At 47.4% G+C, this 142,886-nt stretch overlaps 4 protein-coding genes across 5 annotated transcripts; 1 reads left to right on the plus strand and 3 right to left on the minus strand.

Annotated features, from left to right (window-relative positions):
- Positions 1-300: 300 nt before the first annotated feature.
- Positions 301-70,046, minus strand: NFX1 (nuclear transcription factor, X-box binding 1). 2 transcript variants are annotated; one of them, XM_055131760.1, is made up of 24 exons: positions 69,890-70,046; positions 62,120-63,124; positions 58,104-58,262; positions 56,115-56,192; positions 50,461-50,566; positions 47,971-48,042; positions 46,225-46,364; positions 36,597-36,696; positions 36,265-36,482; positions 29,014-29,111; positions 25,145-25,175; positions 22,461-22,540; positions 21,126-21,234; positions 16,654-16,773; positions 14,564-14,643; positions 12,214-12,444; positions 11,547-11,620; positions 10,708-10,809; positions 10,050-10,091; positions 5,492-5,590; positions 4,966-5,032; positions 3,521-3,666; positions 2,845-2,949; positions 301-1,765 (listed from the first exon to the last, which is right to left on the minus strand). In XM_055131760.1, exons 1-24 carry the CDS (start codon positions 69,912-69,914, stop codon positions 1,693-1,695), a joined length of 3,360 nt encoding a protein of 1,119 aa, XP_054987735.1. In that variant the 5' UTR covers positions 69,915-70,046; the 3' UTR covers positions 301-1,692. The 2 variants fall into 2 exon arrangements, with proteins under 2 accessions (XP_054987735.1, XP_054987739.1); XM_055131764.1 differs by lacking the exon at positions 16,654-16,773.
- An 8,671-nt stretch (positions 70,047-78,717) lies between these two features.
- Positions 78,718-94,666, minus strand: CHMP5 (charged multivesicular body protein 5). Its single transcript, XM_055136232.1, has 8 exons — positions 94,432-94,666; positions 93,573-93,677; positions 90,997-91,043; positions 88,260-88,353; positions 88,072-88,143; positions 84,001-84,109; positions 80,895-81,007; positions 78,718-79,415 (listed from the first exon to the last, which is right to left on the minus strand). Exons 1-8 carry the CDS (start codon positions 94,498-94,500, stop codon positions 79,365-79,367), a joined length of 660 nt encoding a protein of 219 aa, XP_054992207.1. The 5' UTR covers positions 94,501-94,666; the 3' UTR covers positions 78,718-79,364.
- Positions 94,667-94,953: 287 nt separating this feature from the next.
- Positions 94,954-109,085, plus strand: BAG1 (BAG cochaperone 1). Its single transcript, XM_055136649.1, has 7 exons — positions 94,954-95,506; positions 97,588-97,716; positions 100,326-100,408; positions 104,041-104,151; positions 107,198-107,305; positions 108,113-108,175; positions 108,833-109,085. The coding sequence occupies exons 1-7, from the start codon at positions 95,470-95,472 to the stop codon at positions 108,893-108,895; spliced, it is 594 nt and encodes a 197-aa protein (XP_054992624.1). The 5' UTR covers positions 94,954-95,469; the 3' UTR covers positions 108,896-109,085.
- A 2,150-nt stretch (positions 109,086-111,235) lies between these two features.
- Positions 111,236-118,098, minus strand: SPINK4 (serine peptidase inhibitor Kazal type 4). The gene is made up of 4 exons (XM_055123501.1): positions 118,034-118,098; positions 114,352-114,392; positions 112,756-112,868; positions 111,236-111,281 (listed from the first exon to the last, which is right to left on the minus strand). Exons 1-4 carry the CDS (start codon positions 118,092-118,094, stop codon positions 111,236-111,238), a joined length of 261 nt encoding a protein of 86 aa, XP_054979476.1. The 5' UTR covers positions 118,095-118,098.
- Between the last annotated feature and the right edge of the window lie 24,788 nt (positions 118,099-142,886).

Raw genomic sequence — 142,886 nt, forward strand, 5'->3', positions numbered from 1 at the left:
CTTGCCTACCAGCATGAGCTGAGAAGGCCCTGGGTGATTAAAATATTTGGACTAGAAGCTACTTTGTGTTTCAGGGGCATGGAGGCTATAAGTCACAATCAGTCGCACTCACTCAAGTGTTTTCCACCGGCTCTCAAACTGGGACAGCAGGGCTGGGGTGAAGGCTACGAAGCCCAAAACTTGCACTGGCAATCCATTCCCTCCCCCCAGCCCCTGAGCCCAGCCCTGCCACCCCTGCGCCAATCCCTCCCCCTGCAGCCAGGAGCACCGGCCCCTTTCACAGCATGGCACCAGACAATCTCGGTTGCTGTTTTGCTTTTTAATAACAGACGTCAGGCCTATCTGTGCCAGACCGGCCAATTCGATTCTGCGCACTTATGCAGGGGCGTTCCCACGGGATTGGCCACACCCACTCCCCACTGTGCTAGTGTCAGGCTGGGTCTCAAGGCGGCCGGTACCTTTTCTTGGACAATATGTTACAAGGGCGCTTGCCGGGGGCAGCCGTGCACCTCTGGAGCATCCAAAGACCTCACCCCATCCCCTCACCCCCCCAAGTTCTTCCATTAAACACGAAGTTGAAAGACGAGGTGGGAGCTCACGGGCCTCCCTGTGTGGCACTGGGGCAGGGTGGCTGGGGCAGGCTTCTTCCCTGCATGGGTCAGGGATTAACTCGGCAGCACAACATCTGCCTTTACGCAAGAGGCCCCAGGTTTGATCCCTAAGAACACACCCAGTTCTGATCCTTCTGGGGCTGGGAGCTGGCTTTGGGGCAGGACGTGACTGGAAGTCAGGTTTCCGTGCCGAAAGGGTGAGTGGGAGAGTCAGACCAACGGTAACCGTCAACACAGCTGCCTTGAGGGAGCCGCCAGTCTGGACTGTCAGTAGACCCTCCAAAGGGAACAGAGAGCCCTGTGCTCAAGGGTGCAGGATGGTGGGGGGCAGGTCTGGGGAAGGGCCACGCTTTGTAAGACTCTCCCTCGACCAGCAGGGCTAGTCTAACAGAGCAGAGGGCTCTGAAGCCCTGCGGGAGGCGATCTGCTCCAGCCCTGAGGAACTGAGTCGAGCGCCAGACAGACGCACTGCCCTGGAGAGGAAACGCTCGGGGGTTCTCCAGAGCAGCCTGGCCCTTTCCTACGGCTGGGACGGATGCCACACAAAGGGTCCAGCGAGACAGACCTCGGAGTACTTCCAGCCCAAGCTGTGGCCACGACAGCTGGGTTTAACACACCACAGGTGGTTCCAGAAATGGCGTGCCAACGGCTGGTCACTGTCTTCCCAAAGAACATGATTTCTGCAGTACGAGTGAGGCGCAGCTGATGCGTCACAGGCATTTTCAGGAGGAAGAACAGGACAGCCGGGGGTCTGACTAAGTGCCCCAAAGTCACTTTCTGTTAAAATTCTAGTGTGTCCAGTGCTCACCCAGGCCTTCCTGCAATCACAGTGACGGGGTGAGGAGCCCCTGCTAACCCAGGGCTGAGGAACAGGGGCTGTCCAATCAGGGCTCGAGCCACACTAAAATACTTTATACAGACAGGACAAAGGACACGGGGGTTTGGACACACTCATGCTTTGGGTGTACCAGTACAAGACAGTATGTGAGGCTGTGAGACCACCAGGCAGTTGAGAACAAGCATGATTTAACTGCTGGCAAAGGGGCCTCTGACAACACCTAATCACTCCTTTATCGTGATTTTAGTCCTGGACATCAAAGTAGTCGATTAATGGCTCCTTGGATATTTTCTGCAAATTACAGTTCCCAGAATACCTGCAAAGCAAACACAGAATGATCAGGTTTTTTTTTTTTCTTCCTTGTCAGGAGAAACAGATTCAGTTCTTCAGAAGGTTAAGCCTCAGCAGCTGAAAGACCGTTTGGGAACCTTTGGTTAAGATAATGGGAACCTCAGGAGCTGCAAACTGGAATCCGACCAAACGCAGGGACTCATTATGTCACTATTCGCTCTAAACATTTTCCACAGTCAATCTTATTTTCTTGTTTGGGCTACACCCAGCGGTGCCAAGGGCTTAATCTTGGCTCTGTACTCCAGGGTCACTCCTAGCAGGCTCAGGGGACAATATGGGATGCTGGGGATTGAACCTGGGTTGGACCCATGACAGTCAAACGCCTTGCCTGCTGTCCTATTGCTCCAGCCCTCACAGTGATGTTTTACACAAAACTGAGGAGCGCCCGGAATCTGCAGGTTGGGCCCCACAGGCTCCCTGCTGCTCCATCTGCCCACCCTGGCACAGCTGCAGGGCTCCAGGCTACATGGTTCTGGGGACTGACACGGCTCCAACTGGGCCCCCCCACCCCCCAGCCCCACCCCCAACTATCCTTCATCGAGCTCCAGGGGCCACTGATGGTGCTGACTTGCGGGGCGACCGGACAAACGGTCCCACCTACCCTCGCAGGGCCTGAGTGGAGGCAGTTCAGAAGTGGGGAGCCCCTGCGGAGCAAGAGGAAGGGAAGGAGGAACAGCAGCCCCCTGCTCTCACCCATCAGCGTCCAACAAACCCTGTCCCCCTGCACCACATGCTTTCTCTTCTAAGGTGATGCGAGTCACGAAGCCAACAGATTACCAACTCCCCCAAACACCCCCCGTCTCTGGAGCAGTAGCTGTGAACCCACGATGGCCCTAGAGGGGCACCCAGCGGGGCCAGTCTGAATGGGCCTTCCTGTGTCCAGAGACTGCTAGGGGGCATTACAAATGTCACAGTCAGGACACCTCTGGCAGGAATAAACATGTCCCACGCCCTAGCCAGGACGCAGGCAGCTGAGCACGGCACGCCAAGGACGGGGCTGCGCCGGACAGACGGGGCCTCTGCGGAGCAGCGACGGAGCCTTACTTGTCTGTCTGATGTCGGTGGTGAGGGATCGGCGGTGGAGGTCGGGACTGCATTTCCCTTTCCAGAACACTGGTCAGCGAGGAAGGAGGACACAGGGACTTCCCTCTGGTAAGAATCACAAGACAAAGCGCTCAATAGTGAGAAGTGCTCACGGGGACAAGCAGGCAGTTGGAGACCCAGCCCACGACCCGGACGGTCTGACTCTGCCCACGGCTGGCCCTGTCACTTCTCAGCCACTGCCCCCTGCACGGAGCCCTTCTCTCCGCGCCCACCAGCACTAAGCTGCTCCTTGCCTGCTTGCATCTTATACCCCTCAGGTTCTGACTGACCTCGGCCTCTCACTACTTCCTCAGTTTACCCCAAAGGGGACCAAACCTGCTCCCGGGTGTCCTGAGTCCTTCAGCACACTCCTCCCGTCCTGTCAGGCGGGCAGAAGGAAACGGGGCAGACGTCAAGGCCAGGTCTCTGGGGCCTGATGGGCCGGTGTGAGGCTGATGGACTGTCCTGTGTGTCTGCCTTGCGGACCGAGACACGGCCTACGGGCTCTGTGTCCACTCTAGCTCACCTCTAAACAACTGTCCCTGAAGCAACAGAGGTCGTGAATCCTGCCGGCCCTGCTTCCCAAGTCCAGCTGACTCACAGTGCCCATCCTCCCGTGGCGGCCAGCCCCACCCACCTGACCGCGGTGACCACGACGTTGCGTTTGGGCTCACTGTCGTAGCTCACACTCTCCAGGCCGTACACCTGGGCCAGGTCGTGGATGATGCGGCGGTGGTCTCTGTTCATGGGCGGGAACGAGTGGCTCTTCTTACCGGTCTTTCCCTGCAAGGGGCGGGAAATTGACAGGGATGAAGCACTCTGGAAACAGAGGGCCAGAGAGTGGCGGCTGAGCTATCAGGCCCCCGCTCAGGGAGGATGAAGACCCCATCACGGCCTCCGCTCACTCTGAGCACCCAAAGAGCAGCTGGGCAGGAGTAGGGTCCAAGGGCACGTGAATCCCAACTGAAGCAGACCGCGGAATTGTTTCTTCTGGGGGTTAGACATGGGAGGTGAGTGACAGTCCCAAGAAATGACTAAATAAGTTGAAGATTTATAAATTATAAAATTTATAAAATTATAAAAAAGAAATCATTTTTTTTTTGTTTTTGGGCCATAGCCAGCTGTGTTCAGGGCTCACTCCCAGCAATACTCAGGGGACAGCAAGTGCAGGGAATCAAATGGGGGGTCGACTCCATGCAAGCCAAATGCCCTCTACCCTTAACCTATATCTTTGGCCTAACAAATGAATTTTGTAAGAGGTGGCCACACCCAGTTGTGCTGAGCTCACTTCTGGCTGTGTTCAGGAGTCACAGCTGGCAGTGTCGAGGAACACACATGGGTGTGTGGGGTGGAACCTGGATTGCCGGCATGCAAGGCAAGACAAATGCCCTCTCTGCTGTATTCTCTCTCTCTGGCCCCAGAAATGATCACTTTTTATAAAAAATATGGTCTGCACTCAAACAGTCATGTGTATAGATACAGACACCCAAGCAGAGAGAGACATCTGCCCGGGCTTCTTAATGAAGAGCACATGACTCCACTGGGCGTGGGGACAGAGGGGAGGACAGGAGAGCAGGAGAGGGCGGCCGGAAGCCAGCCTCCCACTGATGGAGCGCGCACTGCTGCCTCCCGCTCTCCGCAGGCCCTGAGGGAAGGGGGCCCTGCTCAGGGACGGGCTGCTCCTGCCTCCTTCATGGACTGACCGCCACTCTGTGATACTCTGGGCTGCCTCAAGGACGAGATCTGCTCCCTTTCTGACCTAGCTTGAGGGGTCCCAACAGGCAACACCCCCTCAGAGGTGCCGTCCTCTGCAGTAGCCCCTGAAGTGCCCAATACTCAGCATCAAACTCGTGTCACAAGTTCCCCAGCCACTAAGGCAGCAAGTGAGGAATCCGAGTTACGTCTACTCTGACTGCAGGTGTCTTTCCTGAGCTCGGACAAGATTTCCTCCGTGGATGTCACCAGGGCAGGGGGAAATGGTGAGTAGTTCCTACAACTACTCTACACTGGCAGCATTTCCGGAACTTGATTATTGATGGGCTGGTCCTAGAGTCATGTCCGGTGGGATGTTTTGATTTTAACCTTGTCCACAGCTTCCACGAGGGCTTCCATTTCCTTCTCAACTTCACTGACAAACTTTAAGTCCTTCCTAAAAATGACAGATTGTCACAGTTAACGTCACACGGTATGTTCTTTGGAGAATTCCTTCCACCCACCATTGACCTGTAAAGTGGGCAGAAAAACTTCGGTGGGCAGGAACAGTCAGATAACAGAAGGTTGGCTGTGATGGAATGGAGGAGGGAAGAGAATAAAGAGAAAATAGAAGAAGTGGCCACCGGAGGCAAGTAGTTGTGAATGCCCAACTGAGGCCTGGGGGAACAGGGCAGACAAGGCCGAGGCCCTGCTATTCAGGCCAGCCAGCCTCAGAGGGAAGCCAAGTGCCCCCACAAACACTGCCCTGGTTTCAAGCGGGCCGAGGGGCGAAACAAGGCTTCTTATTCCACTGGTGAGTCACAGGGAAGCATGCATGAGCAGGGACACACGAAAGGCTGGATGCTCTTGTGAGCTCCGAGTGCGGAATATGCCCGAAAGCTCCCAGCTTGCATACCTGGCATCTTCTTTCAGACTCTCACTGAATTTTGATGCTGAAGATCGTACATTGAAAGGATCAGAATCGTCGCTGATATGAAATGCCTCTGCTAACTGCCTGCAAGTCAGAGAGAAGCACGTCAGGAGGGGGTGGGGTGGGGGGAACAACTCCACGGCACAGAACAGCGGCCAGGGTTGCACCTTCATGAAATCATTTTGGTAGAGCAGACTGAAGGAAAGGATAATGTGGGGCAGGATATGGCTTGTCTCGATGAGTCTGAAAAAGTCACAGACTGACACGGGCACTTGGGTTCTTTGGTGGAAGAAGGCTGGGGTCTAGAGGGTGCTCGGGGCCTTCTTCATGCTGATGACTTTCTCTGTGGAAGAATGTAGCTCATCAAGCATAAAAAAGAATCACTAAATCTCCCCAAAATGATTCAAGTACCAACTCAATCACAGTTCAGTAGGATTTTCTGGGTGAATATCAATAAGCTAGTTCTAAAATTTAAATGGAAAAGCTAAAGGCCAATCTGCCAAAGCAAACAACTGTAGCACTGTAGTCTGTTCATCGATTTGCTCAAGCGGGCACCAGTAATGTTTCCATTGTGAGACTTGTTGTTACTATTTTTGGCATATAGTAGTATGCCACAGTAGCTTGCCAGGCTCTGCCATGTGGGCGGGATACTCTCAATAGCTTGCTAGGCTCTCCGAGAGGGATGGAGGAATTGAACCTGGGTTGGCTGTGTGCAAGGCAAATGCCCTACTTGCTGTGCTATTGCTCCAGCCCAAAAGCAAACAACAGCCCAAAATATCTTGAAGAACGTTGAAGTTGGAAGAGACATAGGACTAGATACCAGCCTGTTTGAAAAAGTTCTGCCAGTGTGGTACTAGTGCCATGGAACAGAAAGAGCTCAGAGGTGTCCACACATAGCTGAATAGCTGGTTAAAGACCTGTCACTACAGAAAACCAGGAAATGAATATTTTTGTTTTTGTTTTTTTGGGGGGGCCACATCAGGCGCTGCTCAGGGAGTACTGCTGGCTCTGCACTCAGCAATTGCTCCTGGCGGTGCTTGGGGAATATATGGATGCCAAGGATTGAACCTGGGCTGGCTGTGTGTAAGGCAAGTGCCCTACTGGCTGTCCTGGGAAATGCACATCTTAGCATTGTTCAGATCAAGGGAAAAAACAACCAATCCAGGTAGATTGCATACATAAATGTGAAAGGTGAAATGATGTCACTAGTCAACAGTCATTCATGCCACTGACTAATTATGCTATTAGTAAAATGTAATATGAACAAATAATATCTCAGGATAAACACATATTTCTTCAATGGGTCATCGAAGTTGCTCTTCATAAGAAAAAAACAAATTGGACAACATTAATATTGGTCCAGATCTCCATAGGCTCAGGATCAACCTTATCCACGAGAACGAATCAGCTGAAAAACTCAGGTAGTGGGTTTTGTGACTGAAATCTCCAGGCTCTCACGGAATCAGGAATGGGCGACCTTTTCCATCTCCCTGTGCTTCTGAGAGCCTGGGAGTCGGGTGCCATTTAATGGCATGATCCAGATCCAGAGACTCACAAATAAATCTCAGAAGAGACCAACAAGCTGCAGTGATCCCTCCAGACCCCAAAGTCACCATCCACTTAAAAATCTAACTCCAGATGCATTACCCTATTTAAAATTTTAGAATTCCTGAAGCGACATCTCATACACTACACCACTGATGTACCAAGAGCAGCACATCACAGTGGATGGAGTGTAAAGGCAACTGATCTCACCTCAAAATAAATGAATGAATGAATGAATAAATAAATAAATAAATAACACACAAGCCTCAACCTGTAACAGCATGTTAGTAATCTCTTATACAAGGGCTTAATGGCACCAGGGTGAGATACAACAATCTTCACACACTTTCCTTCAAAGAAACTTTTTGGGATCATTTTTAGTGGATTATTCGTAATAAGCACTGTAGCAGTGTCATCCTGTTGTTCACCGATTTGCTCGAGCGGGCACCAGTAACGTCTCCATTGTGAGACTTGTTACTGTTTTTGGCATATTGAATACGCCATGGGTATAGCTTGCCAGGCTCCCCGAGGGTCGGAGGAATCGAACCCAGGTCACCCGCGTACAAGGCAAATGCCCTACCTGTTGTGCTATTGCTCCAGTCCATTCATAATAAGCAATGCAAAATAAATTATTTAGGGCCTGCTCTTGCTTTTTGGGGCAGGCTTGGGTGGGGATGGTAAAATTCTAATGTAATGGTGTAATGGTGGTGGGATTGGTGTTGGGAATATTGAATGCAATAAATTATTTTGAACAACTTTATAAAAATAAAATAAATCAAACTTGGGCCAGAGTGATGGTACTGCAGAGAGGGCACTTGCCTTGCATACAGCCAACCTGGATCTGATTTCTGGCAACACATATGGTCCCACCCATGAACCCTGAGCACAGAGGCAAGAGTAAGTCCTGAGCACCACCAGGTGTGGCCTCAAAACATAAAAACCAACCAAACAAAAAATTTAACAAAGACATTACTGAGAACATGAAAAGTGAAGGCATATATGTGAGAGAATAAAAGCAACACAGATTCAATTTAAAATAAAGAGAGAGGGAACTCGGGAACACTTGTGGAGGGAGCTGATACTGGCGGTGGGGTTGGTAATGGAACATTGTATGTTAAAAGAAAATACCCATGATGAGCTTTTATTAATTAGTATGAAAAAATAGCAACACAAAAAATAAGCAAGACATGAATAGGAACAGCCAATAAACAGGTGCTGTAGAGACAGTCCAGTGGGTAGGGAACTTGCTGTGCATGCAGCAAACCCAGGTTCAATCCCTGGCAACCCATATGGTCCCCCAATGACCATCAGGAGTAATTCTTGAGTACAGAATCAGGAGTAACACCTTAACTCTGCCAGGTGTGCCTCCTTTGAGACCCTCTCCCCAAACCCTGAAAAGATGCCCAATCTCACTACCATGAGGAATATTTAGACATTCACTAATACTACTTTATATTCCCAAGAATGAATCACAATAAAAAAAATGCTGACAGGGGCTGGAGCGATAGCACAGAGGGTAGGGCGTTTGCCTTGCACGCGGCCGACCCGGGTTCGAATCCCAGCATCCCATATGGTCCCCTGAGCACCGCCAGGGGTGATTCCTGAGTGCATGAGCCAGGAGTGACCCCTGTGCATCGCTGGGTGTGACCCAAAAAGTAAAAAATAAAAAAATAATAAAAAAAAAATTGCTGACAAATCTGAAGTCCAGTTAAGGGGTGAGGATCCTGTCCTGGGACTGTAATCTGTACAACCACTTTGGACACTGGCAGTACTGATTAAATCTGTGTGACCTATCAATTAGCAATTCTAAGTTTACGTTCAATAAAATGAGTACATATATAAAGCAAAGAAAACATTCTCAACAGAACATTATTTTTAACAAACCAACACTGATAACACATATTTATTAACAGTAAGCATAAACTTTTTGCAAGTGGAGTTTGGACCAGCTAACCCACTATTATACTACTTTTGGGGCCACTATTTTTTTTCTTTTCTTTTTGGGTCACACCCAGCGATGCTCAGGGGTTACTCCTGGCTTTGAACTCAGGAATTACTCCTGGCGGTGCTTGGGGGACCATATGGGATGCTGGGGATCGAACCCGGGTCGGCCGCGTGCAAGGCAAATGCCCCACCCGCTGTGCTATCGCTCCAGCCCCTTGGGGCCACTATTAACAGTAAATTTTACAAATAAAGTATCGTTTTGTTTCAGTTTTCTTGCCATACCTAGAGATGCTCAGGGTACTCCTGGCTCTGCACTAAGGGTTACTCCTGGTGGGCTTGGGGGCCCATATGAGATGTTGGGGATTGAACTCGGGTTGGCCATGTGCAAGGCCAAGAGCCCTACCAGCTGTACTATGCTCTGGCCTCTATATAAATAAACTATAATACATGAGGTAGTAGAAAATCTGGTAGAAGTAAAAACAAATAGCATTTCTGCTAAATGAGACAATGGGAATTAATGTTGCACATGTAATGGAAGATAGCCGGCAGAAATAACATAAGCAACACTGTTTTATCATTCATGCAAAGGTCAAAAATCGACAAAACGTATTTCATGCGTAAGCAGGGCAGACAGAGGTTGTCTCTTTCTGAGGTTCAAGCCAGGATTCTGATCAGTTTCTGTTTCTGGACCTGGATGCTGGTGACTCACTGATATGTACATAGCTAATCTGTTCGGTGCGGCTCTATTTCAATCTAAAGGTCACTAGCCTTTTCAATCCCTTTATCTCCACTGGCATCAGGAAGTCTGAGTCACCAAGAAAGTATGCTCCTGCTTGGGATCACTGTATCAGCCCGAAACCAAACCCTGCTCACGTTTCAGAAATATGTTGAAATTGCCTAAGTGATTTATCCTTAGATACTTCCCACTCTCGATAATCCCATTCCGCAAACTCTCCTACTGCAGCCAAAGACTCAGAGCAGGTGCCCGAGCTACCGCTCTTTCCCATTAATTTCACAGAGCAGCAGAAGGTAAAGAGTAATGGAAACGACTTACTTTTTCCTTTCCAAGGCCAAACACTCCTCGTCACACTCCAACCTTGAGAAGCAAATGGAAAAATAAAAAGTCAGGGTACAGTTCCTCCAGGGAGAGCTGGTCCAAGTCCCAAGCAAGTCAGCCTAGAAAGAGAGCAGGTCCCGGCCCAAGACTGGTTGCAAGCAGCCCCTTCATGGAAAGGTCAGGGTCCTGAACTATGGGCTCCAGGCAACCCCCGCTGCCCAGGCACTAGCGTGTGCCCCGCACCCCTCTATCCCTCTGCTCAGTCCCCACTCTGGTTCTGTTCTGTGGGCTGCTGGTCTGAGCACTGTGGGTATTGTCTGGGATGAGGCTCTTCTGTGACCAGACTTGCGGGGTTGGAGTAGACATGGTCTCTGGAAAATCAACCATGAGGGTAAGGCTTGACCGAGGGCACTGAGATAAACGCACAGTTCCTGTTCTCTACACACTAAGTTTACTTAGGAGAAAACAAAGAAGGCACAGCTCTATGCTTAAGAAATTACTTGGCTTGCGGCTGGAGACACAGTACAGTGGGTAGGGGCACTTGCTTTGTATACAGTGGACCTGGGTTCAATTCCTGGCACCCCAGATGAGCCCAACCAGGAGTAAGCCCCGAGCACTGATGGTGTGGCCCCAAAACAAAGATAAAAATAATTACTTGGCTTGGTGAAGTTCCTTTTTGGTGATTAACTTGCTGATCTCCACAGAATCTCCAAGTTGCATGTCTGTTATTTTGGAGGCCATGGAAATAGCAGCTATTCTAAAGTACGAAAAGAAATGAAAGAAATGACATCGGAGTTTCATGAGCATCTCCTTCACACAGAAGATCTCTTTCAAGGTAAACGCACCACCTGACAATCCCTGGGGACTCCGAGGCCCACTGATCACCAAGTATCCACGTGTTTATATTGTATCTTCTCAACAAAGACTTGGGGAGCTGCAAAGCGAGCAAGGAATCGCCCACTCCACATGCTTCCTGAAAGCATCCAAGCTGTAACCCCTGGGCTAGTCCACCAACTCGGCCACTCTGATGGCTGCGGCCATAATTGAGTCCCGGGCACACCCTGACCAGTGTGACACACACCACCACCCACTACACCTCTGACCTCAGATGCCTGCAGGACACGTGAGTCCTGAGACACCTCACACAATGGTCAGAAACCTTCACCCCGGGGGACGAGCACAGGACAAGGTTTGAACTCAGTGTCACCACAACTGGTGGGATGCTGCAGAAGGCAACTTCAAAGCATCCTCCCTTCTGACCTGATGGTGTAAGACCAAGAGGAGGGAGAGGAATGGAGAAGAAAAGTCACTTTACAAATTGAAGTTCAGGAAGGTAAAGTAAAGCCTTATTTTCTCTTTGAACCAGAAGAAACTACAGGAGAAAAACATGTAAGACCTTCCAACTTTTAGAAAAGCTACATGGACCTCACGGAAAGCAGAGGCTTGCTCTGGACCTAGCCCCACGAATGGTTAACACCGAAGTAGCCCACTAACCTTTGATAAGTACTGGATGCTTCGGAGCAAATCACCATCTCTGTCCTTCGCCCACATTCACACTGTAGCTCGACCTGAAATAAGAAAACAAGCCATGGCAGAGAACAGAGTGAGAGCAGTGCTGAGGGGCCCTTTCTGAAAACCACTCGTGTCTCTGACCCCGCCTGAAGGCGCAGGCCTAGAATGCGGCTTTATCCCTGGAGCAGACAGTTAACCCAGGCCTAACTCCACACTCCACCTCGTGCCTCTGCTCTTAGCTTGCTCCTCAGACCAGGTGAAGGCCCCGCCCCTCCCCCGCCCCCACCCTGCGCAGGACCCTCCTGAAGGGAGCAATGACTTCTCCAGGTGGTAGGCCTGGCCAGCACACTTCCTTGTGTGAGTCATTAGCATCTTTCTCACCTAACTGTAGGGGACAGTCTCTGGCTCCCTGGTGTCACCCTGGAACGCACCCACCTCTATCTCTCACACAAAACAAACACTGACATATCTGGTAACTAAAGAGTGAGCCTAACGAGAGAGAGCGAGTGCATGGTCAGGTGCAGTGGGGAACACCTTGAAGGGGGCGGGGGCAGGGGGCAGTGCACCAGTCTGCTCCCCTGCAGGCAGCTTGGATCACTCATCACCCCAGGGGAACAGTGGAGGCCAGCCGGGGCCAGGATATGCGCACCTTGGCCTTGCAAATAGTTGTGGGGCAGGGTGAGCCGGGGTGGCAGGGCGCCATGCACGGGTGGCCGCAGTCCGTTCTGGGGTTGGTACAGGGCTGCTTGCAGATCTCGTCCACGAGACACTCTCCTTTGTGACAGAGTCTCTGACACTTGTGCATCCCACAGGGCAGGTCGGCACAGCAGGGCAGTCCGCAGGAGATGTCGGCCAGATGACAGGGGATGTTGCTGCGTAACTGGGAGACAGAAGAGGCCAGACCGTCATCTCTGGGAGTGTTTTGGAGTGAGCTGAAACTTCTTACTTAAAATATTTCTAAACTTATTTAAAAAATCTGAACTTTAGGGTCAGAGCGATAGTATAGCAGGTAGAGCATTTGCCGTGCATGCAGCTGACCTGAGTTCAATGCCTGGCATCCCAGATGGTCCCTTCAGCACCATCAGCAGTAATTCCTGAGCCAGATGCTCAGTAACCCCTGAGCATTACCAGGTGTGACCAAAAAAACAAAAACAAAACCCTAAACTTTATTTAATGCTTGCGTGGGTCCAAAGATTGGTGGGAACAGCTAACTCTAATTTGGGACTTAAGGCCTTCTAACTTGGTAAGACTCTCAGAAACTAGAGAGTACTTGAAAATTTAATGAACAACTAGGAAAGGATATTCATTCTCTTCTGTGCAAACAGTGAGAGCACGGAGTTGATCAATCAACCCTCAGAGACAGGGGCTTCCCGGCCTGTGGTCCTGAGACTGCACACAGGGCAGGGTGACTGTCTAGAATAAGCCCAACTCTCCTCTTATCCCTAAACTGACATCTCCATTGCTTCAGACAACTTGGTCATTCTGTAAAGTCAGAGGCAACAGGTCATAGAACCCTCAGTCTGTTTTCTGTTGGAAAAATCATCTACTTTCCGGTTTCTTCTCTCCAGAAAAAAAGATGCTGGAATTTTACTTTCGTGGGACCAACTTTTGTTTGTTGAGCCACAGCCAGTGATGATGAGAGTTACTCCTGGCTCTGAACTCAGGAAATCACTCCTTGTGGTGTTCAGGGGTCCATACAGGGTGCCGGGAATAGAACCTGGGTCAGCCTCATGCAAGGCAAACGCCCTGCCCACTGTACTATCTCTTTGGCCCCTTGTGGGACTCCTGGCAGCGTCACTAAAGTTCTTGCAGGAGTCCATCCAGTGCAGTGTACTTTGACTTCAGTGTCACATGACTTCCACCTTGAAGCAGCTCCAAAGTCCAGGACAAGGGCTGAAAAACACAGCTCCACTCTGTGCTGAGCACAGGTTGGCCATGCAGCAGTCCCGGGCTCGATCCCCGGCACTGTGGGATCCCCCGAGCACTGCTGGGAGTGGCTGGGAGATGAGCATTGCTGGGTGTGACCCTGGAGGCTCCCAGCACCGATGGGTGGCCTAGAACTGGGCAGCACTGAATCCTGGTGGGCCTTTCCATTGAGCTACAGGCGCAAATTGCCGAGAACCACAACTGCCAGCAAATCCTGGGTCTAAGCTCCCCTTGAGAATTCCCCTCCCTGCCAAAACAAACACAAAACCCCACAAAGTCAAGGAGAGCAACTGCAACTGCTGTGGCATCAACAGCTTGGCAGCATGACAACCAATCAATCAATACTTACCAGGGAAATGGGCTAATGTAGCATAAGCAGCGCTTCCATTGTCCCTTCCCCACATCACCTATCACCTTTTTTGATTTTTCTTGTTGGGCTAAACCCCGCTCAGGGCTTACTCCTGGCTGTGTGCTTAGGGACGGCTGCTGGAGGGGCTGAGCTTACCACCATTCATCAATGGTCTTGCTCGAACACCTCTTCCCAGGCAAGCAACTATGCCCAAGTTTGTGCATTTACACATTTTCTCTGAACGCACCCCTGTCGCATAGGACTACTGGCAGAGCTTCATTTGATTTTTAACCAGATTAGGATGATGGCAGAACAGACTCAAAACGGTTCCTCCCCTGTGACTCCATCTGTGGAACACTCTGGAAAAGGCACAACTACCAGGTCAGCCACTAATCCTCAGCTGCTACTTCCTGGAGACTGCTGGGGGCGGGTGGGGAGGGGGAGTAAGCACAGAGGAGAATGAATGAACTGCTCTCCACTTTGACTGCAGTGATGGCTGCACGGGTGAATGATGCTTTTATCAACCTGGAATCCTTATGCGAGGAGAGCACATTTAATTTTCTGAACACTATCATTAAAAACTCGGCGGGAAAGCGGCAATAGCAAACCACTGCTTGCTTCTTGGAGAATATCGATTTTGAGAAAAGGTGAGATCAACAACTCTCAAAGCAGTTCTCTCATAAATCTCTGGCTAAACAAGACTACTCTGGGGGCAAGAACTTACCTCATGTTTGCCCATGCACCATTTCTGAGTTAGGAAAGTACACGGGGGACATTTCTCCTCACTGTGACAAGAATGATAGACTGCAGAAAAACAAAAAAAATAGAAATAACGTTTAAAGAAAGCCACAGAATCTATGATACATGTTATGAAAGCAAATTTTTTTTTGGGGGGATGGTGGTGGTGATGCCAAGGATCGAATCCCAGGCCTCACATAAGCAAGGCAAGCGCTCTACCACTGAACAACACCGCCAGCCCCGTGATATAAAACTTTCCAATTTAGGGCCGGGAGTGCTTTAGTAACAGACAGGAACAGAGAGGGAGGTGGTGTTCCTGTTCCTGCCTTGCCGGTGGTGGTGTGGTCATATGTTGTGTGTGCTCCACTCATGCGTGGAGCTCTTCCTTCCACAGGATCTGCTCACTTGTGGCCGGGCACCTGCTGCCTAGTGCACCTAAGACCCTCGGGTGGACACCTGTAGATTCCCTGACTCTCAGTCGAGGCAGTTCACCCAAACTCCCCTCCTACAGGAAAGGCTGCTTTGCCAGGCCACACCCTGTAGTACTCAGGGGCTACTCCTGGCTTTGTGCTCGAGTGACCCCTGGTGGTGCTCAGGGATGGTATGTAGTGCCTGGAATTTGAACAGGGGCCAGCGGGATGCAGGGTATGCCCCATAATCCCTGCACTCTCCCTCGGGAACCCAGGCTCTCCCACACTCCCCAGTGCTGCAATGGTAGTTGGTCTACCTCTGTATGATGGCTGAGTCATGTGTACGTCATGTGTACTAGCCTCTTCCTTTTAGGGAGAACCTCAAGGTCATACGCGATGATTTCCCCTTCCTCTGAATCTCCCTTTGGATATACAATACACAACCAAAACTGAGTAAATGCTGAACAAAAAAACATGCTCAGTTCTCAGTTTTAGATATTAACCAGCAAGTTCTGGATGTTAACTCATATATCCCTCTGAGTGAGTGGAAAGGAGGGGCTGAGTGAGCTCTGGTGGGGTACTGGCCTAGTCAGTCACTGCGGCAGGGCCTCAGACAGCCAAGAGATCATCAAAGGGCACCCAGGAAGGGGAAGGGCTTTCACTTCATGGTGAATCCGCTCAATTCTGTTTTATTCTATTTACTTTAACAAATAAAAATTTGTTGTCTATGTTAATCTGAATTACATGGCCAGACTTGCTCCTGGCCCAGTGCCTATATCAGCCCATCATTGAAAAACCGAAAACAAATATTGGGAAATTACAGTCCATGTTATGCAACAAAACCCACTCCATTGTCTTAAAAACTTGGCTGCAACAGCCCATGACCCTGGTTCAAATCCCCGGTACCACCTAGGTACCACACCCCTGAGCGCAGCCAGGACTCACTCCTGAGCACAGCCAGGAATCACCCCAATGTACCGATGGGTGTGACTCCGAAACAAAACCTGTATTGTAAGAACATACTCATTGGTAAGCAGAGATTAAAATTATCGTAAGCTGAGAGGAAAAGAGCTAGTTAAAATGGGTAAATTCAGGGCAGAGGTTCAGCAGCAGAGCACTTTGCCTGGCTGGTGTGAGGGCCTAGGTCTGATTGCTACTACACACACATACACACACAAAATAAAGTGTAATAAAACAATAAATCCAGTAGGAGGAGAAAAAAAGGGCAAATACTGATTGTTGCCCCTGGGAAAAGGTTCTAACAAACATTAAGGAGTAATTCTTGGATGATGTAAGTGATTTAATACCTATCTGCTGGCTTCCTGTTTTCTTTTTATATAAGTATATATTGCTTTGACAACGACAAAAACCCTCATCACTTTGATTTTGTGAAAACTGATGCTCAACATTGACACCAGCATCCAAAGTGGAGGCCTCTGAGAAAGAAGAGTTGTCCCTGGAAGATGGGCCCGGCCAGGCCTCTCAGGCTCACGGGCGAGTGCCTGGCCCAAGATCGAGGCAAGGGGGACACTCCCGGGGACACCCGCTGTCACAGAACAGTCCCTGGGCCTGGGCTGGAAGCTCAGAGCACTGGCGCCCAGCAGTGGCGGCAGCCTCAATGCTGGGGTGAGCAGCGGGAGGTGGGGAGACAGGAGACGGGACCCACCTGGATGGTCACACTCATGAATTCGGGCGCAGGTCTGGGTACATTCAGGGGGCCTGGTGCCACAGGGAACTGGCGGGTAGATCACTGACGCACCACAGTGGCAGGTTAATTCATCAAAACCTGGTGGAGCGGTGCGGGAAACAAAACAACCCTGTGTGAGTCGGGGATGTTTAGTGCTTGGTTTTCTTTTCTTTTTCTTTTTTTTGTAATTTTTTGGCTTGTATTTCTAGAAGAGAATTTGGGATGGAGGGTGCGTTTTTGCTTAAGAAGATACTTAATTTCATTAAAGTTGAGCTGGTGACAGAGGAACAGACAGGTGTGCAGAGTTTTCACTGCTGTATGTGACAGATACTAAGCCCATGAGTCATCCAAGATACTCTTAGATATGTCTTTAAGAAAACAAGAAAAGCTCTGCTAAAGATCAAGCTAGTGTGCATGCATGCATGCGTGTGTGCGTGCATGTGTGTGTGTGTGTGCGCGCACACACATATATGGGTGTGCAAATGTTTTTGTAGTTCTAGGGATGGAACCTAGGGCCTCACATAAGCAAGGCAAGTGCTCTGCTGCTGAGATACACTCTGCCCATTAGATACAGCTTTCTATTTAGTTTGTTTGGGGGCCACACTCAGTTGTGCTTGGGTTTCCTTTTGGCCCTGCACTCAGGGATCACTCCTGATGGGGCTGGGGGCACCCTATGTGTTCCGGGAACTGAATTTGGGTCGGCTCTGTATAAGCCCTGCCCACTAGCCCACTGTACTATCTCTCCAGTCTCAAAACAAATTTTTTTTTTAAGATTTTTTTTTTTTGGCCACATCTAGTGGTGGTGAGGGGATCTCTTTGCTCAGGGATCATTCTGTATGTAGTGCTGGGGATTGAACCTTGGTTGGCCACATACAACCCAAGAACCCTATTCACTGTCTCTCCAGACTGTTATGCTGCTATGGCTTTAAAAAAAAAATCTGGTTAAGAAAAAGAAAAGAGATTAGAAGCCTCAGATAATGAACACACATACAAAAATATACATCGGAGTAAAAGCCATTAGAGCCACTGAAGTCACTCAAGAAAATTCTTACATGAGGTCAGTGTGATAGTGTAACAGATAGAGCACTTGCCTTGCATGTGGCTGACCTGAGTTTGACCCGAGGCACCTCAAGGCCTGCCAGGAATAATTCCTCAGTGCAGAGCCAGGAGTTAGCCCTGAGCATCACCAGGTGTGGCCCAGAAGAACAAAAGAAAACAACAAAAAGAAAATTCTTATAAATTAATGTCTATTATGTTAGAAATATCCAGGTGAAACGAAACAGATAGCTCTGTGTTCTGTGGGGATGGTTCACAAACTAAATCAAACCAAGGGCTCACACAGGACAGTTATAACAACAAACCACTTTATCAGAGACTGTAAGGGGGGCCCACTCTCAAATGCTGGCCTTATCAACATTTCAAAAATCTCCACAACCCAACGAATAAATATTTTCCAAAGGATACCAATATTATTCACTGTAGCACTGTCATCCAGTTGTTCATCAATTTGCTCGAGCAGGCACCAGTAACGTCTCCATTGTGAAACTTGTGAGTTTTGGCATATTGAATATGCCATGGGTAGCTTGCCAGACTGCTGTGTGGGCAAGATACTCTCGGTAGTTTTCCAGGCTCTCCGTGTGGGGTGGAGGAACTGAACCTGGGTTGGCCGCATGCAAGGCGAATGCCTTACCCGCTGTGCTATCGCTCCAGCCCATCAATGTTATTATATTATAAAAATCACACATTAGTAAAAAGATGCATTTAAAGTACAAGGAAGCCTTGGAATAGTTTGCTGGTACAGGACTTGCTGTGTATGCTTGAGGCCCTGGATTCAATTCCCAGCATACATCTCTCTCTCTCTCTCACACACACACACACACACACACACACACACACACACACACACACACACACACACACACGCATGCATAAGAGAAACCAATTATTTAACATGACAGAAAATAAGAAACAAAAACATCAACTCAAGTCCTTCTATAAATATGGTTGAGTTTGAGCTGAAAAGGGCTGGGAAATGTCTCCAGGGTGGAATTAGACTGTGTGCAGTATGAACAGAAGGCCAGAGAACAAACCTAGTGCCACTGAGTGTCCAGGAAACCATCTCAGCTGTGGGATCTGGCAACTCTGAAGTCTGTGATCTCCGGCACCATAAATGACTTCTGGTCACACTGTACTCAGACATGTAAACCTCCCGTGTAAGGGCGTGAGATCCTGACAAATGCCACAACCACCAATGTGCAGATTACCATGGGAAGAAAGTGCAAATGCTGGCAGTCCTGCAACCACAACAGGTGTGAGCACCAGAACTAAGGCGTGTGACCCCTGGCAAGGACAAGAACAAGCACCACAACCAGGCATGTGGTGACCACTCCCCACCCCAGAAAAAAATCTGAAGACAAAAATCCACAATTAGGGCCAGAGCAATAAGGCACTTGCGTTGCATGCAGCTAACTTGGTTCAATTCCTGGCACGACATAAGCCGCCCCCCCCCCCCCCCCCGCCCACCAGGAGAGATCGCTGAGCACAGAGCGAGGAGTAAGCCCCAAGCACCACTGAGTGTGGCCTCCCAAATCCACAATTTTCAGAAAGCCTCCTTCTTTTCCCCTTCTCCTTCAGTGGTGACTGGGGCTGTATGCACTGAGCAACCGTGCTTGGCTGCACGTTAGTTGGTGCTGGAACAGGCGGACTCCCAGTCTGGATGACAAGGAAGGCAGACACTCTACCCCCGACTGCCCCAGGATTCATGGAGAAGTGTTAAACATATTGTTCCTTCTTTCAGCTAGTTATCCCGTGGGGCCATATTTTTATCACATGTGACAAGTATATGGTAACAGATTGAAGAGAGGCAGATGTGAGAATCCAACTGTCTTTGGGCATCGTCTTCCTGTCTCACGTTTTGAAAATAATTATTGATACCCAAGCATCACCAGGAAACTGACCCATGAGCAGAATTAGGATTACACCTTAAGCACAGCTGGGTGTGGCCAAAAAAACCACCAAAAAAACCAAAACAAAACACCCGGAAGAATTACCGAAAGAGTTATCAAAATACTGCTATGCATGTTTATATGTCATGGGCATATTACTATTTTTATAAAAATGGATCAGGGGCCAGAGCGATAGTATAGGGGTAAGGTGTTTGCCTTGTACATGGCTGACCTGGGCTCTATACTCTGTATCCCATACGGTCCCTTGAGCCCAACAGGAGTAATTCCTGAACAGAGAACAAGGAGTAAGCCCTGAGCAACGCCAGATGTGGCCCAACCAACTACCCCCCCATCCCCAAAAGATCAGCAAATCGCTGATCTCGTTTTAATTCCTAACAAGGAAACTATGATATTTATAACTTACATGAGAACTCTTTGGGGGTCTTTGATGATTTTTAAGAATGTGAACCTGGAAGAATATTGGGACTGAGCTATCAAAGTTAGTAACTGCCATGGCTCCAGTCCTTTGACAAAACTTCAACAAACTGCATCCTGTTGGAACATTCATTATGTTCCTGGGGTGCTGCTTTCTCTAAGTTTGCTGAGGCAAAACAAAAGCAGAAGGATACACAGATGCCTCAGAAATTATGATTCCACATTTTTTTTTTTTTTTGCTTTTTGGGTCACACCTGGCGATGCAAAGGGGTCACACCTGGTGATGCACAGGGTTTACTCCTGGCTCTGCACTGTGGAATTACTCCTGGTGGTGCTCAGGGGACCATATGGGATGCTGGGAATTGAACCTGGATCGTCCACGTACAAGGTAAACGCCCTACCCACTGTGCTATTGCTCCAGCCTCTCCACAGAAGATTTTGAGGATTTTGAGGAAACGAGGAAGGCTGTACCTCTGAGTGTATTGTGCCTTTGACAAAGATTTCTTTAGCCCGATTTCCACTAAGGTTAGTCACTGACCTATTAACACTGACCACACAATAAATATGAATAGCTAGGCTAAGGGATAGTCTGTTGACTAAGAAAGGAGAATATACGTGAGTTAAGACCGAAGAATTTGAAAATTGCTGCTCAGATAAAGCGAAAGCTGCCAAGGACAGAATCTTTGTCAACCATACTTAAAAAGCAGGGAGTTAAATTAATTAATGATCCAGAGATGGCTGCTTATACGTCACTGGATATGTTCAAGGATGACAGTGCTGTGCTTGGCGTAATGTTCATTATGGGCTGGAGAAGCAGCCTAAAGGCTGAGCGCGTGCTTTGCATCTGGGAGGCCTGGTCTGATCCCCAGCGTGACAGGGTCCCCCCAAGCATTCCCAGGAGCACCCCCCCACCTCGTTACCCTCTCTCCCAGTCAGTAGTCCATACCAATCTAAGCAAACTGATCTCTCAAAATACATTATGTGTGAATTGATCACCAGCTCTTTATACAGTGCCTCTCACACACGCATGCCGCAGTATTCCTTGCTATACTGTTCAGTGAAGACACTCACTGGCTTGCCAGCAGGTCTGGCAGTTCCCACGGTGACAAGGCTCTTCGCATCGATGAAGGCCACAACGAAGTTTCCTCCCACAAATCAAAGGACACTTATGCTCCTTATCCTAGGAAGAGAGGTATATATCAGTTTACATTGTCCCCATTTCTGTATTTCCTATAACTATAAGATTAAAAAATCTCTCCACACTCACAGATAAAATGAGGACTAGATTAGCTTTTAAATGTCTCAGGAATTGGAGTCAGAGAGAGTTGAGCAGGTAGGGCATTTGCCGTGTACATAGCCGACCCAGGTCAATCCCCGGACCATATATGGTCCCCTGAGTCCTGCCAAGAAGTGATTCCTGAGCAGGTATGCCTACATCCCCTCCAAGAAAGTCAGAGTAGGTGGTGATGGAGCTGAGACAAGGTTAGCTGGGAAAGTGCCTAGATCTGAAGAGTTCAATTGTAAGATGAAGTCTTCAAGTCTTCAGTTACTGTCTATAAGTCTCGACACACTGCACAATCTTTTTTTTTTTGCTTTTTGGGTCACACCCGGCGATGCACAGGGGTCACTCCTGGCTCATGCACTCAGGAATCACCCCTGGCGGTGCTCAGGGGACCATATGGGATGCTGGGATTCGAACCCGGGTCGGCCGCGTGCAAGGCAAACGCCCTACCCACTGTGCTATCACTCCAGCCCCACTGCACAATCTTGTCAATAATCACCTTGTCAACCAATCTTTTCTTGGTAGAGGACTCCCAAATAGTGCTCAGAGGTTACAGGGGTCACTATAACAACTCCTGGCCCAGACAGTCCAATAGTCCAATGCCAGGGCCTGACTGTGTGTGGCGCTGGGGAGCAAACCAAGGGCCTGACATGTACAGGGCAGCTGCTCTACCCAGAGCTGCCCCCAAGCCGTCAAGACAAACATATCAGGAACCACAGAGTCAGGGCCCCGGTGAGAAAGCACACACCCTGCACAGTGGACACCTCGTGTTCCATCTCTGCCACAAAACTACCACAAAATACAAGCACCAGCTTCACTCGAGCACCTCCAGGAGTGGCCACCAGAGTCTCCTCCTTTTCTCTCTTTCCCTCCACCCCCCTCACCCCCGCTACATAAAACACAAAGCACTGATTTCACCCGAGCAACCTCTTCTTTCTCTCCTTTCTCTCCACACACATACACACACCCTGGTGTCAGCACACACTCTCCTGAGGTTTTAGGCCTGTCTTCTTCTTCCCAGCTGCCAGCCCCACGGACCCGCCCAGTGATTTCTGAATCTGGGCAGCCCTCCCGACAGTGGCTTTTGCCAGCCTGGATGAATACAATCTGACAGCAACACTTACCACACAGCAGATCTCGTTACATTTATGCCGTCCACACAACCGCTTCTTGTTACAGCGCTTGTCACACATAAATGTAGCATCTGCCAAGGCCAATTAAACAGGAAGGGGGGGAAAAAAAAAAGGCAAAGGCTATGAACATTTGTACAAAAAAAATACTTGAGTAGCTATAGGTTGAAGAAATACAAATATAATAATGTAAGCAGTGATGACAAAAATGCATACTAAAATATCACTTTTCACTTGTCAGACCCTTGAAAATAGAAAACGGAGAGAAAAATTGGCTAATACATAGCATGGGCGAGAGTGTGAAGGAAAAAGTCCTCTCATACCTAGTGTATGGGAGTACAAACTTTTGGTGGAAATTCCACTTTAGGCAATCCTTTGACAGATACTTTCAAAAATGGCTCAGGTGCCAAAGACTAAGGAACCAAAGCAAAAACCATTAACCAGACCTGCTGTGATTAAAGCTTCTATACATCACAGGATAACATCAAGAGAGGTGAAAAGACAACGACCAACAGGGAAAAAGATGTATAAAACTGATCTCTGAAGGGTCCAGGACTCCCCAAGTACATAAAGAACTCCTTCCTCCTAACACTTAACAACGAAGAGAAGGCAGCTGGGGAGAGAGTGCAGAGGGCTGGGATACAGAACCCCCAAATTCTACAGATGCATGGGTGGTTCAGGGGAAGAATTCTCACCTGCCCCCAAATCCATCCTGGGTACTGCAGGGAGCCTGAGCACCCCCGCTGGTTTGGGTCCTGATTCGCATGAACCAAGCGCTGCTGGAAGTGGCCCATCAGCTCCTTGAGCCGCACATCACCTCCCCAAAGATAAACAAACTGATACTAAACATGGGCAAAGGAAGGTAAGACACTTCCTGTGCACGGGGCTGACCTCTGGTTTAATCTCTGACACTATATAATCCCGAGAGCACTTCAGTGAGCAATTCCTGAGCACCAAGATAGGAACAGCCCCCAACCTACAGGTGTGACCTCCCCATCCCCGCAACAAAAGGGCAAAGGACTGATAAAAAGTTGCTGAACACCATCAGCAATTAGGGGAATAAAAATGGAAACCACGATGATTTCACTTCTTACCAACTTAGTTTGGCTTTAAACTATAAAAAAGAAAAAATGGTGGGAAAGCTACAGAACCATACAAACTACTGATGGTAGGTCAGGGGAGTGGAATTAGGAGAGAAGAGTAGGATAAGGCTGTAGTTTTACTTTCTGCTGTTCTATTTTTTATGGCTTACATTAAAGTTGCAGACAGAGATATGGCTCAGTGATAGAGTATGTGCCTAACATGTGGAAAACCCTGGGTTTGATCCCAGGTGGTACTGAAAAAACAAAAACAAAACCAAGAAATTAGTTATTAAATTTTTTTCTAATTATAATTTGTTTCTGGCGAGCCCCAATGAACTCAAGGCAACATATAAGGCAAATACTCTAGCACTGAGTGCCACTCACAGCTCTCAAATGATATTGTTTACTTTTAATTGTGCGGATGGACAGGCAGTGCCAGGGATGGGCCCCAGGGACTTGAAGCCACACCCCTGGCCCCAAAAATCAAGTTGAATTTGTATCTATTTGTTTTGCCCGGTGATACTCAGGGATTACTCCTGGCGGTGCTCAGGTGACCACATGGGATGCTGGAGATCAAACCTGGGTTGGCCATGTGCATAGCAACCACCCTGTGTGTTGTAGTACCTCTCAGGTTTTCAATAATTGCAAGTTTGGTTGTGGTTTAGAGGTAGATACTTCTGGCCATGCCCCAAACAGCCCCTTCACGCCTGTTTCAGGCCATCCCTGGGTTCACAAACTCATTCCTGCCCCGTGAGCGCATGCTGCAGGGTGGAAGGAGAGCCTTTCAGCACCGCCTTACCCTTCCTCTTCACAAGGAAGAGAAGTTTAGAGTCTCCCTCTCTTTCCTTTAGTTGCTACTGGGTCAAGAGTCTTTGTAGCTGGCCCCCGAGGGAAAACTGAGAACATCATTGTGAGGTTGAACTGTTGATTTGGAATCACCAAGCATGGAGTTACCCAACCTCGTCTGGCTCTGCCTCAGGAATCCCTCTTATGCAAGGAGCGCGAGCCCTTTGCTGCCGAGTAAACTGTCCCTTTGGTTTTCCAAAAACTGGAGTCACAGGTATCCTAAGCAAAATAACTCTCTTCCTGACCCAAGAAGAGTTGGGTAAACCACTACCATTCACTTCCCCAAAAGGTGATTTAAATGGATTCAACAAAAGACTTAATGATGAATGCAAAACAAAGAAAGAAAATTAATAAAGTGAGATATTAGGATGAGTAAAGAAACAATATTCTAGGTCTTGGGATTGCAGCAGGCTACTGCGGCGTTAGTTCAGGTCTCAGCTCCCTAACAAAAATGTCAGAGGGTCGAACACCAGAGCAGCCTGTACAGAAGCTCATCTCAGTAGATGTGTTCTGCTTTCACTTACCCCATCAACATGCCACCTGAAAGATCTTAAGCATTTAGCAGCAAACATAGAAAACTTCTGCTGGTTTTCCTAGCACTGTTAACTAGCATTCAAACTTATGATTTTTTTTGAAGTAAAAGCTGCATCTAATGAAATACATAAATCTTAAAGTTTGACAACCCAAACCCACATTCAAGATAGGCAACACTCACACCAGAAATTCCTCATAGCCTCTTCCCAGACATACCTTCACTTTTGAGACTGGTACATGGAAGCTCCTATGGAAAATGAAAAAGAAACCATCATTTGGGAATAAATCACACAACACAACCACAGTACAACGCAAAATGTTACAAGTATATTCCAAACTTTCTGTACTGCTTACTTACTCCTTACTCATCTTACCTGAGTCCCTATATTAACATGTTTTGCTCACAATAAGCCTCAGGCAAACTAACATTTTGTAAAAATCCAATGATTACAATCCTATGGGAAGGTCTCCAAACCCAGCAGACTAAGAATTACAAAATCTCAATGTGAAGAGAGGCTGCTTTGCAAAGGAAAGAGAAATAACAGCCTGGTAATGGTAGAGAAAAAAGAAGTCACAAAAAGTATAAGCGTGTGGGGCTGGAGTGATAGCATAGCGGGCAGGGCATTTGCCTTGTACACAGCTGACCCGGGTTCGATTCCCAGCATCCCATAAGGTCCCCCGAGGACCGCCAGGAGTAATTCTTGGGTGCAGAGCCAAGAATAACCCCTGAGCATTGCCAGCATGACTCAAAAAGGAAAAAAAAAAGTATAAGTGTGTGTGCGCCTGTGCACGCACGCGCACGCCCGCAACACGCACACACACGGTAATCAGGTGCCACTTCATAATGAAGAGCTACACACTAGGAGCCCTCGAAACAGTTTCCACTGAAGACTGTACTGAGGAAGTTCTGTGACATTCACAGTTTCCTTAGGGGGTTTCAATGTCAGAACGGCCCAAAGGGTATGTCCCATGTAACTGCTGAGGGCAGATCCTGAGTAAGGTTAGCAAGTCAGCCATGTGCAGGAGAGCAGCTGCCCAATCCCTACATCTGAACCTGGCTTTGCTGTCACAGATTGCTGGGTATCCAGACACTAGCAAAGGAGACAAGAACAGTCCAGCTTAGTGAAAATAACTTTGAAATAAAGGGACAGAAACTAGACTTGATAATAGAAGTGGAAAGATCTGAAAACTTGAAGCTTCATGGTTAGAAGGATGCTTTAGATAAATTCATGAGTTGGCTAAGTCCGATAAGAGAATCCCCTCAAATACTCTGCAGAGACTTCTTTGTAAAGATGTAAAACAAAAGTGACTCCAGAAGTTAAGTGAGTTCTCCAGCTGATACAGATGGGACTGTAGGGAAATGACAGGCTGCAGTGGTGTCTAGGATTGCAGAGAAAGGCAGAGCTGCCATATATTCCTCTGAATAGAAATTAATTACCAATATAACGTCAGTACAGTAGTCTTTGTTAAGAGGAAGACAGAGCTGGGACCAGAGACAGAGACTGCCTTGAATGCAGCTGATCTGGATTTGATCCCTGGCACTCCATATGGTCCCCTGAGTTCTACTAGGAGTGACCCCCAAGCAATGCTGGGAATGGCCTAAAAGCTCCAATAACAAGGAGATTAAGACACATCACACATTTCTCAAAGACTTTCACCAAAGTGATTAAAAGAAAGCAACTGGGGCTGGAGCGATAGCACAGTGGGTAGGGCATTTGCCTTGCACATGGCCGACCTGGGTTCGATTCCCAGTATCCCATATGGTTTCCCTGAGCACTGCTTTCCTGAGTGTAAAGCCAGGAGTAACCCCTGTGCATGCCGGGTGCGACCCAAAGAGAAAATAAATAAGTAAGTAAATAAATAAATAAATAAAAGCAACCTTTGTAGCTTTAAAAAAGAAATGGTTTATTTATCTAGAAAATGGTTTATTTATTTTCCATCATAAAGGAGATGCCTTAAAAAATCTAGCTGATGATTATTAGCATTTTGAAGACATTTTTAATTTTGTCAAAGGGCTCAATGGAATTCATATTAACAGTTAGCTTCCCTGGCATTATAGGATAAGATGTCTATTTGAAAAACACAAGAAAGAACAAAAAAAAACAAAAACAAAAAATCCTTCTACTTGTAAGAATATCTCTACTGGCCTCACCCCATGTATTCTATGGAATCTCTCTGATAATTTTCAGAAACACACACACACACACACACAATCTTAATACTTTTTCCATTTATTCTAATGCTTAACCTATTAATCTAGCTCCTAACTTAAGAACGGTAGTCCCAGAATCATTTGCAAGTTAGCTGCTACTCAGACTTTGGGCTGTATTTAATAACTGGAACAACAGGATCCGGTGTTTGGAACTCTGCCTGAGATGTGCACTGACCATAACAGGGGCTGATGTTCTTAAAAAAGATCAGAGTGGGTCAGAGAGAAGAACCGATCAATACTAGGTTGTACAAGCTGAATCACCTAGTACTTTCAAAGAAAGTATTTCTGGCTCATTTGAATATAGACTTGAAAAATGGCCAAGATTTCCTTTTATCCTTTTATTATTACCATTATTACTACTTTTGTGGTGCCAGGGAAATCAAATAAACTCAAGGCTTCACACACACATACAAGGCAAATGTTCTACCACTGACTACAACCCTGGCCTCAATATGAACTCTTCTACTCAGATTACATTCAAATCAACACTAACATTGTTTGCTCTTTTTTTAAAATGAGAACCCTTTCATAGAACTAATCTAATAAACCGGGGTGAAGGATGCAGCTCATCTGCACAGCACTTGCCTTGCATATGTGAGGCCCTGGTTCTAAACTAGGGACAACAAACAACAGAGCCTGTCCTGGGCACAAAGCAGGCAACAGTTTTGTTTTGAGGAACTACCCAAAGGGAAGTCTGACCTTTACTATCAGCTTCTATGAAGTTAGAATATCGGCCTGAGCATGGGGCCAAAGTTTGCCTATGGCCTTGAGTCACCAGGTGGTCTATTATGACTAAGAATACAAGGCTGGCCACATAGGATACTCTTAAGGTGGCCACTAGCCACAAGTAGAGACCTATGCCATGATTTAGGGTAGGGGTTTTGAGTCCTATAGTAGTAACAAACCTTCACAGCAACTGGAAACTACGATCGGCTACATGGGCAGCAACTTTGTCTGTACCACAGAGTCCCAGAAAATGCTGACCACCCCGGCTTGAATACTCTCCTTCCCCCTGGCTAGCAATACTACACGCATTTGGTCACACAGTGAAGCTAAAGAAAGTAATGCTGTTATAACTCCTTGAGGAGGAAACAACTGGAAGCTTCCCATCTGGCACTTCTTGAACTCTGCATTACATGCTTCTAGGACTGATTTTAATCTGAGTTCTTCTGCTGTAATAAACTTGGCCATGAATGTAAGTGCTTTTAACCAGATGAGCCTAGTGAAGTATCAACCTCTGAGGGTGGTTTCTGGGACTCTTAGACTGGCAGTGAGGGCAACCATGTGAATTGCTCTAGTCAGTAACTGTGAACCAGTTTTCTCAAAGTGGGGGATATCACCCTGTTGTGGGGAGGGGCACTATAATGATGGGGACAGGGAAGGAAGGGAAGGAGTAGCCTCAAGTGCAATTGAAGGTTGCTATTTGCTTGCTTACAAAAGGCAGATTTCAAGGGGTGGGGGCTACTAAGTAATTTTTTTCCTGAAAAGGAGGCAGTATGCCAAATTAGTTTGGCAACCTCTGGTCTAAATCCTTGCAGTGGATCTCAGAAGCGAGGGCCACCTTGGGGACTATGTTCCCTCTAAACTTCTCACAACAGTGCTCCTTTCCCAGGATCTAGTATAATCACAACTGGTAGGGTCAATTGTAAATGGCCTTCTCTGTTACTGGTTTCTCATCCCTGAGAACTAAACAGACCCCCCCCTGCCCGTCCCACCCATCAAGGCCCATCCTGCAACGCCCATATACTGGCTAGAAGAATCAATCACATAGAGTATGACAGAAGTAACACTGCTTGTACGGATTCGCACTCTCTCATAATCATCAATGCACAAGGCACTGGTATCAACAACCCTGGCATTGTTTAGGATTTACCTTTGTTCTGAAAGAGCATCTGCAGGAAATAACTGATGTGCGAGAGCATGGTCCACATTCTCCCTCATGGCAGAGTTTTTCGCAGGTATGAATGAAATCTTGAGCAAAAATGAAAAAGAGATGGGAATGAACATTGCAACCACACATTTTCAAACTCCCAAATGTACCAGCCTCACTGGTCTCCACCACTGCTCCCTACGACTTCCCGAATCAGGGGGAGGTAAGAATGCTGTCACTAATGCCTGTCCCTGTTTTCCCAGCAGCTGTAGGCCAGGTCCTTATAGGCCCTGTGTGCGTTACTGAGATGTGTTTCGGAGTCTAGGCTACTTTGTCAAGTAACAGATCCTGTGACTTTTTTTGGTCCCAAATCTTCCTGAGCCTACCAGGAGTGATGACAGTGTCAGAGCTGAGCCTTGAGTACTGCTGACGTGGTGCAAACCACCACCACCCCACCTCACCCCACTCCTAACAAATAAACAAATATAAAACCCTGTAGCCAAAAATGACCTTACTGAAGTGTTAAAAGCATCCAATTATAAACATTACAAACTCCGATGTGTAATATCACTGACTCAAGTGCTTTGAATGTCTGGAGGCCAGCCATTCATTCTGCAACTCTAAGTTTAGAACAAGTTCTGTTTTTGTTTTTTCCTTTCCTTTTTCTGGGCCTCCAAAGCAGTGAAGAGGAGACCTAAGGGTCATTTCTGGTGATACTCAGCCAACCAGGCCAGACAGCTGAATGCCAGAACTCACCAATATGGTCTTGCTTGGGCCCTGCTGTGCTGGGGGCAACAAGACTATCCCAAGTGGTGGTCAGATGCTGTGTGGTGTTGAGGATCCATGTGGGGAGCTGAGTGTCCTTGACTACTGAGCTGTCTCCCCATCACAAGTCCTGCTTTAAAGCTTTCCTCAGTGATCGATCACTCAGTTTCTTTTTTTATTTTGCTTTGGTTTCTGGACCATACCCAGCAGTGCTCAGGGCTTACTTCCAGCTCTACACTTAGAAATTACTCCTGATGGGCAAGTCAGCCCAGGACCCGCCCAAACAAGCCCCGGCAGCTGTATCTCCTACACTCCACAACTGCTGCCATTCTTCCGGCTGGACCCTAATGCTCGGGACGAGCTTCACCCAGAAATTAATCTGCTGACAAGCTCAGGTATGTTGGTTTCGTGACTGAAATCTCCAGGCTTTCATGGAAGTTGGGATGGGCTACCTCTCCCACCTCCCTGTACTTGCAGAGCCCTAGCAGTTATGCACACCCCAAAGCTGCCACCCAGTAAAAAATTTAACTCCAGTTGCACGACCCCATTAAAAATTCTGGATTTCCTGGAGTACATGGCCGAATTTGTGGCTGTGTGACACCCCCAACTCTGCAACACTGGTAAACCAGGAAAATCACACCAGATTGAATGGGATACAATGAAGAAGGCAACAAATCTTGATTAACAAAATTGATTAACAGAAGGCTTAACCTGTAATAGCATCTTAATAATTTCTCATACAAAGACTTAATGTCTGCAAAGTAAGACACAACAATCTTCACTAACTTTTTTTAAAGGAAACTTTTTTGATCATTCTCTTAGCAAATTATTGATAACAAACAATATTCATTAAATAAGTGAGGGCCTGGTATGAGGGCAGGCTTAGGTGTAATGGTAGTCGGACTGGTATTGGAATACAATGAAATACACTGTAACAAATCATCATGAACAACTTTGTAAACCAGTGTTTATACAAAGTGTAAGAGGGAAATTGAAAAAAAAAATTATTAAAAAAAAGAAATCACTCCTGGTGGGGGAGAACTGAGAAAAAAAATTATTAAAAAAAGAAAGAAATTACTCCTGGCGGGTTTTGGGGGAACATATGGAGTGCTGGGGATCACTGGGTTAGCCGTGGGCCAGGAGGCGTTCTACTCACTTTATTACCGCCCCAGCCCCCAGTCTCTTTCTGACAGCTGCTGACATGAAGGTATTTCCCCGTCCTTCTGTTTTCAGCTCAATTGTATCTTTAGTTCTACAGTCTGGTTCCTGCAAATCACATGCAGCAGTTCCTGCTTCTTCTACTTGTTTGGCCACATTCAGAGGTGTTGGGGGCTATTCCCAGCAGCAAGCTAGGGAGACCAAGCAGTGCTGGAGACGAACCAGGGCTCCTGCACGCAAAACGTGCTCCAGCACTTTCAACTGTCTCCCTTGTCTTCTGTTAATGATTTAAAAAATTCAGTCTGACAATCTGCGATTACTGATCATTTACTCTTTTGACAATAACATTATTATATACTAGCATAGTGGGATCCTATCTTCCACTTACCTTTAGTTTTCAATATATCATATATATATATTTTTTAAATTTATTCCTCCTTTCTTGATATCCTAGCAAATATTTCCTGGTTTAATTGCCCCCCCAACCCCTTTTCTTTTTGGTTCCTGAATCACATCCAGCAGTGCTCACGGATTATTCCTGGTAGTGCCAAGGGGACCCGTATGGATTGTTGGAATTCAACCTGCTCTGGCCAGGCCATGTGCAAGGCAAGCACCCCATCCATTTTACTACACTCCAATCCCTTTTAATGCAGCTTTTTGGGTTTGATTTTTACCATTTTATTTATTTTTTAAGTAATTTCCTGATTATTCTAGCTAGGTCTTACAATCAGAATCTTTCAGATTCTATTTTAGATTTTTCTTTATTTGATTATGGGCCACGCCTGGTGGTAATCAGGGGCTATTCCTGACTCTGTGCTCAGGAGTGTCCTATGGTGGTACTTGGGGGGACCATAATGTGGTGCTGGAATGGAACCATGATTGGCGGGATGCAAAGCAAATGCCATAACACCTGTACTATCTCTCTGGCCCTTCTATTAAAGATTTATACTGACCCAATTACAGTGAGATATAGATGACTTAAGAGTGTGTGTGTGTGTGTTCTTCTATATGCTATATATAATTAGATCCCTGTTATAAACCCAGCAAAATACATTAAAGTAATACTACATTTATATAATTTCCATTAAAGCTCGGTAAATAACTAGCATACACTTAAAGCAACGTAGCACTGTAGCACTGTCCTCCCATTGTTCATCGATTTGTTCAAGCAGGCACCAGTAACGTCTCCATTGTGAGACTTGTTACTGTTTTTGGCATAATGAATACGCCACGGGTAGCTTGCCAGGCTTTGCTACGCGGACGGGATACTCTCCGTAGCTTGCTGGGCTCTCAAACAAGGACAGAGGAAGCAAATCCGGGTCGGCTATGTGCAAGGCAAACGCCCTACCCGCTGTGCTATTGCTCCAGACCCTGTCAGGTATATTTCAACATGCTATAAGCCTGACAATGTAAGCATGTACAAATTTTTTGATATATTTATCTTAAAATTAACTTCAAAGAATATAGATTTAGGGGATGGAGTGGATATAGCACTTGCCTTGCATGTAGCCAACCCAGGGTTCAATCCCCAGGATTCCATATGGTCCCCTGAACTGACCAGGAGTGATCACTGAGTATAGAACCAGGCGTAAGCTCCTGAGCATTCACTACCAGGTGTGACCCTCCCCCAAAAAGCGAACAAATAAAAATATCTTCAAGAATAAATATGGAGTTATAGTGTCATTACTCTTTCATTTTTTTCATTTAGATTTAAATTTAGATTTCAGTTTAATTTGCTTCCGATACTAAAGGAAGATATTTATTGTAAATTTGCTAGCAACAAACTGCCTTATATCTTCTTCTTTTTTTTTTTTTTCCTTCTGAGAGACAGCTTTGCTGGGTATAATTCTTGATTGGTCTTTTATTTAATTTCTTTCCATATTTTTAATTGGTTATTCTGTCTTCTGTTCTCCATTATTTTGTAATCTTTTAAATGTTGCTGTGTGGCTTAAGAGACCTTGACACCCCTCCCTACATACACACACGTTCCCTCTTTCTCTCTTGTTGCCCTCTCTCTCTCTTTGCCACTGACGCTGGCATCTTTACTATTTAGGTATGAATCTCTTTGAATTTACTTCACTAGAGTCTTCTTATAGCTTCTTGGATGTATTTTTGGATGTATTTTTCAGGAACTAAAAAATTTTCAACCAATTTTTTTTTAGTATTTTCTGTTCTTTTCTCATTTCAGTACTTCCATTACTTATCTTTTGTAAATGATTAAAGATTAGAGATGTAAAGGTCTCAAGGCACTATTAATTTATTTTCAATCTATTTTCTATTTATTGAATTATTTCCCATTAACTGTTTTTAAGCCACACCTATGGAGGCTTGGGGGCTGCTTTTGGCCCTGTGCTTAGAGAGCCATGCAGTGATGAGGCTCGAACCCAGGACTTACACATGCAGAGCAAGCACTGCAGCCCTTTAAACTATCTCCTTGGAAAAAGGTCTTTCAACTAGTCCTTTCCCCCCTAATTAGATTGAGACCAAAAAATGGAGTAAAACTACTTACTGGAATAAAGAGAAAAAAGCTGAAGGAACATGGCACTAATGGAGAAAAGAGAAATTTTCATAAAGTGATCTTCCCCATTCCATTTTCACTCGATGTTGTTGATCATAATGTACCATGAGTTATTTAGCTTTACTGTTGCTATTGCTGTTTTTTGCCATACCCAGTGGAGTTGGGTTGGGGGAGGGGCAGTCACCCTCAGTGGTGCTCAGGGGACCAAGGTGTCAGGGATCAAACCCAGGCTCCTAGCTAGATGCAAAGCATGTGCTCCAGCCCTTTGAACCACCTCCTCAGTCCCTTCACTGGGTTCTATTGCTTCTGTCTCTTTATAGGTATCCTCTTTGGGTGAGACACAGTCTTTCGCCTTCTGGATCTCTTCAATCACTATCTCCTTTTATTTTTTAAAACGTATTCATAATAATTAAGTCTTTTGATGAATCTAGCATAGGTGACTCTTAGGAAATAGAAAGTTTTTTTTTTTTTTGCTTTTTGGGTCACACCCAGCGATGCTCAGGGGTTACTTCTGGCTTTGCACTCAGGAATTGCTCCTGGCAGTGCTTGGGGGACCATATGGGATGCCGGGGATCGAACCCAGGTCGGCCGCGTGCAAGGCAAACGCCCTACCTGCTGTGCTATCGCTCCGGCCCCGGAAATAGAAAGTTTTTGCCTGTGTTTTCTCCTACTCTTTTTGCTGACCTTGTAATTTTTTTTTTTTTTTAAATATCCCTGGGATAACAGGGACTCTCCATCTCAGTCTCTCAGTTATACAGTCGCCTCACTTGGCAGTGCATAGCCCTTAGGGTTTCCTAATCGCTAGCTGATTGTTCTACTGTTTTCAACAACACCCTTTGGCATAAAGGGCTCAGCAATCAGGGCCCGTGAGGTGTGAGCAGCGTAACTGAGACAGGGCCATCCCAGGAGGGCTCCTCTAGGTTACTGCCTTCCAAGGCTGGCAGTCTCCGGTGAATTAGTAGGTCGAAAGTGGTGGTTAATTAAGAAGAGCTACAGTTTTCTCAAAGGTCCTTAAGTTTGAACTTTCCCACATAGTTTCAAATTAAAACCAACTCCTTGGGGCTGTGCTATAGAGCCCTCTTCTTCCTGTGTTAGGGACTGAGTCCAGGTCTAATGTGTACAAGACAGATATTTTACCACTGAGTCACAACCGAAGCCCTGGAGGTCTCTTTCATGAGCCTTCTCTTCCCTGGGAAACGTCTCAGCCATGACTTTGGGTGCAGTTGGGTGTATAGCAGTAGCCTTTGTTTTTTTTCTGGCTTGCTTCTTTCAGCAAGAACTTCTGCCCTATGAAGGATGACAGATCCCTGCACACTTGCCTGTTGTTACTGGGCTAGTGCCTCCTGTCCATGGTGGTACTACATGGAGGAAAGGAGCTCCCTGACCTGTCAGCTGCACTCAAAAGAAATTTAGCACCTTCAATTTAAGAGTAAGAAGGAGCCAGAGTGATAGTTCGGCGGGTAGGGGGCGTGCCTTGTACAGAGCTGACCAGGCTGGATCCCAACATCCTATACAATTCCCCAAACACAGCCAGGTGTGGCCCCAAAACAATACAAAACAAAAACAAAAGCTTTAACAATGGGGGCCGCAGAGATAGCATAGTGGAGAGGGCATTTGCCTTGCACGCAGCCAACCTGGGTTCAATCCCCGGCATCCCATAGGATCCCCTGAGCACCACCAGGAGTCATTCCTGAGTACAGAGCCAGGAGTAAGCCCTGAGCATCTCTGGGTGTGACCCAAAAAGCCCCCTCGGGGCTGGAGCGATAGCACAGAGGGTAGGGCATTTGCTTTGCACGTGGCCGACTCTGGTTCAAATCCCAGCATCCCATATGGTCCCCTGAGCACCGTCAGGAGTAATTCCTGAGTGCACAACCAGGAGTAACTCCTGTGCATTGCCAGGTGTGACCCCCAAAAAAAAAAAAAAGCCCTCTCTACCCCCAGAAAAATGGTTTAACAAACTACTACTACTTATTATTATTATTATTTCTTTTTGACTCACATCCAGTGATGCTCAAGGGTTACTCCTGGCTCTACACTCAGGAATTACTTCTAGTGGCCCTTGGGGGATGGTAGGGATCGAACCTTAGTCAGCCTTGTGTAGGGCAAACGCCCTACCCGCTGTACTATCACTTCAGTCCAACAAATTGACAATTAAAACTGCTCAAGTGTTATGAGGAATTTGCCTGAGAAACCTCATCATGCCCCAAAGGCATCCCTGTACCTGGAGGTACATTCATGACAAGGCTCAGGAAAATGATGACCAGTCAACAAGGAAAAAGTACCCTGTTTCAGAGGAAATGTACATTTTAGAAAAATATCTATCCAAAATGAACTGCCACCCCGAGGTGAGAAATTCAGCTATAAAGAATAGTATTTAAGTTGCCTGAATGACTAAAGTTTTAGCATACCTAGAATTTTGGTTCTTAAACATCTTAGTCACACAGTTAATTTAACATGTTCTTATATGAAAAGCCACTGGCTGAACCCTGGATCTTGATTTTTAAAAAAAGGCTATTAAGCATTCAGACTAGCTAAAGACAACCGAAACAAGTCATAACCCTTCCTGATATAGCTGCTCAGCACCATTGATCTGAACTGGCAAAAAATACCTGAATCAAAAGGACAAATTATTTTTTTGACAAATGCAAATTTTCACATTTTGAGAAGAAAAAGGACCCACGTAAATTTGACTATAATATTAACAAAAACCTCAAATATTTTTACTGGGATTTCACATTATTTTTGCCCAAGAAGTCAGATAGCCAAAGATTTGCATTCTGAATTTAAAAGGCAGCTTTCAGCTTTTTAGTTACCTGAGGATCCGCAAGACAGAGGCTTGCCACACACTTTTCCACACGAAGGGACAGGATCCATGCATGATTTCCGACCACTACTTCCATGTTCGAGCAACTGGCTGAGAGGAGTTTGTCCACAAGGGCAGTAGCGCACCAAATAGGGAAGCCGTGGGCATGGCTGGCAGGGCTGAGGATGGCACACTTGAGAACACGTATGGCTCCCACATTTCAAATCTCTGTCAAGAGAATAAGTACAGTGTTACATAACTTGCATAAAATACAGCTTCATTCTAACAGATAAGCACCTATCGTTATGCAGCCTTAGATCTTTAAGTAAGCATGTATCTTACTTGCCACATATCTTTGAGCAGGCAAAGTCCCCAAATCCATCAGATTTTCCTATGTCTGTTCCACACAGTACATCTCGGGCGGTGCTGCCACAGTAGCATACTTGAGGGCACAAAAACAAAAAATTAGTAACCTGTGTGAGTTCTTAAAATACTCAATCTATTATAATATATAAAATGGGGTGAGGTGAGGAGCTGGGGATGGGGTTCAGTGGTAGAGCACTTCCCTTGTACTAATAAAGACCAGGTTCCATCCCTGGCTTTGCAACAACAAAAAGAGAGGGGTGGCAGGGAGAGAGCTCATCAGGTTGAGCACATGCCTTGCTTACAGGTGCCCTGGGTTCAATTCTTAGCACCACAGGGTCCCCTGTAAGGATGAGTATGGTCCAAATAAAAACACCACCACCACCAAACCATACAAAATGCTAATTATCAGTGCTGATCAGACTTGATGCAGCAGCTCAAAGCCACACCTCAGAAGAATGGTGGTAGTGTATCTCGACAGTGGAGCACCTGCTCCAGGTGCATGCCGGGGTGATGAATGGGGTGGGAGAGGAGACCGGAGAAGAGGAGAGAACCATCCAAGAGCTTCATGACAGGCCTGGAGTGACAGCAAAGCGGGTTGGGTATTTGTCTTGCATGCAACCAACCAGGGTTCAATCCCAGACAACCCGTATAGTCCCCAAACCCCACCAGGAATAATTCCTCAGTGCAGTCAGGAGTAACCCTGGAGCATCACTAAGTGTGGCACAAAAACAAAAACAAAGACACAGCTGAGGAAAAGAAAAGGAAAAACCAGCTTCACTATAGGAAGGGAGTGGAGGAGAGGCAAGAACCCCCTCCACAAGCTTTGCTACAGGAAGATGCAAAAATCCTCTTAGATGTCAACATTTCATTGTACTTCTGCAGCACACCCCTCACCAAAAGGCATTAAAGTAAAGCAGTGCTCTAAATACTGGGGGAGCTTCCCAGCAGTGCTCAAGTTTAAGGACACAATGCTAGGGGCCATTAGGGTTACACCCAATGATGCCAGGAGGGTGGTGCTGGGGTCAAAGTTTATGTGCCCTCTGAACTATCTCCCGAGTTACAACATTCTCAATGAAGAGGTCACACTATCACACCTATAAGACTCTGGATGAAAACCATGATTCTACTGCACTGAGCTGAGAGCCTATCCTAGTTCCAGAACCATGCTGTTTGAATCACTACAACTTTATAGTACAGTTTCCTTCCCAGCTTCTTTACTCCTAGGAATGCTTTGGGATGGGGCAAGGTGTTAGTTATTGCTCCATATCCTCCATTACTCCATAGAAATTTCAGTAATGTTTGTTCTGTATCTTTAAAAAGCATCATGGGTATTTTTACACGGAGTGCACTGAATCTCTATGATGCTTCGGGCAAGACTGCTGCTTTGACAGTATTAATCCTTCCAATCCGTGAACAGGGCACAGTTCCATCTCCTCGTGTCCTCTTTCATTTCTTTTAGCAGTAGCTTCGTGTATTCTTTTTACTACAGATGCAGAATTCTAAAGGCAGAGCATACCAAGCTACCTGTGGCATATTTGATATGCCAAAAACAGTAATAATGGGCCTCATTCCCCTGACCCGGAACGTGACAGGGACGAATGAGACATTACTGGCGCCCGCTCAAGCAAACTGATGAGCAATGGGATGACAGTGACACAGTGATAGTCTTTTACTTCATTTGCTAAACTGACTCCTAGGTAGGAGTTTGCCTACCTAGTTCAAAAAGTCAGTTTGCCTCCTGACTTTCTGAGGCACAAATTAAGTGGCAATGTTGTTTCAAGTTTCTCTTCGATTTCATTATTTGCACATAGAAAAGCCATGGATTTCTGTGTACTGATTTTGCAGCCTGCCACTTTACTTTATATGTCTTTACTATATATGTTTATTGTTTCTAGGAGCTTTTTAAAATGGAGCTTTTATGGGTTTTTCAAGTACTGCAACATGTCATCTACAAATACGGTGTGAACTCTTCTTTTCCTATCTGGATGCCCTTAAGATCTCTTTCTTGCCTAATTTCCACAGCAAGGACTTCTAGGCCGAACTGTAGTGTTGAGTGTTGAGCAACTTTATATTGTGTCTAATCTTGAGAAGACTTCCAGTTTTTCACTATTGAGTACAATGTCTGCTGTGGGCTTGTGGTAAATGGCTTTAACATACTGCAGAAAGTTCCTTCAACTCACTTTTATTGAGGGTTTCTATCATAAATTGGTGTTAGATCTTGTCAAATGCTTTTTCTGCATCTATTGATATGATTACATTTTTTTAAAAATGCTGGTGTATGTTGATTGTTCTTTGCATATTAAAACAATTCCTGCATCCCCGGCATGGATCCTACTGACCTTTCTTTTACTTGTTTTTGGGCCACACTAGGTAATGCTCAGGGCTTACTCATGGCTCTTGCCCAAGGAATCACTCGTGGTGAGCTCAGGGGATCATATGGCATGCCAGGTATTGAATTGGGTTTGCCTACCCACTATCCTATCTCCCCATTCTCAGATCTTTTGATATACTCCTAGATTTGTTGGTTATTTTGTTGAGGAACTTTGCATCTATGTTCATCAGGGATAAAGGTCTATAGATTTCCTTTTGTTGGTTGATGTCTGTTCTCTTCTCTTTTTTTTTTTTTTTTCTTTTTGGGTCACACCCAGCAATGCTCAGGGGTTACTCCTGGCTTTGCACTCAGGAATTACTCCTGGCAGTGCTTGGGGGACCATATGGGATGCCGGGGATCGAACCCGGGTCGGCCGCGTGCAAGGCTAACGCCCTACCCGCTGTGCTATCGCTCCGGCCCCTCTGTTCTCTTCTATCAGTGTAGTATTTGTCTCACAACACATCTTATACATGGCTGACCTGGGTTCAATCCACATGTTACTCCAAGCTCTGCTTTGAGTGATACCTGAATGCAGAGTCAGGGGTAAGCCCTGAGCAATGCCAGGTGTGACTCTAAAACAAAAACAAATTTTTATCCTTTTCTTTTAGGTTCTCCCTTTTGTGTCATAAAGATTTCTGAAGTAATTCCTGATGATCCGCTGAATTTCTATGGTAACTGCTGGTGACCCTTTCATTTCCACTTAAGTTTAACTAGGGTTTTTTCTCTTTTTCCCCCCCTCTAATGAGTCTTGCTAACTGTCCATATTGTTTATTTTTTCAAAGATTCAAATCCTGCCTTTATTTATCTGTTTCATTTCATTCACTTATGCTCTAAGTATTATTATTTTCATCCTTCTCCCTGCTCTGAGTCTCCAGGTACCCCTCCCTTCACTACCAGTTTCTCAGGCTGTGCAGTTAGGTCAGTGAGTCCTTACATTCTTTCTAATGAACACTTGCACTGTTACAAATTTTCTTCTTAATAGTACCTTGCTGTTGGGGCTGGAGCGATAGCACAGCACGTAGGGCTAGCACAGCACGTAGGGCATTTGTCTTGCATGCGGCTGACCCAGGTTCGATTCCCAGCATCCCATATCGTCCCCCGAGCACCGCAAGGAGTAATTCCTGAGTGCATGAGCCAAGAGTAACCCCTGTGCACTGCCAGGTGTGACCCCCCCCCAAAAAAAAAAAAACCCAAACCAAAACAAAACACAAACCAAAATAAAAAAGAACCTTGCTGTTTTTGCTGTGTTCCATATATTTTCTGGTAGCTTCTATCTTTACTGTGTTTCCAGGAATCCTTTTGTTCTTTTTTTTCAATTTCCTCTCTGTCCCACTGGTTTTTCAGTACTGAGTTGTTTAGGTTCCAAGCATTTGAGGCTTTTCACATTTGTTTGTGATTAACTTATGCTTCAATGCATGAGATCCTGAGAAAATAGTTGATCTTGATTTTATGGAGGTACGTTTTGTGACTCAGCATGTGGTCTATCTTGGAGAATGTTCCACATGCATTAGAGAAGAATGTGTATTCGACTTTTGGGGGATGAAAAACCTTTCAATGTCAGTATTTCCTTGTTGAGTTTTACTATAGCAAAGAGTAAATAGTCTATCTATCTAGAGGTGATAGAGCAGTGCTGAAGTCTCCAACCACTATTGTGTTGATGTCAGTATCTTCTTGCAAGCTTAGCACTGTAGCACTGTCCTCCCCTTGTTCACTGATTTGCTCGAGTGGGCAACAGTAACCTCGCCATTGTGAGACTTGTTTGTTACTGTTTTTGGCATATTGAAGAAGCCACTGCCCTGCAGACAGGATACTCTCCATAGCTTGCTACACTCTCCGATAAGGAGGGAAGAATTGAACACAGGTTGGCTGCATGCAAGGCAAACACCCTACCCACTGTGCTATCGCTCCAGCCCCATTAGCAATTATTTTAAATATTTTGATAGTCCCTCATTGGATGCAAAAAATGTTTAAGAATATGAGTTCTTGGGGGCTGGAGTGATAGCACAGCGGGTAGGGCGTTTGCCTTGCACGCGGCCGACCCGGGTTCGATTCCCAGCATCCCATATGGTCCCCTGAGCACCGCCAGGGGTAATTCCTGAGTGCAGAGCCAGGAGTGACCCTTGTGCATCGCCAGGTGTGACCCAAAAAGCAAAAAAAAAAAAAAAAAAGAATATGAGTTCTTCCTGTTAATATGTATATGTGTATATAATATGCACATACATTATGTACACATATTTATGTGTATGTAACACACATATATAACATGTTATATATGTATAACATAACACCCACACACATATATATCCTGTGTTCATCAAGAATTAACCACCTGTCTCAACATTTTGGGGAGTGGGCTCTGGGCCATAAGCTCAGGGCTTATTTTTGGCTCTGAGTTCAGAGAATGCTCCTGAAGGAGCTTGGTGGCCCGTATGTGGTGCCACAGATCAAACCTGGGTCAGCCACATACAAGGCAGGCACCCTATTATTGGCTTGAAGTCTACATTATCTGATATAAGTATGATCACCCAGCCTTTTAAAGGGAACTGTTTGCTTGAAAAACTCTTTTTGTATTTGACTTGAAGCCTGTGTTTGACTTGACCGTTCAAAGATGACTCTTGTAGGCAGCAGAAAGAGTTGAAGTCAGAAAGCTGGCTCCAGATTACAGAAGGCAAGGTCCTTGTCTTATACGTGGCCAACCTGAGTCTGAGTCCCAGCATCGACCCCAAGCCCTGGCAGAAGTGATTCCTGAGCACAGAGTCAGCAGGAGCACAGAGTCAACTGTCAGGTATGGCCCAAAAACCAAATTTTTATAAAAATTTGGTATATATACATATAAAATATATATATAAAATATATATATGAACAAATTTTTATAAAAGTTGGGTTTAGTTTTCTAAAGTAAAACTCTGGACCTCCTAATTGATGCACTTAGGCCATTGATGTTTAGTGAGATTATTGACGTGGAGGTTTTTGGTCATCTTTTTTGTGTTTGTGAAATTTGTCTTGACCTAAAGAAACCCCTTTAGTGCTTCTTGCAAACTTCATCAAGGTTATGAGCTGCTGCTATCATGAAGCTCTGCATTGTTTCTTCAAATCTGCATCGTTTCTTCAAATTACTGGGCAGGGTGTTCTTAGTGAGCACCAATAATTGCTAATAAATTAATTTATTAAGTTTTTTTTTCACTATATCCACCATTTCTTTCTGGCCTACTGGGTCTCACTTGATAAATCTTTTTAAGTGCTAGGGATGCTCCTTTGTACATAGTTTCCTTCTCTATCTTTCTGCTTTCAATATTCCATTTCTAATCTTTTGACTTTCATCATTCTGATTAGAATGTGTCTTGGAGTCTTGATTGAGTTCTTCTGGCTGGTGCCCTTTCAGGTCTCTTGAATCTGAGTGCATGTGCTTCTCAACTCTAGAAACTTATAAGCAATGATTCCTTTGATAATAATTCTTCATTGGAACTGACTTTCTATTCCTTAGTGATCCTGAAGATTCTTACATTGTTCCTCATCCCAAAATTCTCACAATTAACTTTTTAAAATTTTGTTTTATTTTTTATAAAGTTGTTCACAATAATTCATTACATTTAATATCCAACAACCAATCCCACCACCATATTTCGAATGTTTCCCCCCCAAATCCCAAACCATGCTCCCCGGAGAAGAACCAAAACAATTAATTTTATACTGTTTGTTATGAATAATCCCCTAAAAATAAAGTTTCCTTAGGGGAAAATGTGTGAAGATTGTTATTTCATCCTGGAGCCATTAAGCCCTTGTATGTGTTCTCTTGGTACATCAGTGGTGTAGAGCATGAGAGGTTGTGCAGCCACCTTGGAATTCTGAAATTTAGGATTATACAGCAGATTCAGGCTTGTCTGAGCCTGTGGAGAGCAGCTGAGAGCATGGCAGTTATAACAATAAACTTTTTTAAAAGGAATTTTTGAAGACTATATTCTAAAGTAGTTGCACTAATTTACTCTTGTGGTTTTAATTTATATTTCTCTAGTGTTTAAGCATCTTTCATACATTTTATGTATATTTTTCTGTGATCTATCTATTCAGGCATTTTGCCCACTGTTTAATTAGTTTTCACAGGTTTGTCAAGTACTGAAAAAAAAATTGGGGGGGGAGGAGGGATAGTGGTATCAAGAAACAAACCCTGGGTCTTACATGTGGGAGACTCATAATAACCGCTGAGATATATCCCTGACTCCATCTATCCATTTTGTTAAGGGTAGCACTGTAGTCCCGTTGTTCATTGATTTGCTCGAGCGGGCACTAGTAACATCTCCATTGTGAGATTTGTTACTGTTTATGGCATATCGAATATACCACGGATAGCTTGCCAGGCTCTGCCATGCAGACAGGATACTCTTGGTAGCTTGCCAGGCTCTCAGAGAGGGACAGAGGAATCGAACCCGGGTTGGCCGCGTGCAAGGCAATGCCCTACCTGCTGTGCTATTTCTCCAATCCCCCATGTAGGGTACTTTGATAAAGAGAAGTCTTATTTTTATAAAGCTCACTTAGTAATTTTTGCTTTCTTATGGTCAGAATTTTTTTTTTTAATGGGGGACACGGGGGGGGGGGGGAGGGCACACACGGCAGTGCTCAGAAGATCACACACCCAGCTCAGCCTCATGTAAACAAACTGCCTTACCTGCTATATTATCTCTTAAATTCATTTTTGGTTTTAAGCCATGCTCATGGAGACTGGGCTACTCCCAGCTCAGTGCCTGTGGGATCAAATCCAGGACTTTGTACATGCAAAGCATGTTTTAGCATTTTAAGTTTTCTCTCTGGTACTTAACAGTATTTTTATTGCCCTGTCCAATAATTCTCTGCCTATTAGTAGGAATTTGTTTTTTTAAATTTGAATCACCATGAGATACAGTTTCAACTTGGTTCATGATTGGGCTTCAGAATGTCCCAACACACATCTCCTGACCAGCAAACATTTCCTGCAACCAATGTCCCCAGTTTTCCTCCTGCCACTATCCCCCCGTAGCCTGTCTCTATAGCAGATACTATTCTTTTCTCTCTTCAGGCACCGTAGTTTGCAATACTGTCACTGAAAGGTTATCATATATATCACTTTGCCTCCTTTCAGCACTCAATTTCTTGTTCAGAGCGATCATGTCCAATTATCATTATCATAGTGGACCCTTCTCTGTCCTAAATGCATTCCCCCAAAACTTATAGCAAGCTTCTACCATGGACTGGTCCTCCTGGCCCTCGCTTCTGCTGTCTTTGGGTATTGTTATTATTATTATTGTTATTTGCTTTTTGGGTCACACCCAGCAATGCACAAGGGTTACTCCTGGCTCATGAACTCAGGAATTCCTCCTGGTGGTGCTCAGGGGACCATATGGGATGCTGGGAATCGAACCCGGATCGGCCGCGTGCAAGGCAAACCCCTTACCCGCTGTATTATCAGTCCAGCCCCTGTTTTTGGGTATTATTCTTATACCATGTTTATTTATTTAAAATATCCCGCAAGTGAGTGTGCTCATTCTACGTCTGTCTTCCTCTGACTCATTTCACTCATCGTGACACTCTCCATGTTCATTCATGTATAAACAAATTTCATGACTTCATTTTTCCTATTGACTGCATAGCATTCCATAGCACGAATGTGCTATAGTTTCTTTGTCCAGTAATCTGTTCTTGGGCACTTGGGCTGGGTTGTTTCCAGATTCTGACAATTGTGAATAATACAGCAATGTACACAAGAGTGCAGATGGCTTTTCTGTAGTTTTTGGGCCCCTAGGGTATATTCCCAGGAGTGATACTGCTGGGTAATATGGAACCTTGACTTTTTATTTTGAAAAATGTCTATATTGTTTTCCAAAAGGGCTAGATCAGTTGACATTCCCACCAGCAATGAATGTGTCTCCTTCTCCCGGCATCCATGGGATTCTTATTTTTTCTGGTGTGCCATTCTCTGTCGTAAGAATGTTCCTAAGAGTTTCTTCCAGAAACTTTGATTTTTAGTTTATATTTAAACCCATGATCCATGTACATTTCTATGTAGTGTGATACAAGGATTGAGGTTCATTTTTTTCTTCATCCATATTCGTGAAACAGTTGTAAATGCCTCCTTAGGGGGCTGGAGTGATAGTACGGCGGGTAGGGTGTTTGCCTTGCACACGGCCGACCCGGGTTCGATTCCCAGTATCTCATATGGTCCCCTGAGCACCATCAGGAAGAATTCCTGAGTGCATGAGCCAGGAGTAACCCCTGTGCATCACCGGGTATGACTCAAAAAGAAAAAAGTTCTTTTTCAAGATTATTTGAGCTTTCTAGGTGGTTTTCAGTTACATCATTTAAAAATTTACTCCAGGGGCTGGAGCAATAGCAGAGGGTAGGGCGTTTGCCTTGCATGCAGCCGACCCGGGTTTGATTCCCAGCATCTCATATAGTCCTCGGAGCAGCGTCAGGGGTAATGAAATCATCTAAGCATCACTGTCTCCAGTTCTTTCCTCCCAAAGTATGGAGCAATCAAAGTAATCCTGGTCATTTAAGCAACCATAAACAAGATTACAGGAAAGCACACAAGTTATGATTCCCAACCTCTGCCATCATAGCAGACCACCTGCAACATCTCAGAGCCTCTGCTAGCTCCTCCAACATTACAGGTGAGGTTGATCTCCCGGCTGACATCCTTGAGCCTTTTTGGAAACAGAAGCGGACTGCCCTCAACTTCAGCTGGGTCCTGGCAGACTCCAGAGCAGACCTCTACAACCTCTTCTGGCCTACCTCCACATCACCTGCACCACATAACAGCTCTAGTCAATGTGTCTCGCACTCACACTTACAGTTCCCATCACTGGCTGAAACCAGGAGGGAAGAAGAGAGCAACTCATAGCCTAATCCCTCAGAGACCTCTGGGGGAGTGAAGATTAGCCAGCAGAAGCACAGCAGAAGCCCAAGAGGCCCACCTAGCTCAATGACTGAAAAGACTCCACCAGCACTGAACAGCTCTGTAAACTCTCAGAAATGGCCTTTAGGGACAACATCATGTTGAGGATATTTACTGAGCTCAAAGAAAGGATGGCACAGGTAGTCAGCAAAGTAGAAGGAAGTGTGAGAGCTAAAATGAGAATACAAATCAGAAGCCACAGAAATGAAGAGTACAGAAGGTGATATAAACTACTCCACAGAGAGCCTCAACAAGCAGAGCAGCTGAGGAGAGTACACAGGGATGGCGAGCTCGGAACCAACACTTACCCTGATTCAATATGCTCCGGCAAGGCTGGCACTGTCCCCCATGGCACAACTCAGCACAGTGGTGTTGACCACAATTTAAAATATTCCCACATGGGTTAGAACAGTGGACTGAGACTGCCTGACCACAACGAACTGTGTGCCTGTAAAGACAATCATAAAGAAGCATTACACTAAGCTAACTGGAAATATCTGTCAACCAAATAAATTAACACTGAAGCCCAAACCATCCTCTCCCAGACATAGGGAACCTTTCTCTCGTCCATTTCCAGTATTTCCCTGTGTTTCTACCCTCTAACTCTTACTTCCTCAATTACTTGCCTCTTCTCTATTCTTTTTCCTCCTTCATTTTCCTAATTTCCCACCCTTATATTCTCTCTCCTGTTTTTCTGACTACCATGGAACTGAAGTCTCCTCCTAAGTATCTGTTCTGTCAGACTTCTCTGAGCCCTGAGAAGCAGCACGCAGGAGGGGAAAAGAACCCCCACAGGCTCTTACAGACAGGAACGGGGTTACTACAGAGATGTGTAGTCACAATGCACATGAAAACAGCAACGGCTTAGTCCTGGGCCTGTCCTTGACACTCTGTGAGGTCCTAACACATAAACAACACACTGCATGTCATTACTCCAGGTGGGGAAGTGATTCTAGATCCCCATCTGGAGAACAAACATTTGTTCTAATAAACATCCTGAGTTTGTTCTAATAAACATCCTGAGTTTGTTCTAATAAACATCCTAATTTTGCTGACTACCAATTAGTGAAAGATTATGATGCCGGCAACTTTCACACTAGCATTTCTCAACCAGAGGTGATATGGCCGGCTATGGGCCCTCAGGACACTTCACATAAGCCGCAAGTGTGTGTGTATGAATGTGTATATATGAGACTGTGGGACAACTGGTAGGACAAGGGGACCGCATGAAGAAAACAAGGTCTGAAGGAAGTCATGGCAAGAACACGGTTGAGGGGGCTGGAGTGATAGCACAGCGGGTAGGGCGTTTGCCTTGCACGCGGCCGACCCGGGTTCGATTCCCAGCATCCCATATGGTCCCCTGGGGTAATTCCTGAGTGCAGAGCCAGGAGTAACCCCTGAGCATCACCAGGAGTGACCCAAAAAAGCAAAAAAAAAAAAAAAAAAAAAAAAGAACACAGTTGAGAAACACTGTTTATAGACAAATGTCTCAAGTAACAGCTTAGATTTTAGAGTCTACTCTCCTGAAAGATGACTTATTTTAGTTCCTTAGTTCCTATGTCCTATGTCCACCTCTACTACACATTATGTTTCAAAGCATTCTGTACAGGTGCCAGAGAGACAGTAAGATGAGAAGGGAACTTGCATTGCAGGGGCAGACCTGGGTTCAATCCCAACTCTTATATGGTCCTGAGCCCCGCTGCCTGTGATCCCTGAGCACAGACCCAGGGCAGGGACTGAGCCAGGCCAGTCACGAGCAAGGCAAACACCTTGCCACTGTAGCATTGCTCCAAACCTGTAACTTCTTAGAAGACTGTAAAACATAACTAGGGTCAGCAAGAAAATTACTCTTCACAGAAAAGGACTTTTCACACTTTCCATCTATTTAAAACTACCTTCTCATCTTTTGTTTTAAAAATCCATTTTAGAAATTCACATTAAAATTATGTTAAAAATAAACATGGGAGATAAGCGAGTGAAAAAGAAAAGAAAGAAGAAATTAACTTTAAAATCAATGTGAAAAATGAATCTCTGGAGTACAATGCCATCCTTACCTGGTCCGTCCACATTCACAGGTTTTAGTCATAAAGGCAGGGCACGGCGGGCAAGGCCCAGGATGGCAGAGTCTACAAAAGAAAAGACTTGAATGAATAAATCATATCCATGTATCCAACCTATATATAGCTCCCCCTATTGAGTCCTACTGACCATACGGCAATAAATAAACCTGTTTAAAAAAATTGTAGTGAGGAGGGGCCGGAGCGATAGCACAGCGGGTAGGGCGTTTGCCTTGCACGCGGCCGACCCGGGTTCGATCCCCGGCATCCCATATGGTCCCCCAAGCACCGCCAGGAGTAGTTCCTGAGTGCAAAGCCAGGAGTAACCCCTGAGCATCGCTGGGTGTGACCCAAAAAGCAAAAAAAAAAAAAAAAAAAAAAAAAAAAATTGTAGTGAGGAGATGCTACCCGGGTGACCACATGTTTGTGTGGCCGCTCTGCAGCTGATCGACCACAATCCGGAGGCCAGCTAGACTACTTTTGGTACCAGCAGCTGTTTGCAGAAGTGTCTCTAGACTGTGAACTAAGCCATAGCTCCATACTGCCCCAGGAAGAGAAATGATGCAATTTCTAACATAAATCTCTCTGGACTTAGCTACTAAAATACTAAAATACAGAAATCCCAAACCTATGAAGAGACTTCATATCTCTTCATTCTCAGCAATGGAAAACTAATTATCAAATGCTTCCTTTTCAGCAGGGCTGTTTTTTTGGGGGGAAAACTCCAGCAACAATATTGAGTTTTGTGTTGAAATATGGAATGTAATCAAGGTAAAGAGAAAGTGAAGTGAAATTTATCAGCTATGCAGGCGGGGATAGGGGGATGGGAGATATACTGGGGTTTTTGGTGGTGGAATATGTGCACTGGTGAAGGGACGGGTGTTCGAGCATTGTATAACTGAGACATAAGTCTGAAAGCTTTATAACTTTCCACATGGTGATACAATAAAATAAATAAATAAATAAATAAATAAATTGTAGTGAAAAAGAAAAAAGTTAAAAAAAAAACTATTTTTCTAAATGGTTAAGCTTTGTTAAATGGTTAGTTAACAAAGATACCAACAATATTTTTTTGGGGGGGGATGGGTTTCATAACTGGCTATGTGCTCATTCCTGATAGGCTTGGAGAACAATATGGGGTGCCAGTTTTGAACTCACGTTGATCCCATGCAAGGGAAGTACCCTGCCCCCTGTACTATCTCTCTGGCCCAGTGGTTTTTATTTTATGGTGAAGAGGTCGGGGGTTGGGTTACAGTAAGTCAAGGTGCTAAGGGGATCATGCAGGCCAGGGATCAAAAATGAGCTTCTTCATGCGAAGCATATGCTTCAGCCTTTTGCGTGATTATCTGACCACCAATAATATTTTCATAAGGCTGGAGAGAGAGTACAGTGGGTAAGACCTGGGCTTGATCCTTGGTACTACACATAATCCTACAAAGCCCTGCTAAGAGTGACCTGTGAGCACAGAACAAGGAATAACTCAAGCACTATCTAGTGTAGCCCAAAACAACAAGAAAGATTTTTATATACAATCAATAGCATTATCACCTTAGAATATTTAACCATAAAAATAAGGCTCAAGTAAGAAAACTGGCTTTATTTGGGGTCTGGTAAAAGTAGTTCCAAAATTGGTCTTGGCCTACCGAGAGCAGAGTGCAGAAAAACAGCTTGCCACAAAGGCCAAAACACTCCAATGTCGATTTCCTCTTAGTGAAAACACAGGTTACTATTTTCTGACCAATTACCCTGTGCCAGGTTCTGCCTCCAGCATCTTAAGAGGTGCTAGCATTTGTAATTCATAAAACTCTAGGCTTTGTTGCTTCTACCCTTACTTTAGAGAATAACTAACCAACTGTTTGTCTAAGATTATGTGCTCCTTTTATTATGGAGAGCTGATTGGGCACACTCTGAACTGTTAAGTAACTCAAACCCAGAAACACACCCTTTCTCAGATGTGTTTTCTGTAACTAATCAACTGTTTCTCCTAGACTGTGTGTTCCTTCTATTATTTAGAGATGATAGGGCACACTCCAAAGCCAGCTACTTATTGTTGGGCAAGCATTCAGACTACATCGCTGCCCCAAGGAACCTAACACAACTGTCCTTCCTTGGGCAGAAGTCTACCCTACCCATTCGCTTCGACCTGGATAGTACTAGAGGTACTTCCTTTCACAAGTCACAGGATAATATAGCAAGAAAGGCACTGGCTCCTCTCCATGGCTCCGCCATGTCAGAGCACTATAACCCTGGGATAGATGCTTGTTCTTTCTAAGCTCATCTGTAAAATGGCTAGAATTACAAAGTATCAGACTAACATATAGATTCCGTGAGTTAAAGCAGCTGAGTGCCTGGTAAAGAGTAAATGTTCAGAACATGAGACCATACTGCCCTTTATTTCTTCCTGTTATGTTAATGAAAAGGGTATACTCAGAGCCATAAGCAATGTGTGCCACCCAGAAACCCCCAAGGTGTAGCATCCCAACTTACAGGTTACAGGAATGTGGGCAGTCCTGGCCAGGCTGCTTCCTTCTACAAACCTCACCACAACTGTGTGGAATTTCATTTCTGCTCCACTCTGGATTCTTCACCTTGCCTGCAATACATTAGACCAGAGAATTGATGGTACAAGCCTCAATACTGTCTTCAACTTGAATTCAAATGATACAATGTCGCTAGAGCACATGAAAGTGTACTGTGCTTCTCATTCACTCAACAAACACATAAACCCATATCCTAAAAGTAAAAGCTGAATACAATACCAGAAGCCTGAGTATGATAAAGTTTCAGGATTACCAGATTAAAAAACAATTTTTCACTTAAGAAAATGTCACTTTAGCCCCGGCAGCCAAAAACCTCCGGAATTCAACCGCCGCCATGCTCATGGCTGCTGTGCACATGCTCAGGCTTCACCCACGAGTTAATCCCCAGAAAACCCAGATATGCGGGACTTGTGACTGAGAATTCTGGGTTCAAGGGGACCGGGAACAGAGATCTTCTGCCCGTATCCCCGTCTCCGGAAACTCAGCAGTCATGCCCAGAAGCCACCCCTGGCTGGTGCCAGATAGTCTCGTCATCAGCCACCATCCAGATTGCATGTTCTCTCCCGGAGGGAGCATAACATGACACTCACCATAACCATGCTGCCGGAACCCGTGCCAGGCTGTTTCACCAGAGGCACCCCAGAGGAGGGCGGGTGAGATCCCTCCCTGCCCCAAGTGACCCAGCCTCAGCAGACGAAAACCTCCAGAACTCAACTGCCACCACGCTCACGGCCACTCTCCACACACTCGGGCCAAACTTCACCCATGAGTGAACCTATTCCTAGACACTTCAAACCACACACCGTAACTATACTCCAAGAGTTCTGCACCACACATGATGGGGTTCAAAGCAGGAGGCAACCAATCTTAGAGGGAGATACATATTTTTAAAAATAGGTATATATATATATATATACATATATATACATATATATACGTATATATATATATATATATATATATATATACGAAAGCACACAAGGCTCAACCTTTAACAACATGTTAGTGATCTCTTATTAGAAGGTTTAATGGTGCCTGGGTGAAATGCAACAATCTTCACACTCTTTCCTCTAAGGATACTTTTTTGTAGCATTTTCAGCAGTTTTCCATAACAAACAATATAAAATATATTATTTCGATTCTGCTTTGGGGCAGGGATTGGGGTTTGGGATGGAAACATCTGAAATATGGTGGTGGGAAGGTGTAATGGAAGGTGTTCAAATATTAAATGTAATCAAATACTGTGAACTACTTTATAAAATAAAAAACATATATTAAAAAAATAAAATGTTACTTTGACTAGTGGATACATTTAATCTAAGATAGGGAAAGAGAGGCAGTTAAAGAGATGGACAGATCATAAATCACTCGCATAGTAGGAACTCACCTATTTTTAAGCTATGAAGGAAGCATAAAAGACCTAGTTTTGTAATCAACTTTAATTCGCAAGTCTCGACTGGGTACATTCTGTGAACTCAGCACAGAGGCAGGAAGAGTGACAAAGAGGTGCAAAATTAGCTCCCCTGAGGAAGCTGTCCTCACTGGTTACTAAATGACAGCCAATCTCCTAGGCCTTAGCTTTTCTGACTCTGAGTTTCAGAAATCTTACTTTTCTGTGGTTTTTTATTTTTTGCTTATTATTTTTGGTTTGGGGGCCACATCCTGAACTCAGGTATCACTCTTGGAGGTGCTCAGGGGACCACACTTGGACACTGGGGAATGAACCTGGGTCAGGTAAGAGCAAAGCAAGCACCCTACCCACTAGTCTATTGCTCTGGCCCAATCATTACCATTCCACTTTAGTCTCATTTACTACTCTTTTTGGTTGAGGGGGCCACACCCAGTGGTATACGGAGGCTGCTTCTGGCAATGTCTGAGCCTGGACATCTGGCATGCAAAGCACATGGTCAGCTTACTGAGCTAATTCTCTGGCCCCTTCACCTACTACTCTTAATTTGACTGCCACTCTAAAGTCTTGATCTCTTCTCAATTATTCTCAACTGCCTGCTGCACATCTCTCTGAATGTCTTTCTTCTCCAACTCAACATTCTAAACTGAACTCACTCTTCTCACCAAACCACTTCTTCACCTGCCTTTTTCTGTCCTCTACCAAAAAGTACAAAACTGTTTCCAAGGGAACAAAATTTTAGAAGGTTTATGTTCCTCCATTTTCCATTGTCACTTATTTCTATTAATGTTTGAAATCCACCCCCTTTGGTTTTGAGGTCACACCCAATAGAGCTCAGGGAGTGCTCTAAGCTCAGTGCATAAGGGTTGCTCCCAGTTGTACACAGGGGACCACATGATGCAGGGGACTGAACACAGGCCTATAGTATGCAAAGCATGCACAAAAGCCCTGTGGGCTATCTGCCTTGATCTTTGAACTTTTTGTTTTTGGCCATACCTGGCAATGCTTGGAGGTTACTCCTGGCTCTGCACTCAGGAATAACTCCTGGTGGTGCTTGGGGAACCAAATAGGATGTTGGGGATCGAACCTGGGTCAGCTGTGTTCAAGGCAAGTGTCTTACCCGCTGTACTATCGCTCCAGCCCCTATCTTTGAACTCTTACATCCCTTCCTTTCTTTGTTCACTCTAATACTTATTATAGACTTAATCTCTATTTGAGTTATTACAAATCCCTAAAATATGTAGATCCTAACTACTCTTCTCTCTGCCACCAGTTTATCTTCATAAAAATAACCAAGTGAGTGCCAGAGTGATAGGACAATAGATAGGGTGGTGGCCTTGCACGTATCCCATCTGTGTTTGACTGTCAACACCTCTTATTTTCCCTTCTGTACTGCTAGGAGTAAGCCCTAAGCATTGCCGGGTGCAGCCCCAAAAGCAGAAAGACCAAGTAGCTTCCAATAGTCTGCTAAACTAAGGCCTGACATCTAAGTCCAGCATCGAGAAGTCATCTTCCCAGTTGTCTCCCATCCTCCACCTTCCTACATCCAGGGCTCCATAACTGGATGACTTCGTCACCTCACAAGGACCCAAGGCCTCTTGGCTTTAAACTTTTGCTACTTCTTCTCTTCAACAGTTCTTTTTTATCTGTTAAGGTTCACCCAGTTTTGTTTAGTCTTTTCTGGGGGCCACAACTGATGGTTTTCAGGGTTTATTCCTAGTTTTGTGTTCAGGGATCACTCCTGGTGGGCTCAGGGGACAATAAGGGATGCCAGGGATCAAACCCAGGTTGGCCATGTGCAAGGCAAATGCCCTATCTCCTATACTACCATTCAGGCTCTTCACCCAGCTTTTAAGCCTGGTTCAATTCTTCACAAAGTTGTCCCTTGATCGTAGCCACAAGTCATAACTTGACACCAAAGATACCCTAGAGAACCTCTAGTACAACATCAAGTCTGTTAATTAGTTCTTAACTCTTAAGACCATAAATTCTGGCAAGTCAATAGGCAGTTTTAGTCCCTTCTGTTTCTTAATGGTGCCTGACACGTTACTAATTCTCAGTAGGTATATTAAGTTATTGGCTCTAGAAGAGAAGAATAGGGTAAAGTCGTCAGACAAAATAAGGCCATTATTAGCTTCCTAATGCCATTTTCCCTTGCTCACCATCTTCACCTTTGTTTCAATCTCTTCAACTTTATTAGGGTCTCATTCTAACTTGTCAGGAGGGCATCACAAGATTTTAAACTCCACAGTGATATTTTATGTTTAAAATTCCTTTCAAACACGGTAATCAAGCCTTGGTATTTCTTCTCTTAGTCCAATTTTCCCTGATCTCCTGCTTCTAGTTTCATCTCTACCTTACCAGCAGTACTACATCAAAAATATTAATTCCTTCAACTAAAATTTATCATCTGTATCTTTTAAAGAACAAATTTTTACAATAAAACATAAAAGAAACTAAATGTAAGAAAGTTAAGGGTGCCAGTGGGGAAGAAGGAAGCTTGTGCTTGCTTTGGCAGCAGCTTCCCCTGGCAGAGCATTGCTGGGGTCAGATCTTTAATGACACAATAGATAAGAATTCAAATTTAAAAAGGGGAAAAACAGTCTAGAATGCTGGTGAGTTCAAAAGATTGACTCGAGAGTAGTGATCTATGACCAACTCTAAATGAAAATCCTGAGTTAAAGTAATAAGAAAGGAAAAAATATGAACAATTTAGAGAAAGGAGCTCATACAACAAGAAAAAAAGGAAAAAAAGGAAAAGTCAAAACATTACTTGCGGGGCTGGAGCAATAGCACAGCAGGTAGGGCGTTTGCCTTGCACACAGCTGACCCGGGTTCGATTCCCAGCATCCCATATGGTCCCCTGAGCACTGCCAGGAGTAATTCCTGAGTGCATGAGCCAGGAGTAACCCCTGTGCATTGCTTGATGTGACCCAAAAAGCAAAACAACAACAACAACAAAAAAAAAACCCACAAAAAACCATTGCTATTGTGCAGCCCCACTATGAATATATAAAATACCCTGGATTCAGTGAGAAAGGGATCACTGATGACTTCTTAAAGGTTTCAGTGACATAAAGAGGACAGAAGCAAAAAATGTAACTTATTGAGTGAGGCAGATGGTTATGAAACAAGACCTGAAAAAGCAACAACATGTTGAAAGTTAGCCATTAAAAGGCAGCATGCCAAGGGCTTGCTTTGTAGGCAGCCGACTCAGGTTTAATCCCTGGCACCCAGTATAGACCCCCAAGACCCACCTAAAGTGATCCCTGAGCATGAGCCAGGAGTAAGCCCTGAGCACCATCTGGTGTGTCACCAACAACCCATACAAAAAATAAAAGAGAATAAAAAGGGCCAGAGCGATAGTATAGTGGGTAGGGCACTCTGTCTTACAGCCAATTCGGGTTTGATCTCTGGCACCCCATATGGTCCCCTGCATCCACCGGGACACAAAGACCAAGAAATAGCCTAGCAGTAGGAATGAATATTTGGTTCACAGCAGTGTCTTCCCAACATATAGAAGAACTAAGCTATGAAAAAAACAATTATTCATAGAAAGGAGAGGAAGGAAAAAGGTTTAGCATTTATAACGTTGGTTCACATATAATATCTTATTAAAAAGACCAATGACTGGGGCTGGAGTGATAGCACAGCGGGTAGGGCGTTTGCCTTATAAGTGGCCAACGCAGGTTCAATTCCCAGCATCCCATATGGTCCCCTGAGCACCGCCAGGAGTAATTCCTGAGTGCAGAGCCAGGAGTAACCCCTGAGCATTGCCAGGTGTGACCCAAAAAAGAAAAAAAAAAACTACCAAAAAAACAAAAGGCCAGTGACTGAATTCTTGAATTAAAATACACTTCCAACACGAGTGTACTCATGCTGCTCCCATCTGGAGTATCACAGCTATAACAGCCAGGAATGAGAAGGAGCCCATGTCTGTTTTCTCCTTTGCCATAAGATCAGTTCTGCTCAACAATGGACAGCTAAAGACATGAGCATTACAGGAGAAAGACATCTCCATAACAGTCTGCTGACGGCACAAAGGCCTGTGACGCCAGCTGAGTGCTGGGCCATGTTCTCCTGAGGCCTTGGAAAAACCTTCTTCTAATTTATAAATGTAACTGCCCAGCAACCCTCCTCTCCTATGCTGGGAACTAAGGCACAAGGTACGAAGTGGAAGAGACTCTACTCACCACAGAAACAAGTGTAGGTATTAGGAACGTGTGCAGAAACATTCTGACATGCCGGGCACCGCCAACCACTCTGACCATCTGTCAAGAACAAGGAGAGGAAACCAAATTAATTTCCTTTCAAAAGCACATGAAATTAAAAAAAATTTTTTTCAATCTCCAGGAAGTCATAATATTGAAGCAACAGTAGTAATTTGCACATGAAGGAGAGCAGACATTTAAGAAACAAATCCTTGGTGCTCTAATGTGGCGTAAGTACTGCATTCAGACATAAGGACTTTGGACATAGTGAATCAAGTTTGTATCCATTTTATCTGTATTTTAAAAACTGAGCTGCAACTGACATATCACACTGATAAGTTTAAGACATACAATGTTTTGGTATGATACATCCAAACACTGCAACATGATTACCACAGGAGCATCAGCTAACATCTCTATGACATCACATGGTAATCATTTCATTTTGTGGTGAGAATGCACTATACTTTACTTTTTTTAGGGGGTAGGGCAAGGTTTGGGCTACTCAGATTCCGTGCTCAGGAGACTGATGTGGCAAGGGCTGAAGGTGGGTCTCCGGCATACATATATGCACTCAGTCTTTTAAGCCTCCTCCTAGGCCCAAGAATGTGCTACTAGGGGCTGGAGCGATAGCACAGCGGGAAGAGCATTTGCCTTGCATGTGGCCGATCCGGGTTCAATTCCCAGCATCCCATACGGTCCCCCAAGCACCACCAGAAGTGATTCCTGGTGCAGAGCCAGGAGTAACCCCTGAGCATTGCTATTATTTCTAATGTCAAGATAAAAAACGATGGGGGCCGAGCGTATAGCAGGTAGGGCATTTGCCTTGCAAATGGCTGACCTGGGTTCAATATCCAGTATTCCCTATGGTCCCCTAAGAATCGCCAGGAGTAATTTCTGAGTACAGATCCAGGAGTAACCCCTGAGCACCACCAGGTGTGTCCCTCCTCTCCTCCCCGCAAAAAAGATAAATATGATCCTTGGCTTGAAAAAAATAAGAGGGACCGGAGAGCTAGCAAACCCAGATTTGATCCCTGGCACCCCATATGGTCACCCAAGCCTACCAGGAGTGATCTCTGAGAGCTGAGAGAGGAGTAATCCCTCAGCATTGCCGGGGATGGCCCCAACCCAAAAACTACATATAAATACATATTTAATAGTTCAATCTTGTTAGGCTTATGTTAAGATCTATAGCTTAATACTGCTCATCTCTAATCAGAATATTCTGAATGTATCAATCACTATATCAAGAGAATTAATATATCAATTAGTATATTCATCATATAAGCATATGATCAATGTACTTTTCCTCCCTGAAGACAAATATTATGGTTGAACTAAATATTTCCCTCTTTTCCTTCTCTTTTGTTGTTGCAAAGTCTGGGGAACCACAAACTTATTTTGGGGCCACACCTGAAAGTGCTCACTCCTGGCTCTGTAGCCGGCAGGGGGTGGGGGTGGTGATGTCACTTTGTAATTAATTTTTTTGGCCATACCTGGAGGTGCTCAGGGTTAGTCCTGTCTTTGCACTCACTCGAGGGCCATTAAGTAGTGGACCCAGGTAGGTCCCATACAAGGCAAGCACCCTACCCACTGTACTATCACTCTGGTTCATGGGGGTGACTTCTAGTGATCAGGGCACCGTGCAGCACTGGGATTAAAGCCAGGCCTCCGGCAGGCAAGGCCAGCACTCAGCCCACCAAGTATCTCCTTGGCCTTGGGATTACAAACTTGACTGCAGCTCATGACAGAACCGGCAGCTGAAATCACTGTGGCACTAGGATTTCAGACAGCAGCCAGCCAGAACTGCACTGGGCATTCACAGTGGCACCAGGAATCAAACTCAGGACTCCTGCTGCCAAGGTAGGCTCAACAGACTACAACAGCACTGCCTCCTAGCTTCAGAAGAGTATTCTGTCTGCCCAGAAGCAAGAGAATATCCCGAACCCTCAGCAGAGGGAAGTGACTCACCTGCTTGAGAGGCTGGAGACCTGGCCCACTTCTGGATACAGCTCAGATGGAACACATGGTAGCAGCTCTGGCAGCTCCACACTGGGGCTGTGACACGCACCAATTCACAGCACACCATGCACTCGTATTTCTCTGTTGTCAGCTGCTCAATCAGAGAACCTGTTTCAAGCACAACACAGATGAGTTCAAATGCACTGAAGAATCCAAACACTGGGGGGTGAGAGGGGATGATAGTACCGTGGGTACTGGGTTTGATTCCTGGCATCTTATATGTTCCCCTGGGCCGGCCAGGAGTGATCCTGAGCACAGAGCAAGGAGAAAGCCCTGAGCACTGCTGGGTGTGCCCCACTCCCCTGCCAATGGGGAAAAAAACAAAACAAAACGCTTTGGTGCCTACTGCAGGCCCTAGCAATCTATGGTAAGGTTGTCAGAATAAAGGAGACACAGTCCCTGACTCGGGAAGGTCACTAGTAAGAGAGACCAGGGCATAGCATCCTAAGACTCCTGCCAGAGGAGTCTGGGAGATGGCTTAAACGGCTGGCGCAGATGTTTTGCGCGTGGGAAACCCTTGGTCCAATCCCACCACCCAATTTCTTAGGGAGTGCTGGAACTCAGGTTGGAATGAGGAATTTGCTCTTATCAAGAGAAAAAGTCAGTCTGCCCAGGTATTCTTTTGCTTGCCGCCTGCTATCACAGAAAATTTGAGGAAGGAGGAACAGAGTGATGACACATTTATTTGGGAAATATAAGGAGAGAAAAGGGAGTCACGCACTCTAGAGAGGACACAGGCTTCTCTACAGAGTGCCAAGTACACACCCCAAGCTGAGATGTGGACAAATTCCCAGGATGAAGAATGCATGCCTTAAAGAAATTATCTCAGGCAGAGATGTGGGGGGCCCCAGAATGGGAAAATGTGCACTTTGTCCAATTTAATGTCGAAAGAAATATGGACTACCCGGGGGCTGGAGTGATAGCACAGCGGCTAGGGCATTTGCCTTGCACGCGGCTGACCTGGGTTCGATTCCCAGCATCCTATATCGTCTGAGCACTGCCAGGTGTAATTCCTGAGTGCATGAGCCAGGAGTACCTCCCGTGCATTGCTGGGTGTGACCCAAAAAGGCAAAAAAAAAAAGAAATATGGACTACCCTTAGACTAAGTTCTGTGAGGTGAGGCCAGAGGTTTTCTGTCTTGCCTTAAGTATTTTTTGTTTGTTTGTTTGCTTGATTTTTGGGTCACATCCAGCTGTGCTCAGAGTTTACTCCTGGATCTGTGCTCAGGAATCACTCCTGGCAGGGCTTGGGGAGATGCCAGGGATTGAATCTGGGCTGGGCATGTGCAGAGCAAATGTCTAACCAGTTGAACTATCTCTCCAGCCTGGAGTATTTCTAGTACCTGACACATACCAGGTGCTGAATAGATACTCATCAAACAAATAAAAGAAAAAGGGAAGTTAAGAGGGTATATATCAGAAAGACTCCAATAAACAAACAAAAAATTAGAATATAATATAAAGTAGTGGGTTTATGAAGAATAATAAAGGAGGCAGGAAATGCTGGTAGTGGAAGAAATATGGTCGATTTGGGGAGCCTCCTAAGTAGTGTGCAGGAGGCCCTGACACAAGGCAATTCTTGGCCAACTGTATTGCACTTCAATGCCGGGGCCTTAGAATGCAGTGCTGTCGGGGCCTGCAGTGATGGGGATTACCCAGGCCTCCCAGAGCTATGTGGTGGCCTCCAGGACCATGCTGGGCAGAGCTAGGGGCTGCCAGGGCTGCACCTGGTGATGCTCAAGGGAGATATGTGGTGCTATGAATTGAACCAGGGCACACAAAGCATGTGTCCTAACCACTGTGTGCTCTCTGGGTACAGTACATGGTTTTAAACAGGATAATCAAAAAGGTCAGTAATTACAGCAGCACCAAATCCAGGCTATTACAAGATTTACTGCAATAGCCTTCTGCTACCCAGATGGAACTGGAAAGGTAGAATGAAACACTGACTCGGATGGGATTCTGCCAAATGGGTAATCAGAAGGATAATCCTTCAGGGACTTATGAAGTGCCACCTAAAAGGGTAATGAAGGTCAGCTGGGGTGGAAGGTGTCATTGTTTTTTTTTTGTTTTTGTTTTTTTTTGTTTTGCTTTTTGGGTCACACCTGGCAATGCACAGGGGTTACTCCTGGCTTTGCACTCAGGAATTACTCCTGGCGGTGCTCAGGGGACCATATGGGATGCTGGGATTCGAACCCGGGTTGGCCGCGTGCAAGGCAAACACCCTACCGGCTATGCTATCACTCCAGCCCCAGGTGTCATTGTTTTTAAAACACCCTTTTCTCTCCCAGAACTCACAGGGTTAGTATATTCAATTGCTCTGCACTGCTCAGGCACAAAACCCTTGGCTTTGTTTTATTCTTGTGCATCCAACAAGCAATCTGTCTGCAAATCCTTTTACTTTCCAACTATGTTCAAAATCCACCGTGACCATACCTCTTCGATCACTCCTCTCAGTCAAAGACTCCATTCTTGACTGGACTCACCCTACTAGTCTGTTAACATGTCTTCTTGCCTCCTTACAGTCTGCTCTCCACAGTCTTGGTGATGATTTAAAATATTAGTAAAATTGGCCCAATTATCTCTTTTCTCTACACTTCCCTGCAGCTTATCTTCTTAGAACCAAATCCAGTCCCTTTGACTTCTCTGAGCATCTTTCTGGCCACCAACCTTGTTGACAAAGACCCTTCCCACTCCAATCTAAATGTGTCCTCCCTCTGGAGTGCAGCGTGCCACATTTGTGCACTTCAAAAAGACCTATCTAAATGACTGCCCCTGCCAGGTGGGTTGTCTTTTTTTTTTTTTTTAACCTGAATTTCTTTTTAAGCTCTAAATCACTATCTGGTATATTACATATTTAAATGTTTTCTGTTCATCTTTCCCACCAGAAAATAAATCCCATCAGTGTTATATTCCCAGTGGAGGGCTGGAGAGAAGAGTATAGGAAATAAGGTGCTTACCTTGCGTGCAGCCAACCTGGTTTGATCCCAGGTACTACATACACAGTCCACTAGGGGTCACTCTTGAGCACAGAGCCAGGGAATGCCCCTTGAGCACTGCTGGGTGTGGTTCAATCCCCATGTGCCAACCCTCACAAATATGTATTTGTAGCACACAGAACAGTGCTTACCCATATTTTTCAGAAAATTTCAATGTAAGTAAAAGATGAATTTGTAGGTGAAGAGAACCAGTAAGTAGGACTAAGTGGTGGAGAGATACAGTTCAGTATATTTGAATGCTAGTGGAGAAGGCTGGAGAGATAGTACAGTGGGTAGGGTGCTTGCCTTGTAAGTGGTTGACCTGGGTTTCAGCCCTAGCATCACATATGATCACCCTGACCATCACCAAGAGCAATCCCTAAGCACAGAGCAAGGAGTAAGCCCTTAGCACCACTGGGTGTGGCCCAAAGAACAAAGCAAACAAATGCTGGTGGAAAAAATGAACAGAAGCTCAAGATAGTAAATTGTTTAGGAACAGCTGCAGCTAAGCAGGCACAGCACTCGCCTTGCATGCATAAGGCCTGGAGTTTGGGAGTTTGATCCGGCACTGCAAAAAACATCACCACAACAAAAACCAAAATAAACCCACACTAAATTCCTTATTTGCACTTACAATGCATAAACATGAAATCAACGGGACGGGAAGTGGGTGGCAGCAGAACCCAGGAAGATGACTGCGCAAGGACAGATTTTCAACTCTACACCTTTTTCTGTTTGTTTTTTGAGCCCCACCCGGCAACGCTCAGGTTTTACTCCTGGCTGGTTGCAGGGGACCATATGGGGTGCCAGGGACTGAACCTGGATGGCTACCTGCAAGTACTTCCCACACTGTACTACCTCTTTGGCTCATCACTCTGCACCTTTTAATACTTTCTGGTATCTAAATTGTATGACTATCTGACTTACTCAAAATGCAAAATAAAAAAACAAACCAAGACATCTCCTTCTCCCATCTGCACAGACTTACCTGTGTGTGTCTCCACGTTCTTCAGCACATGGTTCTGCTTGCCTCGGAGGAAAGGAGATAATGCTGGAGGATTCTGCCTCCTTCCGGCACATTTTTCTGGGTCAACCCTTCTGGAAGGCTTGCTGATGACGGCCAAGTTCCCGTTGTCACAGGCAGTTTTTGCTGGTCTGTCGCTGAGAGTGTACTTTGGAATGGGGGCCATGCTGTTTCGGGGGCCTGCACTTGCATGCCGCTGGTTCTCCTGTTTTGGAGGGTTCCTGCCTGGCCGGGGCCTGGCCCCCTCCACTTCCCAGGGAGGCCTTTTCTGTGGGTACCTTCTCTGCTCATTGCGTCTCGCTGCGTACCCATCTAGTACCCCTTTTCTAAAGGGCGTATCTGAAGAATCGGGGTGGATAACCCCCACTGGCTTGTTATTTTCTGGTCCAACATCCTCAGGTTTTAGAGGCATTCTGTTACCCCATTCACCTTTGATTTTCCCCTTGACTTTTGGTCCTCTCCCATAGCTGTATACAAACGAAGTGGCTTTTTTGGGCTTTGCCCCCCGAGGGTCTGCACTGACAATTTCCTTCTCACTCTCAGAAGGGCTCTGCTCTCTGGGGTTCCCACTCTCTGGCCTGGACCCACTTTCTAAGCTGGCTACATCTGAGGTGTGGTCCGTGAGACTCTGTGTTCTCTTGACTCGGACCTGCTGCTTTTCACTCCTCAGCTTCTGCCAAGGTTGATTCTGAAGGGCCTGGCTCTTGAGCGATTTCCCAGAAGCAGCAGGATGGAAGGCAGTCTGCTGGGTCTTGGGTTTGCTGCCCGAGGGGTGGTAAGTGTGCTGATGGACAGCGCTGACCTCATCGTAAGGAACCTGTCTGGAAAGGTGGCAGGGCGGTGGAGAGGTATAATTTCTTCTCCCAATCTTATTAGAATCTAGTCGCCTCTGGGTCCCACGATGCAGACCTGAATTTTTTCTCTCCTGGGGAATGAATTCAGCAGCGTCCGTATTGAATTTAAACGTACCTAGAACATAAGAAACAGACTTGCCAGTGGGGGTAAAAAAATGTAATCTTTACCCATGCTGCCCCAAAGACAAAAGCCTTATCTAAAAGTTATTGTCCTATAAGCTCTATGAAACCAGAACTCTCAGTGAGGCCTGTTTCCTATGAAAGGGAGAGGTTCCAGAGTCTTGTGGGAGACTGATCATCCCATGTCCAAGCAGTCACACAATAAGCCACTACTAACTAAGAGCTAAGTAAAAATGTTCACCTGGGTCACTAGGCATTACCTATACATGAACTTATTTTATTTAAAAGCTTAAGGTCAGCAAACAGTCCCGGGGTGGGGGTATGTTGAAGGGTCCATGTGTCTTCCAAAACTTCACAGTAATAATGTGTAACATCAAGAACAGTTTGGAAATCAGCAAAAATCAGTTTAAAGTGTGACCCTCCCCCTGGACTTTGTTGCTAAAGTACAGAAATTCAAAACCTCAAGGCTGCTACCACAGCCGCGCGACCTCGTATCTCTTCACAACAGATCTGACTAGTGGGGTACTCCTAACAATAATAGTGAGGTTTGTGTTGAAATATTGAATGTAACCATAGTAAATAGAAAGTAAAGTGAAATTTATCAGTTACATGGCGGGGGGGGGGGGGGGGGAGGGCCGGGATGGGAGGTGTGCTGGTTTTTTTTTTTTTGGTGGTTGGATATGGGCACGGGTGAATGAATGGATGGTTGTTCCAGCATTGTATAACTGAGACTTAAGCCTGAAAGCATTGTAATTTTCCACATGGTGATTCAATAAAATAAAATTCTTAAAAATAAATAAATAAATAAAGTGTGACCCTCCAATCTATGAGACATTCCGTTAATGTTTTAATCCAAGTTCCCGCATCTATTACCAAAGACCATGTTGTTTCAATGCATTCTTACACTTAAATAAACTTTCATTAAGAGAGGACTTAGCACAGTAAGTACATCAGTCCCTGCACGCTCCCCCCACCCCTGCCTTCCCAAAACATACTTCAGATTTTCTACATATCTCTAAAAATATGGTCCCAACATCTCAGAGTCCTGAGATTGAAGCACACACTCCTTCAAAAAAGTTTTTACCCCAAAGATGCTTCTGGGTCCTGTCAACTCAGTTCTGAAAGGGCAAAAAGGACATGATTTACCTACACACACAGACCTTTGTGTAGCATACAGAATACACTATGAATCCCTAGGAGCGACAAGACAGAGGGATAAGTCCCTACTCATCCCTTATAGTATCTTCATGCAAGGTACTTTACTCCATTTTTCATAAATGTTATGAGGATAGTAACAATTACTAATAGTTGCTGTGGATAACAGAGCAATTTAGTTACACATGCGAGTGGTTAAAATGGTTTTACTCAGGTATGAGGATTTTGTGACCAAAATCTCCAGATCATACAAAGTTGGGGATGAGTGGTCTTCCCTCATCCCCCTGTTCTTCCAGGAGGCTGACAGAACTGCACCATATACGCTCTTTAACCAGTCATGATCTGGTTCATTTATAAAACACCATTTATGTCACAAATAAATCTCAGAAGAGATCAACAAGCTGCAGAGATGCCTCCAGACCCCAAAGTCACCATCCAGTTAAAAATTTAACTCCAGCTCTACCATCTTATTTAAAATCTTAGAATTCCTGGAGTGTGAGGTTGCATATGCATATACCACTGATGTACCAGGAATAGCACACCACATTGGATGGGGTGTAAAGTAGAAGGCAACCAATATTAAAAATATTAGCAGACTCGGGGCCGAAGCGATGGCACAGCGGGGAGGGAGTTTGCCTTGCACTCGGCTGACACGGGTTCGATCCCCGGCATCCCATATGGTCCCCCAAGCACTGCCAGGGGTGATTCCTGGGTGCAAAGCCAGGAGTAACCCCTGAGCATTGCTGGGTGTGACCCAAAAAGAAAAAAAATAGAAAAAAAATATTAGCAGACTCACACATGAATCTCAAAGGGAGTCACATACCTTGGAGATGTTTCCCACCCCACACCAGGCTGGTTTCATCAGGGCACCTCAGAGGGGGGCTGGTGCGTCCCGCTAGAACCCAACTGCCGCCAAGCTCACAAAGGACATTCATGGGCTCATCCAGAGCCCCCCCCCACACATGAGAATGAGTCCACTGAAAAAGCCAGGTATGCAGGACTTGTGACTGAAATCTCCAGGCTCACAGTCAGGAATGGGCTCCTCCTCCCATCTCCGTGTTTCCCGGGTTCCTGACAGTCACAGCCACGAACTGCTTCTGGGTGCCATTTATGCGCAATAATGGCCATGATCCAGTTCACAATTAAATAAATAAATCTAGGAAGAAAGCAACACACTACAGAGATGCCTCCAGACCCTAAAATCACCATCCAGTTAAAAAAATTTAACTTCAGCGCAAGCATCCTATTTAAAATTTTAGAATTCCAGAAGCATCATGGCTGTGTGACAGATCTCATAATTTATGCCACTGATATACCAAGAGTAGCACACCTTCTACTTTACATTTGATGGGGCGTAAGGTAGAAGTCAATTGATATAGATAAAAAATACTTAAATTACATAATTTATATGATTAACATATAATATATAAATTATATATGATATAAACATCTGTCTGTGGGGCAGGCTTGGGTGGTGGTGGGACAATTCAACATAATGGTAGTGGGAAGGTGTAATGGTTGTTGGACTGGTGCTGAAATACTGAATGTAATGAATTATTGTGAACAACTTTATGAAAATAAAATTTAAAAAATTGGCACATAAGGCTCAACCTGTAACAACATGTTAGTAATCTCTTATACAAAGGCTTAATGGCTCCAGTGTGAGATACAACAATCTTCACACTCTTTCTTCTAAGGAAACCTTTTTTGATCATTTTTAGCACATTACTCATAACAAGCAATACAAAATAAATTAGGGGCAGCTAAACAAATTAGCTATTGGGGCAAGATTGGGTGGTGGTTGGGAAAATGGAAATAATGGTGGTGGGAGGGTGTAATGATAGTGGGATTGGTGTTGGAATACTGAATATAATAAATTATTGTGAACAGCTTTATTAAAATAACATTTAAAATAAATTTTTAAAAAGTTAAAAAATGTAAAATAATTCTTCATTGTGAATAAACCATGCCACAATTATTTCCTTTTCAGTAGTGGGCGGGGGGAATGGTGTTTTATAAATACTGTTAGGACTAGAGAACTTCTGAAACACACAGACCCGAGCACAGGTGGGTGCAGCACAGTTTGTGGGTTCACATTTTAAGATTAAGCCCTAACATTTATGAGGTATTTAACATGTGCCATGCATTTGTCCAGGCACTTTACATGCATTAGCTCTCTTACTCTTTCCCATTCCTAATGAGAAATCAGAGTAAATCACCTGCCCAACGCCACAGCAGGGGTCTTCCAAAACAGATGGACAATTCCACTCCAGAGGCCTCTTACACTGGTTATGGTCGGGCAGTGGGTACATAGAAACATATACTTAAGAACTGAACAAGAGGGGCTGAAGTGAGAGTACAGCAGGTAGGGCGTTTGCCTTGCATGGGGCCAACCCGGGTCGATCCCCCCGCAACCCATATGGTTTCCCAAGCACACCAGGAGTAATTTCTGAATGCAGAGCCAGGAGTAATCCATGAGCATCTCCAGGGGTGACCCCCCCCCAAAATTTTTTTTATAAATTGAGTAAGACGGGGGGAGGGGGGCGGGATATAGTAAAAACATGCACTTATATGCTGAGTGGGAAGACTGACCCAAGTGGGTATCATGAAGTTAATTCTCTACATGACAGCTTGAAAAAGTAAAGGGGTGGGGGGCAGGGAGACTGGGACAGAAAAAAAAAAGGTCATTAAAAGTTGCCAAGAGGGGCCTGGAGCAATAGCACAGCGGGTAGGGCGTTTGCCTTGCACGCGGCCGACCAGGGTTCTAATCCCAGCATCCCATATGGTCCCCTGAGCACCGCCAGGGGTAATTCCTGAGTGAAGAGCCAGGAGTAACCCCTGAGCATCGCCAGGTGTGACCCCCCCCCAAAAAAAAAAGTTGCCAAGAATACCCTGGTAGGGCTGGAGAGAGATACAACTGCTAGGGCGCTTGCCTTGCATGTGGCTGATCCAGGTTCGACTCCAGACGTCCCATATGGTCCCCTGAGCCCACAAGAAGTGATCCCTGAGCAGAAAGTCAGGAGTAAGCCCCAAGCACTGCAGGGTTTGCCCCCACCCAGAGGATGCATATGTATCTATGTATCTCCTGCTAAAGGACTCAAAGAGGGTGCTTTGTGCTGAGCAGTAAGGAGTTGATACAATTCCAGAGTCTAGCAAGGCAACATCGTTTCCTCATCTACAGTAAATGTTCCACTACACATGGGGTAGTAGGCAATGCCCTTGGGCAGACCCCTAAGGAATACAAAAAAGGGCCAGAGATAGAGTACAGTGGGTGAGGTGCTTGCCTGGCATGGGGCCAATCAGGGTTCACTCCCCAGCACCTCATATAGTCCCCTGAATCTCAACGAGAGTGATCCCTGAGCACAGAGCCAGAATTAAGCCTCAAGCACCTCCAAGTGTGGCTAAGAGAAATGAATGGACACAGAGACATCAGAGATGGCCCAGCACATGCTTCGCATCCCTGACACCCTCAAGCAGTCAGGAGTAGCCTCTTGCAGCACCCTGGGTGAGGCCCACAACACAAAAACAAGGAGGAAGAAGGGCCAGAGGTGTGTGCTTCACATGCAGGAGGCCCTGGTTCAACCTCCCCCATGGACAGCAGCAACCCCCAAGTTCCTTGGCAGAAATGGCCTCTGTGCACCACCTGATGACCCCTTCATCTGCCCCCCCAACAAAAAATCATGAAGAAACAAGAGTACCCATATTAGAAAACCACACCCGAAGCACTAATTTTCTGCACTATTTTAAGTAGCTTAGCTGAAAGTCTTCAGTGCAAACACTATCTCAACAGCAAAGCATGACTGAAGAACAAGTGGTACCCAGAAGCTATGCTAGACGGCGGTATGAGCGCTGTCCAGCAGATGGGTGGAGCAGAGCAGGGGGAAGTCCAGTGGCCGACTACAAAGTCCACAGACAAAGCTGGCATTAGAGCCTATTCTCTTGGACAGAAAGTTCCCGGCACCGGGCAGCTGTTCAAGGACAAGAGCAAACACGAGAACTAAACTCTAGGGGGGGAGGGGAGTACAAGGGTGTAGACTAGAAATGATGAAAAAAAGACACATAATAGGAACTAAGACAAAAACAGAACAAAACGTAGGAAAGGGAGATGGTAGGTCTCCGTATTGGGGGAACTTTGCCTCAATAGATGGGGTGGAGGGCACAACATCAGGGGCCAAAACTATGATGAGCCCCACCCAGCAACGCTGGAAACGCTGGTGGAGGGAGCAATGGCTAAGAGCCCTGGGCCTGAAAATGGGAAGAACAACGGATCCAAAGGAAAAGCTCTGGGAAAGAGAAAGGGAGAATACCGTAATGGCAGCCGCAAAAAGTCCCCACCCGCTACAACTGCCCCCTGAACTCAGTATCTCCTCGGATCTAGGGTCGACCGGTGGGCGCACCATGTTTTTTCCAACTCTGAACCAGACTCACAACAACGAAGTCATTTTACTCGACATCCAGCCCCTAACACACTCAGCTACTCTATTCGGATGCCCTAACAGCTGCTTGTTACAGTAGCTCAAAACTAAAAATAATAATAATAATAATAATTCCCAAATGTTTCCAGACCTCAAAAAAACCAAATTCCTGCTCGGCTTTTTCAGAAAGAGTCGACGGCAAAACAACAACAAAAATCAAGCGAGTGGGCTGTGATACTCTTTTTTTTTTTTTTTTTAAGAACAAAGGAATCAGTTCCCCCTCCCCCCCAAAATTTCCAAAACTTCCAACAAAAGCTTCGCTCCAGAGGGCCGGCCGGGGCGTATGGACTGAGCTAGAATCAAGAGGGTCCCGACGGCCGAGCGGTGTTTCAAGGCTGGCTTCTCGGGCAGTGCCTTCCCGACGAGCACTCCCTTTCGGAGGCGAGCCCGGGAAAGGCCGCGGGCCGCGGGGTAACGGGGCAGCGCCCGCGCGGGTGCAGGCCGGGGGCCGCGCGCTGCGGCCTCGCGGGCGGGGGGCGGCGCCTGCGTCGCGGGCGGGCAGCGAGGCCGCCAGGCCACGGACGTTCCTTTCGGGTGGGCCGTCCGGAGAGTTCGGAACACGCAGCTAGCGGGCACGCCCCGCCGGAAATGGGGATGGGGACGGGGAGGCGAGCGCGGCGCGGCCGCGGGCCAATGGCCGGGCAGGGGAGCGGAGGGGGGGCGGAAGTCTCCCCCCAACCCTGGGGTTCCCTTAGCGACTCCCCGTGGGCCTCACGAGGCCTGCGCGGCTCGGAGCCCGCCCGCGCCGTCCCCACCCCGCCCCCACCCCAGCCCCTCCAGCGCCCACGGGCGTAACCCCCTCAAGCAGCAGCGTTCCAACCCCGCCTGGCCGCGGCCCCCAGGAATCGGGATTGGAAGTGGGGGGGCGGGGTGGGGGTGGACAAGCCACCCGAACCCGCCGGGCCCGATGCGGGCCCAGACGGGCGGGGATCTCAGTACACACGACGCGCACGGCCGGGCCCGAGCGAGCCCCCACCCTCCGCCGCTATCCCCCCCCTCCTCCTCCTCCTCCTCCTCCTCCTCCTCCTCCCCCCCTTCGCGCGCGCCCCCACCCGCCCGAGGCCTCGGCGCCCTGACCACCCCCTACCCCGATCCTGCTCCCATAGGGGCCCGGCGGCGCCAGCCCTAACCTGACACTGGAGGAGCCTCCGCCATCCCGGGCCGCGGCGCCGCCAGCCAGCGAGCCAAGCTGCTCCGCCAGGCGCTGTCACCGGTCACGTGCCCCGGACTTCCGGCGCCGCCAGAAAATTCTCATCGGCGCGCTCCGGAGAGGGCCACGGTGCAGCGGGCGCGCCCCGAGCCCAGCGTACGGCGCGTCCGTGACGTCAGACGCGCGACGGTGGCGGCGGCGGCGGCTGGGAGAGAAGGAGGAGGTGGAGGTGGGGGTGGGGGTGGGGGTGGGGGGTGAGTGGCCGGGATTTGCGCAATCACTGTTTTTCCTTTTCGCGATTCACTGCGTCCTTTAACCCCGCTGTCCTTTTGCCCTGCCGCCCGACCGGCCTCTTCCTGATCTAGCTGACTTCGGTTCAGACACCACGCTCCTGCTGCAAGGAATTAAGTGGGCCACATAAAACTGAGCATGGAATAAAAGCAAATCTTGGGGGCGGCGGGAGGTGCGGGGGAGAAGATCTGCAGAGCAGACGGAGGGAAAAAAAAAAAGAAATGAAATGTCCATAAAGCTCTGATAAATCAGAAAACAAGCCATGTATTAGAAGCGATAAACGGCGGGAAGGGGTACGATGACAATGCAACAAAAGATGGACGCTGAGCAAGAGGAAAGTCTGGAGTTTTTTTGGATGTTGGGGCCACGCCTCGGTGCACAGAGGCTACTCCCAGTTAGGAGAGAAGCTGGGAGACCGAGACGGTGGGGTAGGGACTGAAACACGCGGGATGGAACCTGCTTCTCGGCTCCAGCTCATCCTTCCCAGCCCGGAACGATATTTTGTTTCTAGAATTGACCAGTTTTGGGAGGGGGATTTGAGTCATCCGCCATCCATGGCGGTGCTCAGGGTGACTGCTGGCTCTGCGTTCGCTATTAGGTCTCGCTAATAGTAAAAAGGAAAAAAAAGAGAGAAAAACAAGGTTTTAGCTTAGTTTTTAAGTTGTTACCTTGTCATTTCCAGAAATTAAAAATGTAACCAATGCCAGAGAAATGGTTTCAAGGGGTTGAGGTTCTTGAGTGGATGCGAACCCAGGTATGTGGCTCAACCTCACTCAACTAAAGCTTTAGAAATATACCTGTCTCTGACCCCTTTATTATGGGGTAATTCCTTTAGTGCCTAGTTTGGGAGTTGATAGTAAACCTGTTATTTGTGTTTTGTGTTTTAGCTGGTGGGGAGTGGGAGGTTTGAGAAAGTGCCGCTGCTCCATGATCTGTGCTGGGGACCCATTCTTGGGGTCCTGAGGAACCATGCAGTGCCAGGGATCAAACCAGGTCTCCTCTCTACAAAGCAGATACTCAGCCCATTGAGGTTTCTCTCCAGGTCCAAGAAATCCATTCAAACAGCATCTTTCCCACCTCACCCAATAGCAACTTAGCTCAACATTTCTTGGAAACTTCGGCTATGATTGAAAATTAACGCAGAACTTGCTTGGCTGCAAAGCCAATCCTCTTTCTCAAGACCATTGCTCTTCTGGAATTTTGTATAACAACTCTTGCAACTCAAACTGGTTCATCTGGGTTGCATAATACCTCTTGACCACTCACACAAAGATACAGGAACCTCCCTTCATTCCCTAAGACACAGCAAAGACCATGGTGTAACAGTCAACAAAATTTTAATGCAAACTATTAAAAGGTCAATGTAGGGCCGGAGCGATAGCACAGCGGGTAGGGCGATTGCCTTGCATGCGGCCGACCTGGGTTCTATCCCCGGCATCCCATATGGTCCCCCAAGCACCGCCAGAAGTAATTCCTGAGTGCAAAGCCAGGAATAACCCCTGAGCATCGCTGGGTGTGACCCAAAAAGCAAAATAAATAAATAAATAAATAAATAAATAAATAAAAGGTCAATGTAGACAATTGCTTATAATGCACAACAAAATCAAACACAAAGAACCTAAAATTGACCTTACGTCTGTACACAGCCCAGAAATCCTACCTGTGGCAGGATGTTGGTGCACTCCTTACCAGTGGAAAATCCCAGAATCTCTCCAACTACTATGAACCCAAAGGGTAGAAGAAATCCTTCTATATCTTCTTTTTCGTCTAATAATGTTTTTCTGAGGTGACTAACAGTGGGAACATCCATATCCTGCAAGAATTCATACCTTTACCCAATTTGTTGCCTCCATGGGCTAAATAAGACAATAATTGACAGAATTTGAGAAGTCTGGCTTAATCATTATTACCAAGAGTGGGAAATTAAGTCTGTTTAGAAAGGTTTGTGTCTAGCTCTATCCAACTCAGTGACACAATTTTTCCATTCAGAAGCAAATCTCAGATAAGGCCCTGAGCAATAGGAAGCCATGAAATGTTGTGAACAAAGAAATTTTTTCTGGCTTACAGTTAAAGATTGCTTTTGGTGTTTGGAGTGATAGTGCAGTGGGTAGGGAGTTTGCCTTGCATCAGCTCACCTTTATTTAGTCCCCGGGCATCCCATATGGTCTCCCAAGCACCGTCAGGAGTAATTCCTGAGTTCAGAGCCAGGAATAACTCTGAGCATCTCTGGGTATGACCCAAAAAGGAAAAAAAAAAGACTGCTCTTACTTCCACTGGAACAGCTAATTACTGGGGAGCAAAGAGAAATAGGCAGACTCCCCATGTTATATTTTTCTATTATAACGATATAAATAGTGGTGTCCTTGAATGGAGTGGCAACAAATGGGGAAGAAAGGTAAAGTCTGAGGTGGAGGTGAAATACGACCATTATTCAGCTTCTGGCATTTTTTCCCCCAAACCAACAGGTATGATGGATATCTCATTTTGATTTGCATCTCTTAATAATGAGTTGGAGTACTTAGTGAGTTTTTGGGGGGGGAGGTTGGATTTGTGGGCCACATCTAGCAGTGCTCAGGGGTCACTTTTGGGGTATCAGGTGCCAGGGATTGAACCTGGCCTTCTGCATGCGTGCAAAACAAATGCACTAGCCCTTTGACCTATCTCACCACCCCCATAGATATGGTCCATTTTCTTTTCTTTTGTGGTGCTAGAGATCAATCCTAGGTCCTTACACATGCAAGACAAGCACTCTACCACTGAGCTACAGCTCTGGCATTAATGATGATTTGAGTTTTCTCTGTTTTCCTTATTCGTACTCATTACCCATTTTTCTATTGGGGTCATTCTTTTTGTTGTTGATGGTTTCTTGTGTAGTGTAGTCATCAATTCACTGTTAGTTTTAGACATTCCAACTGTCTATTAAATCTGTTCATTTGATCTTTATTGAACATGAATCCTCCATGTTGACAGATCAGTTCATTAAAAAATCTTTTTTGTTTGTTTGTTTTTTGGGTCACACCCGGCGATGCACAGGGGTTACTCCTGGCTCTGCACTCAGGAATTACTCCTGGCGCTGCTCAGGGGACCATATGGGATGCTGGGAATCGAACCTGGGTCGGCCGCGTGCAAGGCAAACACCCTACCCGCTGTGCTATTGCTCCAGCCCTAAAAAATAATCTTAGCTGTCACCTTTATAAACTTCCTACTGTATCAGTCTGGGATCAATCAGAGAGGAGACCTATGATAATTAAAACAAGTTTCATTTAGTTAAAGGCTTAGGTAAGGGGCTGGAGTGATAGCACAGCGGGTAGGGCGTTTGCCTTGTACCTGTCGACCTGGGTTTGAATCCCAGCATCCCATATGGTCCCCTGAGCACCGCCAGGGGTGGTTCCTGAGTGCGCAGCCAGGAGTAACCTCTGTGCATTGCCAGGTGGAACCCAAAAAGAAAAAAAAAAGGCTTAGGTAAAATCTTCATATTAACAATAGCAGGGGTTGGAGGTAAAGACTAGTAATGGGACTGGAGTGATAGTATAGCAGGTAGGGCGTTTGCCTTGCACACTACTGACCTGGGTTCTATCCCCAGCATCCCATATGGTCCCCTGAGCACTGCCAGGAGTAGTTTCTGAGTCCAGAAGCAGGAGTAACCCCTGAGCATTGCTGGGTATGACCCAAAAAGCAAAAAAAATAACAAATAAGAGACTACTAATGAAATCAATGGCAACCAGCCCTGGGGGGGGGGGGCGGCGAAAAAACAGGATTAACGATATAAGAAGAGCCACAACCTGTCACTTTGATATGAAGTGTGCAAAGCAGGAACACAGAGCTGATGTGCAGACCTTGCTTCAGCAGCTGAGCTATGACTTACCGAGTGGCAAGGAAGCCAATGTGGCGGTGTACTGGTGGAAGCTTCAAGAAACCCTGGCTGGAGAGGAGGTCAGGGAAAACTATTTCGAGAAGTCTCAACACAAGACCCTCTACAACAAATCCCCCTGAACAGGCCCCAAGAGAATTTTCTGGGTAATGATCACCCAACTCTGAAAAAGTCAGGTGCCAAAGAAGTCACTTATGTTGCAGGAGCCAGGCACCAGAGACGTTGCCTACACCACAGAAGCTCCTCACGGAAACATTGACAAACAGAAACCAAACCCTTTCTTCCCGAAATAGCGTCATCTATGGAGAGAGCCTGTCAGCTAGCAAAGGATAGCTAGAGGACCCAAACCAATCCACATGTCAGGCAAAAGACATCTTTGGAGATAAAAGGCAATCGATTCTTAACTGGTGCGTGAAAGAATCCTCTATTTAAAAAACTCAGAGACAGATGCTAGTTCACAAGCATGTAGTCTGCCTTTCCTATACAAACAGTACTTCAGAAAATACACTACCATTATGGAAATGAAAGCAGTGATCAGAGGACACTTCAGACATAAAAACTCACCATAAAAAGGCATGTCACCAATGAAAAGCCAATTGGAAAAGGCTGTATGATTCCAACTGTCTAAAAAAGGCGAGACAGAGAACAGTGGTTTCTCAGTGTTGAGGAGACAGGAAAGATCAATAGGCAGAGAAGAGTATTTGGAGGGCAATTAAATTATTCTGTTCTGTATGATACTAGATAGTCAAAACCCAAAATATGTGTAGCATTGCAAATAAACTCTAGCATAAAATATAGACTTTGGGTTGACCCCCAAATACTGAACTGAAAGCAGACCCTCTCAATCCTTCAGTATTTTTCTCCCCCACAAAAAAAGGTGGGGGGAGGAACTCTGGGTGATAATCATGTTGGTTGATGAATTATCTATAGTAGGAAAAGTCATGCCTATGAGCCTGGACATATGTGGTGAGACTCTGCTCAATTCTGTTGTGACTGAAAACTACTCTAAAAATTAGTACATTGGGGCTGGAGAGATAGCACAGCGGGTAGGGCGTTTGCCTTGCACGCGGCCGACCCGGGTTCAAATCCCAGCATCCCATATGGTCCCCTGAGCACGGCCGGGGTAATTCCTGAGTGCAAAGCCAGGAGTAACCCCTGTGCATCGCCAGGTGTGACCCAAAAAAAAAAAGCAAAAAAAAAATTAGTACATTGATTTAAAAAATAAGGGGATGGAAAGATAGGAGAGCAGCGAAGGCACTTTCCCTGATGTGACCAACCCAGATTTGATTCCTGACCATATATAATACCCTGAGGCCTGCCAGGAGTGATCCCTGAGCACAGAGTCAGGAGTAAGCCTTTAGCACTGCTAGGTGTGGTCTCTCTCTCTCTCTCTCTCTCTCTCTCTCACACACACCCTCTCTCTCTCTCTCTGTCTCCCTCTCTCTCTCTTTCTTATTTTGCCTTGCACATGGCCAATCAGAGTTGATCTCCAGCATCTCATATGGTCCCTTGAATCTGCCAGAAGTGATTCCTGAGTGCAGAGCCAGGAGTAACCCCTAAGAACTTACATATCTTAGTTTTTCATAATAGTTCTTTTCCTACTAAGAAACTATATAAAAAGATGATCGGGGAAAGCCTGGAGAGAAGATAGTAAAGAGGGCTGGGTGCTTGCCTTGCATGAAGCTGACCTGCTTTCAATCTCTAGTACCATATATAGTTCCTCGAGCCCCACCAGGAGTGATCCCTAAGCACAGAGCCAGGAGTAAGGTCTGAGCATAGCCAGGTATGGCTCCCAAACCAAAACCAGAACTGTAACAACAGATGGAATTAGTAATAAAAAAATGAAAGTTCACCCAGTCCAGGCTCAGATGACTTCATAGGCGAATTCTACCAAGTGTTCACAAAAAAACGACACTGAGGTTGGAGAAACAGCTTGAGGTAGAGCTCATACTTTACATGTAAGATCTCAGGTTCGATCCCCAACATGAGATGGTATCCCAAACACAGGAGTGACCTTTGAGCAAAGACTGAGCGGGGAGTATCCCACAAGTACTATCAAGGTATGGCCCCGAAACCAATCACCCAACCAAACCAAGTATTCAAAAAAAGAATACTGACACTGGGATCAGAGAGTGAGTTCAATAAACTGGAAGGCAAAAGTATTTTACTCATGGGAGCCCTAGATTTTATCCCCAGTACCACACGGTCCTGCAAGCTACACCTGGACCTAGAGTGACTCCCAAACACTGAGATAGGCAGCAGTGGCCTGTCAGCACTGCTGGACAAGGTCAAAGAAAACAACTAAATAGAGTCTTCTTCCAAATGCTAATTGACACCAGTACTCCATAAACTCTTCCCAAAAACGGATGCAGGAGGAGGACTCTGCCTTAAAGCAATCATAGCCGATTCTCTTCATTTCAGAAACTGACAGCAACAGCCCAGACTGCTTGTCCATGAAAAGGTGTTCATACTGATTTGGCACCTTAGGACAGCAGTACTCAATCAACTTTGGCTACATATCTGGACTACCTATGGAGCTTTAAAAAAAAAAAACCTGTGGGGCTGGAGTGATAGCACAGAGGGTAGGGCGTTTGCCTTGCACGCAGCCGACCCAAGTTCGATTCCCAGCATCCCATATGGTCCCCCAGGCACCGCCAGGAGTAATTCCTGAGTTCAGAGCCAGGAATCACCCCTGTGCATCTCCAGGTCTGACCCAAAAAGCAAGAAAAACAAAACCAAAAAAACCCCAAAAAACTGAGCACACTTTGTCCAGATCTATGACGGTAGGACCCAGAAAGCCATATTTTAAAAAATTCAATTGATAAAGAAAATATAAGAAGTCAGGAGATAAGTCTAGTGGTAAGTTTGATTTCTGGAACCACATGGTCCCCAAACATCACTGGACGCGGCCCTGGAGGCCCCCGAGCACTGCCGAGTGTGATGCAGCACTTCTGGGGCGACCAGGGTATCCTTAGCACTGCACAGTCCAAGCAGCATCACATCCATCCTCAGGTCCAGGCACTGAACTGCCATACTGATTGGCCGAGAACTGCCACTGGGGCCCAGGGCTTCCTCAACACCAGTGGAAGTGACTGGATATGGACAAGGAGGTCAAAGCTGAACTTTTATTTTCCAGTTGGATCATTCCAACTCCTCTTTCCTCTCTAAAATCCCAGGGCTGATAGATTTCAACCTAAGGAGATAATTATTTGCATTTGATTTCGCTATTTTGTTGCTAAATGAAATACTGACCAGAGACCATGTGTGAAGGCATTTGTAATGGTGAGGATCAGGCCGATGGTGCCTGGGATACAGTGTCTATTCTGGTTCCTTCACTCCACTGGAATGGACTGATCAGGGCCTGGGGTCTGGCCTTTGGTCTTTTCTTTTTTCAATACAGCAAGAATTGGCAGATATGTGTATTTAGTTTTTTAGGAAGCTTTATAAAGTGGAACGCATGAGGAGTCAGGACTATAGGAGGGATGCAGGGGAACAAAGGGCATTTATTGGAGCGTAAGATTGAAAGGTGGAATAGGGTCCAAAGAGGCTGCCAGGAATTATTTTGTTCTCTTGATGGCAAATGACAAGAACCCAACTTCAACTAATGAGCAGAAGTGGGGCTTATCGGCAGAACTGACTGTTCACAGAAATGAGAGGAAGAAATGTGGACATTTGAAAGAAAGTGACTCTCCAAGTTTTGAAGTTAGCGATGAGTGTCCTGGGGACACAATCATGCTGCCTCACAGCTTTTTTTAAATATTTTTTTTGGGGGGATGGGATTTTAGGACCCAAAGGTCATGCCATAGTGATGCTCAGTGACTATTCCTGGCTCTGTGCTCAGAAATGACCCCTGGCACTGATCAGTGGACCATATATGGCGCTGGGGATTGAATCAGGGGTCTGCTGTATGCAAGGCACGTGCCTTAACCCCTATACAATCTTCTCCAGCCTCGTGCCTTGCATCTTGGGTTTTCTCTGGCCTTATTACCTCAAGCTTCTCATCACAACAATAAAAAATAGGACGAACTTATGCTTTCCAACCCTTTGAGCATTTCCCTGATTACTTTGATTATTCCACACAAAAGCCTGTGAGATAAGTATGATTTTACAGATAAGAAAACACAAACTGGGGCTGGAGCAATAGCACAGCAGGTAGGGTGTTTGCCTTGCACATGGCTGACCCGGGTTCGGTTTCCAGCATCCCATATGGTCCTCTGAGCACTGCCAGGAGTAATTCCTGAGTGCAGAGCCAGGAGTAACCCCTGAGCATTGCCAGGTGTGACCCAAAATCAGAAAGAAAGAAAGAAAGAAAGAAAGAAAGGAAGGAAGGAAGGAAGGAAGAAAGAGAAGAGAGAGAAAAAAGAAGGAAAGAAGGAAAGAAGGAAAGAAAGGGAGAGAGAAAGAAAGAGAAAAAGAAAGATACAAAAAGAAAGAAGAGAAAAAGAAAGAAAACACAAACTTAAGAGGAATGTAGGGTACTTCAACATCATCAGCTGATAGACCAGGGCCCTTGGCTGGATTGTTCTTTCCTTTAAATTACAACCCTACCAGCTAAAATTGAAATTCTAAGTCTGACTTGACACATTGTATTAAATTTGGCTTCTGCAGTGGAGGCTGTAGGGCAATGATACTAAATGATAGTAAAATTATATCCTTTTGAAAAATATTTATTGAGTATAAATAAATGTCCTATACATTAAATATCAAGAATTATGCATTATTGATTACAAGTTAGACTGTAATACTGATAGAACTGTAGAATAAAAACAACCACTCATGATACAGTAGTGATAATTCCATTCCAATATAGGGCACAGTAATGATTTACTCACAAGACACAATAAAATCCATCAAAAAAAGGCCATCACTTTCACCAACCTATAATACCACAATAGAAAATGGTTTTGAATCACAATATCTGAATCCCAATAATCTCACTTTTGTCATCAATTAATCAGATAAATGAGATTACTGTAACAGAATTTCAATATTCCCATTTCCTTGGTTTTATTTCAAATTATTGATGAATGAAAAGTCATACATAGCCAATGATACTTTTAAGTAAATTAGGCTTTCATAAGAACAAGCGTTAAAATTTTAGTATGAAGAAAACATCTTCCAAGAGTTAAGTCTCTTAATGGAAAAGAAGAAAAGAAAAAAGAAAGATAAATGCAATTAACCTCTCCTTCAAAGGAAGGAAAAAACTGAAATCTATTTATAAATTTGGAAAGATAAATATTTCCTAGTCCCAGGTAAGTGTTTATTTTACATGATGTACTTCAATGATCCAAGTCTATGAAGCAGGAATCTGCGGCAATCCAAATTCATCCACCAGGACTCCATCCTGTGAAAAGTAACCAATGTTCAGTGCCACTATTTTACAATTGGGCAAAAGAAGTGATTTTGACTATTCAGTATCCAAAACTCATTTTCAAGTTTGTATTCAATAAAAGCCAAAATCCTACTCAGTGAGAAATAAGCTTTTTGGGTAAAAGGTAAAGTTAATGGAGTGATGAAAAGAAAATAACTGGAAAAGATCAAAAGGGGTGATTCTTTGCAGATTATGAGAAGAATGAGAGACAGAAAACTTCAGAGGAAACAAGATAAACAAGACTGGCAGGATCCAGGGCAAAAAGCTGAGGAGTGATTCACTGCCACCAGATTCCCAATTTTACTGTGATTCTTAAAAAGAGCCAATACCTTCTGTAGCTACCAAATTCCTGAAGGAGCAGGGCCTGAGGGCAGTCAGCTCCATATTTTACTACAACTTTCCAGGTGATACCACCATCAATTAAGAAGCATATTTCAATAGCACATTTAACTCAGTAAACCTTTCTATATTTTTCTTTTTATGGGAGTTGAACCCAGGACCTCACATAAGCAAGGCATGTGCTCTACTGCTAAGCCACTCCCTGACCCCAGCAAATTTTCTGAAAGAGGAAATAACAAATATGCTTCAGGGAATTGAAAAAATGGGCTATAGGAGTTAATAATTATTTCAGAGGCCAAGAAGATAATACAGCACATAAGGTGCTTGCTTTGCAGCTGACCTGGGTTTGACTCCCAGTACCCAAAGTGATCCCTGAGCACAGGGCCAGGAGTAAGCCCTGAGCAATGCCAGGTGTGAACCCCAAACCAAAATTAAGCAAAATAAGTATTATTTCAATTGTGCCATAAGGAAAATAACATATATGCCTCAACAAGGAGTGGCTAGTGTGGTGGGAATGGGTGGGCAGTATGGAAAGGTAAGACTATAGCAGGGAGCAAAGTCAGGGAAGATGCACTTCATAGAGATCAGCTATAAGGAACCCAAGGAATTATCTACATCCCACCTTTCTTTTCCAATTTCATTTTTAAAAAAAAATTTTCCCACATTGGGGATCTCAGACTTTGGAGTGGTCAGGATCTCCAATGCACATGTGTGGGGTGGTCTTAAGGGTTTTTTTTTTTAAGGGGAGTACTTAATTTTTTATACATTAAGTATATAACTTTCTACTTTAAGTTAAAAAAAATCACTTTATAATCAACCAGGGTGTCTAAAGTGGAACTTTCTTTTTCACTGCTGACTAGCATGATCCATGCTGCTGCTTTTCTAGAAAGTATCTCAAACCTGTAACTGGCACCCAGTGCAACTCTGTAAAAACATTTCTAGTTGCAGAGACCCCATTTCTACAGTCTGCCCACAGTGGAGTACAGGTAAACCAGGCTTTCCAGGGATCCCAAGCTATCAATGAAGATGCTCTCTCCTTGTTCTAACTGAATTACATGTCCAGATTGGTGGTCAAGCATAAGAACTTGTAAGTAAAATGTAAAAAGTGTTCACCTTATTCTTTGTATCAGTGGGAACACCTTCTGGAATTGCAGGTGCAGATGCTGCTTCATCTAGGTAAGAACTGTCTTCATCAGCCAAAAGCTCGTCACCCAGGGCATCCAACTCTGCGAGTGAAATAGCAACGTTTCAAAAATGATAGAAGAAAACTGGTGGTGAATATTAATACATTGTTTATTAAGAAAGTTAATACAATCATTTGTAAATAGATGAAAAATCAAAAAACAAAAAAAAAGAATTCCTACTTCTAAAAAAAAAGACGACCATTACAGAAGTTAGCAAGAAAGGACTGGAGTGCTAGTATAGTGGTGAGAGGACACTTGCCTTGCATGTAACCAACCTGAGCTCAATCCCCCAGCACCTGAGTTTGATTCCCAGCACCCCGGGAATGATCCATGAGTGCAGAGCTAGGAGTAATACTGAGCCTACTAGCCTAGTCGGGTGTGAACCCAAAACAAAAACAAACACAAATTACCAAGAGAAGTGATGTGGTAAAATATATGAAAAATAAAAATAAATCAACCAATCATTCCCTACTGATATGTAAGACCCTAGTCTTCTGAAAGACCAGGGTCTTGTAAATCAAGTTTTCTTTTCTTTTTTTTTTTTTTTTTTTTTTGCTTTTTGGGTCACATCCGGCGATGCACAGGGGTTATTCCTGGCTCTGCACTCAGGAATCACCCCTGGCGGTGCTCAGGGGACCATATGGGATGCTGGGAATCAAACCTGGGTCGGCCGCATGCAAGGCAAACACCCTACCCGCTGTACTATCACTCCAGCCCTGTAAATCAAGTTTTCAATGAACCAATTTAAATTAGAAAATCTAACAAAAACAAATGCAAAATGTTTTAGCTATTGATAAAATGGAAAAAAAGGCAGGGAAAGGAGGCATGCGATTACTGTACACTGAGTGATCATTATGTGAAATTGGGCTTTAAAAATAATTCTATGCATGGGGGCTGGAGTGATAGCACAGTGGGTAGGACGTTTGCCTTACATGCAGCTGACCGGGTTCGATTCCCAGCATCCCATATGGTCCCCCGAGCACCGCCAGGAGTAATTCCTGAGTGCATGAGCCAGGAGTGACCCCTGTGCATCACCGAGTGTAGACCCAAAAACAAAAACAAAACAAAACAAAAAACCCAAAAATAATTCTATGCATGTTAGTAAATCTCTTACTAACTCCATGGCTCCAGGCTGAGATAAAACAACCTTCACACACTTTCTGCTTAGGAAGCTTTTTTGATAATTTTCAGGGGATTTTTCGTAACAAGCCATACAAAATAAATTCTTTAAAGCCTGCTATTGAGGCAGGCTTGGGTGGTGGTTGAGAAAATTCGAAATACTGGTGGTGGAAAGGTGTAATGGTGGAGGAATTGGTGTTGGAATATTGAATGTAATAAATTATTGTGAACAACTTAAAAAAAAAACAAAATGCCTATGGTTAATGAGTTGGAAGTGACCAAGAAGAAAAATAGGTCTTATCAGGGTAAAGATAGGAACTAAGAAAATAAATGGGAGAAGGAGAACTTAAAAAGCAGTAACATGACAGAGGAAGCACATAGATAACAGAAAAATTCAGTCATCTACCAAGTCACTCACTAGAAATCAACAAATACCCTGACAGCCTCTTCTTCCTCCAGTCATTGCCTGGTATATTCAACCTCCCCAAATTTCTTCAATCTGTCCTTTTCTCTGTGCTTCTGCTCTCACACCTCATGGTGGTCTTGGCCACCATGTTCTCCTTACCTGGACTTTAGAAAATGCTTCTGTGGTCTTCTTTCCTTCTGGCTCTTCAATAACCTTCCCATTTCTCCCTGCTAAGTCCTATCATCCTTTGGATAACAGTGATTGTCCTTTACTACCAGGTTAGATTTGCTGGCTATGTGCTCAAAGGTCCCCCCACTTTTCATTCTCAACAGGTTATGCTTTTGTTTGTTTTTGGCCACACCCAGTAATGCTCAGGACTTACTCCTGGCTCAGCACTCAGGAATCACTCCTAGCAGTGCTCAGAGAACCAGACGGGACACCAGGGATTGAACCTGGGTCAGCTGCACGCAAGGGAAGAGAGTATTACTCACTGTACTATTTCTCTGGTCCGAATAGTTTATGCTTTTAATTACTTGTGACAAGCAGTATCCTACCCGTGAGCAAAACCCCATAAATGTAGGTATCATGGATACCCCCACATCTAATACAGTGCTTGGTATAGACTAGCTACACACTGAAGCTTAGTACAAACTACTGCTTTTTTATCTGCTTTACTATACACACCATACACACTATGCTCAAGGCCACTCTCCACACATCCAGACAAGCCTCACACATGAAGGAACTGGCAGAGAAAGCCAGGTGTGTAGGACCCAGGACTGAGATCTCCAAGGCTGCTTGGATTGGGACTGGGCCTCTTCCACACAGATTGCCCATTTTCCAGTAGCTAGGCAGTCACAACCAGAAACTGCGCCCGGCGCTGTCTAATCCCATCAATGGCCAACATCCAGAGACTATAAAACCAAGCTCCCTGAAGCATCTGATAGCCTAGTTCTCCCTCTTGGAGAACTTGGCAAGCTACAGAGAGTTTACAGCCCACACAAGAGAGAGCCTGGCAAGCTCCCCGTGGCGTATTCATATGCCAAATATAGTAACAATGATGGGTCTCAATCCCCTGACCCTAAAGAGCCTCTAGTGCAGCACCATTAAGAAGAATGAGTAAAGAGAAGCTGCTAAAATCTCAGGACTAGGACGAATGGAGATGTTACTGGGCCCGAGAGTCCATGATCAACGGGATGACAGTGATACAGTGATACTATACACAGAGGTTTCCAAGCAGAAAACAATACAAGAACAGTCAAAATAGCTGGGAAAGGCAGAAGTTCAGGTACGAAATACCAGGTTATTAGCTGATGGTCCCAGAATTAATAGTGGATACCAAAGGTCTAATAGGCTGAGGTATCCACCAAAAGCTCTTGCCCCAAGACTGGACCTTAAACAAATGCCCAGGGAATCCGTACAGGAATTTTTCAAGCATTGAGAAAAAGGGTCCACGGTACTATACCATTCAGACTCTAAAGCCAAACAGAGAACTTTCTCCACCACTTACCTGCTTCTAGGTCATCTTCATCTAATTCTGGGGTGCCATAACTACGACCCAGTGCTTCCTGAATTTCATTTGCATCTTCCATCATGTCCTCTAGCTGGTCTTGTAGATCCTACAGAAATAAACAACAAAGCTTTTATTCGTTTCTTACTATTTTTCTCTACCTTTTACCCCTACTTTTCTCCTCCTTTGAACCGTAGAAGCAGCATGTTTTGTTTTGTATTTTTATTTATTTATTTATTTATTTTTTATTTATTTTTTTTTTTAATTTTTTATTGTGGAAAGTTACAAAGTTACAAAGTTTTCAGGTTTAAATCTCAGTTATACAATGCTCGAATACCCATCCCTTCACCAGTGCTCATATTCCACCACCAAGATGTTTTGTATTTTTTTTAAAGGGGAGAGGTTTGGGCCACATCAACTGGTGTTTGGGAGATACTCTTGGATCACAGAGTCACTTAATCTCAGTCTTTCCTGGTGGACCTCAGGGACCCATACATGGTGCTGAGGATTGAAACAGGATACACTGAATAAAGGCAAGTGCTTTAACTTCTATTCTACTTCTCTGTCCCAGAAACAGAATTAAAAAACAAAACAAAACAAAAACCCTGCCACTGAGAAGCAAACAATCTGTTACCCAGGACTATTATTTTTCTTCTTATTCCTCAGTTCTCAGCTAGTCAGTGATTTTCGTCAATCCAACTCTGAGCAAGTGCTCCTCTAAAGGGCAGCCTGAGAAACTTCTGAGTATCTCTTTACTGAAAGTATAAGAAAGGGAACTGATGGAGTTATCTCAACAAGTCTGGCCAGAGCGAGAGCTGAAAGGGCTGGAGCATATGCCTGTTAGCACAGGGGCCTAAGTTCTTTCCCTTTCACCACTTGGCCTTCTGCACACAGCAGGAGAGAACCCTGGTATCCCCCAGCACTACTGAGAAGGCCTGTCAAAAACAAATCAAAATTGAAAACCCCAAGTTAAGGGATGGGAAATAATATAGTGGTTAGGGCTCCTGCGGTATAGGTGTGTCCTGGGTTAGATTCCTACCCTGTGTCTCCTGAGTACTGCCAGGAGTGATCTGAAGACAAAGCCAGTAACCCTGGCATAGTCCATAGTCAGGTGTGGCTACCTGCCGCCACCACCCCCGCCCCCAGCACACACAATTTATCTTTCACTGTATTTTATATAAGAAGCACAGCATGTTCCTCATATGATGAAAATTCTACTATGAGGGAAAGAAGGTACCACTGACCTTTGACAATATTTTTGAGCTACACCAAACCTTTGAGAACTCCTTTCTGGTCCCTAAGTCAAATTTTTTTTTTGGGGGGGGAATATAAAAGTTGAGCAGCTAGAGAATAAAAATACAAAGAAAAAAAAGCTGGGAAGGCAGAAAAATAAAATGGAGAAAAAAAAATACAGTTGTCCACACTAGCCATGCTCAAAGGCTGTTCCCCTTACAGTGCTCAGGGCCACTCATGGAGGTGTTCAGTGGGCCTCTGTATTGAACCTGGGAACTCCTACATACAAAGCAAAAATTCTAGCCCTTTGTGTCTCCTTGGCTTAAAAAAAACATTTAAAAAGAAATAAGAGGGGGCCGAGTGATAGTATAATGCATAGGGCACTTGCCTTGCATGCAACTAATCCAAGTTTGATCCCTGGCATCCCATATGGTCCCCTGAACCTACCAGGAATAATCCCTGCGTGCAGACCTAGGAGTAAGCCCTGATGACAGGTGTGGTTCAAATACCGAAAGAAAATAAAGAAAATATGGGCGAGAGACAGTTCCATGGATTAAAGAATATGCTTTGCGTTTAGGAAAGCAGGTGTGACCCCTTGGCCCGAATGGTTCCCAAGTCACAAGCCAGGAGTAGCCTTCGATCACTGCCAGTATGGTCCCCAAACAAAAATAAAATGAAAAAAAAGAAAATACTTTGTTTTTATGCATTTCTTCCAAGTACCAAACTACTACACAATATACATATAACTTTGTACTATATCCAGAGGTTCCAGCTTTAAAATAAATAAATAAGGGAGAGAGGAAATAAGGGTAAGTTAGTAAAAATCAAGCACATCTATACTATTACCTATCAATTTCCCCCAAATTACTTAGGAATACGATTATGAGGAATTAAATACTCTAGACACAGGGAAAAAAAATAATTTCTAATGGAGAATTGGCAGATCCAATACTTGCTAAACAAAAACAATATAAATAAGTATAAGTACTAGATAACATGCAGAAACTAAAATAATGACAGGAAGGAGCTGAAAAGATAGTATAGCAGATAAGGCACTTGCACTGCACACACCCAAACCAGGCTCAATCCCTGCACCCCATGAGGTGCCCTGAGTCCCACCAGGAATCATCCCTGAGCAAAGAGCCAGGAGTAAGCCCTGAGCACCACCAGGTATGAACCAAAAACCAAAAACCAGAACACTTCTACATGTAAGTGCAGACACATGCTCATGCTCAAACATATGCACGTGTGCAAAATTTTTTAAATGACAGCTCATGGGGCCTGAGAGCTAGCTCAATAGGCTGGAGCATAGGCTTTGCATGTGGAAGGCCTGGCCTTCTAGCCCTGGTACCACACGGTAGTCCCCTCCCCCTGCCCCCCAGCACTGATGGGAGCAACCCCCAAGCACGAAGCTGGGAGTGGCCCTCAAACTTAATTTACAGAGTCATAAAACCATACAAATGTTTTATTAGAACACAAATTTTTAGGAAAACAAAATAAAATTGAAAATCTATAGCCCAGTCAAAGACACACACTGAGAAAGAAAGATATTAAAAGGACAGAAAGAGGAGGAAACAGGTTCGGGAGGCAAATAACCACAAGTTGAAAGGGCTATAAAGCCCCCCACAAGGACCAGCTTCCATTTGGCTTATAGTGAACTGCTTTATCTAAAACACAAGGACGGGCAACAGAGACAGCTCCAAGGGGGAAGCACATGATCCACGTGCAGGAGGCCTGGCTTGATTCCCAGCGCAGCAAAGTGCCCAGAGAGACCCTTGGCATAGAGCTGGGTGTTGGCCCCAGAAAAACAAACACTGTCCCGGAAGAGATGGTAATTTTAGGGATTTAATGGCATTATAAAAAAATCTAAAAGAAGTTTGTAGTAACAAACTCTCTCCATGCCAGGAATTGTGTTTAGCAGTTTAAATACTAGCCTCATTTAACACTTGTGACAACGCTGGGAGCTAGGCAAAGACATCACTTAAAAAAAAAAGTTTTAAGGAATTAATTATTAGCAATAATTTATCTCATTCTTTTTTTAGGAGGCGGGGAAGAACACAAATCCCTTAATGAGGCCATCATTCACCATTACCCTAATACTAAAAGTAGATAAAGTGGGAGCTCAAAGGGCTGAGTGCCTGCTTTGCATGCTAGAGGCCTGGCTTCTATCCCTGGCACTGCACGGTCCTTTGAGAACCACCAGGAGCTCCACCCTGTGAACATCACTATGTATGGTCCAATGACAAGACTGAGTCTCCCTCCCCATCCCCCTACAAAAAACCAAGTAGATCACGAGATATTAAGAAAACTACAGGGATGGAGAAACAGTACAGCGGCAGGGCACTTGCCTTGCACACATTTGACCTGGGTTCAATATCTGACATCCCATATGGTCCCCCAAAGCACCACCTGAGTGTAGTAATTCCTGGTTACTCCTGAGGAGTAACCTCTAGAACATTGATGGGTGTGACCCAAAAACAAAAAGGAAACCCCAAACAAGTATCTTACAAATAAGAACAACTAAATCTTCAGTAACAAATCATTATTTTCCAATTGAGGAAGCCAATCAAAAATAAGTAGGAAATTGGAGACTTGTTAGGTGCTTATTTTGCAAATGTATATTGCAATGTACAATGTAATTATGTATATTGTTATGTGCCAGGCACTGTGTCCATACACAAGCTAATTTCATAATAATTCCATGCTCTATCAATGAGCCCATGGGTGCCCTTCCCCAAAGTTACTCTACTATGAATCACAGACCTCATGTTCCTTCCCTCCTTTATGCCCCGCCTGTCACAGACATTTCCACTGGCATGCTTTCAGAAGCCAACTCACCTCAATCTGGTCAATTTTCACTTGCTTATATGCTTTCTTCATTTCCTTTACTCCCATTTTCATAGCATCAACCTGTAAAAAGGCAAGAAGATCATGCCTTTGAAAACACAACGTTGGTCAAACCATTCAAAAAGAAGACAAGAGTAAAACTATAAAGCCCAATCATGGGACGGGTGCTTTGGGAGTACCGTGGTCTTGGTGTCCTTCAGCGACTGGATGGTGTAATTGGCTTGTTCCATGTTAAATGACTGCTGGGCGAGGTTGTCACGCTGCTGCTCATACCTTTTCAGAGTCAATTGAGAATGGCAAAGATGAGTCACGGAGAAATTCTCAGGAAGTACCACTAGTGCTTAGTAGAAGAATTTTCTCTTAAACTTAGTCCAAAAGATTAAATATGTAGGAAAACTGGCAAAAATAATTTAACTTCTAGAGTAAGCATCATTTGATGTGTCCTTCCAATCCTTTTGCCTTTGTATTTTAGCTATGCTATTTTCCACACAGTATTGTAGCAATTTCTGATAGTCTCACATCAGCCAAGTTTCTTTTTCAAATTTTGTATAATCTAAAACAACAATGGTATCAAATGTCTATAAGAAGTCACGTGAAAGTTTGGGAGATGGCTAAGTGGCTCAAGTGCCTGCCCTGCAAGGGTGAGGCTGAGAGTTTGGTCCCCAGTGCTGGCAGCACACATCAAGCAATTGTGAGTGGTGGCTCTGCTGTCTGTGTGCCCCACTGCCACAAGTGATTTCCAGGCATACAGGAGTCCCAAAGATTGTGGTCTCTGGTGAACACTGCAATTAAAAGATGTCAACACTGTGGCAAGCACTTGAGGGTGAGCAACACAGTCAGCATGTGGCCCCTGGAACACACTCCAAGCATGTGTGGAAGTACCCCAACTGTAGTACTCTAGCCAGACAACTGCAGTAGCACCACAAGCAAGCAAGTACAACTCCTGGTCATTCCAACCATGTAGCAGAGGGTGTAGGAGAAAAAAACGAACTAACCAAACAACCACATAGTAACCTGAACAGAATTTTTACAAAAGGTTAGGTAGTTCAAAGGGGGTAGATCCCCAGTATTAAGTGGACCCCTGTAAAAATCAGTGGGTATAGTTTTGGTGACCCTTGAGCACTACCAAGTGTGGCTCTGATGCCCTTTTAGCCAAAATAGGTAGGAATAGAGGTACTAACAACTTTCTTGTTTCCTTAATCCTGACCTCCAAAATCCTACAAAGATCTCACCAGTTGAGACAGTCCATAGCAGTGATAAGTATCGATACTATCAGTTTCTTCTGAAACATAAGTCATTTACAGCACATTAAGAACCCTAAAATCTGTTGTAATGTGTGAGAAATATATTCAAAATATATTCAAAATTCTTACTTTACCAATGACAAAAATGTGTCCCATTAAACTCTAGGATTCTTTGGGGGCATTTACTATAGAAGTCTATTTTATTTTATTTTTATTTTTTTCTTTTTGGGTCACACTTGGCATTGCACAAGGGTTACCTCCTGGCTTTGCACTCAGGAGTTACTCCTGGCAGTGCTCAGGGGACCATATGGGATGCTGGGAATCGAACCCAGGTCGGCTGCGTGAAAGGCAAATGCCCTACCTGCTGTGCTATTGCTCCAGCCCCTACTATAGAAGTCTATTTTAGATATATAATTCTGAAGTACTCTGAGCATAGGGTCAGAGAGATAGCACATAAAGTAGGGCACTTGTGTAAGCCCTAAGAGTCACTGGCAAGTGTTGTCTAAAACCCAAAAGTAAATGAACAAATACTTAGAGTATAAATGTAACATAGTATGCTAGGTGTTATGAGTGTAACTGTTTCGTTTTGTTTGTTTTTTTTTTTCTAAAAAATAAACAAAGGTGGAGCTGGAGCACAGCCAGTAGGGTGTTTGCCTTGCATGCATGTGGCTGACTGGGGTTTGATTCCCAGGATTCCCAGCATCCCATATGGTCCCCCAAGCACTGCCAGGAGTAATTCAGAAGTGATCCCTGTACATCACTAGGTGTGACCCAAAAAGAAAATTAAATAAATAAAGGAAACTCTAAGTAAAGGGAGAACCAAATCCTATACATCTGAGTAGTCCAATATAGGAACTTCTAGTTTCAATGTGGCTATTTAAACTTAAATTGAGATTAAAAAAACCTCAGGGCCGGAGCAACTGTACAATAGGTAGGGTGTTTGCCTTGCATGCGGCTGACCTGGGTTCAATCCTGGCTCATATGGTTCCTTGAACACTGCCAGGAGTAATTCCTGAGTGCAGAGCCATTACAGAGCCAGGAGTAATCCCTGAGCACAGACAGGTGTGGCCCCAACACAACACAAAGTAATAATTAAATAAAAACTTCAAGGTTTTTTTTGGAGGGGAATAGGGGCAATTCCAAGGATAAAACCCAGGGCCTCATACATGTATAGGCAAGTTCTTTATTGCTAATAAAACCTATTTTATCTTTTCATTTCTTTGTTTTTGGGCCATGCCTAATGGTACTTGGGGCTTACGCCTGGCTCTGCGCTTAAGTGATCACTCCTAATGAAGCTCGGGTGTCAGGGATCAAGCCCAGGTCAGCAGCATGCAAGGCAAGCACCTTACCTGCTGTACTATTTCTCTCATTTAACTAGTCATATTTCAAGAGCTCAATAGCCACATGCAACTAAGAGCTACTATCTTGGGGAGAACAGGCACAATTTCATCATAAAAAAAAGTTCTTTTTAGATTTTGCTATACACAATGGGGTGGGGGAGAGAAGAAACAGCCAGCCAGCTATCTGAATATCTAAGAGAAATCTGTATTTGAACACTGAGTGCTTATAAAGTATTGTGAAGACTAGAAAGAATAAGAGGCCATCTCCCCAGACATTATTTTCCTTTTAACAAGTTAAAACTGTAAAAGAAAAGAGTGTGCCAGTGACTTACATCCTCTTTTGCTTTAAAACCCGCAAGGCTTTCTGCTTCACCATGTTCTGGATGGAGGAAAACAAATTTTAATGCGAAGTTGAAAATACACACACGGCAAAAGAAACCTCCCATATTTTCTTCTGCAAAGTAGTATCTTTCCCTGATTATTCTTTATTCCAGAGCAAATCCAGAAGCTGTGACTCATGATTCTCTGCATTCCCACATCTCAGTGTACTGAAAAGTGTTCCCACTTCTCTTGCACATTCAGACCACATGGCAAATGCAACATGTCCAAATTCCTCTGAAATTACTAACAATGGTCGAACCAACTCTCATGTGTGAGCATCTTCAACCTCGCTTTGTTCTCTCTGCTCTTTTCACATAGTCATTCTTCTATTGATTTTCAGACGGACATTTGCATGACCACCAATCTTGCTCACACTTCCATGTCCTCTTCAAGTCTAGATGAACTTTTCAACCTCAGGCCACACTACCTCAGGCCACACTTTACCCAAGCTATCAAACTAAGATGGATGAGCAAAGTCTCTTATTTCCCTTTCTACACTATTAAATAATTTTGTCTTCTGCAATGAGACAGGAAGAGCAGAATTACTTCACAGACAATATAAAATACCTGTTTACTACATGTTTCTATGTTAGTGCCACGCAGGTCACATTAAATTCTTAAAATTTACATTATACCCATATCCAAAAAAACAAAAGCAACCTGTGTTGGCACGGATGTGGGAAGAAAGGGACTCTCTTTCACTGCTGGTAGGAATGCCAACTGGTTCAGCCCTTTTGGAAAACAATATGGACGATTCTCAAAAAATCAGAAATTGAGCTCCCATTTGACCCAGCGATACCACTTCTGGGAATATATTTCGGAGAGGCAAAAAAGTATAGTAGAAATTACATCTGCATTTCTATGTTTATTGCAGCACTGTTTACAATAGTGAAAATCTGAAAAAAACCGGAGTGCCCCAAAACAGATGACTGGTTAAAGAAAATTTGGTACATCTACAGAATGGAATACTATGCAGCTGTTAGAAAAGATGAAGCCATGAAATTTGCATATAAGTGGATCAACATGGAAAGTATTATATTGAGTGAAATGAGTCAGAAAGCGGCAGACATAGAAAGATCGCACTCATATGTGGAATATAAAGTAGCAGAATGGGACACTAACACCCAAGAGTAGTAGAGATAAGAACCAGGAGGTCTGCCCCACAGCTTGGAAACTGGCTTCACATGCTGGGGGAAAAGGCAGCAGAGACAGAGAAGGGAACACCTAGTAGAGAATGTTGGAAGGACCCACTCGGGTTGAAAGCTGTGTACCAAAAGTAGACTATAGACGGAACATAATGGCCACTCAATACCTCTATTGCAAACCACAATATCCAACAGGAGAGAGAACAAAAGGGAATGCCCTGCGCAGAGGCGGGGGATAGGGGGGAGATGGTGGGAGGAATATTGGGAACGTTGGTGGAGGAGAATGGGCACTGGTGGAGGGATGTAAACCAAATACAAACATGAAAGATCATAAGTTTGTAACTGTATCCCACGGTGATTCACTAATAAAAATTTTTAAAAAATTACATTATAAAGCAGATTATTATTTTCCTTTTAACAGATGGAAATAATGAGGTTCAACAATTCAGTGTCTTACCCTAACTCACAGAATTAATAAGAGATGAGAAAAAAAGTTTTATCCACAGTTCAAGTATTCAAATACAACACGCAATGTCCTACCTGATGGACAGAAAAAGAAAATTACGTAATTTTATTGGGGATGGAGTGATAGCACAGTGGGTAGGGCACTTGCCTTGCATGCGGCCAACCTGGGTTTGATTCCCAGCATCCCATAGGGTCCCCCGAGCACTACCAGGAGTAATTCCTGAGTGCAGAGCCAGGAGTAACACCTGTGTACCGCTGGGTATGACCCCCCCACCCAAAAAAAAGTAATTTTATCGGTCACAACTAGCAGTAAGTATTGGAATTATGAGAACACTGGTCTCCAGATACTTAGTTCAGTACTATTCCCTGGCAAGACACTTCTTCACCAGTCTATTTCACCCTTAGCCTGACCAGCCCAGTCCTCCCTCTGCAGACTGTGACCTTCTCCACAGACAAGGTAAATTCCCAATAGACAGACACGCTTATCCACAGGTGATCAGTGTCTCCATGGTCAAATTCCACCTCCATTTTCCTGTGAACTCCTCCTCTGGGAAGGATCCATGCTCCCATTTCTTCCTCAACCAGACTGCAAGCATCTCTTCTGCATTTCTCATAGAAGACTATCCCTGGGTCTTGTTCTTTTTTTTCTGTTTGGCAACCTTTACTAGTTTTTTTTAACAGTCAAATATATCAGTACATAAAATCCAAAATTATGTGAAACCGTTCTCCAAAAGGCTCTGAGAAATACTATTATTATTTTTCATTTAAAAGCTTTACTTGAGGAACCATGCTGGGGAGCATGGTTCATGACAGGGTCTCATGCAGACAACGTGCCACCACTAGCTGCCTTTACTGTTGTCCCACTGTTCCAGACGCCCGCCCATGGCCCCTCCACAGCCCTCCTGGGGGCACCTTACCTTTGCAGGACCTTCTCTCATTTTCTTGATCTGATCCTTATACTTCACCAGCTCGGCATCCAGGCGAGAAATCTTCTTGTCAATGGACTCTGCCCTGCTGTCCACCTTAAAGGAGGGAAAAATAAAAAGTCAAAGGCAGCAGTGGTTATGACAACACTTACAAAGCAACAAAAACCAAGATTAAAAAAAGAAAAGAAAAATTACACTTACAAATGACAGGGCAGAGGGGATGAAATGTAGGGAAAGGGGATTCAAATGAAGACATCGGGTGGGGAACAGGTCCCCCCAGCCAGAAACTATGGGGGCCTTGATGAGCTCTATGAACCCTGCCCCGGGCTCTGATATTCCAGGGTTCCCCTTGGGTGGATCGGGTGGAGGTGAGCTGGAGAAGACCCCGAGAATCACTGGCCAGAGCTGAGGTGCCCCTCCCTCAAACAGCACCCCCAGTGCAGCCAGGGTGTGGAAGAGTCTAGAACCCAACGCTGAGCCCGCCACGGGGGTGGGGGGGGTGGGGAGGGGGTTAATAGGAGGGCCCCGGGAACGTTCGAGCACCGAGGTCCAGGGCTGGGGTAAGAAGATGCTGAGCGGAGGCTGCGGGCGTCCGACGAGAACCAGGTGAGAGTCAAGGCCAAGGGCTGAGGCAGAGCGCAGGGCAGGGCAGGGCCGGCCAGGGCGAGGCCGTGATCGGTTGGGTGGGGGCGGGGGTCCCGGGTTTGTGGCGTCAGGGAGGGAAAACGAGCACAAAGGTGGGGAGAACAGGGACCGAGAGCCGCGGCGGGGGGAGGGGTGCTGGAGCCGCGGGGTGGGCGGGGTCCGTCCCGCGGCCCCCCAGCCCCGTGACGCCGGGCCGAGCGCCCACCGTGCCAATGCAGTCAGTCAGGCTGGGCGGCGGCGCCTTGGGTTTCGCTTTCCCGAAGAATCGGTTCATCTCGGACGGCCACGAAGAGAACCCAAACACAGGAGCCAAATCCCAAACGGAAGGAGAGCCGTCTGCACCTCCGCGGCCACTTCCGGCGCTCCCCCACCCCCGCCGCCCCACCGCCTCGACCGCGCAAGCGCCCGGTGCCTGCGGGGGCTGCCTTTTCCGGGTTTTCAGCTACGAGCTCGCTCTTCCGTGGAAGGCGAACGGGAAGGGAGGCGGGAGAAGCAAACGGAGGCGTGGTCTCGGCGCCGGAAATGAGGCGTGGCTTAAGGCGAGTAAGGCGGGGCCTGCACGGGGCGGGCGAGGCCTGCTAGGGCGGCTTCAGCGAAACAAGAGGGCGGGGCCCGTGTAGGGGCGGGACGTAGGCTAGTGGAGGGCGGGGCACAGCCCGGGGGCCGGGGCGGGGTGGGCGGGGCCCAGGCGGCTTCCGCGAAACAAGGGGGCGGGGCCTGTGTAGGGTCGGGACGTAGGCTAGTGGAGGGCGGGGCGCAGCCCGGGTCAGCGGCCGAGCGGGGGCCTACGGCAGGCGGCGGGGCGGGCTTGCGAAGGGCGCACGGCTCAGCTCCCATCGCTGGGCGGTCAACAGGCGCAGGTCTGGCGGAGCACGGCGCCGGGCGGAGACTTCGAGGCGACCGGCAGCTGCAGGGCCACCGGCGGCGCGCCCCTCGGCCGGGCCGGGAGCCGCGCCCGTCGGAGCTCCAGCCCCAGCACTGTCAGTCTCCTCGGCGGTCGTCGGTCCAGAGTGTGGCCGCCGGCAATGTCCGGCCCCCCGGGAGCACCCCCGCCGGCGCTCGCCGTCCGCGGGTGAAGAAGAAAGCCCGGCCTCGCACGGCCCGGAGCGAAGAAGTCCAGTCGTGGAGCGAAGAGACCTCCCGGAGCGAAGAGGTGACCCAGACCGAAGCGGTGATCCTCAAGGAAGAGGTGACGCAGACGGAAGACGTGACCCTGACCGAAGAGGGGGACAGGAGCGGGGAGATGGCCGCAGCCGGCCTCAGCGTGACCGTCACCCACAGTGAGCGCGGGCGGCTGGGCGGGCGCCGGGCTGGTCGGCCAAGGGCCGGCGGGTCTCTGGTTCCGGCCACGTGCGCCTCGGAAGCGCACTCTGGCCCGGGATCACGCCTGACTGTGCCCAGGGACTAGAACCTATCGGTGCGCGGGGATCACTCCTGCTTCAGTGCTCAGGGATTACTCCTGACGGCGCTCAGGGGTTAGTACTGATCGGTGCTTGGGGATCATTCCAGCTTCATGCTCAGGACCGCTGGGGGTGGGGGGGTGCATCACTCCTAGCTCCGCACGTGCATCTCTCCTGGCTCCGCACTGGATCACTCCTGACTGAGCTTAGGGATCACTCTTGACTCCATGCTCAGGTATTCCTCCTGCCTCCGCACTCCAAACTAGCTCACTGGATCACTCCAAACTAGCTCAGGCATCACTTTTTTTTTTTTTTTTTTTTTGCTTTTTGGGTCACACCCAGCGATGCTCAGGGATTACTCTTGGCTCTGCACTCAGGAATTAGTCCTGGCGGTGCTTGGGGGACCATATGGGATGCTGGAGATTGAACCCGGGTGGGCTGCATGCAAGGCAAATGCCCTACCCACTGTACTATTGCTCTCACCCCAGAGGTCACTTTTTTTTTTTTTTTGACCCAGCTATGCACAGGGGTTACTCCTGGCTCTGCACTCAGGAATTACCCCTGGCGCTGCTCAGGGGACCATATGGGATGCTGGGAATGGAACCCTGATCAGCCACAGTGCAAGGCAAATGCCCTACCCGCTGTGCTATTGCTCCAGCCCCGCCCAGGGATCACTCTTTTTTTTTTTTTGAATTTCTGTATTTTGTTTTTTTATTATTATTTTTTAATTTTTTATTCTTTTATAGAATCACCATGTGGAAAGTTACAAAGCTTTCAGGTTTAAGTCTCAGTTATACAATGCTCGGACACCCATCCCTTCACCAGTGCACATATTCCACCACCAAGAACCAGGGATCACTTTGACCCTGTGCTCAGGGATCACTCCTGGCTCCGCACTAGGATCACTCCTGACAGAGCTCAAGTATCATGCCTGGCTCTACACTCAGGGGTTACTCTTGGTAGCATTGGGGGACTGTACAGGATACCGGGGATCCAACCCAGATTGGCCTCGTGTGAGTCACGGCACTAAAGGCTGGACTCTCTGGCCCCCATCCTACCCTTTCGAGTGACCTTGGGATGCCTCCTTTCTAGTCATCTGGTTTCTTTATGAAGTAGGCTGGTAACACCAGCACTGCTGACTTCACTTGGCTGTTAAGCGGACTCAAGGCTTGGAGTCATGAACAAGATACAGGCCTCTTACTGGAAAAGAATTAGCACTGCAGCTCCAAAAAGAAATTTTCTGCGGACTGTATTCATTCATCAGTCTTTTTTTCCTTTTTTTTTTTTTGTTTGTTTTTGGGCCATACCCAGTGATGCTCAGGGGTTACTCCTGGCTCTGCAGTCAGAAATTACTTTTGGCAATGCTTGGGGGACCATATAGGTTGCTGGGAATCAAACCCAGGTCAGCCACGTGCTACTTACCCATTGTACTATCTCTCCAGCCGCCGTCTATCTTTTTTTTTTTATGGTGCACCAACCGTGTAGGTGCAGCTATACCCAGTGCACTAGAAGGAAAAACAGTCTCCTGCCCATGACAGCAGGGGAGACGAGCAGACAGCATAGTGTAAAGGGAGATGAAGACACGGGAGACAGAAAACTTGAGTGGGAAGTACGGCCTTTTCACATGATGTCAGGTTTGGACTCTACCAGAGACAGATCTTAACTAGACAGAGCTCACAGCTCATCGTTGAAATCAGGGATACAGGTAGTGTCTATCTCATGTTTGTTCTGAAAGTTAAGTTGTTGCCTGAAGTAATACAACCCTCCCACACATGACAAATGCTTAGCTTTACTAGTGCAGTTATAATAAGAAGCAAGCCTTGCGTGGGGCACCATAGGAACGCTTGGCAGGTGTGGGGGCAGGCCATTTGGGGTAGGAAGCATACGGACCGGTCCTGGAAGGCGAATGAAGAGTCAGTTTCTGTGAAAAGAGTTTCCGTGCAATGCTTTGCTCTCCGCAGGCAATGAGAAGCACAACCTTCACGTCACTCCCAAGGAGGGTTGCAGTGAACCGGTTCTCCGAGACCTGGCCCAGGTTGTTGAAGAGGCCACAGGGGTCCCAGTGTCTTGTCAGAAACTCATATTTAAGGGTAGGTGTTTTTCTTGTAGCTTTGAGCCCTTGTTTCTCGTTGCTCAGGGGTAGGTCCAGAACCATATAACCTTGCCTAATGCTGTAATTCGGTTTTCAAACGGGGAATAGTTCTTGTGATTTTGTGTGTGGGGATGGCATGGGGCGAGGGTGGCTTTCCTAGTGGTGTCTGGGGGACCACGCGAGGCTGAGGGTGGCACTCAGAGTGCTCAGACGCCAAGCACACACATTCTGGTCCTTCTCTCGTTCACCTTTTTGGATGTATTCAGTTGTTCGTTTCTTCAGCTAAAATTTGGTGGGTTTCATTGTTGAGACAGTCAAGCTCCTGGGCAGGTGTTAGTATTGAAGGCAGAGGAAAGGCCGACTGAAATTTGCAGGTAGTCTTCCCTGGCTGAGTGGGATCCTTGGATGTTCGTGGAGTACCTACCACCACTTTTCCTCACCCTTTGTACTAGGAGTCCGATGAGCTCGTAGTCTCTGCTTGGTGAGCATCCGATTTCTCCGTGAGAACAGCAGTCGGGATGGGCAGTGCCAGGTGTCCAATGCTCGGCCCCGTGCAGCAGAGGAACACTTGGGGGCTGATGGTGCAGCCCAGTCGAGATTCCACTCTCCTGCCCTTCCGCAGCCTCCGTCCACCCTTTCTCTTGGGGACCCAATTTTTCCAGTTATCTGATGCGCCCAGATTTATTCCACTCGATACCAGTCTCTATAAAGAGTTTAGTGATAAGAATTCCTGATCATGAAGCCACTCCTTCTATTTTTTCTTGGGGTGCGGGGAGTTAGAGGGCAAGCACCAGGGATTGAACCCAGGGTCTCATACATGTGTCACATGCACTGCACTGCGGAGCTGTATCTCTGGCCCCTTGTCTTTCCCTTTTATTTTTCATTTAACTATTTTATTTTTATTATTATTACTGGTTTTGAGTCACACCTGGCAATGCTCAGATTCCTTCTGGCTCTGCACTCAGGAATGACTTCTGCAATGCTCAGGGGACCATATGGGGTGCCAGGGATCCAACCTGTGTCGGCCGCATGTAAAGCAAGTGCCCTGCTGTGGTATCACTCCGGCCTCATTGTATTTCCTTTTTTTATTTTAAACAATGTAGGAGTACTGCTATTTATTCAGCCATTGATTGTCTTCCCTTTTTAAAAACTTCTTCTAAATTATAGGGGCTAGAGAGAAAGAAAAGACAGAGGTTAGGCTTTTACCTCACATGCAGTTGACCTGGTTCAATACTGGTCCCTTGTGGCCCCTTGAGCACTGTTGGTATACCCCAACACTCCCCCACTCCGTTTTGATCTTTTTTTTGGGGGGTGGGGTTGGGGCCACACCCCACTCCGGGCTTACTCCTGGCTATATGCTTAGTGATTGCTGCTGGTGGGGCTAGGGGACCCATATGGGGTTCCTCGGATTGAACCTGACTCTACCACATGCAGGGCAAGTGCCCTATCCCTGTTCTGTCTCCAGCCCCTTCCTTACTTTCCTCTTTTTTTTTTTTAAAGGATTATAGAGATAATTGAAATCCAGATCTGAAAGTAAAAGGAAGCATAAAGGAGATAATGTTCTCCCACATAAAAACCCTCATAATATTTTAATATATTTTGTTTTATCATTTTATCTTTTTGTTTTGGTCCTGGTACCCAGAGTGTGGCTTCGTGTGTGTGTGTGTGTGTGTGTGTGTGTGTGTGTGTGTGTGTGTGTAAGTTGGCAAAACTGGGACATTGACTGGACAGTTTTTATAACCTTTTTTTTGGCAGTTCCCGCAGACCAGCCCACAGCCTCATGCACGCATGGCAAGTGCTGTACTGAAGGGCCACATCCCAGACCTGACCTTTTTTTTTTTTTATGACACTGAATCACCTACATGGTGGCTTAGAAGTTTCCTGCTAAAAGGAACTTTAATTTCTAAGAAACCTTTAGGGTTCCAATGTGTCATTAATCTTTGTAATGAAGGTTGTACTGAAAAGCATTGGTTATTTTACAGCCGTATGTCCCATTACTTGTTTAGGATAAGTATCTGAAATGAGAGTATTGGATCATGGTACGTTTCTTAAAGGTTGTACCAATCTATTCTTTCTTTTTCCTTTTTTTGGTTTTGGGCCCGGGCTGGATCGATATCACAGCCGGTAGGGCGTTTGCCTTGCACGTGGCCAACCCGGGTTCGATTCCTCCATCCCTCTCAGAGAGCCCGGCAAGCTACTGAGAGTATCCCGCCCTCATAGCCGAGCCTGGCAAGCTACCTGTGGCATACTGGATATGCCAAAAACAGTAACAACAAGTCTCATAATGGAGATGTTACTGGTGCCCGCTCAAGCAAATCGATGAACAATGGGAGGATAGTGTGTATGTGACAGTGTGATTTTGGCCCACATTCAGCAGATCTCAGGGCTTACTCCTGGCTCTGTACTCAGGAATCACTCCTAGTGGGGCTATGGGGACTGTATGGGGTGCGGAGGATTGAACCCAGGTTGGCCATGTGCAAGGCAAGTGTCAGCCCTCTATACTAATAGCCCTGGCCCCCAGCTTCTCCTCTCATTTATGAACATTTGTCTTTCTCATACTCTCACTAAAACTTATTTTCAGTGTTGTGCCATTCTTTTTTTTTTCAGGAAAATCTCTGAAGGATCTGGAACAACCGCTGTCAGCAGCTGGAATTCAAGATGGATGCCGGGTCATGTTAATTGGGAAGAAGGTAAATTGCTTTTCCAACGAGAGTACTACAGTCAGATCACTAAAGTCTTTTCTACATGCTTTTATTTTGTTGTTGTTGTTGTTGTTTTTCACTCTTATCCCCTTTTTTTAATTTAAAAAGTGGGGGCTGGAGCTATAGCACAGTGGGTAGGGCACTTGCCTTGCACACGGCTGACCCGGGTTTGATTCCCAGCATCCCATATGGTCCCCTGAGCACTGCCAGGGGTAATTCCTGAGTGCAGAGCCAGGAGTAACCCCTGTGCATCGCCAGGTGTGACTCAAAAAGAAGGGGAAAAAAAAGTATATGGAGTGCTTCATGAATATTATCCTAGTGCAGGGGGTCTGTATCTAATCTGTATTGTTTTTTAATTTTAGTATAGGTGCATTTTGAGGGGGGCTTCTTGTTTTTTAGTGTGGAGGAGGGAGGGTTTCATAACAGTGCTCAGGGCTTTCCAAGGCTAACTCCTGGCTCTGCAGTCAAAAATCATTCCTGGTGGGGCTCAGGGGACCACATGTGGTACTAGGGGATCAACCATGGGTCAGCCACATGCAAGGCAAGGGCCCTACCAGCTGTACTCTCTGGCCTTTTATTTGTTTGTTTATTGGGTGGGGGTTGGGCCACACCCAGTGGTGCTCAGAGGTTACCCCTGGTTCTGCAGTCAGGAATTAATCTTGGAGGTACTCAGGGGACCATGTGGGATGCTGGGTAACAAACCCAGGTCAGCCGTGTGCAACGCAAGCCCTGACTTTCTGGCCCTTTAGTTTTACGTTAGTCACCATGGTTTACAACACCGTAATAGGGTTTCATGCATATGATGGTCCAGCCACACACCCCCAGCAGTGTCCATTTCCCTCCACCATTGTCTCGGGGTTACCCCCACCATGGTAATTAGGTTCAGTTCTGTAGACCACTTCACAGTTTGTTTCTTTGGCCCATTTATTATTCCCTCAATATGCTTATCTATGTCCCACATGTGAATGAGGTCATTCTGTATCTGTCCACATCACCTGCCTGAATTCATTCAGCAAGATCCCTCCAGTTTTACCCACATAGCTGCACATTGCATGATTTCATTTTTTTCTTGTAGCATGCTATATGTCTATTTTAAAGGCCAAACTGAGGGCCCAGATTCAGTGATCATTAGTGAAATAGCTCTCCCTACAGCAATGTCGTTTCCTCCATTTGTTTCATGATAGCGCCTGTCTTATTGTTCTGTGTCCTCTATTCCTGCTGGTTAGGGCTTTTGGCTCTGGGGATCAGGAATGCTTGGCTTATCTCAGTAAGGTGGCTTTTGTTTTGGTGGGGAGATACCATTCAGTTCAAATCATGCCTGAGACCGGTTTTACTCACTTGGGAAGAGGATTTATAAGAGAGCAATTTATTAAATAAATAAAACTGGAAGATTAGAAAGATGAATGTTCCGAGCAAGTATTTTGGAGCCATTTTTTTTAAATGTCAAATATCTCCTGATTTAATTTTTTTAATTTTTTAAAATTTTATTTGTTTATTTATTTGCTTTTGGGGTCACTCCTGGCTCTGCACTCAGGAATCACTCCTGGCAGTGCTCAGGGGACCATATGGGATGCTGGGAATCGAACCTGGGCCGGCTGCATGCAAGGCAAATGCCCTACCCGCTGTGCTATCGCTCCAGCCCCTTTGGAGCCATTTTCCTTTCACCCCTTTTACTAAAGTGTTTGGCTGGAAAGAAAGGTTTACCCCCAAAGAGCTGAGGTACAGATAAGACTCTTGCCTTGAAAGCAGCACACCTGAGCACCTTAGGATGGCCCTGAACATCCCCCTCCAAAAAACAAAGAACTGAGTAACAAAAAGCCAGTTGGTCACAGAGAGACAATAGAGACGATAGCTCCTGGAGTAAAGAGAGAGGATCTTGGCATGGCCTCATGTGACACTGTCGGATTGTTGGTCATAAGTTTCCTTCAGGGACCGGCGTAATAGAACAGCGGGTAGGGCCGTTTGCCTGGCACGCAGCTGACCCAAGTTTGATCCCCGGCATCCCATATGGTCCCCTGAGCACCACCAAGACTAATCCCTGAGTGCAGAGCCAGGAGTAATGCCTGAGTATCGCTGGGTGTGACCCTAAAAGAAGTTGCCATTGCCTTCAAAGAGATGACTGATTCCTAGTGGAGAGAAGGCAGAGATGAGCAAAAACAAAGTCTGCTCCAGGTTGGGACTTCTAAGAAATGCATTTAGGAGTGAGTGTACAGCAGGTTAGGCGCTTGCCTTGCACACACCCAACCCCGGTTCAGTCCCTATCAGAGCATAGGGTCCTCCAAGCCCCACCAGAACTGACCCCTGAACACAAAACCAGGAGTAAGCCCTGAGCACCACTGGGTGTGGTCCCCAAACAAAATTTAAAAAAGAAATGGGTTTAGGATTTTGGCCCAGAGAACGTGGGCCAAACAATTTGAATAGGGTCAGAGCAGGAAACGGCTGTTACTGGCTACCCGTTTGGTTAGGTGAAAGATGGAACTATTCTAGATTTTTTTCCCTTTCAGTACCTTAGCTTGGGGAGAATGGTGCTGGGTTCAGTGGTCAGAACCGAAAAGTTGTGTTTAAGAAGCTCTGGGAGAGGCCAGAGCCATAGTAAAGAGGTAGGGCATTTGCCTTGCATGTGGCTAACCTGGGCTTGACGCCTGGCACCCCATATGGTACTCCAAGCACCTCCAGCAGTAATTTCTGAGCTCAGAGTAAGGGGCATCACCAAATGTGGCATCAAATAAATAAATAAACAAAAATTGAAGAGCAGCTCTGCTAGCTCCCATAAGTAACAGCCTTATGTTACTATACATTAAACCTTAGTTTCATCATCTCAAACAGTACCCCCCTCACTGGGTTGCTGTAGGACTTAAAACACTAGTACCATTGAAGTGCTTAGGATGGCACCTTGGCATAGAGGGAAATATTCAGTCAATAGGGTCATCATCGCCATCATTATCACATTTAATGGCAGAGCTCAATTGGTGGATGTAGGAAGGAATTCCACTGAAAGGAATGGCAGACTTTTCTCCTGTCTTGTTCTTCTGGACTTTTCATAAATATTTACTGTAATCTATGTTTGCTTCAGGCTGTATTTTGTCTATGGGTATCAGCTAAAATAGAATCCAGTACCTGGATTGGTTCAAAACTCTTTTGGGGGGACAAGAGGTACACACCTAGCAGTTCTTGTGACTCTGCTCAGGAAGTGGTGGGGTGGGGAGCAGGGGTACACACCCAGCAGTTCCTGTGCTCAGGCAGTGGCAGGAGACTGTATGCAGTACTGGGATTCGAAGTATTGAACCAGGCGCAGCTGCGTACAAGGCAACTGCTTTAACTTCTCTATTATCTTTCCAGCCCAGGCTCATGTTTTTGAATCTAGACTGTGATACCTTCACATATTTACTTGATGCCTTCTCTCTAGTCTAGAGTCTTTGTAGATAGAAAACAGCCCTTATCTTATAAAAACCTTTTCTATATTCCCCTCAACCTATTTTCTAAAAAGCTGACCTGTGAAGACTATTTTCTGTTTGGATGAGCTAAATTGTAGTCAGATGTTGTTCCCCCCCCCCCCCCGCACCACTCCCGATGGAAGCTATTGTTCCTTATCATTTACTTCATTTTATTAAATATTTTAGAACAACCCAGAAGAGGTGGAACTAAAGAAGTTGAAAGATTTGGAAAAGTCTGTGGACAAGATATCTGGCCAGCTGGAAGGACTGAATGAAGACCTTACTGGACTCCAGCAGGTAATTCTTGACAGACTTGGACCTTCCACCTTGTCAGACTTTGTTGAGCTCTAACAGTTGCAGTTTCCAGACCAGCCTCTCTAGTCAGACTCATTCATTACAGTGGCATCTATATGCTGACCCTTTCTGTTACTGTGGGCAAGTTTGCCTTGTCTTAGGTTCCTTTTCTTCAGAGAGGGAGTAACGATGGTATCTCTCCCTTACAGGACTGAACGAAGTAGTTTAAGCCAAACACATACTGGGTATGCTCTCAGGATCATTGTCACTGTCACTTTTTATTTGGTTGGTTGGTTGGTTGGTTTTGGGACCACACGCATTGGTGCTCAGGTCTTAACTCCTGACGGCTGGGGACACCACATGGGGTGCTGGGGATTGAACCCAGGTCAACCGTGTGTAAGACCAGCGCCCTACCTCCTGTACTATTGCTCTGGCCACTGTCACTGTCTCTTTCAAGCCCTTGCTGGATCCACTTGTTCCCTTAGAAATGCATCTGCTGTGCCATAGGTAGCGTCTCTCATTCTCACCTGCAATAACGTGCTTAGCAAGATAGTGTACATTCCATTTCAGAGATGGTCCAGGTCGAGCCTACTCTGTGTGAGAGAGTATACTGGGACCTTTCTACTCAATTCCGTATGTAGGTAATGGGGTACTAAGTAGCCCCATCACCAACCGGGTGATGAGTAGCCCCTACACATAGGTCCCCCCTTCCCCACTGTTTCATACTATAATGTCTTTATGCTTGTGTTTTATTTTTTAATTTTTTAATTTTTTTAATTTTTTGCTTTTTGGGTCACACCCAGCGATGCTCAGGGGTTACTCCTGGCTTTGCACTCAGGAATTACTCCTGGCAGTGCTTGGGGGACCATATGGGATGCCGGGGATCGAACCCGGGTCGGCCGCGTGCAAGGCAAATGCCCTACCCGCTGTGCTATCGCTTCGGCCCCTATGCTTGTGTTTTAATTACACAAGTAGTGTATACTGTCACTGTCACTGTCATTCCATTGTTCATCGATTTGCTCTAGCGGGCACCAGTAACATCTCCATTGTGAGATTTGTTACTGTTTTTGGCATCTTGAATACACCATGGGTAGCTTGCCAGGCTCTGCTGTGTGGGTGGGATACTCTCAGTAGCTTGCCAGGCTCTCCGAGAAGGAAGGAGAAATCAAATCCCGGTCAGCTGCGTGCAAGGCAAACGCCCTACCCGCTGTGGTATGGCTCCAGTCCAAGTAGTGTATACAGTTTGGACATTTGCATGGGGGAGTTGGTTGTTAGTTGTTGGGGGACACCCCTGGTGGTAATGGTGGGTGGGGTAGCAGGGAGTTTGCAGTGTCAGGGCTCAAACTCAAAGCCTCCCCAACACAGGACATGCTCTAGCTGAGCTTTATCCCCAGCTCCAGGTGTTAAATGAAGAATATGGGGGAAACTAAGAATTACCTCCAAGCTCAATTCATCTATTATAACTACTAAAGAGTGAAATGTGTTTTTCCATTTAAAAAATATTGGCTTTTTTGGCTGGGGAATATAATATACTAGGGGGTGCTTGCCTTGCATGCAGCTGATACCAGTTTGATCCCTGGCACTGTATGTGATCCCCTAGTACAGAGCACCACAAGCTGTGTCCCACACCTCCCCCCACACTCCCCATCAAACAAAAGAAAAATGCTATAATGCTGTACTGCTTTGTGAATTATTTTCCTGTTGAATAAAAAAGTTGAACATTTCCTATGTCATCAAAAATGATCATGTGGGCTGGAGTGATAGTGCTGCGAGTAGGGTGTTTACCTTATACAAGGCTGACCCAGATTTGATCCCTGGCATTCTGGATGGTCCCCCGAGCACCACCAGGAGTAATTCCTGAGTGCAGAGCCAAGAATAAATCCTGAGCATCACTGGGTATAACTCTCCCTACAAAAATAATCATACTGCGCTGGGAAGGTGGTTTAAAGGGTGGAACGCATATCTTCATGCCAGCTCCAGGTTTGCTCACACACACTCCAGGACCCCTGTGGTCCCTGAGCACTGCTGGGAGTAACTTCCCCCACCCAGATAAAAGTGACCACAGTCCTCAAAACTTACTATGTACTTAATAAATTCTTTGATTTGGAATTGCTGGCTAGTACGGAGAAAGCTTTCCCCTCAAATCAAATCTGCATCTTTAACTCTAGAGTTTGATAAATATCCTTAGCAATACCTGCTGTCTACCTGTTATTGGCAGTGTGACCCAAATACAAAACAGATTTAAAAAAAATAGTATTTATGTATTGTGGGCCAGGCCTCTGGCTCGCTGGCACAGCACATACCTTGCGTGTATGAGGCCCTGGATTCGATTCCTTGGCACCACACACGGACAAGAATAAGTGTCATCACATGTGTGTTTGTGACTTGGTTTTGGTTTTGGGCCACACCAAAGGTGCCAGGTGCTACTTCAACTTGCTGCTCAGAGGTTGCTCTGGGCAGTGCTTGGGGGACCGCATGGTGCCAGGGATTGACCTCTGGGTCTCCAGCATGCAGTGCGACCCAGCGTCCGTGCTCTCCCCACAGCCAAGTGCTGCTCATTTGTTGACACATATCTATGTGGTGAATTAAATTAAGCATCTACAAATATTCCCCCTTCTGAAGTCAGCGATCTTTTGGGATGATATTGTATGATGCCTTGGAAAAATCAAGGGCACCGTGCTATAGATAAATAGCTTCCTGGAGGTCATCAGCCAGTCAGTGGCAACCGGGCTTCAAGCCCAGGCCCTCTCATCACCGAGCCCTGAGCACCTGCTGTGTGCTGTTGTCTGGGGGCTGCATGCTTCTGGCTCCACCGCGCTTGCTTGGCTTGCAGGGTCTCAGGTATTTGCAAGCCCCCAGAGGCCATGCAGAGGGCCTGGCTCAGTGCTTGGGTTGACTCCGGGCCAGCCTCTCTCTCGGTTTTGCCAAGAGCTGAAGCTGTTGGTCTGAGCTCTGGCCCAGCGTGCTGTGCCCACCTTGTCAGTGCCTCGACTAGTTGTTTCTCATCCAGCCCCGACGGCCCTTGCAATGGTGTAATCCTCCTCCACAGGGTTTTCTGGTCAAAGATATACGAGCCGAAGCTCTCTGCAAACTCAGCAGGAGAGTCAAAGCTACAATCGAGCAATTTATGAAGATCTTGGAGGAGATTGATGCGCTGGTAATTACTCTGCGGAGAAGAATGAGTTTCCCTTGGCTATAGTTCACTTAGCTTCGCTCTAGGGTGAATGTTCTGCTCACCTGAGCTGCCCCATCACCTCGGGATATTGAGCCGTACTTTTGCCGGCCCCTGATAGGTCCCGGGTGAGTACACAGCAAGATAAGACAATTCTCGATTTCTAGTCACTCCACATCTCTCCAATATGAGGCTTTTATTATTATTATTATTATTATTTTCTTCTCTATGCTGGCAGGCTCTGTAATTGTCATGAGGTTGGGACCCAAGTGTTCCCAGGTACTTGTGGTCCGAGAAACACAGTGTAACTCCTGTGAGTGTCCACTAAGCGCATTATCTGTACAGAACCCGGCAGTTCTCATACTGGGAACCGCTGATGCCAGGCCCCTTTTTACAGGTGTTGGACAGTGTCTCCAGACCGATGTCTCCTCCTTGAGTATGGCCTACTCTGTTGGGGGGCAGGGGGCGGGGAGACAAGGTAGTGAAAAAGAAGTAGAAGGTGCTTTCCAGCCACTGTGGGCACAGGGTCTGCCCAGGACATAGAATCCACAGGTAGGAAACAGTGCCAGGTCAGAGCCCTTGGCACAGGGTAGCCTCCATGGGCCGGGTGTAGAGCAAAAGGAGCTTTGGGAGGGGCGGAGATTCATGGGAAAGGGCCTTGGGAGAATCCAGTCTTGGAAATGAATTGAACCCTGAAAACATATCTCATTTCATGGTCCCCTGGGACCTGTTTGATGTACTATGGGCAGAGACCTTCTCCTGCCACTGTCTCTGAGAATTACCTTCCTATAGATTCTACCAGAGAATTTCAAGGACAGTAGACTGAAGAGGAAGAGTTTGGTGGTTAAGATTCAGGTGAGTTGTGGGGTCGAGGGTGGCAGGTGTGTGTGTGTGTGTGTGTGTGTTTTCACAGTAGGATTGAGATGTGTATGACACGGGCTTTACTGTTTGTTTTTTTGCATTAGCCTAGAATGGAAGAGTCCTTTCATGTGCCTGTGTTTGTTTGGATTGGGACAGTTTAGGGGTCTTCCCTGGAGAGCAGGCGGGGCTGACCCAGTTGGTTCCAGAAGGCACCATCTAGATGGACTGGCCCTTCTAACCCTGCATTTGCAGCACAGTGGCCTCGAGACAGGACCTGTCCTCTCCCCTTTGGAAGGGTGTTATCTCAAGCTGTTCTTCTCAACTTATTTCCTAATGTGGCCCCTTTTCGACCTTATTTCCTTCCTATTCTCCCGCCCGCCACCCCTTCCTACTGGTTGGCCCCCTGGTCTCATGCCATGGATCCTCCACACACCCGAGGTGCCCAGAGAATATCCCTGACTGAGAAACCTGCCCGTGAGCATTATTGAAACCCCAGTCCCACTGGAAGCATGGGGCCCAGGGGGTCCTGCCCACCAGCATAGCCTGCTGGCAGCGCACCCTGTGGGCGCCCCCGAAGGCCAGCTGCAGAGGGCCTGGCCCAGAGGAGGTTGACGAGTATGGGTGGACCCTCACTGTCCCTTTGTCTTGTAGGCATTTCTAGCTGAGTGTGATACAGTGGAGCAGACCATTTGCCAGGAAACAGAGCGACTATAGTCCACAGACTTCAGACAAGCATGGTGAGTGGGGCAAGGCTCGGCCCCCGCCGAAGAACTCTACCCCCTCCTCTGCCCCGTCTGGAACAGAAATCCCCAGACTGATTCCCCAGGACTGCTGGGGAATGCTTGCCCATTTTCCTATGCCCACATCTGTGCCCAGTCAACAAGAATCGCCTTTGCAGCCTGAAGTGGCCCTCCTCTTCTGTGTCTCTGTGCTGTCTCCTCCCGGTGCTCGGCGGCCCAGTCTGTCCGGCTCGTTTGTCTTTAGGGTGTTTTCCTTGGCCCCAGGAGAAGGCGCCTTGGCCCGGAGGTCAGCGGCACGAGGCCTCTTGTGATGAGCGCATTGTCTCCCGAGCGTGAGTGGGCGTCCCTGCAGGCCACGTCCACGCAGCACACGCGCTGAGGTCTAGTTCCAGCACAGCCCTCCTTGCTGGTTCACAGGCCCTGTGCTCACCTCCCCGTGAGCCTGCCTGGCCCCGGCCGGGAGGTCTCAGGAGGCCTTTCTCAAGCTGGCGTGGGGCAGGTGAGGGAGGCCGGGGTCTGTGGTTGAGGCATGGAGTGTCCCACCTCCAAGTAAATCCCTGGAGGGTGTGTGCCGGCTGCTATTCTGAGGCCTGTAGTTGTAGTAGTCGTTTAAGCCTCACATGGGCTGGGAGATGAAGGTTATACCATCTCCGCACGACAGAGCTGAGGAAGGAACCTTGCCCTTCCTCACCTCTAGGGCACAGAATGTAGCCACAGTGGCTGGAGTTGGAGCCTTGAGTCCTGAGATGGAAACTGATGAGGGTGAAAAACCATGTAAAAAGGGCATAGAGTGTGGCATAATAGGTGGGCTGGAGAGAGTTGGTGTTGGCCCTACGTATGGCTGGCCTGACTTCATTCCCCAGGACTACATCTGGGCTTCTCCCAGAGCACTGCTGGGAGTGAACCCTGAGCACAGCAGGTGTGTGCCCCAACTCCCCCCGAAACAAACAAACACAAAAACATAGTCCATGTGTGAAAGAAACGGACTGTCTTGGGTTTTTGGTCTTACAGCCAGTCTTGCTGTAGCATCCTCACCATGTAGGTGAAAACAAGTGTGTCTCGTGGCCAATGAAAAGGGCCTCGGGGTGGCCTCTGGGTTTCTGTATGCGTGAATCAGTAGTGATTGCTGCCCAGGTTCCGGAGCTTGGTCGCTCAGCAGACCCACCTGCGCCACCTTCCTTCTGGAGCAGGACCCAGAGTCCGCAGGAACCTGCTCTGCCCTGGCCCGGCCCTTCTACCCTCTCGACCCTCCAACACTTATCAGGAGCATTGGATGTGCCACAGGCTGAGGGCAGGCATCAGTGGGATTTTTGGAATGTGTTCCTGTGGATGGTTGTGTGAGTGCATGCATGTGCAGTGTGACCCTGTGGCTGTATCAGACAGAAATGTGTTTAACAGTCATTGGAAGTTGATCCAAAAGAGCAAAAGGCGCTGGAGGTACCTGCCACGGGGATACTTGGGGACCAGGACAGTGAAGGTTGTCGGCCACCGCAGACCTAACCCAGTATTTTAACATGGGTTGTATCAGCAGTATAGCGTGTCCTGCCTAAATGTCCCCCATGTTTGGGAGTGTGTGTGTGTGTGTGTGTGTGTGTGAGAGAGAGAGAGAGAGAGAGAGAGAGAGAGAGAGAGAGAGAGACAGACAGACAGACAGACAGACAGACAGACAGACAGACAGACAGACAGACTTGGGGTGTGGGTCCCTCCCAAGGCTGATGTTGGGAGCTGGAGCAATAGCACAGTGGGTAGGGCATTTGCCTTGCAATCGGCCGAGCCGGGATCAATTCCCAATATCCCATATGGTCCCCCAAGCACCACCAGGAGTAATTCCTGAGTGCAGAGCCAGGAGCATCACCAGGTGTGACCCCTCCCCCCCAAAAAAAAAGACTGATATTGGCCCATGCACACCCACAGCCGAACGTACTGACCTTTGTCTCTGTGCCGGTCACTGAAGCCACACCCACACTGACACACACGCTCCGCCTCTGAGCACCTTCCTGCGCCCACCCTGGTTCCTGGCCCCAGTGACAGGCCGGGCGGGAGCTGGCAGGAGTGCTGAGCAGAGGCCTGCCGCTGGGCTGGCCTCAGCTCTGGACACCCCAGACATCTAAGCAGGACAGGTGTCAGGGTTATTTAAGGAGCACAGCAGCAATGGGGAGGAGATGGGGACACCCACCCCTGCAGACCCCTGCCTCCCCAGAACCCCCAAAGACACGGCCCACTGGGCTGGCTCGGACTGGATCTTTATTTCAAGTCACACCCGCTCCCATCCCGCCACTTTGCTCCATCTTGAAGCTGCATAGCTGCTTAGAAGTCAGCATCGGCCGTCCTTCACGATCTGGATGTCCTCTTTGGCTTTCCTAGGGTCACAGAAGACAGGGTGAAATCACCTCAAGAACTGTCCCCCTCCTGGTGCCCTGAGGCCAGGCTCCCCCCCCACACACACACAGGCTCCCTCTGAGCCCCACCCACCCAGCTGTGCACAGAGCAGGAGGGGACTGGGGGGCCTGGAAACATCCTCATACCTCCCCCAGCCCCCATTCCGCTTTCTGGGTTTCGATGTCCCTTGAGGCTCCAGCTGCGTCTAGCCGGGGCACTGGCTTGTGCAGGTCTGGCACATCTTGGCTGGTAGGAGCCGGAGGCTCAGCTCCACAGACCTGCTGCAAAGCGCCTCCTCCCGGTCTCCAGCGCACCCATTCCCCACCCGTGTAACCACCACGGGGCTCCCGTGTCAGCCTTTGTCTGAGTAAGGATGGTGCCCCACACCTCGGGAGCTTGGCAGCTTCCGGGCGCCCTTCCATCTCAGCCGTGGCCAGCTCGAGCGTCCTGCCTCTGAAGACTTGAGGCAAAGAGGTGCTCCCCTGGACCATGGCCGTGCTCCAGCCCTGCCCACCTCCCTCCCTCTCCTTTCAACTTCATATTCCTGCTTATCCAACATGGTAGATCTCCTCAAACACAAACTGACTTTCGAGGGCTTTCCGAACTTGTTTCTGCACTTGGAATTACCTTCCCCATTCCTCTTCCTTCTCTTTCCTGAATAATTTCCTCTCGGGGCAGGGAGGGAGTGGATTTGTCCCAGTTTATGCTCAGGAAACCGAGTAGTGTGGAAATTGTGATGTGTTCAGCGACATGCAAGGCCAACACCCTAATCCCTGCCCTACCTCTGGCCCCGTAGCTTATTTCTACACCTCCCCTCTGAAGGCTGCCCTGCCTTAGTCCTTCCCCTTACCCCGGGTGCCCCGGAGTGCCCTGGCTGAGCCTTTCGTCTGTGTTGGGATTGGTTACAGATTTATTCCCTCTCATTCTGAGTCTACACCAGGAGGCCAGTGACGCTGACTTATGCTCTGCTCACTCCCTTGTGCCAAGCACGTCATTATTAATAATGATCCAATAATAGGTCATTGTTGACTGGAGGAATAAATGAACAAATAACAGGGCTGGAGCAATAGCACAGTGGGTAGCACACATTTGCCTTGCACCTGGCTGACCCGGGTTCGATTCCCAGCATCCCATGTGGTCCCCTGACCACCGCCAGGAGTAATTCTGAGTGCATGAGCCAGGAGTAACCCCTGTGCATCACTGGGTGTGACCCAAAACCAAAAAACAAACAAACAAACAAAAATAACCAAACCCAGGGTTTCTGCCCACAGCCGCTGTCACCGAGTTGCCATCCTGTGGGGAAGCATGCATTTCTCTGATGAACCCTTTGCATTCACTGTGGGAGGCCTGTCAGGCTGAGTGTGGGGAAAGGAGCAAGCGAGTCAGGTCTCACCCCTCTCAGATTGGTGAGCCCACCCAAGAGAGCCAGAAGGGACAGTTGGGGATTGAACTTACATCCGGGCCAAGCAGAGGTGGCATTCACTGTCGTACGTGACCCCGTTCGTGCCACAGACCATGTTGGTTGATGGGGAACAAGATGGAGACTCCGCCATGTGTTCACAGACGGGCTGTGGGTGGTGGACAGCACTCAGGGATTCGAGACGGCAAGGAAGAATCTGGGGGTCCTACTTGGAGGAGAGCTGAGGAGGGGTGGCCCCTGGGGCCTGAGTACAGCAGGCAGGGAGCTTGTCTTGCACGTGGCTGACCCAGGTTTGATGCCCGGCACCCCGTATGGTCTCTGGAGCCCACCAGGAGCAATCCCTGGGCACCACTGGGTGCAGCTCCCAAATGAAAACAAAGGCCCCAGTGGGCATGGAGCCAGCCCCCGGGGCTTCTGGCAGGTCTACTGGATACGTATGTATGGATATGTCCGTGGGGCCTGGGGATGGACAGCCAGGGGTGGACCTGTGGTCAAGCCTGGGATCGTGCATGGACCAGAGTCATGCCCTCACACTCCTGGGCAGGGGTTCATGTTCTTCAGAGGCTGCCTAGAACCCGGGCTGCTGTCCCAGCTCCAGAGCTGCCCCCTCACTCCCAGGAGGCCCCTCTTTCGGGGGCTCCACAGCGTACCCTCGCAGGTCCTGGGTGTGGGAAGAAGTGGAGAATGGGATGGGGCTCAGGACTCTCCTCAAGGCCAGAGGTCAAGGTCACTACCTACCGAGGCAGGCTTGGGACAGGGAGGGGCGAGGAAGAAGGTGGTGTGGGGTGAGGAGGTAAGGTGAGGAGGAGCAGAAGTAAGGCCACCCTCCATAAGCTGTGTGTCAACACATTTGTTCCTACCCTCGGTCTCGTTTCCTCGGTAAAGAATAAACCTTCATGGGGCCGGAGCGATAGCACAGCGGGTAGGGCATTTGCCTTGCATGCGGCCGACCCGGGTTCGATCCCCGGCATCCCATATGGTCCCCCAAGCACCGCCAGGAGTAGTTCCTGAGTGCAAAGCCAGGAGTAACCCCTGAGCATCGCTGGGTGTGACCCAAAAAGTAAAATAAATAAATAAATAAATAAACCTTCATGCACGGGACTATTGGAATAACGCCCGTGATGTCTTAGGGCTCTCGATGCCAGATGGGACCTCATTTACGCATGTGAAGGGTGAGCTGCATGTGAAGGGTGGGCATGTGAAGGGTGGGCTGAGGGTCTCCAGGAGGCCAAACCCACTCCCTGAGGATGCCCCGGGCATCAGCTCCAGGACCAAGGGAGAGTCCGGGCCCAGGGGAAACTCGTGTTCACTCTCCCTAGTGAAGAGCGGAGATGGGGATGTTGCTGACAGGGGTGGGGGCGGCGTACTCCCCCCAGGGCACTCAGTGCTCTAGGCCCGCCTCTTGGGTTTGAGCCTCACGGGAGTGCAGGGTACAAAGCAGGGGGTGGGTTGAGTCCCAGTGAACCTGGGTGGGGTGGGGGGCGGGGTCTCACTGCTCGGCCTAGGAGGACTCATCCGGTGGACTCAGGACCACCCTCCGCCACCTAGCCCTCAGAAGTGCTGCTTCCCCCGCCCATGGACATGACTTCCTTCTGCAAAGGGAAGGCCAGAATCACCAGAGGCTGCCTTACCATTCTCGAGAAAACGAGCTTTCCTGCTGACACGGACACATCTGAAAGGGGGGGAAAAAACAAACAAGAAACAATAAAAAATAAGATGTCAACTCAGGCTCCAGGTGGGGATCTTTTTTTGTTTTGTTTTGTAGTGGGTTTGTGTTTTTTTTTTTTTTTGCCCCCCCCTGGTGGTACTCCTGGTTCTGCACTCAGGGATCACTCCTGCTGGGGCCCAGGGGACCAAATGGGTGCCAGGGATTAAAACCAGCTTGGCCATGTACAAGGCAAGTGCCATACCCGGTTTATTATCTCTCCAGCCCCTAAGGCTGCTTCTAAAGGGGAATCCCTCCAGGGCCGGAGCGATAGCACAGCGGGTAGGGCGTTTGCCTTGCACGCGGCCGACCCGGGTTCGATCCCCGGCATCCCATATGGTCCCCCGAGCACTGCCAGGAGCGATTCCTGAGTGCAGAGCCAGGAGTAACCCCTGAGCATCGCTGGGTGTGACCCCAAAAAAAAGCAAAAAAAATAAAAAATAAATAAAGGGGATCCCTCCAGAGGAGGGCTAGTACGAAGATGAAGCTGCTTGCCTAGCCTGCAAGCCAGAGCACCGGTTCAAATTCCAGTATTGCGGATGGGTCCCCCAAATATTGCCAGAGAGGACCTCTAAGCACAGACCCAGATGTGACACTGAACAAACAGAAAGCCAACAAAACAGTTGAGGGGCTGGAGCGATAGTACAGGGGGTAGGGCGTTGCCTTGTGTGCGGCTGACCTGGGTTCAATCTCTGGCATCCCATATGGTCCCACGTGCACTGCCAGGAGTAATTCCTGAGTGCAGACCCAGGAATAACCCCGCAGTTACTCAGTAACCCCTGAGTCGGGTGTGGCCCCCAAACAAGAAAGAAAGAAAGAAAGAAAGAAAGAAAGAAAGAAAGAAAGGAAGAAAAAGGAAGGAAGAAGAAAGAAAGAAAGAAAGAAAGAAAGAAAGAAAGAAAGAAAGAAAGAAAGAAAGAAAGAAAGAAAGAAAGAAAGAAAATAATAAAGTTCAGCATAGGGCAGTAGCACAAGCTGAGCATACACTTTGCCTACAGGGGTCCCAGGTTTGATTCTCAGCACTGCAGACCCCTGAGCAGCACTGGAAGTGACCCCCCCAAAAAAAAGTCGTGTGTCACCCCAGCATCTCCAGATGTGGCTGCAAATTGAAAATGGGAAGGGGAGGGAAGGAAGGAAGGAAGGAAGGAAGGAAGGAAGGAAGGAAGGAAGGAAGGAAGGAAGGAGGGAAGGAGGGAAGGAGGGAAGGGAGGGAGAGGGAGAAGGGAGGAGGGAGGGAGAAAAGGAAGGAGGGGAGGGAGGGAGGGAGGGAGGGGAGAGGGAGAAGGGAGGAGGGAGAGAGAAAAGGAAGGAAGGAAGGAGGGGAGGGAGGGAGGGAGGGGGGAGAAGGGAGGGAGAGAGGGAGAAGGGAGGGAGAAGGGAGGAGGGAGGGAGAAAGGGAAGGAAGGATGGAGGGAGGGAAGAAAGGATGGAAGGAAGGAAGGAAGGAAGGAAGGAAGGAAGGAAGGAAGGAAGGAAGGAAGGAAGGAAGGAAGGAGGGAGGGAGGGAGGGAGGGCACGAGGGTGCGAGGGTGCATGCTGTGTCACCCAAGGTCTCATCTCTCAGGAAAAAGCCCATAGCCAATGCCAGTAAAATAGAGTACAATGACCCAAACCCCTCACTCCTACTTAGAATGCCACCACCTGTCACCCATGCGTCAAAGCACACCACTAGGGTCCCTGGAGACCTCTATGACACTGTGCCCTAGTCAACAGTCCTCTCATCTGTCTTCCTCAGGGCACTCCCCATAAGCTACCTTCCAACAACAGTCAGATTCCTGAGGAACTCGGCCAAGCCATAGACTAGATTCGGGCAAAGGCAGTTGAGTAAGGGCAAAGCTGGGATGTGCACATGGATGTCAGGCTCCAGGGCCAGCTCTATCCAAACATACTGATCGACCCATGGCTCTTCCAGTACTCATAGGACGTGATGTCTGAGCATGCTGGGTGGATGCGGAGCCACAGTTAACAGCACAGGGTAGGGTGGAGGGTCTAGGAAAATTTGACAGGGACAAGAAGCTTCCTGAAGGAGTATCCTGGGCCCAAGGGAGTCATAAGGTCTTGTGTTTTTGTTTTTTTGTGTTTTTGGAGGGGTGTTGGATTTTGGGACCTCACCCAGTGTTTCTGATGGATTACTTCTGGCTCTGCACTTAGGATCCCTCCTGGAGGTGCCCGGGGGACCATATATGGTCACGGATCAAGCCCAGGTCGCCCTCCTCCAAGGGAAATGCCCTACCCTCTGAATTATGGCTCCAGTTCAAGAAGTTATAAGCTCTTATCGAAAAATAAATTGATAAAAGTGACAATTAATTGTTATATGATTTTAATAATGGGCCTCATTCATTCCCCTGACCCTGAACTTGACAGGGACGAATGAGACGTGACTGGCACCCACTCGAGCAAATCAATGAGCAATGGGATGACAGTGATACAGTGATGATTTTAACTACTATGTAAACAAATTTAATTCACTTATTAGAAAAAAATGAAAGAAGTAAGGTCTTCTTAACCTTACAGAACAGAGCCCATCTTTGCCTGGGGCCCGCAGTGAAGCAGATGTGGGTTCCAGAATTTCCTCTGGGTGGGAGCTTTGTATCAATAAAGGAAGTACTGCAGGAGTGGAACAGGTGCCATCTCTAGAGGGGTTCAAGGCGCAACGGCTTAAGCTTTGCTGGGGAGGTTATTCCAAGAGTCCCCAGGGAGGGAGGTAGCAATTGCCTGTCTTCCAAGGGTTGGCGTTTACCCCTGGTGTTTGCATCAGGATGAAAATGTCGCCCATCCGCCTACTGCTTACAGCCTTTCTGTGACATCATGGCTACAACTGGAAATGGCTCCAATGTCCTTCGACAGAAAAATGGGTGAATAAACTCTGCTACCATATAAGCAATGGATAGCAATGTTACCTATAAGCGATTACTACTCAACAATAAAGACAAGCAGACAGCTAGTGTTTTCACAAGACTGAATCTCAAAACCACACGAGGCAGACGGACTGGAGAGATAGCACAGTAGGTAGGACATTTGCCTTGCACACGGCCAACCCAGGTTTGATCCCCGGTATCCCATATGGTCCCCCAAACACCACCAGGAATAATTAGAGTGCAGACTCAGAAGTCACCCCTCACCATTGCCAGGTGTGACCCAAAAAGCGGCAGGGGCGGGGGGAAGAAGGTAGATAGGGTAGATAGTCTTCTGCTTCCACAGGTGGTGAAGAAATGAGGGCCCCAGGAAGGGAGGGTTTTATTCAAAATTCTGGGCCAGAATCCAGAATTGAATCAAAGCTTCCTTTCTCCTAGCCCAGGGCTTTCCCTGCCGTGATGGAAGGCTGCAGATGGAAGGACAAGCAGGAGGCTGCAGAAATAACCCAAAGAACTGGGGCACAGTCTTTGCATGTGGGAGGCCCAGGTTGGAACCTCGGCACCACATGGTTCCCGAGAACTGCCAAGAGTGACCCCTGAACAATGAGCCAGGCTCTCCCCGCCAACCTCAAAAAAGAGTCTATGCAGAAAACTAAGACCTCAGGAGGTGCCCCAAGCCCTGCTTCTGTCCTCACCCCAAGCTCACCTACTGCCACCAAGCCACAGAAAAAGGATGCAGTTACTCCCACTCACCCCTGTCCATGACAAGGAGGGCAGCGAAGGCCAGGACCACCATCCCAAGACGCATGGCCATGCTCATCATGGGCTGATGTGGCTGAGCTGCCTGGGATCTGGGCCAGGGGAAGGACGGGTCCGTTTATAGTGCTGGTCCCCACCCTTCTCTTATCTGGGGCCAGGTGGGAGCGTCCCTCGGTGTCAGTCTGCACCCTGGCATACCGAAAGGGCTTGCTCTTGGCACAGATGCCAGGATTCAGTGGCACAGTTGCAAGGGGGTGGTGGTCATGGGATGGCTGATTTCCAGAGTGAGGAAAAGTTCAGACAACTCACAAAGCTGACTCCATGTGACTTGCATATGATGAGTGCGTGAGCGAGAGGGAGAGGGATTGCAAGGAGAAGGAGAGTTATCTTTTTTTTTTTTTTGGATGTTGTGAATATTTTATTTTATTTTATTTTATTTTAAATTTATTTATTTTTAATTAGAGAATCACCGTGAGGGTACAGTTACAGATTTATACACTTTTGTGCTTATACTTCCCTCATACAAAGTTTGGGAACCCATCCCTTCACCAGTGCCCATTCTCCACCACCCGTAAACCCAGTGTCCCTCCCACCCTCCCCAATCCCATCTCCCCCCCACCCCACCCTGCCACTGTGGCAAGGCATTCCCTTCTGTTTTCTCTCTCTAATTAGCTGTTGTGGTTTGCAATAAAGGTGTTGAGTGGCCGCTGTGCTCAGTCTCTAGCCCTCATTCAGCCCGCAACTCCCTTCCCCCACATGGCCTTCGACTACAATGTAGTTGGTGATCGCTTCTCTGAGTTGACCTTTCCCCGGAACGTGAGGCCAGCCTCGAAGCCATGGAGTCAACCTCCTGGTACTTATTTCTACAGTTCTTGGGTGTTAGTCTCCCACTCTGTTATTCTATATACCATAGATGAGTGCAATCTTTCTATGTCTGTCTCTCTCTTTCTGACTCATTTCACTCAGCATGAAACTTTTCATGCCCATCCACTTGACTACAAAATTCTTGACCTCCTTTTTTCTAACAGCTGCATAGTATTCCATTGTATAGATGTACCAAAGTTTGAGAAGGAGAGTTATCAAAACACATGCACACACATACACATGGTGAGAGGAAGAAAGGAAAGAACAGAGAAGAGAAAGAAAGAGAGGGCTAATAAGAACAGGAAAAGAGGGCCTGGAAGGAGCTGACTGGGTTGGAACACATTCTTTGCATGCAAGAGGTCCCTGGTTGTTGTTTTTTTTCTTTTTGGGTCACACCTGGCGATGCACAGGGGCTATTCTTGGTTTTGCACTCAGGAATTACTCCTGGTGGTGCTCAGGGGACCATATGGGATGCTGAGAATCGAATCCGGGTTGGCCGCGCGTGCAAGGCAAACGCCCTACCCTCTGTGCTATTGCTCCAGCCCCATGAAGTCCCTGGTTTGATCCCTGACACTGCATAGTCCCCTGAATACCATTGAAAGTGGCCCCCACATCCCAAGGACTGAGCAACCCTGGATATGGCCCCAAAACAACAGCAATAATAGCAAAAAGAGTGGGGAAGCAAGTGAGTGGTGGATGGGGATGAATATTTGGACTCTGCTGAAGCTGCTGTGAAGAAGAGAGTCATGAGCACAGGCTGGAAAACATTTTGTAGAGCATGAAATGAAGTGTGAGTGCAGACAGAGAAGCTTCTTTTTTAACTTGTTTTGCCATGGGCGCGGATGAGGTGGGGAGGAGGCAGATTAAGCATGTTAGAGGAAGAAGTCCTTTACTTGGCACATGTTACACATCCACTCAATGGGCTTAACAAAGGATTCTCCTCAGACACAATCATCGACGAAACCTCCCCCATCCTTACTTGACACATCTAAATGAGTAACTTGAAAGAATTTTTCATATATATGTATGTGTGATATATATATAACCGGAGCGATAGCGCAGCAGGCAAGGCATTCGCCTTGCACACAGCCAACCTGGGTTCGATTCTCCACCCCTCTCGGAGAGCCCAGTAAGCTACTGAGAGTATCTCACCCCCATGGCAGAGCCTGGCAAGCTGCCTGTGGCGTATTCGGTATGCCAAAACAGTAACAACAAGTCTCCAAATGGAGATGCTACTGGTGCCCGCTCGAGCAAATCAATGAGCAATGGGATGACAGTGACAGTAATATATATGGCAACACTTTGAGGCTAGAGTGACAGTACAGTGGGTAGGGCATTTGTCTTGCACATGGCCAACCTAGGCTTGATCCCCGGAATCCCATATGATCCCCTGAGACCACCAGGAGTAATTCCTAAGTGCAGAGCCTGAGCACTGCCAGGTAAGGCCCCCAGACAAACACAGAAATATCCACTTTATTTACATGTGGATCTCATTCATTCAGACCAGTGATTTTTTCAGCTTGATCTGAAGATTAGATTTTCTGGGAACAATTTCAAATATCAGATGCTGAACCTCACTTAGAAATGTTTGTAGCAAGCGCTGGGAGTACCTCAACTCAACACATACTTGACATGTGAAAGGCCCAGGTTTAGTTCAATTCCTAGCACTGTGGGACGCCTCCAGAGCCCCACGGGGCCAAACCCCTGAGCACCGGCAGGGAGTAGACCAAAGAAATATTTCTATCAAATAGTGTGGTGTTTTGGTTGGCTTGATTTTGGAGGACCCACAATCACTCCAAAACAACGGTGGGCACCCCTCTGACCAAATCATTCCTGGCAACACTCAGCCAAGCAGGATGGATAGATCACATTCAGAGTCTGTGGGGCTGGAGAGGGTAGGGCGCTTGTCTTGCACGTGACTGACCCAGCTGTGATCCCTGGCACCCCATATGGTACACCAAACCCCAGCAGAAGTGACCCCCGATGCAGAGCCTGGAGTAAGTGCTGAGTATCACTAGATGTGACCCCCAAAACAAAGCAAATTCAGAGCCCGGACAATGAGTTGCTGTTTGGGGCCCCTGAGATGCTGGGAACCAGGCAGTACCAAGTTTGATTTGGGTTTTTCTTTCTCTCTCTCTCTCTCTCTCTTTTTTTTTTTTTTTTTTGCTTTTTGGGTCACACCCCAACGATGCTCAGGGTTACTCCTGGCTCTGCACTCAGGAATTACTCCTGGCGGTGCTTGGAGGACCATATGGGATGCCCGAAATTGAACCTGGGTCGGCCTCATGCAAGGCAAATGCCCTACCCGCTGTACCTTGCTCAGAAACCCTGATTTGGGTTTCTGACCACTGAGCGAGATCTCTCCTTGTGCCTGTTTAGTTTTGTCTCGAAAGGCTGCTTTCTATTTGGGAAGATGTCAAGCTCGAGGGATGTTGTTTAAAGAGCTGATGAGGAGGATTAGGGGCTCTGAGAGAAGTTGGCGGGTCCCCACAGATGGCTTATGTGAGGCAGGGAGAAGAGAGATGATTGTTTTTCTTCCGATCAGCCTCTGCCACCCCAGGACCCTCTGGGAAGACTAGGACTGATAATGTCTGTGATGAGCCCCTGCTGGGCACGGGCCAGAGCCTCAGCCAGCCCCACCAGGGGGCTGTCAAGCCACTCCTGGTTGGTAGACTAGCACAGGAGTTGATCACCACCCGATTTCTCCGAGAGCCGCGGACTCAGGCTGGAGCGAGAATTTGCTCTTTGCAAGAAAAGAAAGCCTTGGGGCTGGAGCGATAGCACAGCGGGTAGGGTGTTTGCCTTGCACGCGGCTGACCCGGGTTCTATTCCCAGCATCCCATATGGTTCCCCAAGCACTGCCAGGAGTAATTCCTGAGTGCAGAGCCAGGAGTAACCCTGAGCATCGTTGGGGTGTGACCCAAAAAGCAAAAAAAAAAAATGAAAAGAAAGTCTGTCCTAGACCTTACCCAGGCTTTCAGGGTTCTCGTCTTGCCTCACAGAAAAGAAATTCAGGAGTAGACAAGCACTGTCACTGTCATCCCACTGCTCATCAATTTGCTCGAGCGGGCACCAGTAATGTCTCCATTTTGAGACTTGTTGTCACCGTTTTCGGCATATCGAATATGCCATGGGTAGCTTGCCAGGCTCTGCTGTGCGGGCGAGATACTTTCAGTAGCTTGCTGGACTCTCTGAGAGGGGCAGAGGAATCGAACCCGAGTCGGCCGCATGCAAGGCAAAAGCCCTGTCGCTGTGCTATTGCTCCAGGCCCTGAAGTGAAAAACAGATTTTATTTGGAGGTGTTTTTTATTTTTTTAGGAAGGAGAAAAAGTCAGAGTAAAGCACTCAAGAGAGAACGAGGGCTTTTCCAAAGGCAGGGAGAGCCCCTACACACATCCCAGCCCGAGATATGGAAGCATGAAAGCACATATCTCAAGAAGGGCGATGCGGCGACACATGTGCTCAGGCACGTGGGCGCAAGCAGCACGTGGGTGGGCTCGGGAACATATGCACGCCCTTCCTTTGTTCACGGTGTTCTGGCTTTTATAGGGTTTCTCCAACCTGCCCCCGTGTGGGGCTCCTACCTGGGTCAAAGTTTGTTGCTAGGTCAGTTGCCAAGAGGGTTGAGTTGGAAGTGGTAATGGCCTTCTTTGAAATTCCTTTTCTGGCCTTTTGTTCCTTCGGGAGCTTCTCTCTGGGGGGCAAGGGTGGGGGGCGCCCAGCCTTCTCTGGGTCCCTTGCTGGTGCCAGATGAGAGTCTTATCAGGCCTTGTTTCCTGTGTTTACAGCCTTGGTCTTACTGGTTTTATTACTTCTTAGGAATAGCACACAGTCACCGAGATAGCCCCACAGTGGCCCCTGACTTGCAGCCGGGCCTGGTCATAGGTGCGGGACTCAGCTGGTCCCACCCCTCAGGAATGGGCAGGGACACACGGAGGCCTCAGGCAGATGGCAGCTGCCAGCCCACTGCATGGCCCGGCAGAACAAATATTTAAGGATGACTTTCTGTCTTGAAACAAGATTATCTCATGAAGGGAGGTCACCAAGGTCCTGTCCACCCCCCTCTTCCGCCCCAGCAGGAAGTCACACATCCTGCAGGGCTGGGGCAGGCACACCCATCGGGTTCTATTGTGGGGTATCTATGAACAGAGTCCTTCAGTCAACACAGCTGCTCCCTGAGGAGCCTCTGTGGGCTCTGCCCCTGGCCCACAAGGATGCTCAAGGGGGTCGTTTCTGCCACTCATTGTCACTGTCATCCCATTGCTCATCGATTTGTTCGACTGGGCACCAGTAACATCTCTCATTGTGAGAAGTGTTGTTAGTGTTTTTGGCATATCCAATACGCCACGGGTAGCTTGCCAGGCTCTGCTGTGTGGGCACGATACTCTCAGTAGCTTGCTGGGCTCTCTGAGAGGGGCGGAGGAATCGAACACAGGTCAGCCACGTGAAAGGCGAATGCCCTACCCCCTGTGCTATCGCTCCAGCCCGTCATTTCTGTGCTTTTTTTTTCCATTTCTTCTCTGGTGTCTGTCAACCAGGATCCCACAGAGACTGAGAGGGGAATGAAGGGAGCAGAAGGCTTTGTCACTTCCCTTCTCAGGGGCTTTCATCCTCTCTGAATGTGGCAGGAAAGGCTGCTGAGAGCTCTGGCTTCGGCAAGGGACCCAAAAGCTTGACCTCTGTCTCCTTTAACATCCGTGGGAGGGGAGGCTGAGAGGTAGTAGGGTGCTTGCCTTGTATGCAGCTGATTTGAGTTTGCTCCCTGGCACCCCATAGGCCACGAGTGATCACTGAGTGCAGAACCAAGCATAAGCCCTGAGCACAGTCAGGTGTGGGTGTGACCCCACCCCCACCCCCCAAAGCCTCCAAATTAAATAAATGTTCAGAAAGAGGCCATGGAGAAAGGTCGAAGAGATGGAGTGTATGTTTTGCACGAGGCTGGTTCGTGGTTAGAGTCCCAGCACTGCACGTGTCCCCTGAGAATTTTGGGGAGTGAACCTGGAGCATTGTATCAAGAGTAGCTCCCAAGCAAGGCCAGGTGTATGTGGCACAAGAGCCAAAAGAATTAATAAATCAAGTCCAGGGTAAAAACGAGGACAATCATGGGCCTGGGTGATAGCTCAAAAGGCCGAAGGGAGTCCAGCTTTAATTCCTAATCCCACATGGTCCCCCAGACTCTGACCCAGGTGCCCCCAGCACCACCAGGTATGGCCCAAACACACATACACCAAGGGCAGCCAATGGGGAAGCAGGCCCACCTTCTGTTCCCTCCCCTCCCGCCAAAGATGCCTTTGCTTGGGAAGGCCCCTCTGAGATTCATTCCCAAAACAAACTTTATCATCTGGGCCCCCTCCCCATCCCTGTATCCACATGCTCCTGGACAGCACCCACATCAACCTCTTTCATTATTAACTCAGATCTCACTTGTTCATCCCACAAGGGCTTATATTTAAATTTATATTTGGGGGGAGGGGCCTTCCAAGTGTGCTTGGGAGGCCCCAGGTCCCCACCAAGCCATTCAGGTTGTCAGTTCAGACCAAGGGCCTGAGGATGTGATGGTGCTGGCCTCTGGGTGCTGGGGATACCTGGCCCACCCCAGCAATGCTGGGACTCTCAGGGGACCACTGAACCCAGGCTGGTGCGTGTCCGGGATGCTCTAGTCTCCTGACACCAAGAGTTTTACAAGTAGGTAGGGGCCAGGCGGCAGGCCGAGTGGCCACAGCGAGGAATGAGTCAGGCCCAGTTCTTGCCCTCCAGGAGCTTGTGTTTCAGAGGGTGACAGCTGTGGCACGAGCAGCAGAACTTGAGGCTCCAAATGAGGCTCTCGGGCTGGAGCAATAGCACAGCGGGTAGGGCGTTTGCCTTGCACTCGGCCGACCCGGGTTCAATTCCCAGCATCCCATATGGTCCCCTGAGCACCACCAGGGGTGATTACTGAGTGCAGAGCCAGGAGTGACCCCTGTGCATTGCCGGGTGTGACCCATAAAGCAAATAAATAAATAAATAACGAGGCTCTCTCTGTGCTTCCAGAGCAGCCATGCTGGACTGACCACTCTCTCCTGCCAGGTCAGCGGAGCTGAGTGTGAGGGCTGCCAGGCCTCACATATGTAAGGAACATATGGGTGGAACATACGTGTGGAACAGTGGGTGCACCGTGGGGGAGAACCTGGGCACACAGACCGGCTGAGCATGTGGGGGACAGAGGATAGAGCCACTTGGTGCAGTGGAGGGTGGAGGGGGCGTGAGACAAGCCTGGAATGGGTGGCAAGACAGGAGTCTTGTCGGCCACTACTGGCGTCCCGCTACCTTCTTGTGGGAGAACTGAAGCCAATCCTTCGGCCCGTATAGTTTCCAGTCAAGCACATGGCTTCTGCTTTGTAAATACTTTTTCTTCTTTTTGGGGGGGTGGGTGGATGGGGGGGAAATATCCGACAATACTCAGGGGTTACTTCTGGCTCTGTGCTCAGGAATTACTGCTGGTAGATCTCAGGGAACAATTTGGAGTGCCGGGGATTGAACCCCAGTTGGCCATGTGCAAGGCAAGCGCCCTACCCTCTGTACTATCGTTCCAGGCCTTGGAAATACTTCTTTCAGGGGTGCTCTCAAGCAGTGTCGGGGTGGGGTGGGTCTGGTGCATCAGTCCTGGCGGTGCTCAGCCAGCTGGCCCATGTGATTCCATGCGAGGATGCAGAGCAGCTTGGATCCTGGCATGCTGGGGACCACCAGGACAACCCCACCCCGAAGAGCTCTGAGGCCACACTGCTACCCTTGGTGATGCTTGGGGTTCCCTGTGGTACTGGAGTTGTACTTGGGATCCAGCACATGCAGAGCTGCTGGCCTCTGATCTATCTCCCCAGCCCCCCTAAACAGCACCCAAGTTTACCCCTGCCCCATCCTGTCTGATGTGGCAGTTCCATAACAGGACTCAAAGTGACCTCCCCAAAGTGAACACCCCGAAAAGTCACCCCAGCCCCAAATGCTGTTATGCTGACCTCCATCCATGGGACCAGGACCAGTCTCCTCTGCGGGTGTCCCAGACCCTGCCACGTGGGCTCCCAACCTCGCCCAACCCTGCCTGTACCCACACTTAGGGCTGCCAAGCCCTGGGCATGCGTTCCTCTCTGCCAGCAATGCCTACACCCCCTGCCCCTCTAAGCCCTTTGATGAGAAACAGTTTAGAGATGCCCAGCTAAGGAGAGCTTCACCCCCACCTGTCCGTCATTATCACCTGCCCAAAGACTCCCTCCTTCTGTTCCTTCTGTGCTCCAGGGTTGTCTGCTCTGCTGTGCTGTTACAAAGCTTTCTGGAGATGGGGGTCCACAGTAAGCATCTAGGTGAGAGGCAGGAAGGATAGTGGGCCCAAGGATAGGAATGGTCCAGTGAAAGAGGAAGCCTCAGTTTCCCCTTACCAGCTCCTGTGAGCAGTCCCATTTTTGACTGCAGGAGTGATCACTCAGGTGATTTCCTGAGACTTCCTGGGCTCTGGGAAGTTAGCAGTTGTCCAGTGTTATAGATTCTTGTCCTGGGCCTTAGACTCATGGACACCAAGAGATAATGGACAAACACCCAAGGTCAAACAGGTAACCTGGAGACCCAGAGCAGCCAGCCCACTGTCAGATCCCTGCGTTTTCTGTAACATTCTTGTCACCCTTCAAGTAACACAAAACGAGCTATAATTAACTTAGTCCTCTGCTAAGTTCCTCACCATTTGGGGGAGTTTCCTTCCCTCTCCCTTTTACTTTTTAGCAAACCTTTCTATTTCCAACTCTGAGTCTGAGCATCATTATTACTCCATATTTTTGTTCTTGAAAATACCGAAGAACCTGGGAGCCGCGGACCAACATGCAGAGCCTCCACCCCTGCTCCTGTATCCTCAGCATGGGGGGAAGGACCCAGAAGTGGATGCAGTTTCCCTCCCCATGATCCCTCTGTGCTGTGGGATCATACTAGGACCCAAGAGAGTCCCTGTTTCCCCAACCCAGAGGGAACGGCCAGGGTCCTAGTGCCCCGGGAGTCTCTGACCAAGAAGCAAGGCTGCTCCCTCCAACCAGAACCCACTTTGCTCTATGCTCTCCTCCACTCCGGCCTCTCAGGGATGCCCCGAGGTGCAGGGGGAGAATTCTGGGCCCCAGGATAGAAACCTGGCTTGGCGGTGCTCTCAGCACATTGGCACCCATGCCCACTGTGTTCCCAGTGCAATTCTCCTCACCAGGGACTCACCTGTGAAGAAAGCAGGGGGATGCCCTCTCTTCCCGGAAACCAACTTCCAGTAGGAAAAGAGAGAGAGAGAAAGAGAGAGAGAAAGAGAGAGAGAGAAAGAGAGATGGAGGAAGAAATGCAGGAGGAAGGTGGTGTGTGGAGGAGACTGAGGGAAGAGAGGAGAGTGGGGGATGGAAAGGAGGCTACTTCTTTCTGCAGAGACCTGAGACCAGGTGGGGGACTTGTCCTGCGGAGCCTGGGGGAAGACGGGCATCGGGCAGAGGCCGACGGTGGGAGCCAGCCTGCATGCTCAATCGTGGCGGTACAGCATGGTCGCCGGGTCAGACTGGACCAGGCTGGAGCCAGGAATATCTCCCAGAGGACCAAACACTCCCTCAAATCTCCAGAGGCAGGATCGATTCACACGGGTGGGCCTGCCGGAGTGCAAGCTCTAGAGGCTGACCCAGGACAGAGGCAAAGCAGGGAGTTTACACTTAATTGGTCTCTCAGGCTCAGTGAATGTCCCTTTGGAGATGGAGACAAAGGTGAAGGCTGAGGATTGGGTGCAGGGGCAGGAGATAGAGCGCTGCAGGAGAAGGTCCCGATGAGGGAGACAGATGGCTTGGGGAGGGCAGGCAGGGACCCTGTGGAGAAGCCCCAGGCTTTGCACAGTGTGTCTCAGCAAGTGGCTCTGACCCCAGCACTGTAACGGGCCAAGGCTCAGCATGGCCAGGAGGTGGGGAGGTGGGGGGGGGTGGGAAAGAGCAAACGAGGAGGCACAGGCCAGCTCACCCCCAGCTCCCAGCCAGCCACTGGGGGTCGGAGGGGCCCCGTGCGCCCCTCCCGCTCTCTGGGTCTGAAGCTCTGTGTCCTGTGAGGAGAAGGGCCGGTTGGTCCTGTGAGGTGCGGCGTCTCTGCCGTGCCCGGGAAGCTCCCTGAGCAGGAAATGACGGACAGACCAAGCCCCAAAGCCACTCCGCTCTGTGAGGACAGATGGCCCCGGCCTGGGATCTGGTGGGAGCCAGGAATATATCTCCCAATGAGGCCTTGTGGGGGGCAGCGTGCTGTGCCAAGCAGGAGACCGCAGGCCCCTGCAGGCCAGGCTTGTGCTCCAGCCCTTGGAGCCTTCTCCTTGGCCCCGAGTCAGTGATTTCTCCGTTTTTTGAGTCAAGGCCTCCAACAGGTGTCTGGGCTGAACCGAGAATCACTAGCTTCTCCCCCACAGCGTCACGTCACCTGCTAACACTCGGGGCTGGGCCGGCAGTCAGCTTTAGGGCCCCTCCTGGATGATGTGACCCCACCCAGTCTGAGTCACCAGCCCAGCTGATGGGAGCCGGCACCTCAGCCCTGTCTGGTTTAAGGCGGAGGAGCTGAGCTCAAGCAAAACCTGGGCCTGCCAGATGGCATGGCTGACACAGCCAGCCTCCCCTGGGTCATCTTCCCCGGCCCCCTCTGCTCACATCCGGCTCCACCCTTCCTCCTGCAAGGACCACCCCTACCTGCTTATCGATCTACTCTGAGCGGACCACATATGGTGTGCCTGTAGCCAGCTCTGTCGCCCGGCCTGTCCTGGGCCCCCTCTGAGGCTGAGCTCTGTGTCCTGGCTTTCCTCACTTCCGCTTCCACCTGTGGACAACCCCGTGGCCGTCAGCGTTTCATGCCCTTGTTTGGGGAATCTGACTCGGAGGAGGGCCTGGTGGTGGGAATGTGCTGACCCTCCTCCCTGGAGACACTCAGCCTGCCCTCCAGAGGGCCCTGCCCCTGAGGACCACACCTCCAGGACTACAGAGACAAGCTTCTGTCCCTCTGCTCAAGTAGCTTGTATGGCCTCCTGGCTGGAGCACTAGAGGGGACACTTGGCGACTCGAGCTGTTGGGCGTCACCTTTGGGGAACCTACCGATGTGGCTCCTCTAGCAGCGCTGTTGCCGTGTGTGTGAAAGCTGAGTCTGACAGCACCAGGCATGACCCAGCCACCCACGCACAGCTGGGCATGGCCCTCAGGCCAAGGACGCCGAGAGCACTAGGGCTACACAGGAGGTTGCCCTCACTCAGTGAGCCCCCACACCTGCTTATCTCCTCCACCCAGAGGAGAGCCTACCTCAGCTCCTGCGTCTGGTGGAGAAGCAGCCTGCAGACAGCAACCAACACCCTGAACTTGCTCGGGCTGTCTACTGGCTTTTGGCCTCACCATGGCTACTTTCTGAAATGCAAAGACCACACAGTTACGCGGAAAGTTTAACTATATGCATTAAGTATGTGCACAAATACATGCATAAAGTACAGTTACAAAAGAACATAATTATTTTTTTCTCTCTTTCAGTTTTGGGGGCACCTCTGGCAGAAGCTCAGGGGATTCTCCCCAGTCAGTGCTTGGGGGTCACTCCAGAGGCGCTCGGTGGACCATGCTCCCTCCCCTTGCTTACACTGTCCATTTGGGCTAGGCACTCTGTCCGAGCAGCTCTTCCCAGGATGTCATCAGTGGCCATTGGCACTGGGCCCTGCAGCTGGAGGGCCAGGTCTGGGCTCAGGGTGGAGGGATGAACTACGCCATACTTCCTTCAGAGGTGAGAGGTGAAGCCTCAGGTGTGCTCTGCCTCTCCCTGCCTCCTGCCCAGCCTGCCAATCCCCCCAGTGCCCCGCTAACGTCCTCTGGGAAGTGTGGCTGCACGCAGTTCCTGCTCGTGTTTCCTCCTCCCCAGCCCGCATGCCAATTGCAGTTCTCTTGCTCTAGCATCACCAGACCTTTACACTGTGTTCACATTTTCCAATGCATTTACTCTTCTCTCTCTTTTCTTCTCTCTCTCTCTCTTTTTTATTTTTTTTTATTTTTTTTATTTTTTTAATTTTTTTTCTTCTCTCTCTCTTTTTTAAATCACTCTTCTTTTGGGGGACCACACCCAGTACTGCTAAAGGGTTTCTCTTGGCTCTGAACTCAGGGAGAACTCCTGCAGGCTTGGGGGACCTTATGGAATGCCAAGAATCAAACCTGGGTCAGCCAAATGCCCTATCGGCTCTACTATTTCTCTGGCCCCTCTTTCTCTCTCTTTTCCTTTCTTTCTCTCCTTTCTTTTCCCTCCCTCCTTCTTCCTTCCTTCCTTCCTTCCTTCCTTCCTTCCTTCCTTCCTTCCTTCCTTCCTTCCTTCCTTCCTTCCTTCCTCTTTCTTTTTCTTTCTTTCTTTCTTTCTTTCTTTCTTTCTTTCTTTCTTTCTTTCTTTCTTTCTTTCTTTCTTTCTTTCTTTCTTTCTTTCTTTCTTTCTTTCTTTCTTTCTTTCTTTCTTTCTCTTTCTTTCTCTCTTTCTCTTTCTTTCTCTCTCTTTCTTTCTTTCTTTTTTTTTGCTTTTTGGGTCACATCTGGCGATGCACAGGGGTTACTCCTGGCTCTGCACTCAGGAATTACCCCTGGCCATGCTCAGGGGACCATATGGAATGCTGGGATTTGAACCCGGGTCGGCCGCGTGCAAGGCAAACGCCCTACCCCCGCTGTGCTATCTCTCCAGCCCCTCTTTCTTTCTTTCTTTCTTTCTTTCTTTCTTTCTTTCTTTCTTTCTTTCTTTCTTTCTTTCTTTCTTTCTTTCTTTCTTTCTTTCTTTCTTTCTTTCTTTCTTTCTTTCTCTTTCTTCACTTGGCAGTGCTCAGGACTTACTCCTGGCTCTGTGCTCAGGGATCGCTTTTGGTGGTGTTGGGAGAGGAAGTTGAGTGCTAGATATCAAGCCAGTGTCAGCTATTCAGGCAAGGCAAGCACCTGAACCCTACACTATATTTTTGACTTCAATATTTTCTTATTGAGGGGTGTGTCTCCCAAGCAATTCTCAAGAGGGCCCAGGACCCACTCTCAGCAGTACTTGGCCGTCCTCGGTGCTAGGGCCTCAGGGTGTGGTGCTGCTCAGAAAACCATGTGGGAAAAGCCATGCTTCTCTCTCTGTTCTATGTCTTCAACCCCTTCAAAGAACATTTTTGGCCATCTCAGCTCACTAACAGCCTTGAACCCGAGACTCAGTGGTGAATCTAGGAAGACAACAGCTCGCCGGAGATCTCTTCAGACCCAGTATAGAGCCAATTCCACTGGGACACCTCAGATGGAGTGGGTGTTCCCTTTCCGCCACTCCAGACAAACTCCCCGTGGTCACAGCTTCCAGAAGAAAAGACCAGGTAAGCTGGTTCAGGGACTAAGACTCCAGGCCTCAGGGCAGAAGCGGAGATGGGCCTTCCCTTCCTGTCTCCCCCCAACTTGGGATCCCGCCTGTCACACCCACACACTGCCAAGGGGCGCCACCTCCAGAGACTCCCAAATGAATCTCAAAATGGATTAGCTCCCTACAGAGATGTCTCCGGACCCCCGCCATTTACAATTTTAGAATTCCAGAAGTGGCCGTGGGACATCTCATGATAGAAAATAAATAATCTAACATCTGCCCCTGGCAGGCAGGCTTGAATGGTGGTGGGAAAATTTGAAATAATGGTGGTGGGAAGGTGTAATGGTGGTGGGATTGGTGTTGAACTATTGAATGTAATCAGTTAATGTGAACAACCTTATGAAAATTAAATTTTTTTAAAAAAGAACATTTTCAAGGGTAGACCATATACTGGGACACAAAACAAGTATCAATAAATATGTGAAGATTGGAAACATGCCAATGGTTTTCTGAACACAATGCTATAAAATTAGAAAACCAGGCTCAGAAAAATCATACAGTGGGGAGGGCACTTGCCTTGCATGGGGCTGACCCAGGTTTGATTCCTGGCATCCCATATGGTCCTCTGAGCCTGCCAGAAGTGATGCCTGAGCACAGAGCCAGGAGTACTGACCCCTGATCATTGCCAGGTGTGACCCCCAAACTGAAAATAAATTTTAAAAAATTAGAAAAGGTAGAAAAAAATCTTAAACATGTACAAAAGAAACATTTTGCTCCCAAGTAGCTACTGGGTCAACAGGAAAAAATAGATACTTTAAAATTTCAGAAAATAGATTCTGGCTATTGTAAACAGTGCTGCGATGGACATATAAGTGCAGATGTCATTTCGACTATACTTTTTTGCTTCTCCAGGATATATTCCCAGCAGTGGTATTGCTGGGTCAAATGGGAGCTCAATTTCTAACTTTTTGAGAAGCGTTCATATTGTTTTCCAAAAGGGCTGAACTAGTCGGCATTCCCACCAGCAGTGTAGAAAGGTCCCTTTCTCTCCACATCCTCTCCCAAACCCAAATGCCCTAGAACAGATGACTGTTAAAGAAACTTTGGTACATCTATACAATGGAATACTATGCAGCTGTTAGAAAAAATGAAGTAATGGACTTTGCATATAACTGGATCAACATGGAAAGTATCATGCTAAGTGAAATGAGTCAGAAAGAGAGAAACAGACATAGAAATATTGTACTCATCTGTGGAATATAAAATAACAGAGTAGGAGACTAACACCCAAGAATAGTAGACATAAGTACCAGGAGGTTGGCTCCATGGATTGGAAGCTGGACTCACATGCTGGGGGAAAAGACAGCTCAGATAGAGAAGGGAATACCAAGTAAAATGTGGTCGGAGACCACGTGCGGGAAGGGAGATGCGTGCTGAAAGTAGACTAGAGACTGAACACCATGGCCACTCAATATCCCTATTGCAAACCACAACACCCAATTAGAGAGAGAGAACAAAAGGGTATGCCCTCCACAGAGGCAGGGTGGGGTGGGGGGAGATGGGATTGGGGGGTGGGAGGGAATGGGCACTGGTGGAGGGATGGGTTCTCGAACAACATTGTATGAGGGAAACACAAGCACGAAAATGTGTAAATCTGTAACTACTCTCACGGTAATTCACTAATTAAAAAATAAATATTTTTTAAAAATAAGGATACAAGATATTTCAATCAAATATTAATTTATAATTTATAATTTACTTGCAATAAAATAAAATCTACCTTAAACTAAAAAAAATTTTTTTCAGAAAACATATGAAGATAAAAAAGAATACCAAGTTATCCAAATCTATGGCATGAAGCACTACAGATGGGAGTCAAAGAATCAGAGAGAATGTGCAGGGGTTAAGGCAACGCCAGAGGAAGGATCTGGGACACAGTTGTTGAGCTCAAACAGATGAAGTGTCTGATCAGAAGATAGGAACAGATGGTGAAGGGTTTACTTCCAGGCTAGTTATGAAGGACAGATCAGCCCATCTACCTGAACACACTTGCAAAACAAACATGTCTTTAAGTCAAGAAGCACAGCGACTCCTATGGACAAACAAAGCAATGACAAAAAATAGACACAGTCAGTCAACAGACTGGATGGGAAGGAAAGTTCTTTAAAAATCAGTTTCTGGGTGGTGGGAAAATTTGGAATAATGGTCATTGGAAGGTGTAATGGTGGTGGGATTGGTGTTGGAATATTGAATGTAATAAATTATTGTGAACAACTTTATGAAAATAAAATAATCAGTTTCTGGGGCTGGAGTGATAGTGAGATAAGGCACTTACTTTGCATGCAGCCAGCCTGGGTGTGATCCCTGGCACCCCATATAGTCCCCCAAGCCCCACTCAGTGGCCCTGGAGTTCAGAGCGAGGAGTAAGCCCTAGCACTGTTGGGTGTGGTTCAACACAAAAAAACAAACAAGTAAAACATCTTAACTGGAATGTGGAGAGAAAAGAACCTTCATGTACTGTTAAGGAGAATGCAAATTGAAACTTTGGAAGACAGTACAGAACTTTCTCAGAAGGCTAAACATGCAACTGTCATATGATTCAGTGATCCTATGTCTGAGTATTTATCCAAAGGATAAGAAAACATGGTGGCCTGGGAGAGAGCACAAAGAGCATAGGCCTTGCATGCATAAGGCCCTGAGTCCTACCCTTAGTACCACCTGCCTGTCCCCTGCTCCATGATACCTGGCACAGCTAGACCAGAACACTGATCTGGCACTGCTAAGTATTTCTAGGAGTGGTACCCGGAGGGACCTTGATGCAAATAGAAAATATCACTGTATCACTGTCATCCGGTGCTCACTGATTTGTTAGAGCAGGCACCAGTAACGTCTCCAGGTAAGACCTGTTGTTACTATTTTTGGCATATTGAATATGCCACGGGTAGCTTGCCAGGCTCTGCTGTGCGGGCGAGATATTCTCGGTAGCTTGCCAGGCTCTTCAAGAGGGATGGAGGAATCGAACCTGGGTCGACCGCGTGCAAGAAAAATGCCCTACCTGCTGTGCTAGCACAAAAAACAATCTTCATGCCAATATTAATTACAGCATTATTATTTTTTTTTTGCTTTTTGGGTCACACCCAGCAATGCTCAGGGGTTACTCCTGGCTTTGCACTCAGGAATTACTCCTGGCAGTGCTTGGGGGACCACATGGGATGCCGAGGATCGAACCCGGATCGGCCGTGTGCAAGGCAAACGCCCTACCCGCTGTGCTATCGCTCCAGCCCCTATTACAGCATTATTAAAACTAAAATATGGACACAGGGCTGGAGAGATCAGTACAAAAGGGAGGGTACTAACCAATGTGGGTTTGATTCCCAGCATTCCATATGGTTCCCTGAGCCTTGCCAGGAGTGATCTCTGAGTGCGGAGCCAGGAGAAAGCCCTGCTAGGTGTGGCCCCAAACCCAAGAATAAATAAATAAAATATGAATATAACCAGGTGCTTGTTCCTAGAGATTTGGGTGAAAGAAGAGATGGTTTATTTATACAATGCAATACAATTCAACTGTTTAAAAAAAGAAAGAAAGAAAAAGAAGATGAAATACTCCCTTCCATAGAAATGGAAGGTGTTTGAAGGAATTATCGAAGCAAAGCCAGTCAAAAGAAAAGACTAATATTGGATGATTTTTACCTTTCTGTAAACTGTAAGACTGATGAATAGCAAATAAACTTTGAAAAGTAAACCAGAGAAAGGCTGGGGACCTAGTTCAGCAGGAGAGTCCTTGAGTTTGATTCTCCAACATGTCAAAAATAAAAAGAAATACAGCAGAGGACACTGACAGCAGAACCAAGATTTCCTGAGGCAAACAGGGTGAGGGTGAGACAAAAGATGAAGGGTTTGTTTGTGAAAACAGAAACACGGGCCAGAAGTATAGGCTTTGCATGAAGGATGCCTGGGCTCCGTCCCTGGCACCACAGGGTCCCCGAGACCCACTGGCAGTAGCTCCTGAGCACTGAGCCAGCAGCACCGTGAGAACACTGCCAGGTGAGCCTAATATATATTTTAGTTTATAATCCTACCACCAGGTGGCAGTGGTACCTAAGTCATGTGCGTCCACTTGTAAAGTCTGAGAGGCGTTAGATTTGTGCATCGTGCCTTGGAAGGCATGATGTTTTCTGCCACCATGATGTAAATTTCAATTTCTAGTGCTGTGATGGGAGTCTCTTTCTACTCCTGACTCTCCCTGCCCCACTATGTTTTGGAGATCCTGGAATAATTATGTTCTGACTTGAAGCAGGGCTTTTTCAACTTTTCCCACTGTCAGCCTCTTTTTACCAGACAGATTTTCGTTCAATCCCTGGTCTATAAATTACGTAAAATAGATATGCAACCAAACACTTACTGATAACAAATCATAAACAAATTATTTTTTGGGCCAGAGAGATAGTACAGTAGCTAAGTTGCTTGTCTTGCACACAGCCGATCTGGGTTCCATCCCGAACCCTCCATAAGGTCTCTTGAGCACCACCAGGAATGATCTCTGAGCACAGAGGCAGGGGTAAGCCCCGAGCACAGCCAGGTGTGGCCCCAAACCATTAAAAATTAAAAAATTAGAGGCTGGAGAGATAGTCCAGCCAGTAAGGCACTTGCCTTGCATGCCGCCAACCAGGGTTCAATCCCCAGCACCCCATAGGGTCTCCTGAACCAGTCGGGAATAATTCCTGAGTATAGAGCCAGGAATAACCTCTGAGCATCGCCAGGTGTGGATCACCCCAATATTAAAAAAATTAAAAACCAAGAAATTTATTTTAAAACAAACGTTCAGGTTTTCCCTAACAACCCCCTCCCCCACACATTCAGTTATGTGACCCCCTAAGGAGTTGCAGCCCACAGTGTAAGGAACAGGGACACAGAGCTTCCCTGCAAGCCAAAGGTCATGAGTTCAACTCCTCGGTGCCCCACATGTGCTCAACAAAATAGAGGCAACTCTGCTGCCTCCATCCTTGGCATCGCGAGCTATTGGCAGCCACACTGGGGCCAGGAGTGTGTGAGCACCACAGAAGAGTAATATGATGCCCGGCAGGCACCACAGCGGAAAAAGATGAGATGGCACCTCGACCAGGAAGTGTGACCCTGCATTGGCATGTGCATGTACTACAGCGGCCCCTGGTGAGCAATCAAAACTGTGCTCATTCCAGAAAGCCCGGTGTAAGCAAGGCCCACAGCTAGGGGGTGCAGACCTCAGGGAGCATCACAGCCTGTGACCCACGGCTCACAGCCAGGCGAGTGCTACCCCTGTCCTCACCACCTCAGCCACAGGCATGCTGGAATAGTCCATCAAAGGAAGACTCGCTGTGTCCAGCTCTCAAACGTCATGTCTAACTGTGTGATGAAACATCCGCTCATGCATTTTATGGGCTTCTACGGAATTTTATGGAATCTACGGAAGTAGATTCTCGCCCGCCCCCCTCCTTACTCATATTTTCCTTTACTTTGTTGTTTTTGTGTTTGGGACGAACCCAGTGGGTCAGCTGCATGCAAGGGAGGCGCCCTACAGGCTGTCTTCTCTCCAGCCCCTGTATTCAAGGGAGAAGACAGGCTTGAAAGAGTTGAGTATGTAGAACAACTCTTTTTTTTTTTTTTTTGGCTTTTTGGGTCACACTCGGCAATGCACAGGGGTTACTTCCTGGCTCTGCACTCAGGAATTAACTCCTGGCAGTGCTCAAGGGACCATATGGGATGCTGGGAATCGAACTTGGGTCGGCCGTGTGCAAGGCAAATGCCCTACCCGCTGTGCTATCGCTCCAGCCCCTGTAGAACAACTTTTAATGCAAGCTTTCTCAAGAGTGGCAGCACTCACAGTGGGCCTCATCATTCTTCAGCAGCTCCCCGACCCACTGTCCATCAGATGCCAGTAGCAATCTTTAGCCCCAGTTTTTTTTTTTTTTTGCTTTTGTTTTTTGGGTCACACCCGGCGATGCACGGGGGTTACTCCTGGTTCTACACTCAGGAATTACTCCTGGCGGTGCTCAGGGGACCATATGGGATGCTGGGATTCGAACCCTAGTCGGCCGTGTGCAAGGCAAATGCCCTACCCGCTGTGCTATTGCTCCAGTCCCTCGCCCCAGTTTTAATGACTAAAAGTGTCTTGGACATCATTGGCTGTTCAATGAGAGACACAAATTTGTCTGTACTTGAGAAAGCTTTTGTATTTGCTTTTGGGGAGTTGTAGGTGGCTTGGGTGGGCGGGGGGGGGCACACCTGGCAGTGCTCAGAGCTTTCTCCTCACTCTGTGCTCAGAGATCACTCCTGGCAGGGCTCAGGAGACCATAGGTACGGTGCTAGGAATTGAACCTGGGTGATTTTATGCAAGGTAAATGTTTTGTTTTGTTAATTTTTATTTTAATATTTTGGTTTTGGATCCCATCTGGCAGTGCTCAGAGCTTACTCCTGGCTTTGTGCTCAGGGTTCACGACTGGTGGGCTTGGAGGACCATACAGGGTACCAGGATTGAACTGGGATGGCCACATGCAAGGTAAGCCCTTAACACCTATGCCATCCCTCCAGCGCTCCAAAATACTGTTTTAAGGTAAATGAACCCTGGAAGTCACTTGGAGTCATTTTCTAGACTCTTTATCTTTGTGAGTTTATTTCAACCCGAATCACAGTTGTATACTTGGCATACATGGTCCGTTTAAAAAGCTGCTGCCCTTGAGGGCTGGAGTGATAGCACAGCGAGCGGGTAGGGCGTTTGCCTTGCACTCGGCCGACCCAGGTTCAATTTCCAGCATCCCATATGGTCCCCGAGCACCAGCAGGAGTAATTCCTGAGTGCAGAGCCAGGACTAATCCCTGAGCATTGCTGGGTGTGACCCAAAAGGAAAAAAAAAAACTACTGCCCTTTGGGGCTGGAGAGATAGTACAGTAGGTAAGGAGCTTGCTTTGCAAGCTGACAGGTTAGATCCCTGGCCACACCAAGAATGATTCCTGAACTCAGAGCCAGGAGTAAGCCTTAGCACTCCTGGGTGTGGCTCCCCAAACAAAAAATAAAAGAAAATAAAAGAAAAATTTTAAAATGTACCTCCCTGCGGCTAGTGATGGTGACACTTGACACGGGTGGGATTCCTGCACTGTTTATGTTCCCCAAGTACCACCAGGGGTCACTCCTGAGCACAGAGCCAGAAATAGCCCTAAGCATCACCAGCTATGGGTGCCCCTCCCCTCACCAAAAAAACAAACAATTAAACAGAAAGAACATAGCAAAAATGACTTTGCCTCATCCCTCAGGGCCGCATGGGCACAGGTGACTTCATGGCGAAGATGCTGGTACCAAGTGATTCATTCTGATGTCAGAGCTCTTAGAGTCTTCCCAGAGTGGGCACACCTCCCAAGCCTGGGACCAGACTCACCCCTCACATCCGGCCGCCCAGGGCGGAGCCCCAGGTCCCAGACTGGAACTAAGGAGTGTCGTATTTTAACAAGATCCACAGGTGACTGTGGCTTTGCTATTGAAGAAGCCTTCTCAGGAGCCCCCTCCAGACAAGGATGAAAACAGAGGGGGCTGGATTGATAGCACAGCGAGTAGGACGTTTGCCTTGCGTGCGGCCGACCCGGGTTTGATTCCCAGTATCCCATATGGTCCCCCAGCAGCACCAGGAGTAATTCCTGAGTGCATGAGCCAGGAATGACCCCTGTGCATCGCTGGGTGTGACCCGAAAAAAAAAAAAAAAAAGGATGTAAACAGAGCCCCAAGGCTGGAGCAGCTGCTTTGCACGTGGGACCCCCAGCTTTGATCCCTGCCATGGAAGCGTCCATAAAGCACTGTCCCAGAGGAAACACCCCTCCCCCCAGCACCTCCTCAGCCCAGTGCTGCCAACTGTGCACACCCGTTGGAAAGAAGGAGGCAAACAGAACCGTGATCCCTTCCCGTGTGGAGTCTTGGCCCAAAGTTAAGCAGGGGCCTTTGAGGGCAGAGGGGACCAGCAATCAGGGTCACCAGTTAAGTTCTCCCTGGGAGACAGGTGACAGCGCCATCCTGTGGTCCCTCCTGCTTAGAGGATCTGCTCTGCTCTGCTGAGACTGGTCACTGGGAAGCAGGGAGTGAAGGTCCAGAGGGGAAAGGAATCTTCCCGGCCCCCTCCCAGAGGCACCAGCTCAGCTCTGGGGGAGGCCGGCGGGCAGCTGGGGTTCCCCAGAGCTCAGGGCTCTGTCCGGAGAATGATCAGCTTTTAATCCGCAGCACTGGGGGTGGGTAGAGGGACAAGGAGGATGCAGGGAAACCTGGCCCATAGGTTGCAAAGCTGTTCCGTGCAGGTGGTCTGGCCCGGCGACCTCTTCCCCAGCCAACCATCCTGAGTTGGCCCTCGGGGACCAGCCTGGCATTGGCAGACACACAGCAGGGGGGCTGGGCTCTGGGTGAAGCTCTGGCCACAGCTTTGGCTGTTGTTCGTGGGTGGTGACTAAATCAGGCCACCGAGGAGGAGAAATCCAAATCACTGACCAGAGGGAAGGGCAGCACATGGGTGACAGCCCAGTCAGCGGATTTGCTCCAGTGATGACTTTGAGGGGCAGATGCTGGGAAACAGCAGTGCAGGGAGAGCGTTCTCTGGATTCCCCTTCCCGGCGAAAGATCCAGCTGCCAACAGGAAGCCGACAGTCATCCATCCCCCTGTCCCCACCAGGGAAGGCTGGCTTTGATTCCAGGCATGGGAAGGGGAAGTCAACACGCAGCCAGGCAAACTTTGTCTCAAACTCTCTCTTCTCCCATTGATTACGAAATATTCCTTTTTAAAAATTTTAATTGAATCACCATGAGACACACAGCTACAAAACTCTTCATGACTGGTTTTCAGTCACACAGTGTTCCACCACCCGATTCTTCACCAGTGTACATTTCCCACCACCAGTGTCTCCAGTTTCTTTTCCATCCCCCTCCCCCACCCCAGCATGCCTCTATGGCGGACACTCTCCTCCCCCTCCCCTCCCCCTCCCTCTCTCTCCCCCCTTCTTTCCCTCCCGCCTCCCTCTCCCTCTCCCTCAGCCTCTCCCTCTCCTCCTCCTCCTCTTCCTCCTGCTCTTCCTCCTCCTCCTCCTCCTCCTCCTTCTTCTCCTTCCTTTTTTTCCTCTCTTCTCCCTTTTGGGCATTATCATTTATAACAGATACTCGAAATTTGGACTGGAGCGATAGCACAGCGGGTAGGGCATTTGCCTTGCACATGGCCAACCCGAGTTCGATTCCTCCGTCCCTCTCGAAGAGCCTGGCAAGCTACCGAGAGTATCCCGCCCGCATGGCAGAGCCTGGCAAGCTATCCGTGGCGTATTCAATATGCCAAAAACAGTAACAACAAGTCTCACAAGGGGGACATTACTGGTGCCTGCTCGAGCAAATCGATGAACAGCGGGACGACAGTGCTACAGTGCTACTGGAGGTTATCATGTTTGCTCATTTACCTACTTTCAACATGCAGTTCTTATCCAGAGTGACAGTGGAATACTACACAGCCATAGGAACAATGAAGTCATGAAATTCGCTTATAAATGGATGGGCATGGAGAGTCTTATGCTGAGTAAAACGAGTCAGAAAGAGAGGGACATCCATAGAAAAATTGTGTTCATTTGTAGAATATAAAGAAACGTTTCTTTCTCTCTCTCTCTTTTTTTTTTTTTAAAAAAAAAAAAGGTCATTTACTCTGAGGCCAGAAAGCTAGTACAAGGTAAAGGATCTTTCTGGAGGGAGGGCAGTTGGGCTACACCCTGCGGTGCTTGGGAGTCACTCCTGGTGGCACTCAGGGTTCTGTATCCAACCAGGATTGGCTGCAGGCAAGGCAAGTTCTGTAACCCCTGTGCTATCCCCCAGAAAGATGGTACAGAGGTTAAGGTGCTTGCCTTGCCTGCAGCCAGAGCGGGCTGGGTCTCCAGCACTGTCCCTGATGCTCTGAACGTCAGGAGTGAGCCCTGAGCACCGCTGGGTCTGGCCCTTCTGCACCCCCGCCCCCTCAAAAGGCTTATACTAAAACCATTTCTTATCCTCTCAGAGGCCTCCCCTTGCTCTATTAATGCACTGCACTGCAGCACTGTCGTCCCGTTGTTCATCGAGTGAGCACATCGTTGTTCACCCGATTTGCTCGAGTGAGCACCAGTAACACCTCCATTGTGAGACTTGTTGCTACTGTTTTTGGCATATCAAATACGTCACGGGGAGCTTGCCAGGCTCTGCCGTGTGGGCGGGATACTCTCGGTAGCTTGCCGGGCTCTCCGAGAGGGGCGGAGGAGCTCTATCAATATGATATTTAATTCTGAATAATTCTAATCCAGCTTGAGAAGTTACTCATTTTCCTCTGGGTATCTCCCTCCATGTATTTATGAGATGTTCATAAACTTCAGTTTACTTTGTTCTAGATAATCTGCCTTTTATTACAGGGACCTTAGCCAAGAATGTGGAAGGGTAAAGAGAACACTGTATTTTCTCTCCTACAACAAAACAGACAGAATTTGGGAGCACCCAGCCCTTCCTTCCAGCCTATTTCCCTGCCTCAGGAGTTCTTACGTGTCATTTACACCCCTGCCAGCAGCCCAACTGCCTGACATGTGTGTTAGAACGCCAGGTGAGCACCCATTGCATGAACGGATGTCCCCTTCCCCGCCCCCACCCCCAGCACGGAGGTTAAGACTCTTGCCTTGCATGCTGCTCACTGAGGCGCCCCATATGGTCACCTCAGTCCCTCTAGGAGAGATTCCTGAGCAGAGCCGGGAGTCAGCTCCGAGCACTGCTGGACACGCCCCCCAAACCAAACATCAAAACAAAACAGACACTTCGAAGGTGAGTGAGGCAGGAACCGGCAGACAGGCATGGAACGGGAGCCCGTGGTCCATGCAGCGGGAAGGGCCCAGCAGGCCCATCCATGCCAGAGCTGTCCCGCAGGCCTGCTGAAACCGGCCCTCTTGCTTCCCCACATCCCCAGGACACCTCGCTGAGTCTGCTTGTCCCCGGAAGAACCTGTCCCCCACGTGTGCCTCAGGGATAGTGCTGGTTCTGACTCTACTTGTGGGTCACTGCCCAATGCAGGAGGCCCTACTTACCCCCTGAGCAGAAGACAAAGAGCTCCCTCCCCACTGTCTTCCATGTCAGAGCTCAAAACAGTTCAACTGACCCTGGGGCAGCACCCCCGCTCCTGCCCACAGCCCTTGTGAGAATGGCCCCTGCTGGCCACTCTCTTGTCAGGGAAGAGTTCAGGCGGGCGGGCGCTCTTGACCGAGGGTCCTGATTCCTGCCAGCCACTGGGCCCAGCTGGAGGCAGGTGCCTTGGCTGCCACTTGTCTGCATCAGTTCGTTTGTTTCTGATAATGCAGGCAGAACCTGATGGACGTGTTCTCTGTAAGCACAAACACGGGAGCAAGCCAGCTGATGATGGATGCACAAGTGAATCCTGGGCATCGTAGAAAAGATTGGATAGTAGAGGAAAATACAGGGTCAGGGATGGAACTTAGTGGTAGAGCACTTGGGCTGTGTGTGTGTGTGTGTGTGTGTGTGAGAGAGAGAGAGAGAGAGAGAGAGAGAGAGACAGAGACAGAGACAGAGACAGAGACAGAGAGACAGACAGAGACAGAGAGACAGAGAGAAAATCCTGGGTTTGAGGGCCAGTAGAAGGAGA

This window comes from Sorex araneus, chromosome 1 (assembly GCF_027595985.1).
Source record: "Sorex araneus isolate mSorAra2 chromosome 1, mSorAra2.pri, whole genome shotgun sequence".
NCBI classification, from domain to species: domain Eukaryota; kingdom Metazoa; phylum Chordata; class Mammalia; order Eulipotyphla; family Soricidae; genus Sorex; species Sorex araneus.

Bases quoted from the DNA above. Each gene is read 5' to 3' on its own strand.
- NFX1 (XM_055131760.1), bottom strand. From the start codon at position 69,914: ATGGCGGAGGCTCCTCCAGTGTCAG. The intron at 46,365-47,970 runs GTAAGGATGGCA...TTGTCTTTACAG, and splicing joins TGTGAATGTGGACGGACCAG to GCACACAGTTCGTTGTGGTC. The intron at 2,950-3,520 runs GTGGGTGGGGCT...GATTCTTACCAG, and splicing joins GTCGTGGTCACCGCGGTCAG to AGGGAAGTCCCTGTGTCCTC.
- CHMP5 (XM_055136232.1), bottom strand. From the start codon at position 94,500: ATGAACCGATTCTTCGGGAAAGCGAAACCCAAGGCGCCGCCGCCCAGC. The intron at 88,354-90,996 runs GTAAGTCACTGG...GACTCTGAAAAG, and splicing joins GTTTTAAAGCAAAAGAGGAT to GTATGAGCAGCAGCGTGACA. The intron at 88,144-88,259 runs GTACTCCCAAAG...GCCTTTTTACAG, and splicing joins TGAAGGACACCAAGACCACG to GTTGATGCTATGAAAATGGG.
- BAG1 (XM_055136649.1), top strand. From the start codon at position 95,470: ATGGCCGCAGCCGGCCTCAGCGTGACCGTCACCCACA. The intron at 95,507-97,587 runs GTGAGCGCGGGC...TGCTCTCCGCAG, and splicing joins CAGCGTGACCGTCACCCACA to GCAATGAGAAGCACAACCTT. The intron at 97,717-100,325 runs GTAGGTGTTTTT...TTTTTTTTTCAG, and splicing joins TCAGAAACTCATATTTAAGG to GAAAATCTCTGAAGGATCTG.
- SPINK4 (XM_055123501.1), bottom strand. From the start codon at position 118,094: ATGGCCATGCGTCTTGGGATGGTGGTCCTGGCCTTCGCTGCCCTCCTT. The intron at 112,869-114,351 runs GTAAGGCAGCCT...CACCACCCACAG, and splicing joins AGCTCGTTTTCTCGAGAATG to CCCGTCTGTGAACACATGGC. The intron at 111,282-112,755 runs GTAAGTTCAATC...CTGTGACCCTAG, and splicing joins CACCTCTGCTTGGCCCGGAT to GAAAGCCAAAGAGGACATCC.